The sequence below is a fragment of the Triturus cristatus genome, chromosome 7 (assembly GCF_964204655.1).
Source record: "Triturus cristatus chromosome 7, aTriCri1.1, whole genome shotgun sequence".
Taxonomy (NCBI): domain Eukaryota; kingdom Metazoa; phylum Chordata; class Amphibia; order Caudata; family Salamandridae; genus Triturus; species Triturus cristatus.
The window spans coordinates 1,118,890,181-1,119,034,359 of NC_140590.1; positions in this window are offsets into that span (position 1 = coordinate 1,118,890,181).

Here is a 144,179-nt window from a genome sequence, read left to right on the forward strand (position 1 = left end):
TCCACCTGCATGTATGGCACGTGAGTCAGAGGTGTGTGTGGGTGTGTCACTGGAGTGATGGTGGCAGTGATGGTAGTATTTCCCCAGTCATAATTGTGACCTAGCATGTTGTCATACATACATATGTCGAGTTAATGCACATGCAAGTGGCTGTGCTTTTTGTGGCTGACTTCTTGTGTGTCTCTCTTCCCCAGGTACCTGCGCATGCCATCTGCTGGTTGCATTGTTGTGGCACTGCTATTCCTCATGGACATGGCATCGTGGGCTGACTCAGCGTTACAGGCACGGACACGTTTGGAAGTCTCCATGGGGTAAGGGATGCATCTGGGGTGTATTGGGTGTGGCAGTTGTTCACGATGTGTGCACACTGCCCCGGTCGGGGTTTGGTTCCTCTGCAGACATGTCGCATCCCCATGGGACACGACATGCAGCTGGGTACACCTGAATAGATGGTCTGCCTGGTTGTCAGTCATCAGTGATGGGATAGTGGATTGTGATGATGGCATCAATGTGTGTGACACTGCCCTCGGACACATACGGTTAGCATTGGCTTGACATGGCGTGGGACTTCCACATCAGCGGATCTATGGTGTATGGCAGGCTCTCCGTGTGCAGCTGTGGGTATTTAGCTGTTAGCCGACGCTTGTGTGCCAGTACCATGGCTATCACGCATTTGTGCTGCAGAAGGGGGGTGCCAGTGTTGGACCCACATGTTACTCCACATGATGTGTTCATGTGTACTTCAAGTTGCCTCTGCAATCCCGAAAACATGACTAATAAAGGTGTCCCTATGCCTCCAAGGTGCCTCTTCTCAGTCAATGCTGGTGTGTTGGCAAGGTGCATCCTGCATGTCTGGCATGGTATTTCCTGATTGTGGCTATGTGTCAATGTGTCGAGTGGCAAGATGCAAGCTGTGTGTGTGTGCTGAGACTGTGTATTGGGCATGATGTCCATGACTGTGTGGGTATCCCCATGCATCCAACATTGTCCATGACCCCATTCTCTGCATCCACCGGACTCAAGTTTGCAGGACATGGTTCTGCCACCTGTCTACACATACCTGGGTGCCCCCCAGGACACTGGACAGGATCCCTGACCTCTGCGCATGACTGTTGCTGTACTCAATGTGTCTGTCAGCACGGTTGTTCGGCCACCCCCTCAGCTGGTTGTGCCCATCACGGGTGTGTATGGTGCTCCATGTCTGTCTTGCCTAATGAACTGTGACCCATGTGTCCTGTGCCAGACTCAGGCCCCAGGGTGTGGATGGTTGAAGAGAACAGATGACTCAGGCATGTTTAGACTTTACAAGACACATGTTAGGTAATAATGCTACCAGCAGGCATCTACTCTTAATAGTGTGATTTATTATTGGGGGGGGGGAACAAAGTGAGGGGCTTTCCGGGATTAGGGAATCCAAAGTTCAGTAGGGGAGTTGGTGTCCTTGCCATTGGAAATCCTCAGAGTCCATGCCACAGTCTTTGTCAACATTGGTCAGCCAGTGACCAGCAGGGCCATGTGGCAGAGAATGTCTCTTGATGCTGTGATGCTGTTGCTCCAGTGGGCCAGGTGCCAGGCCAGGTGTCCTGGGAGATGGTGATGTAGCAGCCACCCTCACGGTCCTTTCCGTGGACGACCCGGCCTCCTGCGGGCAACCTCACCAGCAGGCCGTGACGACGTCTGGGATGCTCCGTCGGATGTTTCCTCCTCCTCCTCCTGATCCCTCCCTGTGGGTGGTGATGTTCTCCGCCTTCTGGCACAGGGAGGGTCGGCCATGGTGTCGGCCATCCGACGGAGTGTAGCGTGAATCCCCTGGAACGCCGTCACTTGCTCAGCCTGTCTGTCCTCCATCCTCCGTTGGTGTACCAGTAGACAGGCATGTAGCTCCGCATGTTGCTGGGCCTGCTGGGTCTTAATCTCATCGAGGCTCCCCTTGATCTCAGTGAGGGTGGACACAACCTGGGCCATGCCCGTGGTGTCCTGCCGGTATGAGTCCAGGATGTTACGGACATGGGAAAATACCGGATCCCCAGCCAACTGGTCAGGCTCGCGCCTCCGCCGTCCTCCACTCCCACCACCCCTGCCCACTTGCGCCTGGCCTGCACTTGTGGGCACATCGGGTCTCCGGTACCCCTGAGGGGTGGCATTGGCGTTGTCGCCTGCCTCCTCCTGGGTGCCCGGGACACCGTGTCCCTCCTGGCGAGCCTGGCTGCATTGTGGTGTTGGGGCAGGGATCCTGGGTGTCTCCTGGGATGTGGCTGGAGTGGGGGTGGTGGTTGGCACAGTTGTACCTGACGCAGGTGCTGCAGGTGGTTGGACACCAGAGGGGCCAGGTCGGTCGGGGTCGTCCGCAGAGTGGTGAGAGTGGTCGCTGCCGGTGGGATCGGTCTCCTGCAGATCCGGGTCCTGTGAGTGTTCCCCCCCAGTGTTGGGGGGTGCACCACGACGTTGACCTGTGTGTGAGAGAGACAATGTTAAATTTGGTCCATGCAACATCCATGTTTCATCCGTTTCAAAGTTGGCACATTTCCTCTTGGAATTAGGATCTGTCTTGCATTCCACTCACAGTGCACTTGTGCATGGGTGTGTCCCTTGGGCACCAATTTGGCCCCTTTAACTATGTGTGGCACAGTCTTACTTGCTGCGTCAAGTGTGACTGCAGTCAGCAGTGGAGTGTGCAGGTGTGGCGAGCCATGCATTTGCGCCTTCCTTGTAGCACTGTACATGTGCACATGGAGTGGATCCACACACTTATATGATGCAGGTAGCTGTCCTTGTGCTCGTGTACAGGTTGTGACATGGCCCTGCGTTTTGCCATGGTGAAGAGGGGGGGTTCTGGCACTGGCCACCCTTGTCTACATGCACGCAGTCTACCTGCTGACGAGCAGCCATTCGCACACGCCACACGGCTGATTTGCTCTCCCTGTGTCTCCCTCCATCTCTGTCCCCCTCTCCCTCCCTCTCAGTCCCCCTCTCCCTCCCTCTGTGTCCCCCTCTCCCTCCCTCCCTGTGTCAGCCTCCTCCCTCTGTCCGTCTCCCTCCATCTCTGTCCCCCTCTCCCTCCATATCTGTCCCCCTCTCCCTCCCTCCGTGTGTCAGCCTCCTCCCTCTGTCCGTCTCCCTCCATCTCTGTCCCCCTCTCCCTCCATATCTGTCCCCCTCTCCCTCCCTCTCTGTCCCCCTCTCCCTCCCTCTGTGTCCCCCTCTCCCTCCCTCCGTGTCCCCCTCTGTCACCTCGGCCCAGCTTCCTGGGCACAGACTGTTAGCAGATCTTTGAGTGGCCCTTGGCTTGTTGATGTGAGTTTGTTTCTGATCTCCAGGCACCCATTTGGTGTGATGTGTGTCTGTGTGCTGCTGCTGTGGTGGTGTGTGCTGCCACTCTTTCACAATGTTGGCTGTTCATTAGCTGCCGTCATGTGCAAACCAGTGCCTTCACCCCCATGTGTTGTTGCAAGGCGTCCGGCATTTGCTGGCAAGTCATTCCTGTGTTGGGACACACTGTTTGTCTGGCTGTGACCTAGGCCATATGGGCAGAGGGCATTGTTGTCTGCTTTGGAGTCGCACTATGTGAATTTTGGTGCCCAGCCTCCCGCCATCCGGGTTACCGTGTCATGTGTTGTTGTCTTCTGTGGCCTGTGACTTGACATTGTCCAGCTGGGAGCATGGGACATGGTGGCATCAGTGGCATGTGCCTGCTCATGGAGTGTGGTTGAGTCATGCGATGGCTTGTGGTGGTTGCGTGCCTGTTAGTAATTTTGGTTGTGGTTGCAGTTCCCCCCATGTGAGATGCGTTGTTTGTGTACTCACCCGGGTCTCGGAGTCCTTCTAATCCTTCAACTGCCTCCACCGGCAGTATGGCCATCACCCTCTCCTCCCAAGGATGGTACTGTACGGCTCTGCGGGAGGGCCCTCCTCCGGTGGCGTTGGCCTGGTCGTGTTCCTCCTGCCTCTTGGCTCTGACCCTCCTCCGCAGATCGTACCACCTGTTCTGGCATTCCTGCTTGGTCCTCCTGGTGTCCGCAACGGCATTCACAGCATCGACGATGGTCTGCCACATGGCTGTTTTGGCTGCCAGGCTGGTGCTTCTGACCAATGTTCCAAAGATCTGTGGCTCGACTCTGAGGATTTGATCAACAAGGACCTCCAACTCTCGGTGACTGAACTTTGGATTCTTGGTAGTGGGCATGGTGAGCGGTGTAGGTGGGGATGGTGTGGGTGTGGGGGGTGTGTGGATGTTGGGGGGGGTGTGGATGGTTGTGTGTGTGTGTGAATGTGATGAGAAGGTGTTTGTGAGGGTGGTCGTGTGAAGGTGTGCAAGTGTAAGGTGTGGTGTAGCTTGTAGTCTGGTTCTGTGGTGTCTGGCAGCAGTGAGTCTGTTGCAAAGGCTCATGGTTTGTGTGTGTGGGCCCTTTTTATTGGTCCATGGGTGGGTGTGGCAGTGTTTGAAGTTTGGGTGGGTGTGTTATAAGGAGTGGTGGTGTATTGGGCCTCTGTTTGTTTTTGGCAGTTGCAGGTCAGTGATTGTGTTATTTTAGTGGTTGTTGGCCATGTTTAGTGGCTTTGTGCCTTTCGAATGGTGTATTCTTGTGTTGTTTTGTTTTGTCCTGGTTGTGTACGTGCGTTTTGAGCGTGTGTACGGTGTGTACATGGGCCATTTGGTTGTACGGTGATGTCCTTGTGTGTGGCTTTGTACGACTCGTACATGCGGTTGTGATGTTGGGGCATGGGGTGCGATCCGTACTTAGGAGGTTGTGTTGGGGGTGCGCCAGGAACTACTGGGGTGTACATAGACGGTGGTACGACACGTACAGGGGTGGGGGGGTGTACATTGACGGTGGTACGACACGTACTGGGGTGGGGGTACGACTGGAACGTACTGGGGTGTAGGTACACGAGGCTATGACACGTACTGGGGTGGGGGTGGGGCTCGAACGTACTGGGGTGTAGGTTCGCGGTGGTACGACACGTACTGGGGTGGGGGTACGACTGGAACGTACTGGGGTGTAGGTACACGGTGGTATGACACGTACAGGGGTGGGGGGGTGTACATTGACGGTGGTACGACACGTACTGGGGTGGGGGTACGACTGGAACGTACTGGGGTGTAGGTACACGGGGGTATGACACGTACTGGGGTGGGGGTACGACTGGAACGTACTGGGGTGTAGGTACACGGTGGTACGACATGTACAGGGGTGGGGGGGTGTACATTGACGGTGGTACGACACGTACTGGGGTGGGGGTACGACTGGAACGTACTGGGGTGTAGGTACACGGGGGGTATGACACGTACTGGGGTGGGGGTACGACTGGAACGTACTGGGGTGTAGGTACACGGTGGTACGACACGTACAGGGGTGGGGGGGTGTACATTGACGGTGGTACGACACGTACTGGGGTGGGGGTACGACTGGAAAGTACTGGGGTGTAGGTACATGGGGGGTATGACACGTACTGGGGTGGGGGTACGACTGGAATGTACTGGGGTGTAGGTACACGGGGGTTATGACACGTACTGGGGTGGGGGTGGGGCTCGAACGTACTGGGGTGTAGGTTCACGGTGGTACGACACGTACTGGGGTGGGGGTACGACTGGAACGTACTGGGGTGTAGGTACACGGGGGGTATGACACGTACTGGGGTGGGGGTGGGGCTCGAACGTACTGGGGTGTAGGTTCACGGTGGTACGACACGTACTGGGGTGGGGGTACGACTGGAACGTACTGGCGTGTAGGTACACGGGGGTATGACACGTACTGGGGTGGGGGTGGGGCTCGAACGTACTGGGGTGTACATTGATGGTGGTATGACATGTACTGGGGTGGGGGTACGACTGGAACGTACTGGGGTGTAGGTACACGGGGGTATGACACGTACTGGGGTAGGGGTACGACTGGAACGTACTGGGGTGTAGGTACACGGGGGGTATGACACGTACTGGGGTGGGGGTACGGCTGGAACGTACTGGGGTGTAGGTACACGGGGGGTATGACATGTACTGGGGTGGGGGTACGACTGGAACGTACTGGGGTGTAGGTACACGGGGGGTATGACACGTACTGGGGTGGGGGTACGACTGGAACGTACTGGGGGGTAGGTACACGGTGGTACGACACGTACAGGGGTGGGGGGGTGTACATTGATGGTGGTACGACACGTACTGGGGTGGGGGTACGACTGGAACGTACTGGGGTGTAGGTAAACGGGGGGTATGACACGTACTGGGGTGGGGGTACGACTGGAACGTACTGGGGTGTAGGTACACGGTGGTATGACACGTACAGGGGTGGGGGGGTGTACATTGACGGTGGTACGACACGTACTGGGGTGTAGGTACACGGGGGGTATGACACATACTGGGGTGGGGGTGGGGCTCGAACGTACTGGGGTGTAGGTTCACGGTGGTACGACACGTACTGGGGTGGGTGTACGACTGGAACGTACTGGGGTGTAGGTACACGGGGGTATGACACGTACTGGGGTGGGGGTACGACTGGAACGTACTGGGGTGTAGGTACACGGGGGGTATGACACGTACTGGGGTGGGGGTGGGGCTCGAACGTACTGGGGTGTAGGTACACGGTGGTACGACACGTATAGGGGTGGGGGGGTGGGGGGGTGTACATTGACGGTGGTACGACACGTACTGGGGTGGGGGTACGACTGGAACGTACTGGGGTGTAGGTACACGGGGGTACGACACGTACTGGGGTGGGGGTACGACTGGAACGTACTGGGGTGTACCTAGACGGGTGGGGGTATACATACACGGGGGGTACGTGTCGGACGTACGGGGGCTTGGGGGGAGTGTTGGGCGCGTATGCGGGCACATGTCTCCATGGGTTGCTATAGGTGTTCGGTGCGGACGGTGTTTTTTCCATACGGTTGTACGCTCGGACGCACGGGATGGATCGTGATTCCTCGGTCGGACTTGGCTTTTCACGTTTGTAAGGTAAATCATCCGAGGATGTGTCGGACACATTTTCCGACCCGAGGACGTGTGGGGAATGATTCCCAGTGCGGTTCGTATGGACTTTTTACCATGCGAATCGTGATTGCCAGTTCGTACGGCACTTGTACGATTCGTACGGTAAAAAGACCCGATACGAGTCGCACGGGGCAATTTTTTACCGGATCGTGATCGGCACCTAGGTAAAAAACATTAAGGTGCCAATTACGATCCGGTAAAAACCGGGTACGAACCGTCGGTCGGAGCGTTTTCCCCGTTCGACTCGTACCCGGTCGTAAAACTTTACAAACATGGAATTACGATTCGCACGGAAACACCATTTCCGTACGAATCGTAAAAAACACCGACCGACGAAAATATACATACGAATGTGATCCGGGAATGCTGCGACGTGACGTCGGGACGCTTTCAGGCAGCGTTTCACGACCCAGGAATTACGATTCGAACCGACAGCAGTCCGGACGGCAATATTTTCACGGCACCCAAAAAGTGCCGCAAAAGCGAAGTACGGCGCGAATCGACCAGAGTAGGTGGCCCGGTACGCACCGTACCCCCCCAGCCCCCGTAGGTACGCGCCGGCCCCCCCCCAGCCCCCGTAGGTACGCGCCGACCCCCCCCAGCCCCTGTAGGTACGCGCCGACCCCCCCCCAGCCCCCGTAGGTACGCGCCGACCCCCCCCAGCCCCCGTAGGTACGCGCCGACCCCCCCCAGCCCCCGTAGGTACACGCCGACCCCCCCCAGCCCCCGTAGGTACGTGCCGAACCCCCCTGTATGTACATCCGTGTACGTGTCGAACCCCCCGTGTACGTTCGAGTCGAACCCCCACCCGTGTATGTACGGTGCGTACCCCCGTGTACGTACGAGTCGAACCCCCCGTGTACGTTCGAGTCGAACCCCCACCCGTGTATGTACGGTGCGTACCCCCCGTGTACGTACGAGTCGAACCCCCCCGTGTACGTTCGAGTCGAACCCCCACCTGTGTATGTACGGTGCGTACCCCCAACACGTAGCGCTGGGGGTACGCACCGTACATACACGGGTGGGGGTACGACTCGAACGTACACGGGGGGGGTTCGACTCGAACGTACACGGGGGGGTTCGACTCGAACGTACACGGGGGGGTTCGACTCGAACGTACACGGGGGGGTTCGACTCGAACGTACACGGGGGGTTTCGACTCGAACGTACACGGGGTTCGACACGTACACGGGTGTACATACAGGGGGGTTCGGCGCGTACCTACGGGGGCTGGGGGGGGTTCGGCGCGTACCTACGGGAGCTGGGGGGGGTCGGCGCGTACCTACGGGGGCTGGGGGGGGGTCGGCGCGTACCTACGGGGGCTGGGGGGGGGTCAGCGCGTACCTACGGGGGCTGGGGGGGGTTCGGCGTGTACCTACGGGGGCTGGGGGGGGTCGGCCCATACCTACGGGGGCTGGGGGGGGGTCGGCGCGTACCTACGGGGGCTGGGGGGGGGTCGGCGCGTATGCAGGCACGTCTCCATGGTTGAAATGGGAGTTCGGGGCGGACGGTGATTTTTCCATCCGGTTGTAACCTCGGACGTACGGGATGGATCGTGATTCCTCGGTCGGACTTCACCTTTCACGTTTGTACGGTAATTCGTACGAGGACGTGTCGGACACATTTTCCGACCTGAGGACGTGTGGGGAATGATTCCCAATGCGGTTCGTATGGACTTTTTACCATGCGAATCGTGATTGCCAGTTCGTACGGCACTTGTACGATTCGTACGGTAAAAAGACCGGATACGAGTCGCACGGGGATATTTTTTACCGGATCGTGATCGGCACCTTAGACTTACTTCTGGTGTCTAGAGGAGCAATAAGACAGAGATGTAAACATTTAGACATATATTATCATCAGAAAATAAACAAATAAGTTAACCTTTAGAAAATGCAGAATTATTCATGTCATTTATATGTTAGCAAAAAATATTGAAATACCACTCTCATTTAGAAATCTCTTAGGAGTCACTCAAAAGTTCAATATGTACATTTCCAGACACTGAATTAAAAGGTAAACTTACTGTTGTTGTCTTAAAGAGAGATAAGAAAGTGATGTTAAATATTAGATATGGTGAACACCCGAAATATCGACTGCCCAGAATATCGAAGTTTAAATATAGAGTGGACTGAATATCGAATTATCAAAATATAGATAGGTCAGAATATCAAAATTGGGGTACAAAATATCGATATCCATAATATAGAATTTAAAAATATAGAATTCCATAATATCGGATTTTAAATATAGATTACCATAATATCGATTTTTTTTTAGTGTTATGTATTGTAGTATATGTGTTAAAATTATGTATTATTTTTGTAATGTATGTTTAAATTATTTAAACTAATGAATGGTATGTAATTTAATTTTTGCGTAATTTAATTCGGTAGCGGGTTTTGGGTTTATAGGGGAATAGTTTGGGAAGTAATTTAATTATGCTTAATTAAATAATAATTATATTTATATGTTTTGATATCTAATTGATTGATAAATAATTATTAATTGGTAATTAATTTGTAATAATTGGTAATTAATTTATATTAATTGATTAATTGATAATTATGTTAATTGTATTTTTCATTATTAGGAGCGGGTTGTGGGTTTCTAGGGGAATTGGGTGGGAATTAATTTAATAGTAATAAAGTAAATCATTTTTTATGTATTTATGTGTATTGATAATTAATTGATAATTAATTATTAATTGGTAATTCATTTGTATTAATGGGTAAATAATTTGTATGAATTGCTAATTAATTTTTATTAATTGCTAAATTATGTTTATTACTTGATTACTTGATAATAATGCTAATTGTATTTTTTATTATTGGGAGTGGGTTGTGGGTTTATAGGGGAATTGGGTGGGAAGTAAATTAATTGTAATAAAGTAAATAATATTTTTTTTATTTATGTGTATTGATAATTGATGATTAATTATTAATTGGTAATTAATTTTTATTAATTGGTAATTAATTTTTATTAATTGCTAATTAATTTTTTTCAATGGTAATTAATTGTTATAAATTGGTAATTATTTTTAATTAACTTTTGATTGGTATTGATAATTAATGTAATCTGATTTTAAAAATAAATCTTTACTTTCCCTACTGTTGCACTCACTGGAGTGGGAATAGTAATGTTTACCCCTACACTATCCAACGCTTTCTCTACTGTTGCACTCACTGGAGTGGGAATAGTACATTTTACCCTCCTGCTATCCAACGCTTTCCCTACTGTTACACTCTTTGGAGTGGGAATAGTAATTTTTACCCCTACACTATCCAGCGTTTTCCCTACTGTTGCATTCACTGGAATGGGAATAGTAATTTGTACCCCTACGCTATCCAGCGCTTTCCCTACTGTTGCACTCACTGGAGTGGGAATAGTAATTTTTCCCTTCTTCCTATCCAACGCTTTTCCTACTGTTGCACTCTCTGGAGTGGAAATAGTACATTTTTTCCTCCCGCTATCCAACGTTTTCCCTACTGTTGCACTCTTTGGAGTGGGAATAGTAATTTTTACCCCAACGCTATCCAACGTTTTCCTTACTGTTGCACTCACTGCAGTGGGAATAGTAATTTTTACCCCTACGCTATCCAACGCTTTCCCTACTGTTGCACTCACTGGAGTGGGAATAGTATTTGTTACCCTCCTGCTATCCAACGCTTTCCCTACTGGTACACTCTTTGGAGTGGGAATAGTAATTTTTACCCCTACACTATCCAGCGTTTTCCCTACTGTTGCATTCACTGGAATGGGAATAGTAATTTGTACCCCTACGCTATCCAACGCTTTCCCTTTTGTTGGACTCACTGGAGTGGGAATAGTAATTTGTACCCCTACGCTATCCAACGCTTTCCCTACTGTTGCACTCTCTGGAGTGGGAATAGTAAATTTTATCCTCCCGCTATCCAATGCTTTCCCTACTGTTGCACTCTTTGGAGTGGGAATATTAATTTTTACCCCTACGCTATCCACAGTTTTCCCTACTGTTGTACTCACTGGAGTGGGAATAGTAATTTTTACCCCTACGCTATCCAACGCTTTCCCTACTTTTGCACTCACTGGAGTGGGAATAGTAATTTTTACGCTCTCACTATCCAACAAAATCTCTACTTTTTTTACATAACTTTTTTTATGTTTACATTTTAAGCTTTTTTATATTTTTTATTTAATTGTTTTTAATATTTAATTACTTTTATATTATGTTTAATACATTTAAAAAATTCGATATTTTAGCTAACTATATTTTAACATTCTATATTTTGGAATCAATATTTTAGTACTTACCTGTTTGTAGATAGGGAGTCGATATTCTGTCTTTCTATATTTTGGCGTCGATATTTTGTGTAGTCGATATTTTGTCTCTCGATATTAAGTCACTGAACCATTAGATATATCATTTACAATCATTAGAACTTCAAAAATTAAACTCAAAATGTGTGGAAACAACAGAAATGCTACTTTACATGTTAGCAAGATATATCAAAATTACAATTCTCATTTAGGAGCAACCAAACTATACTTAACAATTGAATTGATTCAGACACAATTGGGCTTGATAGGAACACATGCACATCTAACTGAATATGAGTGTAGCAAGTGCTATATAAACTTCTCCAAATTCACTGTAGATAATCAAGTACATTTGTTTGGAGTCATTTATGCTTGTCCATCCCCTAATTTTCACAACTATATAGCAGATAACCAATGTTTTGTATGAGGTGCGTTCATCTTCTTCCCTGTTACATTGAAATATTAGTGTAATACTGATTTAAAAAAACAATGAAGTATGTGGTGAACAAAAGAAAATTTGACATATTGTATTGTAATGCATCAGAGCTGTAGTTTTTTTAAAAGACTGGAATGTATGAGCTCAAAGAACCCAAGCAGTATCTTTGGCTACAAGGACAAAACACGTTGCAAGACTCTTTTTCCTGATCAGCCTAGGTGACTTGTCACAACTGTGCCTGAATTGAAGCATGCTGTGAGCCTCTGCTGTAGTGGGTGCTGCATTCTAAGTGCTGTCCCAAAGTTCCTGTTAGCCCCAGAAGTGACCAAGAGGAGATGCTCCTGAAAGTATACAAAGTTGTGACTGAGAATATTTGTGGACCTCCAAAAGGTATAGAGTTTCTGCAGACCTCTTTGAAGCATTGCCCAATATTTAGAAGGTCTTTCACAGATATAACTACAGGGTTTTCCAACTAGAGGATATTTGAGCGTGTTGAAAAAGACAAAATGCTTGTCTCACAGTGTGGCCGATAGGTTGCTCAATCAAAACATAAATTATGTAGTGTCCATGTTATAAGAAGTGCATTAAATCCACATGCAGTTGTAATAGGCCAAACAAGGCATCGATCATGATTGTAGTGTCATACCTATCTGCCAAACCTTAAATCAGGCCCTTCGCCCAGAGGCAGAAATCAGGACGGAACAAAGGTGCTATTATAATCCCCAAACATGTCAGGACTCCGGTGGCCACTAATTTAAAATTTCTCCAAAAACAAAGCTTTTTTCAACATAACCAAATGCGTCAGCAGGAGTTATCCCAGCAGCTCCCAGCAACGAAGAGAACGTCTGCGGATATGGATTGCAACAATCCCTAGCTGAAGGATTTCAACTTCTATTTCAGAGACTAAATGATAAGATTGAAATATTTTACTGGGATTAATCTGCTTGGTGTATCTGACCCTCATTCCAGATTGGCTGGACGAAAATCACATCAAGAAGCAGCATATTGTGCCTATACTTATCATTTGCACTTCAAGACTTTACTGATTTTTGTGACATGCATTTTTACGTATTTTCAAATCTGGTTTCGCTATTTAGATTATGTTGATTACAATTCACCCAATGTGTCTGATTCTTTTAGGTAATTTTATTGTTTTCGTGTTTTGACTTTATTACTCTTTGCAATCGCACCCTTTTTTGGACATTTCCTGTAAGTTGAGCCTGTCTTCTCTGTATCATATTTATCAGGTGGTTAAGCTTAAAATTATTTAGCAACTTTAGCGTTCACCCTGACAAGTTAAACTTATTATTTCTTTCACAGGTTGACAGCCTACCCAAAATAATAATTCACTTAATTGGGATTAACCAATTGTTTTGCTTCTAATATTTTGACAAAATTCTTTGTCTTTTCAGTTTCTGGTTGAAAGAATGAAAGCCAATAATATGATTTTATGATAGTTCTCAAGAGATGATGAATACAACCCATCACAATTCAAAGACCACATCGAGGAAATTAGGTCCCACAAAAATACAAAGATGTACTCAATAAGGCAAAATGTCCAATTTCATAGACTAGGTAAAAAACATTTAGACTTACTTCTGGTGACTAGAGGAGCAATAAAACAGAGATGCAAACATTTAGACATATATTATCATCAGAAAATAAACAAATAAGTCAACCTTTAGAAAATGCAGAATTATTCATGTCATTTATATGTTAACAAAAAATATTGAAATACCACTCTCATTTAGAACTCTCTTAGGAGTCACTCAAAATGTCAATATGTACAATTCCAGACACTGAAATAAAAGGTAAACTTACTATTGTTGTCTGAAAGAGAGATAAGAAAGTCATGTTAAATATTAGATATATCATTTACAATCATTAGAACTTTAAAAATTAAACTCAAAATGTGTTTAAACAACAGAAATGCTACATTACAAGTTAGCAAGATATATAAAAATTACAATTCTTATTTAGGAGCAACCAAACTATATTTTACAATTGAATTATTCAGACACAATTGGGCTTAATAGGACGAAGTGCACATCTAACTGTTTATGAGTGTAGCAAGTGCTATTTAAACTTCTCCAAATTCACTGTAGATAATCAAGTTCATTTGTTTGGAGTCATGTATGCTTGTTCATCCCCTAATGTTCACAAATATATAGCAGATAGCCAATGTTTTCTATGAGGTGTGTTCATCTTCTTCTCTGTTACTTTGAAATATTAGTGTAATACTGATTTAAAAAAACAATGAAGTATGTGGTGAACAAAAGGAAATATGACATATTGTATTGTAATGCATCAGAGCTGTAGTTTTTTAAAAAGCCTGGAATGTATGGGCTAAAATACCCCAAGCATTATCTTTGGCTACAAGGACAAAGCACATTGCAAGATCTGCCTAGGTGACTTGTCACAACTGGGCCTGAATTGAATCATGCTGTGAACCTCTCCTGGAGTGGGTGCTGCATTCTATGTGCTGTCCCTAAGTTCCTGTTAGCCTCAGAAGTGACCAAGAGGAGATGCTCCTGAAAGTATGCAAAGTTGTGACTGAGAATATTATTGGACCTCCAAAATGTTTAGAGTTTCTGCATACCTCTTTGATGCATTGCCCGATATTTAGAAGGTCTTTCACAGATATAACACAGGTTTTTCCAACTAGAGGATATTTGAACTTGAAGAAAAAGACAAAATGCTTGTCTAACAGTGTGGCCGATAGGTTGCTCAATCAAAACATAAATTATGTACTATCCATGTTATAAGAAGTGCATTAAATCCACATGCAATTGTAATAGGCCAAACAAGGCATCGATCATGTTTGTAGTGTCATACCTAGCTACCAAACCTTAAATCAGGCACTATGCCCAGAGGCAGAAATCAGGACGGAACAAAGGTGCTATAATTATCCCCAAACATGTCATGACTCCGGTTGCCACTAATTTAAAATTTCTCCAAAAACAAAGCTTTTTCCAACATAACCAAATGCGTCAGCAGGAGTTATCCCAGCAGCTCCCAGCAATGAAGAGAACGTCTGCGGATATGGATTGCAACAATCCCTAGCTGAAGGATTTCAACTTCCATTTCAGAGACTAAATGATAAGGTTGAAATATTTTACTGGGATTAATCTGCTTGGTGTATCTGACCCTCATTCCAGATTGGCTGGACGAAAATCACATCAAGAAGCAGCATATTGTGCCTATACTTATCATTTGCACTTCAAAACTTTACTGATTTTTTTGACATGCATTTTTACGTATTTTCAAATCTGGTTTCGCTTATTAGATTATGTTGATTACAATTCACCCAATGTGTCTGATTCTTTTAGGTAATTTTATTGTTTTCGTGTTTTGACTTTATTACTCTTTGCAATCGCACCATTTTTTGGACATTTCCTGTAAGTTGAGCCTGTCTTCTCTGTATCATATTTATCAGGTGGTTAAGCTTAAAATTATTTAGCAACTTTAGCGTTCACCCTGATAAGTTAAGCTTATTATTTCTTTCACAGGTTGACAGCCTACCCAAAATAATAATTCAATTAATTGGGATTAACCAATTGTTTTGCTTCTAATATTTTGACAAAATTCCTTGTCTTTTCAGTTTCTGGTTGAAAGAATGAAAGCCAATAATATGATTTTATGATAGTTCTCAAGAGATGATGAATACGACCCATCACAATTCAAAGACCACATCGAGGAAATCAGGTCCCACAAAAATACAAAAATGTACTCAATAAGGCAAAATGTCCAATTTCATAGACTAGGTAAAAAACATTAAGACTTACTTCTGGTGTCTAGAGGAGCAATAAGACAGAGATGTAAACATATAGACATATATTATCATCAGAAAATAAACAAATAAGTCAACCTTTAGAAAATGCAGAATTATTCATGTCATTTATATGTTAGCAAAAAATATTGAAATACCACTCTCATTTAGAAATCTCTTAGGAGTCACTCAAAAGTTCAATATGCACATTTCCAGACACTGAATTAAAAGGTAAACTTACTGTTGTTGTCTTAAAGAGAGATAAGAAAGTGATGTTAAATATTAGATATGGTGAACACCCGAAATATCGATTCCAAAATATCGACTGCCCAGAATATCGAAGTTTAAATATAGAGTGGACTGAATATCGAATTATCAAAATATAGATAGGTCAGAATATCAAAATTGGGGTACAAAATATCGATTTCCATAATATAGAATTTAAAAATATAGAATTCCATAATATCGGATTTTAAATATAGATTACCATAATATCGATTTTTTTTTAGTGTTATGTATTGTAGTATATGTGTTAAAATTATGTATTATTTTTGTAATGTATGTTTAAATTATTTAAACTAATGAATGGTATGTAATTACATTTTTGCGTAATTTAATTCCGTAGCGGGTTGTGGGTTTATAGGGGAATAGTTTGGGAAGTAATTTAATTATGCTTAATTAAATAATAATTATATTTATATGTTTTGATATCTAATTGATTGATAAATAATTATTAATTGGTAATTAATTTGTATTAATTGGTAATTAATTTATATTAATTGATTAATTGATAATTATGTTAATTGTGTTTTTCATTATTAGGAGCGGGTTGTGGGTTTCTAGGGGAATTGGGTGGGAAGTAATTTAATAGTAATAAAGTAAATCATTTTTTATGTATTTATGTGTATTGATAATTAATTGATAATTAATTATTAATTGGTAATTCATTTGTATTAATGGGTAAATAATTTGTATGAATTGCTAATTAATTTTTATTAATTGCAAAATTATGTTTATTACTTGATTACTTGATAATAATGCTAATTGTATTTTTTATTATTGGGAGTGGGTTGTGGGTTTATAGGGGAATTGGGTGGGAAGTAAATTAATTGTAATAAAGTAAATAATATTTTTTTTATTTATGTGTATTGATAATTGATGATTAATTATTAATTTTTATTAATTGGCAATTAATTTTTATTAATTGCTAATTAATTTTTTTCAATGGTAATTAATTGTAATAAATTGGTAATTATTTTTAATTAACTTTTGATTGGTATTGATAATTAATGTAATCTGATTTTAAAAATAAATCTTTACTTTCCCTACTGTTGCACTCACTGGAGTGGGAATAGTAATGTTTACCCCTACACTATCCAACGCTTTCTCTACTGTTGCACTCACTGGAGTGGGAATAGTACATTTTACCCTCCTGCTATCCAACGCTTTCCCTACTGTTACACTCTTTGGAGTGGGAATAGTAATTTTTACCCCTACACTATCCAGCGTTTTCCCTACTGTTGCATTCACTGGAATGGGAATAGTAATTTGTACCCCTACGCTATCCAGCGCTTTCCCTACTGTTGCACTCACTGGAGTGGGAATAGTAATTTTTCCCTTCTTCCTATCCAACGCTTTTCCTACTGTTGCACTCTCTGGAGTGGAAATAGTACATTTTTTCCTCCCGCTATCCAACGTTTTCCCTACTGTTGCACTCTTTGGAGTGGGAATAGTAATTTTTACCCCAACGCTATCCAACGTTTTCCTTACTGTTGCACTCACTGCAGTGGGAATAGTAATTTTTACCCCTACGCTATCCAACGCTTTCCCTACTGTTGCACTCACTGGAGTGGGAATAGTATTTGTTACCCTCCTGCTATCCAACGCTTTCCCTACTGGTACACTCTTTGGAGTGGGAATAGTAATTTTTACCCCTACACTATCCAGCGTTTTCCCTACTGTTGCATTCACTGGAATGGGAATAGTAATTTGTACCCCTACGCTATCCAACGCTTTCCCTTTTGTTGCACTCACTGGAGTGGGAATAGTAATTTGTACCCCTACGCTATCCAACGCTTTCCCTACTGTTGCACTCTCTGGAGTGGGAATAGTAAATTTTATCCTCCCGCTATCCAATGCTTTCCCTACTGTTGCACTCTTTGGAGTGGGAATAGTAATTTTTACCCCTACTCTATCCACAGTTTTCCCTACTGTTGTACTCACTGGAGTGGGAATAGTAATTTTTACCCCTACGCTATCCAACGCTTTCCCTACTTTTGCACTCACTGGAGTGGGAATAGTAATTTGTACGCTCTCACTATCCAACAAAATCTCTACTATTTTTATGTTTACATTTTAAGCTTTTTTATATTATATTATGTATGTTTTATTTAATTGTTTTTAATATTTAATTACTTTTATATTATGTTTAATATATTTTAAAAATTCGATATTTTAGCTAACTATATTTTAACATTCTATATTTTGGAATCAATATTTTAGTACTTACCTGTTTGTAGATAGGGAGTCGATATTCTGTCTTTCTATATTTTGGCGTCGATATTTTGTGTAGTCGATATTTTGTCTCTTGATATTAAGTCACTGAACCATTAGATATATCATTTACATCATTAGAACTTCAAAAATTAAACTCAAAATGTGTGGAAACAACAGAAATGCTACTTTACATGTTAGCAAGATATATCAAAATTACAATTCTCATTTAGGAGCAACCAAACTATACTTAACAATTGAATTGATTCAGACACAATTGGGCTTGATAGGAACACGTGCACATCTAACTGAATATGAGTGTAGCAAGTGCTATATAAACTTCTCCAAATTCACTGTAGATAATCAAGTACATTTGTTTGGAGTCATTTATGCTTGTCTATCCCCTAATTTTCACAACTATATAGCAGATAACCAATGTTTTGTATGAGGTGTGTTCATCTTCTTCCCTGTTACTTTGAAATATTAGTGTAATACTGATTTAAAAAAACAATGAAGTATGTGGTGAACAAAAGAACATTTGATATATTGTATTGTAATGCATCAGAGCTGTAGTTTTTTTAAAAGACTGGAATGTATGAGCTCAAAGAACCCAAGCAGTATCTTTGGCTACAAGGACAAAACACGTTGCAAGACTCTTTTTCCTGATCAGCCTAGGTGACTTGTCACAACTGTGCCTGAATTGAATCATGCTGTGAGCCTCTGCTGTAGTGGGTGCTGCATTCTAAGTGCTGTCCCAAAGTTCCTGTTAGCCCCAGAAGTGACCAAGAGGAGATGCTCCTGAAAGTATACAAAGTTGTGACTGAGAATATTTGTGGACCTCCAAAAGGTATAGAGTTTCTGCAGACCTCTTTGAAGCATTGCCCAATATTTAGAAGGTCTTTCACAGATATAACTACAGGGTTTTCCAACTAGAGGATATTTGAGCGTGTTGAAAAAGACAAAATGCTTGTCTCACAGTGTGGCCGATAGGTTGCTCAATCAAAACATAAATTATGTAGTGTTCATGTTATAAGAAGTGCATTAAATCCACATGCAATTGTAATAGGCCAAACAAGGCATCGATCATGATTGTAGTGTCATACCTATCTGCCAAACCTTAAATCAGGCACTTCGCCCAGAGGCAGAAATCAGGACGGAACAAAGGTGCTATTATAATCCCCAAACATGTCAGGACTCCGGTGGCCACTAATTTAAAATTTCTCCAAAAACAAAGCTTTTTCCAACATAACCAAATGCGTCAGCAGGAGTTATCCCAGCAGCATCCAGCAATGAAGAGAACGTCTGCGGATATGGATTGCAACAATCCCTAGCTGAAGGATTTCAACTTCTATTTCAGAGACTAAATGATAAGATTGAAATATTTTACTGGGATTAATCTGCTTGGTGTATCTGACCCTCATTCCAGATTGGCTGGACGAAAATCACATCAAGAAGCAGCATATTGTGCCTATACTTATCATTTGCACTTCAAGACTTTACTGATTTTTGTGACATGCATTTTCACGTATTTTCAAATCTGGTTTCGCTATTTAGATTATGTTGATTACAATTCACCCAATGTGTCTGATTCTTTTAGGTAATTTTATTGTTTTCGTGTTTTGACTTTATTACTCTTTGCAATCGCACCATTTTTTGGACATTTCCTGTAAGTTGAGCCTGTCTTCTCTGTATCATATTTATCAGGTGGTTAAGCTTAAAATTATTTAGCAACTTTAGCGTTCACCCTGACAAGTTAAACTTATTATTTCTTTCACAGGTTGACAGCCTACCCAAAATAATAATTCACTTAATTGGGATTTACCAATTGTTTTGCTTCTAATATTTTGACAAAATTCTTTGTCTTTTCAGTTTCTGGTTGAAAGAATGAAAGCCAATAATATGATTTTATGATAGTTCTCAAGAGATGATGAATACAACCCATCACAATTAAAAGACCACATCGAGGAAATCAGGTCCCACAAAAATACAAAGATGTACTCAATAAGGCAAAATGTCCAATTTCATAGACTAGGTAAAAAACATTTAGACTTACTTCTGGTGACTAGAGGAGCAATAAAACAGAGATGCAAACATTTAGACATATATTATCATCAGAAAATAAACAAATAAGTCAACCTTTAGAAAATGCAGAATTATTCATGTCATTTATATGTTAACAAAAAATATTGAAATACCACTCTCATTTAGAAATCTCTTAGGAGTCACTCAAAATGTCAATATGTACAATTCCAGACACTGAAATAAAAGGTAAACTTACTATTGTTGTCTGAAAGAGAGATATGAAAGTCATGTTAAATATTAGATATATCATTTACAATCATTAGAACTTTAAAAATTAAACTCAAAATGTGTTTAAACAACAGAAATCCTACATTACAAGTTAGCAAGATATATAAAAATTAAAATTTTTATTTAGGAGCAACCAAACTATATTTTACAATTGAATTATTCAGACACAATTGGGCTTAATAGGACGAAGTGCACATCTAACTGTTTATGAGTGTAGCAAGTGCTATTTAAACTTCTCCAAATTCACTGTAGATAATCAAGTTCATTTGTTTGGAGTCATGTATGCTTGTTCATCCCCTAATTTTCACAAATATATAGCAGATAGCTAATGTTTTCTATGAGGTGTGTTCATCTTCTTCTCTGTGAAATATTAGTGTAATACTGATTTAAAAAAACAATGAAGTATGTGGTGAACAAAAGGAAATATCACATATTGTATTGTAATGCATCAGAGCTGTAGTTTTTTAAAAAGCCTGGAATGTATGGGCTAAAATACCCCAAGCATTATCTTTGGCTACAAGGACAAAGCACATTGCAAGATCTGCCTAGGTGACTTGTCACAACTGGGCCTGAATTGAATCATGCTGTGAACCTCTCCTGGAGTGGGTGCTGCATTCTATGTGCTGTCCCTAAGTTCCTGTTAGCCTCAGAAGTGACCAAGAGGAGATGCTCCTGAAAGTATGCACAGTTGTGACTGAGAATATTTTTGGACCTCCAAAATGTTTAGAGTTTCTGCATACCTCTTTGAAGCATTGCCCGATATTTAGAAGGTCTTTCACAGATATAACACAGGTTTTTCCAACTAGAGGATATTTGAACTTGAAGAAAAAGACTGAGGTGCCGATCACGAACCGGTAAAAAATTTCCCCATGCGACTCGTATCCGGCCTTTTTACCGTACGAATCGTACAAGTGCCGTACGAACTGGCAATCGCGATTCGCATGGTAAAAAGTCCATACGAACCGCATTCGGAATATTTCCCCACACGTCCTCGGGTCGGAAAATGTGTCCGACACGTCCTCGGACGATTTACCCTACAAATGTGAAAGGTGAAGTCCGACCGAGGAATCACGATCCATCCCGTGCGTCCGAGGCAACAACCGTATGGAAAAAACACCGTCCGCACCGAACTCCTATAGCAACCATGGAGACATGTGCCCGCATACTTGCCCAACACTCCCCCCAGCCCCCGTACGTCCGACACGTACCCCCCCGTGTATGTACACCCCCACCCGTCTAGGTACACCCCAGTACGTTCGAGTCATACCCCCACCCCTGTACGTGTCATACCCCCGTGTACCTACACCCCAGTACGTTCGAGTCCTACCCCCACCCCTGTACGTGTCGTACCCCCGTCCATGTACACCCCAGTACGTTCGAGTCCTACCCCCCACCCCTGTACGTGTCATACCCCCGTGTACCTACACCCCAGGACGTTTGAGTCGTACCCCCACTCCTGTACGTGTCATACCCCTGTGTACCTACACCCCAGTACGTTCGAGTCCTACCCCCACCCCTGTACGTGTCATACCACCGTCTATGTACACCCCAGTACGTTCGAGTCGTACCCCCACCCCTGTACGTGTCATACCCCCGTGTACCTACACCCCAGTATGTTCGAGTCCTACCCCCACCCCTGTACGTGTCGTACCACCGTCTATGTACACCCCAGTACGTTCGAGTCCTACCCCCACCCCTGTACGTGTCGTACCACCGTCTATATACACCCCAGTACGTTCGAGTCCTACCCCCACCCCTGTACGAGTCGTACCCCCGTGTACCCACACCCCAGTACGTTCCGGTCCTACCCCCAACACAACCTCCTAAGTACGGAGCGCACCCCAGGCCCCAACATCACAACCGCATGTACGAGTCGTACCAACCCACACACAATGACAGCACCGTACAACCAAATGGCCCATCTACACACCGTACACACGCTCAAAACGCACGTACGCAACCAGGCCAAAACTAAACAACACAAGAATACACCATACGAATGGCACAAAGCCACTAAACATGGCCAACAAACACAAAAAAAACACCTTCACTGACCTGCAACTGCCAAAGACAAACAGAGGCCCAAAACACCACCACTACTTATAACACACCCACCCAAACTTCAAACACTGCCACACCCACCCATGGACCAATAAAAAGGGCCCACACACACAAACCATGAGCCTTTGCAACAGACTCACTGCTGCCAGACACCACAGAACCATACTACAAGCTACACCACACCTTACACTTGTACACCTTCACACAACCACCTTCACAGACACACCCTCATCACATTCACACACACACACCCACAACCATCCACACCCCCCCCAACATCCACACCCCCCCCCACCATCCACACCCACACCCCTCACCATGCCCACTACCAAGAATCCAATGTTCAGTAACCGAGAGTTGGAGGTCCTTGTTGATCAAATCCTCAGAGTCGAGACACAGATCTTTGGAACATTGGTCAGAAACACCAGCCTGGCAGCTAAAACAGCCATGTGGCAGACCATCGTCGATGCTGTGAATGCTGTTGCGGACACCAGAAGGACCAGGCAGGAATGCCAGAACAGGTGGTACGATCTGCGGAGGAGGGTCCGAGCCAAGAGGCAGGAGGAACACGACCAGGCCAACGCCACCGGAGGAGGGACCTCCCGCAGACCCGTACACTACCATCCCTGGGAGGAGAGGGTGATGGCCATACTGCCGGTGGAGGCAGTCGAAGGATTAGAAGGACTCCGAGACCCGGGTGAGTACACAAACAACGCACCTCACATGGGGGGAACGGCATCCACAACCAAACCCACAAACAGGCACGCAACCACCACAAGCTATCGCATGACTCAACCACACTCCATGAACACGCACATGCCACTGCTGCCACCATGCCCCATGCACCCAGCTGGACAATGTCAAGTCACAGGCCACAGAAGACAACAACACATGACACGGTAACCTGGATGGCGGGAGGCTGGGCCCCAATAATCACATAGTGCAACTCCGAAGCAGACAACAATGCACTCAGCCCATATGGCCTAGGTCACAGCCAGACAAACAGTGTGTCCCAACACAGGAATGACTTGCCAGCAAATGCCGGACGCCTTGCATCAACACATGGGGGTGAAGGCACTGTTTTGCACATGACAGCAGCTAATGAACAGCCAACATTGTGAAAGAGTGGCAGAACACACCACCACAGCAGCAGCGCACACACACACATCACACCCAATGGGTGCCTGGAGATCAGAAACAAACTCACATCAACAAGCCAAGGGCCACTCAAAGATCTGCTAACAGTGTGTGCCCAGGAAGCTGGGCTGAGGTGACAGAGGGTGACACGGAGGGAGGGAGAGGGGGACACAGAGGGAGGGAGAGGGGGACACAGAGGGAGGGAGAGGGGGACAGAGAGGGAGGGAGATGGGGACAGAGAGGGAGGGAGACGGACAGAGGGAGGAGGCTGACACACGGAGGGAGGGAGAGGGGGACAGAGAGGGAGGGAGAGGGGGACAGAGAGGGAGGGAGACACAGAGAGAGCAAATCAGCCGTGTGGTGTGTGCGAATGGCTGCTCGTCAGCAGGTAGACTGCGTGCATGTAGACAAGGGTGGCCAGTGCCAGAACCCCCCCTCTTCACCATGGCAAATCACAGGGCCATGTCACAACCTGTTCACGAGCACAACGACAGCTACCTGGATCATATACGTGTGTGGATCCACTCCATGTGCATATGTACAGTGCTACACGGAAGGCGCCAATGCATGGCTCGCCACACCTGCCCACTCCACTGCTGACTGCAGTCACACTTGACGCAGCTAGTAAGAATGTGCCACACATAGTTAAAGGGGCCAAAGTGGTGCCCAAGGGACACACCCATGCACAAGTGCACTGTGAGTGGAATGCAAGACTGATCCTAATTCCAAGAGGAAATGTGCCAACTTTGAAACTGATGAAACATGGATGTTGCATGGACCAAAATTAACATTGTCTCTCTCACACACAGGTCAACGTCGTGGTGCACCCCCCAACACTGGGGGGGAATACTCACAGGACCTGGATCTGCAGGAGCCCGATCCCACCGGCAGCGACCACTCTCACCACTCTGCGGACGACCCCGACCGACCTGGCCCCTCTGGTGTCCAACCACCTGCAGCACCTGCGTCAGGTACAACTGTGCCAACCACCACCCCCACTCCTGCCACATCCCAGGAGACACCCAGGATCCCTGCCCCAACACGACAATGCAGCCAGGCTGGCCAGGAGGGACACGGTGTCCCGGGCACCCAGGAGGAGGCAGGCGACAACACCAATGCCACCCCTCAGGGGTCCCGGAGACCCCATGTGCCCACAAGGGCAGGCCAGGCGCAAGTGGGCAGGGGTGGTGGGAGTGGAGGACGGCAGAGGCGCGAGCCTGACCAGTTGGCTGGGGATCCGGCATTGTCCCATGTCCGTAACATCCTGGACTCATACCGGCAGGACACCACGGGCATGGCCCAGGTTGTGTCCGTCCTCGAGGGGATCAAGGCCCAGCAGGCCCAGCAACATGCCTGTCAACTGCAACACCTACGGAGGATGGAGGACAGACAGGCTGAGCAAGTGACGGCATTCCAGGGGATTCACGCTACACTCCGTCGGATGGCCGACAACATGGCCGACCCTCCCTGTGCCAGAAGGCGGAGAACATCACCACCCACAGGGAGGGATCAGGAGGAGGAGGAGGAAACATCCGACGGAGCATCCCAGACGTCGTCACGGCCTGCTGCTGAGGTTCCCCGCAGGAGGCCGGGTCGTCCAAGGAAAGGACCGTGAGGGTCGGCGCTACATCACCATCTCCCAGGACACCTGGCCTGGCACCTGGCCCACTGGAGCAACAGCATCACAGCATCAAGAGACATTCTCTGCCACATGGGCCTGCTGGTCACTGGCTGACCAATGTTGACAAAGACTGTGGCATGGACTCTGAGGATTTCCAATGGCAAGGACACCAACTCCCCTACTGAACTTTGGATTCCAAAATCCCGGAAAGACCCTCACTTTGCCCCCCCCCCCCCCCATTATAAATCACATTATGAAGAGTAGATGCCTGCTGGTTGCATAATTACCTAACATGTGTCTTTTAAAGTCTAAACATGCCTGAGTCATCTATTGTCTTCAACCATCCACACCCTGGGGCCTGAGTCTGGCACAGGACACATGGGTCACAGTGTATTAGGCAAGACAGACATGGAGCACCATACACACCCGTGATGGACCCAAACAGCTGAGGGGGTTGCCGAACAACCGTGCTGACACACACATTGAGTACAGCAACAGTCATGCGCAGAGGTCAGGGATCCAGTCCAGTGTCCTGGGGGGCACCCAGGTATGTGTAGACAGGTGGCAGAACCATGTCCTGCAAGCTTGAGTCCGGTGGATGCAGAGAATGGGGGCCTGGCCAACGTTGGATGCATGGGGATGGCACATGTCACAATAACCACACAGTCATGGACATCATGCCCAATACACAGTCTCAGCCCACACACACAGCTTGCATCTTGCTACTCGACACATTGATACATAGCCACAATCAGGGAAAACAATGCCAGACATGCTGGATGCACCGTGGCAACACACCAGCATTGACTGAGAAGAGGCACCTTGGAGGCATAGGGACAGCTTTATTAGTCATGTATTCGGGATTGCAGAGGCAACTCGAAGTACACATGAACACATCATGTGGAGTAACATGTGGGTCCAACACTGGCACCCCCCTTCAGCAGCACACATGCGTGTTTGCCATGGAACTGGCACACAAGCGTCGGCTAACAGCTAAATACCCGCAGCTGCACACGGAGAGCCTGCCATACACCATAGATCCGCTGATGTCGATGTCCCACACCATGTCAAGCCAATGCTAACCGTATGTGGCCGAGGGCAGTGTCACACACATTGATGCCATCATCACTATCCCCTATCCCATCACTGATGACTGTCAACCAGGCAGACCATCTATTCAGGTGTACACAGCTGCATGTCGTGTCCCATGGGGATGCAACATGGCTGCAGAGGAACAACACAGCGACAGGGGCAGTGTGCATACATTGTGAACAACTGCCACACCCTATACACCCCAGATGCATCCATTACCCCATGGAGACTTCCAAACGTGTCCGTGCCTGTAACGCTGAGTCAGCCCACGATGTCATGTCCATGAGGAATAGCAGTGCCACAACAATGCAACCAGCAGACGGCATGCGCAGGTACCTGGGGAAGAGAGACACATAAGAAGTCAGCCACAAAAAGCACAGCCACTTGCATGTGCATTTACTCGACACATGTATGGATGACAACATGCTAGGTCTCAATTATGACTGGGGAAATACTACCATCACTGCCACCATCACTCCAGTGACACACCCACACACACCTCCGACTCACGTGCCATACATGCAGGTGGAGACACACATCACAACGCATGCCACACGGGGACCAATGCGTGCACACTCAGACACTGGTACTCACCACTAAGCAAAGAAGTCGCGTATGAGCCGAGTCCGGATGTCCTCTTGCGGCTCCACATCCTCCACATCACTAGCCCCATTGCCAAGCCCTTCGTCTTCCACGGGTGGATGGTCCTCGTCATGTTGATTCAGGATGAGTGGCACAGCTCTTTCAACTGCCATGTTGTGCAGCATGCAGCAGACCATGAAGATCTTGCAGACCTTCGCCGGGGCATATGGGAGGGCACCGCCGGTCTTGTGGAGGCACCTGAATCGGCTCTTCAGCATGCCAAACGTCCTCTCTATCACTCGCCTTGTCCGGCCATGGGCGGTGTTGTAGCGGAGCTGGGCCGGCGTGATGGGGTTGCGGAGAGGTGTCAGCAGCCAAGGCATGTTGGGATAGCCAGCGTCCCCTACATGGGAAGCACATGGTCATCGTTAGAAGTGGTGAAGCGGTCGTGCTGGTAGGCTATACAGAATACAGGACAGACAGACTGTACCCACCAACAACACATGCCCGTTCGTTGCGCAGCTGCATCATCATGTCAGGCATCCCGCTACGCCTCATGATGTAGGCATCGTGTGCTGATCCTGGAAAACGAGCACAGACATGTGAAATCACCATGTTGGACAGACACACCAAAAGGGCATTGATGGAGTGGTAGTGCTTCCGATTGCGGTACGCCACCTCCCGTGCGTGTGGTGGTACCAAAGCTACATGTGTCCCATCTATGGACCCAATGACATGGGGCATCCCTCCCAGGGCATAGAATCCACGCTTGACCTCAGTCATCTGTTCAGGGGTTGGGAACTTGATGAAGTCATCCAGGTGAATCAACATGGCCTCTAAGAAATCATGCAGCACACCGCTGAACATGCTCTGGGACATGCCACCAACATGAGCTATGGTATTTTGAAAGGTACCCGTGGCAAGAAAATGTAGGGCAGCCATTACCTTCAGCTGTGGTGTCAGTGCCGTGGGATACCTGTGCAGCGGTTGCAGGTGTGGTGCCAGTCTCGCCGTCAACTCCAGAATCAACGGTTGGGTGAAGCGGTAGAGCCGGATGCTGTCATTCTCCTGCATGGCAGCCAAGTCTGGAATTCTTCAGGCAAGAGGCGGCGCTCTGCAGTAATATGGAAGTGACAAGGAAGAGTGAGTGCACTATGACAACAACTTATGTGTACTGAGCATATGTTAATCTGGCAATACACACATGCTACATAGGGAGTCAGGTATGTGCTACATGGCCAGGACACGTATGGATGCAAGGTGGCACTCCTTCCAAGACCCAGCAACACACGGAGATTGAGAACCTCCCCATGCCACGCCATGGGAATAGCTGTGTCCCAGTGCAAGAGAACAGCCAGACGCAACACAGGAGTGACATACGCCCACACATCAGCAGCAGTAGGATGCCGATTGCAGAGACTGGTAGCGGAACACTGGAGCCACAGGTCACATGACATTGCACTAGCACAGCCCACACACCTTGCCATGAAGGTGCACATGTCATGACTCACCACACATTCCTTGTGAGGATGCTGACATGGCCTTGTCACGCTACTCCGTGTCCCATGCATACATGTGCACCTCACATCCGATCCCACATGTGGCATTGTGTGCGGAGCAGTGTGCAATGACAATCTACACACAGACACATGTTGGTTGCTGCAACGGCTGCAGCGTTTGAGGGTGCTCCAACATCAACCTGATGGGAACCCCCACACATACATGACATAGTCACATTGTGCACCGTGGGTAGTGACAAGTCAGGTGTCATAACCCCTGTACCGGGCATCAGGGGACACTTCCGTGTGTTGGTGTCCGTGCCATGCCAGTGACGCTCACCCCAAGTGCGCAGTACGACATGCACACATGTCAAAGGAGTCAAGGGCATGCCTGGCACACATCGCACCATCGCACAGTACATCTGTACACATCTCATCATACATCTGGTGCCTTCTCGACTCAGGAGTAATGTTCCACATCACAAGCCGTCACACCTGTGCCCCACACATGTAGTGATGCACAGACGATGCCTCGATGTCAATTAATGGACAAGTATGTCCATCCATGGACAAGTATGTCCGCCCTATCCCTACCTGTGTGCCGCCTGTCACCACTGTGATGTGTGAAAACCGCTGTACTGCTGCCAAGAGGGCCAGTGTACGTTCCCATATCACTATGGGAGTGCTGCCATATGTGTACCCATCGTGATGGCGAGCGTACAGGCATGTGTACGGCCCGTACCACGACGAGTACGCATACGCGAGGCCACCCATAGTGGTACGGGCCGTACACACGCCTGTACGCTCCCTATCACTATGGGAGTGCTGCCGTATGCGTACTCGTAGTGATAGGGAGCGTACAGGCATGTGTACGGCCCGTACCACGACGAGTACGCATACGTGAGGACACCCATAGTGATAGGGAGCGTACTGGCGTGTGTACGGCCCGTACCACTATGGGTGTCCGCGCGTATGCGTACTCGTAGTGATAGGGAGCGTACAGGCATGTGTACGGTCCGTACCACGACGAGTACGCATACGTGAGGCCACCCATACTGATAGTGAACGTAGTCACACGTGTACGGGCCGTTGCAATGCATTTGGGGTGCCCTAGGGCCCCGGAATGCACCGTACCTGTGTGTGAAGCTCCAAATTACATAGGGGACACATGAGGGACAAGTATTAAGCCTACATGCATGCTGGTTGTCAGGGAGACCAAGTTCAAAAATCGAATTTGTTCTGGAAGGTGAACAGCAGAAGTCAGTTGGAATTAAAATACTTTGTTGCAATGTGTTTGTGGAGCTGACATCATGCAGGAGAATGAAACCGATAGAGTACACACAGACTGCTAGGTTTGAAGGGATTGGTGGAAACATAGGATGCAAATGTGAGTGACCAATCACTCTGTACTCCTGTGCATGAGACAGGGCAGAAAGGCACATATAAGGCAGCCAGGTCCCATGAGGGAGTACTTGCCTGCACATCTTTGAATTCGTCGACCCAGCTGCTGCTACTGATTCCCTGGAACCATGTCAAGGGCTGTGGAGAGGTCACAGCCATTCACCCTTGAGGAGAACATGGCATTGCTGGATGTGATCCTCCCACAGTACCCCATGCTGTATGGGCGACCAGGGTTTCAGGTGAGTGCATAGGCCACTGGCACAGACTGTCCCTATGTTGTGACTGTGACTTCTGGCATTGTGTCCTGGTGTGACACACATGCCATGTACTGTTAGGGGGGTCCCAGGGGGGGGGATGCCTGATGTCTCCCAGCAGTGCCCTGAGACAGGAGGAGTGTGTGCCTATCACTCCCAGCAGTGCCCTGAGACAGGAGGGGTGGGTACAGAGTGCTCCCGGCAGTGCCCTGAGACAGGAGGGGTGGGTGCCTATCACTCCCAGCAGTGCCCTGAGACAGGAGGGGTGGGTGCCTATCAATCCCAGCAGTGCCCTGAGACAGGAGGGGTGGGTGCCTATCACTCCCAGCAGTGCCCTGAGACAGGAGGGGTGGGTGTGGAGTCCTCCCAGCAGTGCCCTGAGACAGGAGGGGTGGGTGTGATGCACAATGTGAGCCTTGATCATTGATTGTGACATTGCCATCATTCCACCTGTGTACCCACTATGGCACGTACTGCTTTTTCCCTCACCAGGGGATGATGTCCCTATGACAAAGGTGCAATGCGTTGACTGCGTGACATGCCTTGTTGTAACCAGCTAATTTGTACTCATATGTCTCTCTGTGACATGTGGCTGGTGTATTGATGTGGTGTCACTTGTTCTTCCTCACAGGTAGGCGTCACGGCCAAGGCGCAGATCTGGCTGACCGCCGTCAGTGCCGTGAGGGGTGTGGATGGTCGGAGGCGGAGCCTGTCCCAGGTGAGGAAACGCTGGCAGGATATCCGGTGCTGGACGCGGAGGATTGCACGGCTCCTGCTGGGGGACTCACCTGAGAGCCACAAGAACCGCGGCCGTCGCCGTCTGAGCCACCTCCACAGGCGTGTGCTGCCGGTGGTCTTTCCAGACTTGGAGAGGCGCTTACAGGCGATGCAGCAGCCGGAAGGGGGTAGGTACATGTGTGTTTGTTGTGTGTCCCCGGCATTTGGAAGGGCACAGTAGCATGAATTCACTGCCAGGGTTTAAAGGTGCTGTGCAGATCCAGTTTGCCCCAGTATAGCGCTGCGCCCCTGCCACCCTTCCCCTCCTTGCAATGTGTTCCCTGGTCTGTGTGTAGTCACTCCTTCACAAGGTAATGTAGGCTGGCGCTTTGTCCACGAGAACAATGACTGTAGCATCATGTCTGGGGGTGGTGTGTAACAGGTTGTGGGACCTTGCCTGTGCACTGTCAAGTTCACTGCATGTGGGTTCCATGTCAGTTGGCACTGATGCTGACTCCAGACATGGGAGTTGGTCTCTCATGTGTCATGCCTTACAGCGCGCATGTCCTATGTAGTGGCCTGTGACATGATGTGCATGAGTGTGCGATACGCATAGTGCAGGGATGGTGACGTGTGTTGTAGTCATTACCATTCAGTAGCATGTAGTTGCGTGGCCACTACTGTCCCCTGGGGCACCTTTTCCTCAGTGTTGTATGTGTCATCATAAACGTGGACACTCTCAGTGTCTACAGCGTAGGTTGTGCTCTGTGCCATTGTCCCCTGTCACCATGTATATAGACGTGCTATTATGTACAGGTGTCCACTGTGCAGCCTGACCTGATTGTCCTTCTTCACACTCACAGTTGCCAGTGCCTGTGTGTCTTGTTATACTCATCTAAGGATGGGCACTGGTACCTCATTATTTGTACAGGCGCACCTTGGCTGTTTGGCGTCCAATCTTGCATTTTGCCTGCCCCTGTGTTTATCACCCAGACTATGAGATGTTGGTGCCACCTGTGTCTCAACAATTTGCCTCGTGTAGGGGTTTGTTGGGGCGGGAAATGCCTATGTGTCAAATCCGGATTTCTACTTGCTGGGTCTGGGCAGTGTGTGATGTTTCTGGACACACACGCAAGGTGCAGTGACCGAGTCATGTTGGGCATGTTTTCAGCATTACCTATGCTGCATGTGTCTCAAGTTCATGGATATGGTCCCTGGTCATCGGTATTTTCGCCAACGCTGTGTGGTGCAGATGCAGTGCTGGATTGTCCCCAGGGCCTGGGTGCTATGTCAGACTCCGTTTCCTGTCTTTAGCTATTGTCTCATGCTCTCCATGGTATTTCAGTGGCATGGTGGCTCAACCAACTGTGTGTTTCATGCCCTACATCGGTACCTTGTTTAGTAGATGTTAGGGATCTTCCTTTTCAGGCTATGCAGTGTTACCTATGTCGATTGGACTCATGTGACTGATGTGTACAGCTGTCTGATTAATTTCTGTCTCTCCACCCTGCCCACAGCATCGTCGGGGGACACAGAGGGAGACATGGACACAGGCAAGGCGGAGGGACCGAGCACCAGTGCCAGCCGTGACATCGGGGCTGGCACATCGAGTGGGACAGAGGTGGAGGATAGTGCGGCCGAGGACCTGTCGACTGGCACGTCAGAATACGAAGCTGACAGGTCCGAGGAGGAGGTCTCCGAGTGGGCGGTGGCTGCACCAGCAGCTGACAGCGGAACAACACCTCGCACCACCCCCTCAGTTCCTATAAGCCGCCTCCCACTTGCTCGTGTCCCTTCCCAGCGTGCCCGGTCACCGCATGTCTCCTTCCGGCCAGGCACCGCACCCCCTGCCCCTGTCTCCACTGCTGCCGCCAATGCTGAGTCTGTGGACATCCAGCGGCAACTGCAGGTTGGTCAGGCTGCGATCCTTAATGTCCTCCATGCCCACGGCAAAACCCTCACCAACATCGAGGCATTCTTGGAGGGCATTCATTCATCGCAGGCTGACCAACGCAACTTGCTGAGGTCCATAGACTCCACACTGACTGCAGCAGTGGGTCTCCTGCAGCGCGACCTCCCCCCACCTACCCCTGCCCCATCCACACTTCCCACTACCATGCCTGTCCCACGTACACCCAGACGTCGGCATGCACCCACATCAACAGACACAGGCACCACACCAGCAGGGAAGGTCCACCGCACTCCTCCTGACACGCACACACAGGGTGAGGTAGGCACACCCACTGGGTCGGGGGCAAATGTGTGACACGCAGCCATAGTGGGAGTCCGCATTCCACCCAGTCCACTCCCTCCAAATCCCCTCCCCTCAGCTCTCCTGGCCACATCTCCCCCAAGGACTCCTTCATGGCCGCTCTGTCCCTGAGCCCCACAGTTACACCACCACGCAAGCCGTCAAGGAAGTCCTCGGTCAGGGTGGTTAAGTCTTCCCCCCCGTCTCCACCCTCCCCCGGTGGCGCTGCGACCCATCCCTCTGACCCCCTCCCCTCCTTGGGGCCTGAGCTCCCGTCAGGTGCAGGGGAGTCCCTGGAGGACCTTGCTAAGGTGTGTAGTGCCATCCTGGCCTCCGCCTTTGGCCATGACACACCCCCTGTGGTTGAGTCCTCCATCCCTGCACCCACAACGCCGCCCCTTTGCCCTGATGTCCCTGCGGTGCCTGTTGCTTCCCCCCCCCCTGATGCCCTCACCAGTATGGAAGACGATGCCATTTGACTGTGCAGGCAAGGTAGGGGACACGCATCCCACTGTGTCCCCCATCCAGCTGCGAATCATTGACTGCCCTATGGGCTTTGTGAATCTTGAACTGCCTGCGATCCACGGACATTGTGCTCATGCTGAATAAAGCTTAATTTTGTTTTCATTATCACACTACTGCTATGCTGGTATTGGTGTTGGTGGGGCTGCTACATGGTTTTGGGTGGTGTTTAAGGGTTTGGGTGTGTGGGATTTGTAGTAGTGTTCTGCTCATTGGGGGACCCTGGGATCTGTGTGCCATCACAAGGTGTTGGCTATCTTCCTTTGGTCATGTCAGCAGTTACTGCATGGTGCAATTGTCCCAGGGTGTATTCCTTCCTCTGTGTACCCAGATTTCTTCCCTGCAGGGTGTTCCCAATGTTTAGCGCAGAGCAGTGTCTACATGAGCTGTGTGTGTGACGGAGCCCTTCTACTTTGGCCATGCATGCATGGCCATGTCTCCACCTGCAACAATCGTGGCATCCTTGGTGATCACTGTACTTGTGTGTGGAGTCTGTTGACATGAGTTCATGGGGACATGTTCCCTTGTAGGCAGTATGGATGTGGGTAATTCCGGCCTCACACACATGTGTTACACCCCTCCTGCCTCTGGGCACTGCTGGGTGGACTCTGCACCCACCCCTCCTGTGTCTGGGCACTGCTGGGAGGACTCCACACCCACCCCTCCTGTCTCAGGGCACTGCTGGGAGTGATAGGCCCCCACCCCTCCTGTCTCAGGGCACTGCTGTGAGTGATAGGCCCCCACCCCTCCTGTCTCAGGGCACTGCTGGGAGGACTCTGCACCCACCCCTCCTGTGTCTGGGCACTGCTGGGAGTGATAGGCACACACCCCTCCTGCCTCTGGGCACGGCTGGGTGGACTCTGCACACACATCTCCTGTCTCTGGGCACTGCTGGGAGGACTCTGCACACACCCCTCCTGCCTCTGGGCACTGCTGGGTGGACTCTGCACCCACCCCTCCTGTGTCTGGGCACTGCTGGGAGGACTCTGCACACACCCCTCCTGCCTCTGGGCACTGCTGGGTGGACTCTGCACACACACCTCCTGTCCCTGGGCACTGCTGGGAGTGATAGGCACCCACCCCTCCTGTCTCAGGGCACTACTGGGAGGACTCTGCACCCACCCCTCCTGTGTCTGGGCACTGCTGGGAGGACTCTGCACCCACCCCTCCTGTCTCTGGGCACTGCTGGGAGTGATAGGCACACACCCCTCCTGCCTCTGGGCACTGCTGGGTGGACTCTGCACACACACCTCCTGTCTCTGGGCACTGCTGGGAGGACTCTGCACACACCCCTCCTGTGTCTGGGCACTGCTGGGAGGACTCTGCACACACCCCTCCTGCCTCTGGGCACTGCTGGGTGGACTCTGCACACACACCTCCTATTTCTGGATATGTACGCTTGGAACATACACGGTGGGGGTGCGCTCCATGCATTCGAGGTGAGGGTACGAGTCTAGTTACACTGGTGTGGTGGGGGTACGGTCCGTGAGTCCGCGGGTGGGGGTACGGGTCGTACTTACACTGTTGGGGTGGGGGGTACGCTCCTTGCATATGCGGGTGTGGGTACGGGTGGTACTTACACTGTTGGGGTGGGGGTACGGTCCGTGAGTCCGCGGGTGGGGGTACGGGTCGTACTTACACTGTTGGGGTGGGGGGTACGCTCCTTGCATACGCGGGTGGGGGTACGGGTCGTACTTACAGTGTTGGGGTGGGGGGTACGCTCCTTGCATACGCGGGTGGGGGTACGAGTCGTACTTACACTGTTGGGGTGGGGGTACGGTCCGTGAGTCCGCGGGTGGGGGTACGGGTCGTACTTACACTGTTGGGGTGGGGGGTACGCTCCTTGCATACGCGGGTGGGGGTACGGGTCGTACTTACACTGTTGGGGTGGGGGGTACGCTCCTTGCATACGCGGGTGAGGGTACGGGTCATACTTACACTGTTGGGGTGGTGGGTACGCTCCTTGCATACGTGGGTGGGGGTACGGGTCGTACTTACACTGTTGGGGTGGGGGGTACGCTCCTTGCATACGCGGGTGAGGGTACGGGTCGTACTTACACTGTTGGGGTGGGGGGTACGCTCCTTGCATACGCGGGTGGGGGTACGGGTCGTACTTACACTGTTGGGGTGGGGGGTACGATCCTTGCATACGCGGGTGAGGGTATGGGTCGTACTTCCACTGTTGGCATGGGGGGTACGCTCCTTGCATACGCGGGTGGGGGTACGGGTCGTACTTACACTGTTGGGGTGGGGGTATGCTCCATGCATACGGGGTGGGGGTAGGGTCCGTACATATCCGTCCCCACGCTATGTGATGCTTGTGCGGGCCGTACCCAGGCCTTTGCCACGTGGGTACGATCCGTCCCGCCATTGTTGGGGTGACGTGTGTGTGGGCGTGGTACGACTCGTACCCACGCTCTTCAGGCGTGGGTACGGGACGTACCTGTCTGGTTGTGTTGCCGGTTCGCGTGGTGACGGACTTCCGTTGTGGCGGTCGCTGGCTTATCAGGACACGCCCCCACCCCCTCGTGGTGACCAGGGCATGGGAGTCAGGTATGTCCAGGCCATGTGTGGTGTGTGACTTATGTGGTTGTTTTGTGGCCTGCCCTGGTCGTGCCACCCCCACCCCACCCCACTTTCCCCCCTCCCTTAGTTATTCTGACCTTCTGCGGCGTCTGCGTCGTAACCTGTAGAGGAGGTGGACTGCTATGAGGGCAGGGATGACTCGTAGGTTCGGGTCCATGTCTGTCCGTCGCGTACTGGTACTCCTTGATCGCGTCGTCCTGTCGCGTACGGGTCCTCCTTGATCGCGTCATCCTGTCGCGTACGGGTCCTCCTTGGTCGCGTCGTCCTGTGTGTCCGTCGCGTACTGGTCCTCCTTGTTCGCGTCGTCGTCTGTCCGTCGCGTACTGGTGGTCCTTGTTCGCGTCGTCCTGATTTCCCGGCAGTTTTTGGCTGCCGCAAAATATTCACCGTGCGGGGTGACGTCGGTGGGAATCGTAATTCCTGGGTCGTGAATGGCTGGCTGCGAGCGTCCCGACGTCAGGTCGGCGCTTTCCCGGATCGCATTGGTAGGTTTTTTTTGGTCGGTCGGGCTTTTTTACGATTCGTACGGTAATGGTGTACCCGTGCGAATCGTAATTCCTTGTTTGTAAAAATTGACGACCGGGTACGCGTCGGACGGAGATTATGCTCCGTCCGACGGTTCGTACCCGGTTTTTACCGGATCGTGATCGGCACCAAAATGCTTGTCTCACAGTGTGGCCGATAGGTTGCTCAATCAAAACATAAATTATGTAGTGTCCATGTTATAAGAAGTGCATTAAATCCACATGCAATTGTAATAGGCCAAACAAGGCATCGATCATGATTGTAGTGTCATACCTATCTGCCAAACCTTAAATCAGGCACTTCGCCCAGAGGCAGAAATCAGGACGGAACAAAGGTGCTATTATAATCCCCAAACATGTCATGACTCCGGTGGCCACTAATTTAAAATTTCTCCAAAAACAAAGCTTTTTCCAACATAACCAAATGCGTCAGCAGGAGTTATCCCAGCAGCTCCCAGCAATGAAGAGAACGTCTGCGGATATGGATTGCAACAATCCCTAGCTGAAGGATTTCAACTTCCATTTCAGAGACTAAATGATAAGATTGAAATATTTTACTGGGATTAATCTGCTTGGTGTATCTGACCCTCATTCCAGATTGGCTGGACGAAAATCACATCAAGAAGCAGCATATTGTGCCTATACTTATCATTTGCACTTCAAGACTTTACTGATTTTTGTGACATGCATTTTTACGTATTTTCAAATCTGGTTTCGCTAATTAGATTATGTTGATTACAATTCACCCAATGTGTCTGATTCTTTGAGGTAATTTTATTGTTTTCGTGTTTTGACTTTATTACTCTTTGCAATCGCACCATTTTTTGGACATTTCCTGTAAGTTGAGCCTGTCTTCTCTGTATCATATTTATCAGGTGGTTAAGCTTAAAATTATTTAGCAACTTTAGCGTTCACCCTGACAAGTTAAACTTATTATTTCTTTCACAGGTTGACAGCCTACCCAAAATAATAATTCACTTAATTGGGATTAACCAATTGTTTTGCTTCTAATATTTTGACAAAATTCTTTGTCTTTTCAGTTTCTGGTTGAAAGAATGAAAGCCAATAATATGATTTTATGATAGTTCTCAAGAGATGATGAATACAACCCATCACAATTCAAAGACCACATCGAGGAAATCAGGTCCCACAAAAATACAAAGATGTACTCAATAAGGCAAAATGTCCAATTTCATAGACTAGGTAAAAAACATTTAGACTTACTTCTGGTGACTAGAGGAGCAATAAAACAGAGATGCAAACATTTAGACATATATTATCATCAGAAAATAAACAAATAAGTCAACCTTTAGAAAATGCAGAATTATTCATGTCATTTATATGTTAACAAAAAATATTGAAATACCACTCTCATTTAGAAATCTCTTAGGAGTCATTCAAAATGTCAATATGTACAATTCCAGACACTGAAATAAAAGGTAAACTTACTATTGTTGTCTGAAAGAGAGATAAGAAAGTCATGTTAAATATTAGATATATCATTTACAATCATTAGAACTTTAAAAATTAAACTCAAAATGTGTTTAAACAACAGAAATGCTACATTACAAGTTAGCAAGATATATAAAAATTACATTTCTTATTTAGGAGCAACCAAACTATATTTTACAATTGAATTATTCAGACACAATTGGGCTTAATAGGACAAAGTGCACATCTAACTGTTTATGAGTATAGCAAGTGCTATTTAAACTTCTCCAAATTCACTTTAGATAATCAAGTTCATTTGTTTGGAGTCATGTATGCTTGTTCATCCCCTAATTTTCACAAATATATAGCAGATAGCCAATGTTTTCTATGAGGTGTGTTCATCTTCTTCTCTGTTACTTTGAAATATTAGTGTAATACTGATTTAAAAAAACAATGAAGTATGTGGTGAACAAAAGGAAATATGACATATTGGATTGTAATGCATCAGAGCTGTAGTTTTTTAAAAAGCCTGGAATGTATGGGCTAAAATACCCCAAGCATTATCTTTGGCTACAAGGACAAAGCACATTGCAAGATCTGCCTAGGTGACTTGTCACAACTGGGCCTGAATTGAATCATGCTGTGAACCTCTCCTGGAGTGGGTGCTGCATTCTATGTGCTGTCCCTAAGTTCCTGTTAGCCTCAGAAGTGACCAAGAGGAGATGCTCCTGAAAGTATGCAAAGTTGTGACTGAGAATATTTTTGGACCTTCAAAATGTTTAGAGTTTCTGCATACCTCTTTGAAGCATTGCCCGATATTTAGAAGGTCTTTCACAGATAATAACTACAGGTTTTTCCAACTAGAGGATATTTGAACTTGAAGAAAAAGACAAAATGCTTGTCTAACAGTGTGGCCGATAGGTTGCTCAATCAAAACATAAATTATGTATTGCCCATGTTATAAGAAGTGCATTAAATCCACATGCAATTGTAATAGGCCAAACAAGGCATCGATCATGTTTGTAGTGTCATACCTAGCTACCAAACCTTAAATCAGGCACTATGCCCAGAGGCAGAAATCAGGACGGAACAAGGTGCTATAATTATCCCCAAACATGTCATGACTCCAGTTGCCACTAATTTAAAATTTCTCCAAACACAAAGCTTTTTCCAACATAACCGAATGCGTCAGCAGGAGTTATCCCAGCAGCTCCCAGCAATGAAGAGAATGTCTGCGGATATGGATTGCAACAATCCCTAGCTGAAGGATTTCAACTTCCATTTCAGAGACTAAGGTGCTGATTACGATCCGGTAAAAACCGCGTACGAACCGTCGGTCGGAGCGAATTCCCCGTCCGACTCGTACCCGGTCGTAAAACTTTACAAACATGGAATTACGATTCGCACGGAAACACCATTTCCGTACGAATCGTAAAAAACACCGACCGACGAAAATATACATACGAATGTGATCCGGGAATGCTGCGACGTGACGTCGGGACGCTTCCAGGCAGCGTTTCACGAACCAGGAATTACGATTCGAACCGACAGCAGTCCGGACGGCAATATTTTCACGGCACCCAAAAAGTGCCGCAAAAGCGAAGTACGGCGCCAATCGACCAGAGCAGGTGGCCCGGTACGCACCGTACCCCCCCCCAGCCCCCGTAGGTACGTGCCGACCCCCCCTGTGTGTACACCCGTGTACGGTGCGTACCCCCCCGTGTACGTTCGAGTCGAACCCCCCCGTGTACGTTCGAGTCGTACCCCCCGTCTATGTACGGTGCGTACCCCCCCGTGTACGTTCGAGTCGAACCCCCCGTGTACGTTCAAGTCGTACCCCCCCCGTGTATGTACGGTGCGTACCCCCAGCGCGACTCGAACGTACACGGGGGGGTTCGACTCGAACGTACATGGGGGGGTTCGACTCAAACGTACACGGGGGGGGTACGACTCGAACGTACACGGGGGGGTTCGACTCGAACGTACACGGGGGGTACGCACCGTACATACACGGGGGGGTACGACTCGAACGTACACGGGGGGGTTCGACTCGAACGTACACGGGGGGGTTCGACTCGAACGTACACGGGGGGGGTACGACTCGAACGTACACGGGGGGGTTCGACTCGAAAGTACACGGGGGGGTACGACTCCAACGTACATGGGGGGTTCGACTCGAAGGTACACGGGGGGGTTCGACTCGAACGTACACGGGGGGTACGCACCGTACATACACGGGGGGGTACGACTCGAACGTACACGGGGGGGTTCGACTCGAACGTACACGGGGGGGTTCGACTCGAACGTACACGGGGGGGGTACGACTCGAACGTACACGGGGGGGTTCGACTCGAAAGTACACGGGGGGGTACGACTCCAACGTACATGGGGGGTTCGACTCGAAGGTACACGGGGGGGTTCGACTCGAACGTACACGGGGGGGTTCGACTCGAATGTACACGGGGGTACGCACCGTACATACACGGGGGGGGTACGACTCGAACGTACACGGGGGGGTTCGACTCGAACGTACACGGGGGGGTTCGACTCGAACGTACACGGGGGGTACGACTCGAACGTACACGGGGGGTTCGACTCGAACGTACACGGGGGGGTACGACTCGAACATACACGGGGGGGTTTGACTCGAAAGTACACTGGGGGGTTCGACTCGAACGTACACAGGGGGGTACGCACCGTACATACACGGGGGGGGTACGACTCGAACGTACACGGGGGGGTTCGACTCGAACGTACACGGGGGGGTTCGACTCGAACGTACACGGGGGGGTACGCACCGTACATACACGGGGGGGGTACGACTCGAACGTACACGGGGGGGTTCGACTCAAACGTACATGGGGGGGTTCGACTCGAACGTACACGGGGGGGTACGACTCGAACGTACACGGGGGGTTCGACTCGAACGTACACGGGGGGTACGACTCGAACGTACACGGGGGGGTTTGACTCAAACGTACACTGGGGGGTTCGACTCGAACGTACACAGGGGGGTACGCACCGTACATACACGGGGGGGGTTAGACTCGAACGTACACGGGGGGGTTCGACTCGAACGTACACGGGGGGGGTACGACTCGAACGTACACGGGGGGGTTCGACTCGAAAGTACACGGGGGGGTACGACTCCAACGTACATGGGGGGTTCGACTCGAAGGTACACGGGGGGGTTCGACTCGAACGTACACGGGGGGGTACGCACCGTACATACACGGGGGGGTATGACTCGAACGTACATGGGGGGGTTCGACTCGAACGTACACGGGGGGGTACGCACCGTACATGGGTGTACACACAGGGGGGGTCGGCGCGTACCTACGGGGGCTGGGGGGGTACGGCACGTACCGGGCACCTGTTTGGACGTCTCCATGGTTGTTATGGGAGTTCGGTGCGGACGGTCTTTTCACCATACGGTTGTACATTCGGACGCCCGGGATGGATCGTGATTCCCCAGTCGGACTTCACCTTTCACGTTTGTACGGTGAATCGTACGAGGACGTGTCGGACACATTTTCCGACCCGAGGACGTGTGGGGAAATATTCCCAGTGCGGTTCGTATGGACTTTTTACCATGCGAATCGTGATTGCCAGTTCGTACGGCACTTGTACGATTCGTACGGTAAAAAGACCCGATACGAGTCGTACGGGGACATTTTTTAACGGATCGTGATCGGCACCTAAATGATAAGGTTGAAATATTTAACTCGGATTAATCTGCTTGGTGTATCTGACCCTCATTCCAGATTGGCTGGACGAAAATCACATCAAGAAGCAGCATATTGTGCCTATACTTATTATTTGCACTTCAAGACTTTACTGATTTTTTTGACATGCATTTTTACGTATTTTCAAATCTGGTTTCGCTTATTAGATTATGTTGATTACAATTCACCCAATGTGTCTGATTCTTTTAGGTAATTTTATTGTTTTCATGTTTTGACTTTATTACTCTTTGCAATCGCACCATTTTTTGGACATTTCCTGTAAGTTGAGCCTGTCTTCTCTGTATCATATTTATCAGGTGGTTAAGCTTAAAATTATTTAGCAACTTTAGCGTTCACCCTGATAAGTTAAGCTTATTATTTCTTTCACAGGTTGACAGCCTACCCAAAATAATAATTCAATTAATTGGGATTAACCAATTGTTTTGCTTCTAATATTTTGACAAAATTCTTTGTCTTTTCAGTTTCTGGTTGAAAGAATGAAAGCCAATAATATGATTTTATGATAGTTCTCAAGAGATGATGAATACGACCCATCACAATTCAAAGACCACATCGAGGAAATCAGGTCCCACAAAAATACAAAAATGTACTCAATAAGGCAAAATGTCCAATTTCATAGACTAGGTAAAAAACATTAAGACTTACTTCTGGTGTCTAGAGGAGCAATAAGACAGAGATGTAAACATTTAGACATATATTATCATCAGAAAATAAACAAATAAGTCAACCTTTAGAAAATGCAGAATTATTCATGTCATTTATATGTTAGCAAAAAATATTGAAATACCACTCTCATTTAGAAATCTCTTAGGAGTCACTCAAAAGTTCAATATGTACATTTCCAGACACTGAATTAAAAGGTAAACTTACTGTTGTTGTCTTAAAGAGAGATAAGAAAGTGATGTTAAATATTAGATATGGTGAACACCCGAAATATCGATTCCAAAATATCGATTGCCCAGAATATCGAAGTTTAAATATAGAGTGGACTGAATATCGAATTATCAAAATATAGATAGGTCAGAATATCAAAATTGGGGTACAAAATATCGATTTCCATAATATAGAATTTAAAAATATAGAATTCCATAATATCGGATTTTAAATATAGATTACCATAATATCGAATTTTTTTTAGTGTTATTTATTGTGGTATATGTGTTAAAATTATGTATTATTTTTGTAATGTATGTTTAAAATATTTAAACTAATGAATGGTATGTAATTTAATTTTTGCGTAATTTAATTCCGTAGCGGGTTGTGGGTTTATAGGGGAATAGTTTGGGAAGTAATTTAATTATGCTTAATTAAATAATAATTATATTTATATGTTTTGATATCTAATTGATTGATAAATAATTATTAATTGGTAATTAATTTGTATTAATTGGTAATTAATTTATATTAATTGATTAATTGATAATCATGTTAATTGTATTTTTCATTATTAGGAGCGGGTTGTGGGTTTCTAGGGGAATTGGGTGGGAAGTAATTTAATAGTAATAAAGTAAATCATTTTTTATGTATTTATGTGCATTGATAATTAATTGATAATTAATTATTAATTGGTAATTCATTTGTATTAATGGGTAAATAATGTGTATGAATTGCTAATTATTTTTTATTAATTGCAAAATTATATTTATTACTTGATTACTTGATAATAATGCTAATTGTATTTTTTATTATTGGGAGTGGGTTGTGGGATTATAGGGGAATTGGGTGGGAAGTAAATTAATTGTAATAAAGTAAATAATATTTTTTTTATTTATGTGTATTGATAATTGATGATTAATTATTAATTGGTAATTAATTTTTATTAATTGGTAATTCATTTTTATTAATTGCTAATTAATTTTTTTCAATGGTAATTAATTGTTATAAATTGGTAATTATTTTTAATTAACTTTTGATTGGTATTGATAATTAATGTAATCTGATTTTAAAAATAAATCTTTACTTTCCCTACTGTTGCACTCACTGGAGTGGGAATAGTAATGTTTACCCCTACACTATCCAACGCTTTCTCTACTGTTGCACTCACTGGAGTGGGAATAGTACATTTTACCCTCCTGCTATCCAACGCTTTCCCTACTGTTACACTCTTTGGAGTGGGAATAGTAATTTTTACCCCTACACTATCCAGCGTTTTCCCTACTGTTGCATTCACTGGAATGGGAATAGTAATTTGTACCCCTACGCTATCCAACGCTTTCCCTTTTGTTGCACTCACTGGAGTGGGAATAGTAATTTGTACCCCTACGCTATCCAACGCTTTCCCTACTGTTGAACTCTCTGGAGTGGGAATAGTAAATTTTATCCTCCCGCTATCCAATGCTTTCCCTACTGTTGCACTCTTTGGAGTGGGAATAGTAATTTTTACCCCTACGCTATCCACAGTTTTCCCTACTGTTGTACTCACTGGAGTGGGAATAGTAATTTTTACCCCTACGCTATCCAACGCTTTCCCTACTTTTGCACTCACTGGAGTGGGAATAGTAATTTTTACGCTCTCACTATCCAACAAAATCTCTACTTTTTTTACATTACTTTTTTTATGTTTACATTTTAAGCTGTTTTATATTATATTATGTATGTTTTATTTAATTGTTTTAATATTTAATTACTTTTATATTATGTTTAATACATTTAAAAAATTCGATCTTTTAGCTAAGTATATTTTAACATTCTATATTTTGGAATCAATATTTTAGTACTTACCTGTTTGTAGATAGGGAGTCGATATTCTGTCTTTCTATATTTTGGCGTCGATATTTTGTGTAGTCGATATTTTGTCTCTCGATATTAAGTCACTGAGCCATTAGATATATCATTTACAATCATTAGAACTTCAAAAATTAAACTCAAAATGTGTGGAAACAACAGAAATGCTACTTTACATGTTAGCAAGATATGTCAAAATTACAATTCTCATTTAGGAGCAACCAAACTATACTTAACAATTGAATTGATTCAGTCACAATTGGGCTTGATAGGAACACGTGCACATCTAACTGAATATGAGTGTAGCAAGTGCTATATAAACTTCTCCAAATTCACTGTAGATAATCAAGTACATTTGTTTGGAGTCATTTATGCTTGTCCGTCCCCCAATTTTCACAACTATATAGCAGATAACCAATGTTTTGTATGAGGTGTGTTCATCTTCTTCCCTGTTACTTTGAAATATTAGTGTAATACTGATTTAAAAAAACAATGAAGTATGTGGTGAACAAAAGAAAATTTGACATATTGTATTGTAATGCATCAGAGCTGTAGTTTTTTTAAAAGACTGGAATATATGAGCTCAACGAACCCAAGCAGTATCTTTGGCTACAAGGACAAAACACGTTGCAAGACTCTTTTTCCTGATCAGCCTAGGTGACTTGTCACAACTGTGCCTGAATTGAATCATGCTGTGAGCCTCTGCTGTAGTGGGTGCTGCATTCTAAGTGCTGTCCCAAAGTTCCTGTTAGCCCCAGAAGTGACCAAGAGGAGATGCTCCTGAAAGTATACAAAGTTGTGACTGAGAATATTTGTGGACCTCCAAAAGGTATAGAGTTTCTGCAGACCTCTTTGAAGCATTGCCCAATATTTAGAAGGTCTTTCACAGATATAACTACAGGGTTTTCCAACTAGAGGATATTTGAGCGTGTTGAAAAAGACAAAATGCTTGTCTCACAGTGTGGCCGATAGGTTGCTCAATCAAAACATAAATTATGTAGTGTCCATGTTATAAGAAGTGCATTAAATCCACATGCAATTGTAATAGGCCAAACAAGGCATCGATCATGATTGTAGTGTCATACCTATCTGCCAAACCTTAAATCAGGCACTTCGCCCAGAGGCAGAAATCAGGACGGAACAAAGGTGCTATTATAATCCCCAAACATGACATGACTCCGGTGGCCACTAATTTAAAATTTCTCCAAAAACAAAGCTTTTTCCAACATAACCAAATGCGTCAGCAGGAGTTATCCCAGCAGCTCCCAGCAATGAAGAGAACGTCTGCGGATATGGATTGCAACAATCCCTAGCTGAAGGATTTCAACTTCCATTTCAGAGACTAAATGATAAGATTGAAATATTTTACTGGGATTAATCTGCTTGGTGTATCTGACCCTCATTCCAGATTGGCTGGACGAAAATCACATCAAGAAGCAGCATATTGTGCCTATACTTATCATTTGCACTTCAAGACTTTACTGATTTTTGTGACATGCTTTTTTACGTATTTTCAAATCTGGTTTCGCTATTTAGATTATGTTGATTACAATTCACCCAATGTGTCTGATTCTTTTAGGTAATTTTATTGTTTTCGTGTTTTGACTTTATTACTCTTTGCAATCGCACCATTTTTTGGACATTTCCTGTAAGTTGAGCCTGTCTTCTCTGTATCATATTTATCAGGTGGTTAAGCTTAAAATTATTTAGCAACTTTAGCGTTCACCCTGACAAGTTAAACTTAATTTTTCTTTCACAGGTTGACAGCCTACCCAAAATAATAATTCACTTAATTGAGATTAACCAATTGTTTTGCTTCTAATATTTTGACAAAATTCTTTGTCTTTTCAGTTTCTGGTTGAAAGAATGAAAGCCAATAATATGATTTTATGATAGTTCTCAAGAGATGATGAATACAACCCATCACAATTCAAAGACCACATCGAGGAAATCAGGTCCCACAAAAATACAAAGATGTACTCAATAAGGCAAAATTTCCAATTTCATAGACTAGGTAAAAAACATTTAGACTTACTTCTGGGCACTAGAGGAGCAATAAAACAGAGATGCAAACATTTAGACATATATTATCATCAGAAAATAAACAAATAAGTCAACCTTTAGAAAATGCAGAATTATTCATGTCATTTATATGTTAACAAAAAATATTGAAATACCACTCTCATTTAGAAATCTCTTAGGAGTCACTCAAAATGTCAATATGTACAATTCCAGACACTGAAATAAAAGGTAAACTTACTGTTGTTGTCTGAAAGAGAGATAAGAATGTGATGTTAAATATTAGATATATCATTTACAATCATTAGAACTTTAAAAATTAAACTCAAAATGTGTTTAAACAACGGAAATGCTACATTACAAGTTAGCAAGATATATAAAAATTACAATTCTTATTTAGGAGCAACCAAACTATATTTTACAATTGAATTATTCAGACACAATTGGGCTTAATAGGAAGAAGTGCACATCTAACTGTTTATGAGTGTAGCAAGTGCTATTTAAACTTCTCCAAATTCACTGTAGATAATCAAGTTCATTTGTTTGGAGTCATGTATGCTTGTTCATCCCCTAATTTTCACAAATATATAGCAGATAGCCAATGTTTTCTATGAGGTGTGTTCATCTTCTTCTCTGTTACTTTGAAATATTAGTGTAATACTGATTTAAAAAAACAATGAAGTATGTGGTGAACAAAAGGAAATATGACATATTGTATTGTAATGCATCAGAGCTGTAGTTTTTTAAAAAGCCTGGAATGTATGGGCTCAAATACCCCAAGCATTATCTTTGGCTACAAGGACAAAGCACATTGCAAGATCTGCCTAGGTGACTTGTCACAACTGGGCCTGAATTGAATCATGCTGTGAACCTCTCCTGGAGTGGGTGCTGCATTCTATGTGCTGTCCCTAAGTTCCTGTTAGCCTCAGAAGTGACCAAGAGGAGATGCTCCTGAAAGTATGCAAAGTTGTGACTGAGAATATTTTTGGACCTCCAAAATCTTTAGAGTTTCTGCATACCTCTTTGAAGCATTGCCCGATATTTAGAAGGTCTTTCACAGATATAACTACAGGTTTTTCCAACTAGAGGATATTTGAACTTGAAGAAAAAGACAAAATGCTTGTCTAACAGTGTGGCCGATAGGTTGCTCAATCAAAACATAAATTATGTACTATCCATGTTATAAGAAGTGCATTAAATCCACATGCAATTGTAATAGGCCAAACAAGGCATCGATCATGTTTGTAGTGTCATACCTAGCTACCAAACCTTAAATCAGGCACTATGCCCAGAGGCAGAAATCAGGACGGAACAAAGGTGCTATAATTATCCCCAAACATGTCATGACTCCGGTTGCCACTAATTTAAAATTTCTCCAAAAACAAAGCTTTTTCCAACATAACCAAATGCGTCAGCAGGAGTTATCCCAGCAGCTCCCAGCAATGAAGAGAACGTCTGCGGATATGGATTGCAACAATCCCTAGCTGAAGGATTTCAACTTCCATTTCAGAGACTAAATGATAAGGTTGAAATATTTAACTGGGATTAATCTGCTTGGTGTATCTGACCCTCATTCCAGATTGGCTGGACGAAAATCACATCAAGAAGCAGCATATTGTGCCTATACTTATCATTTGCACTTCAAGACTTTACTGATTTTTTTGACATGCATTTTTACGTATTTTCAAATCTGGTTTCGCTTATTAGATTATGTTGATTACAATTCACCCAATGTGTCAGATTCTTTTAGGTAATTTTATTGTTTTCGTGTTTTGACTTTATTACTCTTTGCAATCGCACCATTTTTTGGACATTTCCTGTAAGTTGAGCCTGTCTTCTCTGTATCATATTTATCAGGTGGTTAAGCTTAAAATTATTTAGCAACTTTAGCGTTCACCCTGATAAGTTAAGCTTATTATTTCTTTCACAGGTTGACAGCCTACCCAAAATAATAATTCAATTAATTGGGATTAACCAATTGTTTTGCTTCTAATATTTTGACAAAATTCTTTGTCTTTTCAGTTTCTGGTTGAAAGAATGAAAGCCAATAATATGATTTTATGATAGTTCTCAAGAGATGATGAATACGACCCATCACAATTCAAAGACCACATCGAGGAAATCAGGTCCCACAAAAATACAAAAATGTACTCAATAAGGCAAAGGTGCCGATTACGATCCGGTAAAAACCGTGTACGAACCGTCGGTCGGAGCGAATTCCCCGTCCGACTCGTACCCGGTCGTAAAACTTTACAAACATGGAATTACGATTCGCACGGAAACACCATTTCCGTACGAATCGTAAAAAACACCGACCGACGAAAATATACATACGAATGTGATCCGGGAATGCTGCGACGTGACGTCGGGACGCTTTCAGGCAGCGTTTCACGACCCAGGAATTACGATTCGAACCGACAGCAGTCCGGACGGCAATATTTTCACGGCACCCAAAAAGTGCCGCAAAAGCGAAGTACGGCGCGAAATGACCAGAGTAGGTGGCCCGGCACGTGCCGTACCCCCCCAGCCCCCGTAGGTACGCGCCGACCCCCCCCCCAGCCCCCGTAGGTACGCGCCGACCCCCCCCCCAGCCCCCATAGGTATGCGCCGACCCCCCCCAGCCCCCGTAGGTACGCGCCGACCCCCCCTGTGTGTACACCCGTGTACGCGTCGAACCCCCCGTGTACGTTCGAGTTGAACCCCCATGTGTACGTTCGAGTCGAACCCCCCCGTGTACGTTCGAGTCGTACCCCCCGTGTACGTTCGAGTCGTACCCCCACCCGTGTATGTACGGTGCGTACCCCCATGTACGTTCGAGTCGAACCCCCCGTGTACATTCGAGTCGAACCCCCCGTGTACGTTCGAGTCGTACCCCCCGTGTACGTTCGAGTCGTACCCCCACCCGTGTATGTACGGTGCGTAACCCCCGTGTACGTTCAAGTCGAACCCCCCCGTGTACGTTCGAGTCGAACCCCCCCCGTGTACGTTCAAGTCGAACCCCCCCCGTGTATGTACGGTGCGTACCCCCCCGTGTACGTTCGAGTCGTACCCCCACCCGTGTATGTACGGTGCGTACCCCCCCGTGTACGTTCGAGTCGAACCCCCCGTGTACGTTCGAGTCGAACCCCCCCGTGTACGTTCGAGTCGTACCCCTCCCGTGTACGTTCGAGTCGAACCCCCCGTGTACGTTCGAGTCGTACCCCCACCCGTGTATGTACGGTGCGAACCTCCAGGGCTACGCGGGGGGGTTCAACTCAAACGTACATGGGGGGGTTCGACTCGAACGTACACGGGGGGTTCGACTCGAACGTACACGGGGGGGTTCGACTCGAACGTACACGGGGGGTTCGACTCGAACGTACACGGGGGGTACGACTCGAACGTACACGGGGGGTTCGATTCGAACGTACACGGGGGGGGTTCGACTCGAACGTACACGGGGGGTTCGACTCGAACGTACACGGGGGGGTACGACGCGAACGTACACGGGGGGGTTCGACTCAAACGTACACGGGGGGGTTCAACTCGAACGTACACGGGGGGGGTTCGACACGTACACGGGTGTACATACAGGGGGGTTCGGCGCGTACCTACGGGGGCTGGGGGGGGTTCGGCGCGTACCTACGGGGGCTGGGGGGGGTTCGGCGCGTACCTACGGGGGCTGGTGGGGGTTCGGCGCGTACCTACGGGGGCTGGGGGGGGGTCGGCGCGTACATGCGGGGGCTGGGGGGGGGTACGGCACGTACATGCCGGGGCTGGGGGGGGTACGGCACGTACCGGGCACCTGTTTGGACGTCTCCATGGTTGTTATGGGAGTTCGGTGCGGACGGTCTTTTAACCATACGGTTGTACATTCGGACGCCCGGGATGGATCATGATTCCTCGTCGGACTTCACCTTTCACGTTTGTACGGTGAATCGTACGAGGACGTGTCGGACACATTTTCCGACCCGAGGACGTGTGGGGAATGATTCCCAATGCGGTTCGTATGGACTTTTTACCATGCGAATCGTGATTGCCAGTTCGTACGGCACTTGTACGATTCGTACGGTAAAAAGACCGGATACGAGTCGCACGGGGATATTTTTTACCGGATCGTGATTGGCACCAAAATATCCAATTTCATAGACTAGGTAAAAAACATTAAGACTTACTTCTGGTGTCTAGAGGAGCAATAAGACAGAGATGTAAACATTTAGACATATATCATGATCAGAAAATAAACAAATAAGTCAACCTTTAGAAAATGCAGAATTATTCATGTCATTTATATGTTAGCAAAAAATATTGAAATACCACTCTCATTTAGAAATCGCTTAGGAGTCACTCAAAAGTTCAATATGTACATTTCCAGACACTGAATTAAAAGGTAAACTTACTGTTGTTGTCTTAAAGAGAGATAAGAAAGTGATGTTAAATATTAGATATGGTGAACACCCGAAATATCGATTCCAAAATATCGACTGCCCAGAATATCGAAGTTTAAATATAGAGTGGACTGAATATCGAATTATCAAAATATAGATAGGTCAGAATATCAAAATTGGGGTACAAAATATCGATTTCCATAATATAGATATTTAAAAATATAGAATTCCATAATATCAGATTTTAAATATAGATTACCATAATATCGAATTTTTTTTAGTGTTATGTATTGTAGTATATGTGTTAAAATTATGTATTATTTTTGTAATGTATGTTTAAATTATTTAAACTAATGAATGGTATGTAATTTAATGTTTGCGTAATTTAATTCCGTAGCGGGTTGTGGGTTTATAGGGGAATAGATTGGGAAGTAATTTAATTATGCTTAATTAAATAATAATTATATTTATATGTTTTGATATCTAATTGATTGATAAATAATTATTAATTGGTAATTAATTTGTATTAATTGGTAATTAATTTATATTAATTGATTAATTGATAATTATGTTAATTGTATTTTTCATTATTAGGAGCGGGTTGTGGGTTTCTAGGGGAATTGGGTGGGAAGTAATTTAATAGTAATAAAGTAAATCATTTTTTATGTATTTATGTGTATTGATAATTAATTGATAATTAATTATTAATTGGTAATTCATTTGTATTAATGGGTAAATAATTTGTATGAATTGCTAATTAATTTTTATTAATTGCAAAATTATGTTTATTACTTGATTACTTGATAATAATGCTAATTGTATTTTTTATTATTGGGAGTGGGTTGTGGGTTTATAGGGGAATTGGGTGGGAAGTAAATTAATTGTAATAAAGTAAATATTATTTTTTTTATTTATGTGTATTGATAATTGATGATTATTTTTTAATTGGTAATTAATTTTTATAAATTGGTAATTAATTTTTATTAATTGCTAATTAATTTTTTTCAATGGTAATTAATTGTTATAAATTGGTAATTATTTTTAATTAACTTTTGATTGGTATTGATAATTAATGTAATCTGATTTTAAAAATTAATCTTTACTTTCCCTACTGTTGCACTCACTGGAGTGGGAATAGTAATGTTTACCCCTACACTATCCAACGCTTTCTCTACTGTTGCACTCACTGGAGTGGGAAGAGTACATTTTACCCTCCTGCTATCCAACGCTTTCCCTACTGTTACACTCTTTGGAGTGGGAATAGTAATTTTTACCCCTACACTATCCAGCGTTTTCCCTACTGTTGCATTCACTGGAATGGGAATAGTAATTTGTACCCCTACGCTATCCAGCGCTTTCCCTACTGTTGCACTCACTGGAGTGGGAATAGTAATTTTTCCCTTCTTGCTATCCAACGCTTTTCCTACTGTTGCACTCTCTGGAGTGGGAATAGTACATTTTTTCCTCCCGCTATCCAACGTTTTCCCTACTGTTGCACTCTTTGGAGTGGGAATAGTAATTTTTACCCCGACGCTATCCAACGTTTTCCTTACTGTTGCACTCACTGCAGTGGGAATAGTAATTTTTACCCCTACGCTATCCAACGCTTTCCCTACTGTTGCACTCACTGGAGTGGGAATAGTATTTGTTACCCTCCTGCTATCCAACGCTTTCCCTACTGGTACACTCTTTGGAGTGGGAATAGTAATTTTTACCCCTACACTATCCAGCGTTTTCCCTACTGTTGCATTCACTGGAATGGGAATAGTAATTTGTACCCCTACGCTATCCAACGCTTTCCCTTTTGTTGCACTCACTGGAGTGGGAATAGTAATTTGTACCCCTACGCTATCCAACGCTTTCCCTACCGTTGCACTCTCTGGAGTGGGAATAGTAAAATTTATCCTCCCGCTATCCAATGCTTTCCCTACTGTTGCACTCTTTGGAGTGGGAATAGTAATTTTTACCCCTACGCTATCCACAGTTTTCCCTACTGTTGTACTCACTGTAGTGGGAATAGTAATTTTTACCCCTACGCTATCCAACGCTTTCCCTACTTTTGCACTCACTGGAGTGGGAATAGTAATTTTTACGCTCTCACTATCCAACAAAATCTCTACTTTTTTTACATTACTTTTTTTATGTTTACATTTTAAGCTTTTTTATATTATATTATGTATGTTTTATTTAATTGTTTTTAATATTTAATTACTTTTATATTATTTTTAATACATTTAAAAAATTCGATATTTTAGCTAACTATATTTTAACATTCTATATTTTGGAATCGATATTTTAGTACTTACCTGTTTGTAGATAGGGAGTCGATATTATGGTGCCAATTACGATCCGGTAAAAAAATTCCCCGTGCGACTCGTATCCGGTCTTTTTACCGTACGAATCGTACAAGTGCCGTACGAACTGGCAATCACGATTCGCATGGTAAAAAGTCCATACGAACCGCATTGGGAATCATTCCCCACACGTCCTCGGGTCGGAAAATGTGTCCGACACGTCCTCGGACGATGTACCGTACAAATGTGAAAGGTGAAGTCCGACCGAGGAATCACGATCCATCCCATGCGTCCGATCTCACAACCGTATGGAAAAAACACCGTCCGCACCGAACTCCCATAGCAACCATGGAGACATGTGCCCGCATACACGCCCAACACTCCCCCCAGCCCCCGTACGTCTGACACGTACCCCCCGTGTATGTACACCCCCACCCGTGTATGTATACCCCTGTACGTTTGAGTCCTACCCCCACCCCTGTACGTGTCATACCCCCGTGTACCTACACCCCAGTACATTCGAGTCGTACCCCCACCCCTGTACGTGTCGTACCACCGTCTATGTACACCCCGGTACGTTCCAGTCATACCCCCACCCCTGTACGTGTCGTTCCACCGTCAATGTACACCCCAGTACGTTCGAGTCGTACCCCCACCCCTGTACGTGTCGTACCCCCTTGTACCTACACCCCAGTACGTTCGAGTCGTACCCCCACCCCTGTACGTGTCGTACCACCGTCTATGTACACCCCCCACCCCTGTACGTGTCGTACCACCGTCTATGTACACCCCCCCACCCCTGTACGTGTCGTACCACCGTCAATGTACACCCCTGTACGTTCGAGTCGTACCCCCACCCCTGTATGTGTCGTACCACCGTCTATGTACACCCCAGTACGTTCCAGTCGTACCCCCACCCCTGTACGAGTCGTACCACCGTCTATGTACACCCCAGTACGTTCGAGTCGTACCCCCACCCCTGTACGTGTCGTACCCCCGTGTACCTACACCCCAGTACGTTCGAGTCGTACCCCCACCCCTGTACGTGTCGTACAACCGTCTATGTACACCCCAGTACGTTTCAGTCATACCCCCACCCCTGTATGTGTCGTACCACCGTCAATGTACACCCCAGTACGTTCGAGTCGTACCCCCACCCCTGTACGTGTCGTACCCCCGTGTACCTACACCCCAGTACGTTCGAGTCGTACCCCCACCCCTGTACGTGTCGTACCACCGTCTATGTACACCCCCCCACCCCTGTACGTGTCGTACCACCGTCTATGTACACCCCCCCACCCCTGTACGTGTCGTACCACCGTCAATGTACACCCCTGTACGTTCGAGTCGTACCCCCACCCCTGTACGTGTCGTACCACCGTCTATGTACACCCCAGTACGTTCCAGTCGTACCCCCACCCCTGTACGAGTCGTACCACCGTCTATGTACACCCCAGTATGTTCGAGTCGTACCCCCACCCCTGTATGTGTCGTACCCCCGTGTACCTACACCCCAGTACGTTCGAGTCGTACCCCCACCCCTGTACGTGTCGTACCACCGTCTATGTACACCCCAGTACGTTCGAGTCGTACCCCCACCCCTGTACGTGTTGTACCGCCATCTATGTACACCCCCCCACCCCTGTACGTGTCGTACCACTGTCAATGTACACCCCTGTACGTTCGAGTCGTACCCCCACCCCTGTACGTGTCGTACCACCGTGTACCTACACCCCAGTACGTTCGAGTCGTACCCCCACCCCTATACGTGTCGTACCACCGTCTATGTACACCCCCCCACCCCTGTACGTGTCGTACCACCGTCTATGTACACCCCAGTACGTTCCAGTCGCACCCCCAACACAACCTCCTAAGTACGGAGCGCACCCCAGGCCCCAACATCACAACCGCATGTACGAGTCGTACCAAGCCACACACAAGGACAGCACCGTACAACCAAATGGCCCATGTACACACCGTACACACGCTCAAAACGCACGTACACAACCAGGACAAAACAAAACAACACAAGAATACACTATTCGAATGGCACAAAGCCACTAAACATGGCCAACAAACACTAAAAAAACTAGGCCTGGGCAAAAATTTCGTTCCGTTCGCGGAAATTGCGATAATTTGACATTTTTGCGTTCCGCGGAGAGCGCGAAAATGTCAAAAATTCCGGTTTCCGCAGCTTGGCGATAATTTGTTTCTTGCTCGCGCTGTAAAATGATACATTCTCGCGCGCGCGCGATCGCCTTACCTGAATCCCTGCGTTCGCCGACAAGTTTTCTTGATCCGGTCGCGTTCTCCATGAGATGTTGTATTGTTTTTAGCCATTTGCGCTGTCTCGCGACAGTTCGCGCCCGCAGTGACGTCATGCGTCGCGCGATCACGTCTTTCTTCTCGCGATCATGCACCGCGAGAACAACTCAAAACAAGATGGCCGCGCCCGCAAGCAACCACATGGGTAAGTTGGCGACCCGCAACCATGCAGAAAATCTCGCGAACATGCCGGAAAAAAACTTCCGCATCTTTGCGATATTTCTGCTTGTTTGCGATAATTTTAAACATTCTCGCGATAATTTGCGAAGGTTAATTCCGCAAATTCCGCCCACCCCTAAAAAAAACACATTCACTGACCTGCAACTGCCAAAAACAAACAGAGGCCCTAAACACCACCACTCCTTATAACACACCCACCCAAACTTCAAACACAGCCACACCCACCAATGGACCAATAAAAAGGGCCCACACACACAAACCAAGAGCCTTTGCAACAGACTCACTGCTGCCAGACACCACAGACAACCTACAGCACCATACTACAAGCTTCACCACACCTTACACTTGCACACCTTCACACAACCACCTTCACAAACACCCCCTCATCACATTCACACACACACACACCTGCACAACCACACCCACACACCCACAACCATCCACACCCCCCCCCACCATCCACACACACCCCCCAGCATCCACACCCACACCCCTCACCATGCCCACTACCAAGAATCCAAAGTTCAGTAACCGAGAGTTGGAGGTTCTTGTCGATGAATTCCTCAGAGTCGAGCTACAGCTCTTTGGAACATTGGTCAGAAACACCAGCATGGCAGCTAAAACAGCCATGTGGCAGACCATCATCGATGCTGTGAATGCTGTTGGGGACACCAGAAGGACCAGGCAGGAATGCCAATCCAGGTGGCACGATCTGCGGAGGAGGGTCCGAGCCAAGATGCAGGAGGAACACAACCAGGCCAACGCCACTGGAGGAGGGCCCTCCCGCAGACCCGTACACTACCAGCCCTGGGAGGAGAGGGTGATGGCCATACTGCCGGTGGAGGCAGTGGACGGATTAGAAGGACTCCGAGACCCGGGTGAGTACACAAACAACGCACCTCACATGGGGGTAACATCATCCACAACCAAAATCACTAACAGGCACGCAACCACCCCAAGCTATCGCATGACTCAACCACACTCCATGAACACGCACATGCCACTGCTGCCACCATGCCCCATGCACCCAGCTGGACAATGTCAAGTCACAGGCCACAGAAGACACCAACACATGACACGGTAACCCAGATGGCGGGAGGGTGGGCCCCAAAAATCACATAGTGCAACTCAGAAGCAGACAACAATGCCCTCTGCCCATATGGCCTAGGTTACAGCCAGACAAACACTGTGTCCCCACACAGGAAAGACTCGCCAGCAAATGGCGGACGCCTTGCATCAACACATGGGGGTGAAGGCACTGTTTTGCACATGACAGCAGCTAATGAACAGCCAACATTGTGAAATAGTGGCAGCACACACCACCACAGCAGCAGCGCACACACAGACACTACACCCAATGGGTGCCTGGAGATCAGAAACAAACTCACTTCAACAAGCCAAGGGCCATTCAAAGATCTGCTAACAGTGTGTGCCCAGGAAGCTGGCCTGAGGTGACAGAGGGTGACACACAGAGGGAGGGAGAGGGGGACACAGAGGGAGGGAGAGGGGGACAGAGAGGGTGGGAGACACAGGGACACGGACAGAGGGAGGAGGCTGACACACGGAGGGAGGGAGAGGGGGACAGAGGGGGAGGGAGAGGGGGACAGAGAGGGAGGGAGAGGGGGACAGAGAGGGAGGGAGAGGGGGACAGAGAGGGAGGGAGACACAGGGACACGGACAGAGGGAGGAGGCTGACACACGGAGGGAGGGAGAGGGGGACAGAGAGGGAGGGAGAGGGGGACAGAGAGGGAGGTAGAGGGGGACAGAGAGGGAGCGAGACGGACAGAGGGAGGAGGCTGACACACGGAGGGAGGGAGAGGGGGACAGAGAGGGAGGGAGACGGACAGAGGGAGGAGGCTGACACACAGAGGGAGGGAGAGGGGGACAGAGAGGGAGCGAGACGGACAGAGTGAGGAGGCTGACACACAGAGGGAGGGAGAGGGGGACAGAGAGGGAGCGAGACACAGGGAGAGCAAATCAGCCGTGTGGCGTGTGGGAATGTCTGCTCGTCAGCAGGTAGACTGCGTGCATGTAGCCAAGGGTGGCCAGTGCCAGAACCCCCCCTCTTCTCCATGGCAAAACACAGGGCCATGTCACAACCTTTTCACAAGCACAACGACAGCTACCTGCATCATATAAGTGTGTGGATCCACTCCATGTGCACATGTACAGTGCTACACGGAAGGCGCCAATGCATGGCCGCCACACCTGCCCACTCCACTGCTGACTGCAGTCACACTTGACGCAGCAAGTGAGACTGTGCCACACATAGCTAAAGGGGCCAAAGTGGTGCCCAAGGGACACACCCATGCACAAGTGCACTGTGAGTGGAATGCAAGACAGCTCCTAATTCCAAGAGGAAAAGTGCCAACTTAGAAACTGATGAAACATGGATGTTGCATGGACCAAAATTAACATTGTCTCTCTCACACACAGGTTAACGTCGTGGTTCACCCCCCAACACTGGGGGGGAAGACTCACAGGACCCGGATCTGCAGGAGCCCGATCCCACCGGCAGCGACCACTCTCGCCACTCTGTGGACGAGCCCAACCAACCTGGCCCCTCTGGTGTCCAACCACCTGCAGCACCTGCGTCAGGTACAACTGTGCCAACCACCACCCCCACTCCTGCCACATCCCAGGAGAAACCCAGGATCCCTGCCCCACCACCACAATGCAACCAGGCTGGCCAGGAGGGACACGGTGTCCCGGGCACCCAGGAGGAGGCAGGCGACAACGCCAATGCCACCCCTCAGGGGTCCCGGAGACCCGATGTACCCACAAGGGCAGGCCAGGTGCAAGTGGGCAGGGGTGGTGGGAGTGGAGGACGGCGGAGGCGCGAGCCTGACCAGTTGGCTGGGGAAATGGTATTTGCCCATGTCCGTAACATCATGGACACATACCGGCAGGACACCACGGGCATGGCCCAGGTTGTGTCCATCCTCGAGGGGATCATGACCCAGCAGGCCCAGCAACATGCCTGTCTACTGCAACACCAACGGAGGATGGAGGACAGACAGGCTGAGCAAGTGACGGTGTTCCAGGGGATTCGCGATACACTCCGTCGGATGGCCGACAACATGGCCGACCCTCCCTGTGCCAGAAGGCAGAGAACATCACCACCCACAGGGAGGGATCAGGAGGAGGAGGAGGAAACATCCGATGGAGCATCCCAGACGTCGTCACGGCCTGCTTCTGAGGGTCCCCGCAGGAAGGCGGGTCGTCCACGGAAAAGACCGTGAGGGTCGGCGCAACATCACCATCTCCCAGGACACCTGGCCTGGCACCTGGCCCACTGGAGCAACAGCATCACAGCATCAAGAGACATTCTCTGCCAAATGGCCCTGCTGGTCACTGTCTGACCAATGTTGACAAAGACTGTGGCATGGACTATGAGGATTTCCAATGGCAAGGACACCAACTCCCCTACTGAACTTTGGGTTCCAAACTCCTGGAAAGCCCCTCACTTCATCCCCCCCCCCCAAAATAATAAATCACACTATGAAGAGAAGATGCCTGCTGGTTGCATTATTACCTTACATGTGTGTTGTAAAGTCTAAACATGCCTGAGTTCTCTTTTGACTTCAACCATCCACACCCTGGGGCCTGAGTCTGGCACAGGACACACGGGTCACAGTGTATTAGGCAAGACAGACATGGAGCACCATACACACCCGTGATGGGCCCAAACAGCTGAGGGGGTGGCCGCACAACCGTGCTGACAGACACATTGAGTACAGCAACAGTCATGCGCAGAGGTCAGGGATCATGTGGAGTGTCCTGGGGGGCACCCAGGTATGTGTAGACAGGTGGCAGAACCATGTCCTGCAAGCTTGAGTCCGGTGGATGCAGAGAATGGGGGCCTGGCCAACGTTGGATGCATGGGGATGGCACATGTCACAATACCCACACAGTCATGGACATCATGCCCACTACACAGTCTCAGCCCACACACACAGCTTGCATCTTGCTACTCGACACATTGACACATAGCCACAATCAGGGAATACCATGCCAGACATGCTGGATGCACCGTGGCAACACACCAGCATTGAGTGAGAAGAGGCACCTTGGAGGCATAGGGACACCTTTATTAGTCATGTTTTCGGGATTGCAGAGGCAACTTGAAGTACACATGAACACATCTTGTGGAGTAACATGTGGGTCCAACACTGGCACCCCCCTTCTGCAGCACAAATGCGTGTTAGCCATGGAACTGGCACACAAGCGTCGGCTAACAGCTAAACACCCACAGCTGCTCACGGAGAGCCTGCCATACACCATAGATCCGCTGATGTGGAAGTCCCACACCATGTCAAGCCAATGCTAACCATATGTGTCCGAGGGCAGTGTCACACACATTGATGCCATCATCACAATCCACTATCCCATCACTGATGACTGTCAACCAGTCAGACCATATATTCAGGTGTACACAGCTGCATGTCGTGTCCCATGGTGATGCTACATGGCTGCAGAGGAACCAAACATCGACAGGTGCAGTGTGCATACATCGTGACCAACTGCCACACCCAATACACCCCTGATGCATCCCTTACCCTATGGAGACTTCCAAACGTGTCCGTGCCTGTAACGCTGAGTCAGCCCACGATGACGTGTCCATGAGGAATAGCAGTGCCACAACAATGCAACCAGCAGACGGCATGCGCAAGTACCTGGGGAAGAGAGACACACAAGAAGTCAGCCACAAAAAGCACAGCCACTTGCATGTGCATTTACTCGACACATGTCTGGATGACAACATGCTAGGTCACAATTATGACTGGGGAAATACAACCATCACTGCCACCATCACTCCAGTGACACACCCACACACACCTCTGACTCACGTGCCATACATGCAGGTGGACACACACATCACAACACATGCCACACGGGGACCAATGCGTGCACACTCAGACACTGGTACTCACCACTAAGCAAAGAAGTCGCATATGAGCCGAGTCCGGATGTCCTCCTGCGGCTCCACATCCTCCACATCACTAGCCCCATTGCCAAGGCCTTCGTCCTCCACGGGTGGATGGTCCTCGTCATGTTGATCCAGGATGAGTGGCACAGCTTTCTCAACTGCCATGTTGTGCAGCATACAGCAAACCATGAAAATTTTGCAGACCTTCGCAGGGGCATATGGGAGGGCGCCGCCGGTCTTGTGGAGGCACCGAAAGTGGCTCTTCAGCAGGCCAAACGTCCTCTCTATCACTCGCCTTGTCCGGCCATGGGCGGTGTTGTAGCGGAGCTGGGCCGGCGTGATGGGGTTGCGGAGAGGTGTGAGCAGCCATGGCATGTTGGGATAGCCAGCGTCCCCTACATGGGAAGCACATGGACATCGTTAGAACTGGTGAAGCGGTCATGCTGGTAGGCTATGCAAAATACAGGACAGACAGACTGTACCCACCAACAACACATGCTCTTTCGTTGCGCAGCTGCATCATCATTTCAGGCATCCTGCTACACCTCATGATGTAGGCATCGTGTGCTGATCCTGGAAAACGAGCACAGACATGTGAAATCAACATGTTGGACTGACACACCACAAGGGCATTGATGGAGTGGTAGTGCTTCCGATTGCGGTACGCTACCTCCCGTGCGTGTGGTGGTACCAAACCTACATGTGTCCCATCTATGGAAACAATGACATGGGGCATCCCTCCCAGGGCATAGAATCCACGCTTGACCGCAGTCAACTGTTCAGGGGTTGGGAACTTGATGAAGTCATCCAGGTGAATCAACATGGCCTCTAAGAAATCATGCAGCACACGGCAGAACATGCTCTGGGACATGCCACCAACATGAGCTATGGTATATTGAAAGGTACCCGTGGCAAGAAAATGTAGGGCAGCCATTACCTTCAGCTGGGGTGTCAGTGCCGTAGGATACCTGTGCTGCGGTTGCAGGTGTGGTGCCAGTCTCGCCGTCAACTCCAGAATCAACGGTTGGGGGAAGCGGTAGCAACGGATGCTGTCATTCTCCCGCATGTCAGCCAAGTCCGGAATTGGTCGGGCAAGAGGCGGCGCTCTGCAGTAATTGGGAAGTGACAAGGAAGAGTGAGTGCACTACGACAACAATTCATATGTACTGAGCACATGTTAATCTGTCAATACACATATGCTACATAGGGAGTCAGGTATGTGCTACATGCCCAGGACACGTATGGCTGCCAGGTGACACTCCTACCAAGACCCAGCTATACACGGAGATTCAGAACCTCCACATGCCATGGCATGGGAATAGCTGTGTCCCAGTGCAAGTGAACAGCCAGACGCAAGACAGGAGTGACATACGCCCACACATCTGCAGAAGTAGGATGCCGATTGCAGAGACTGGTAGCGGAACACTAGAGCCACAGGTCACATGACATTACACTAGGACAGCCCACACACCTTGCCATGAAGGTGCACATGTCATGACTCACCACACAATCATTGTGAGGATGCAGACATGTCCTTGTCACGCTACTCCGTATCCCATGCATACATGTGCACCTCACATCCCATACCACATGTGGCATGGTGTGCGGAACAGTGTGCAATGTCCATCTACACACAGACACATGTTAGTTGCTGCAACAGCTGCAGCTTTTGAGGGTGCTCCAACATCAACCTGATGGGAAGCCCCCACACATACATGACATAGTCACATTGTGCACCGTGGGTAGTGTCAAGGCAGGTGTGGTAACCCCTGTACCGGGCATCAGGAGGGGTGGGTGTGATGCACAGTGTGAGCCTGGATCTTTGATTGTGTCGTTGCCCTCATTCCACCTGTGTACTTTCAATGGCACGTACTGCTTTTGCCCTTCCCCAGAGTATCATGTCCCTATGACAAAGGTGCAATGCGTTGGATGCATACTAGGCCTTGTTGTAAACAGCGAATGTGTTCTAATCTGTGTCCCTGTGACATGTGCCAGGTGTATTGATGTAGTGTCACTTGTCCATCCTCACAGGTAGACGCCTCTGCCAAGGCGCAGATATGGCTGGACGCCGTCAGCGCCGTGAGGAGTGCGGAAGGTCGGAAGCGGCGCCTGTCCCAGGTGAGGAAACGCTGGCAGGATATCCGGTGCTGGACGCGGAGGATCGCACGGGTCCTGCTGGGGGACTCACCTGAGAGCCACAAGAACCGCGGGCGCCGCCGTCTCTCCCACATCCAGAAACGTGTGCTGGCGGTGGTCTTTCCTGACTTGGACAGGCGTCTACAGGAGATGCAGCAGCCGGAAGGGGGTAGGTACATGTGTGTGTTTGTTGTATTTCACCAGCATTTGTAAGTGCAATGTTCCATGGATACACTTCCAGGGTTTATGGTGTTGTGCAGATCCTATTCCCCACAGTATTGCAGTGCTCTCCTGCCTCCCTTCCCCTCCTTGCAATGTGTTCCCTGGTCTGTGTGTAGTCACTCCATCACAAGGTTATGTAGCCTGACACCTTCTACAAGTGTACAATGCCTGCAGCATCATGTGTGTGGGTGGTGTGTAACAGGTTTTGGGACCTTGCCTGTGCCCTGTCCAGTTCTGGACTTGTGGGTTCCATGTCAGTTGGCACTAATGCTGAGTCCAGACATGGGAGTTAGTCTCTCAAGTGTGAGGCCTTACAGCACGTATATCCTATGTGGTGGCCTGTGACAAGATGTGCATGAGTGTGCGGTACGCACAGTGCAGGGATGTTAGCGTGTGTTGCAGTCATTCCCATTCAGGAGCATGGAGTTGTGTGGCCACTACTGTCCCCAGGGGCATATTTTCCTAGGTATCATGTGTGTAATCCGAATATGTCGACAATCTCTGTGTCTACAGCATAGGTTGTGCTCTGTGCCATTGTCCCCTGGCAACATGTATATTGACGTGCGATGTATTACAAGTGTCCACTGTACAGCCTGACCTGATTTTCCTATTACATACTCACGGTGGCCATTGCCTTTGTGTCTTGTTGCAATCATCTGATGCTGCCCATTTGTACATGATAATTTGCACAGCCGCACCTTGGGTAGTTTGTGTGCAATATAGAAGTTTTGCATCCCATGTGTATTTCACCCAGACTAAGAGATGTACGTGCTTCCTGTGTCTCCATAGATTTGTCTCATGTAGGGGGTGGGTGGTGCGGGCATGTCCGACATGTCAAGACCTGATATCTCCTTGCTAGGACTGGCCAGTGTGTGATGTTTGCCTGCACATACACTCAAGGTGCAGTGTGCCAGTCAGGGTGGGCATGTTATCAGTATTACCTATGCTGCATGTGCCTGTAGTTCCTGCCTATGGTCCCTGCTCATCCCTATTTGCTGCCACGCTGTGTAGTGCAGATGCAGTGCTGGATTGTCCCCAGGGCCTTGCTCCTCAGTAAAAATTCCATATCATCTCATTTGCTATTGTGTCATGCTCTCCATAGTTGTTCCATGGCATGGTGGGTCGAAAAACTGTGTCTTGCATGCCCTACATATGTACCTTGTTTTGTAGTTGTAACTCTTCCTTTGTTTCAGGCTATGCACTGTAACCTACGTAGATTTGACTCATGTGACATATGTATACAGGTGTATGATTACTTTCTGTCTCTTCACCCTGCCCACAGCATCGTCGAGGGACACGGAGGGAGACATGGACACAGACGGCGCGGAGGGACCGAGTACCAGTGCCAGCGGTGACATCGGGGCTGGCACTTCGAGTGGGACTGAGGCGGTGGAGAGTGAACCCGGGGACCTGTCGACTGGCACAACAGAGTATGAAGCTGACGGGTCCGAGGAGGATCACTCCGAGTGGGCGGTGGCTGAACCACCATCTGACAGCAGCCCTACATCTGGCACCGCCCCCTCCATTGGCATCAGCCGCCTCCCACGTGCTCGTGTCCCTTCCCAGCGTGCCCGGTCACCACATGTCTCCTTCCTGCCAGGCACCGCACCCCCTGCCCCTGTCTCCACTGCTGCCGCCAATGCTTAGTCGGTGGACATCCAGCGGCAGTTGCAGATTGGTCAGACTGCGAACCTTAATGTCCTCCATGGCCACAGCCAGGTCCTCAACAACATGGAGGCATACTTGGAGGGCATTCATTCATCGCAGGCTGACCAACGCAACTTGCTGAGGTCCATAGATTCCACACTGACTGCAGCAGTGGGTCTCCTGCAGCGCTACGTCCCACCCCCTACCCCTGCTCCTTCCACAATTCCCACTCCCATGCCTGTCCCACATACACCCAGACGTAAGCATGCACCCACCACAACAGACACAGGCACCACACCAGCAGGGAAGGTCCGCCGCACACCTCCTGACACGCACACACAGGGTGCAGTAGGCACACCCACTGGGTCGGGGGGCAAACGTGTGACACGCAGCCAGAGTGGGAGTCTGAATTCCACCCAATCCACTCCCTCCAAACCCACTCCCCTCAGCTCTCCTGGCCACATCTCCCCCAAAGACTCGTTCATGGCCGCTCTGTCCCTGAGCCCCACATTGACACCACCCCGCAAGCGGTCAAGGAAGTCCCCGCTCAGGGTGCTTGAGTCCCCCCCCTGTCCACAACCACCCCCAGTGGCGCTGCGACCCATCCCTCTGACCCCCCCCCCTCCTTGGGGCCTGTGGTTCCTTCGGGTGCAGGGGAGTCCCTGGAGGACCTTGCCAAGGTGTGCAGCGAGATCCTAGAATCCACCTTTGGCCCTGCCCCACCCCCTGTGGTGGAGTCCTCCATCCCTGCACCCAATTCGCCTACCCTTTGCCCTCCTGTCCCTGCGGTGCCTGTTCCTTCCCCCCCACATGATGCCTTCACCCCTGTGGAAGACGACGACTTGTAACTGTGCAGGCAAGCTAGGGGACACTGTGTCCCCCATCCAGCTGGGACTCCTGGACTGCCCAATGGCCTTTGTTAATATTGGACTTACGTCATACTAGTTTTTTGCTCATGCTGAATAAAGCTATTTATTTTTTGCCCTTGGAACACTCCTGCATTGCTGGCATTGCTGTTGGTGGGGCTGCTACATGGTTGTGGGTGTTGGTCATGTGTTGGGTGTGTGGGAAATGTAGTAGTGTGCTGCTCATAGGGGGGACCCTGGGATCAGTGTGCCTCACACGGTGTTAGCTACCTTTCTCCATTCATGTAAGCAGTTGCTGCATGTTGCAATTGTCCCAAGGTGTTTTCCTTCCTCTGTGTACCCTGACTTCTTCCCTGCAGGGTGTTCCCAATATTTAGTGCAGAGCTGTGTGTACATTAGCTGGGTGTGTGACGGACTCCTTCAACTTTGCACATGCATGCTGAGCCATTCTCCACCTGCATCATTCGTGGCATCCTTGGTAGTCATTGTACTTGTGTATGTGGACTATTGACATGACTTCATGTGTACATGTTTTCTTTTTGGCCCTATGCATGCGTATACTTCCAGCCTCGCACACATGTGGTACATGTACTGCAGGGTCTTTGTGCACCTGACTGATATTTGTGGGCATGGTATATGTGACTACTCCACCCTTTGCGTTCCATGGGCACTGCTGGGAGTGATGGGCACCCACCCCTCCTGTCTCAGGGCACTGCTGGGAGTGATAGGCACCCACCCCTCCTGTCTCAGGGCACTGCTGAGAGGACTCTGCACCCACCTCTCCTTTGTCTGGGCACTGCTGGGAGGTCTCTGCACACACCTCTCCTGTCTCAGGGCACTGCTGGGAGGACTCTGCGCACACCCCTCCTGTCTCTGGGCTCTGCTGGGAGGTCTCTGCACCCACCCCTCCTGTCTCTGGGCTCTGCTGGGAGGACTCTGCACCCACCCCTCCTGTCTCAGGGCACTGCTGGGAGTGATAGGCACCCACCCCTCCTGTCTCAGGGCACTGCTGGGAGGACTCTGCACCCACCTCTCCTGTGTCTGGGCACTGCTGGGAGGTCTCTGCACACACCCCTCCTGTGTCTGGGCACTGCTGGGAGGACTCTGCACACACCCCTCCTGTCTCTGTGCACTGCTGGGAGGTCTCTGCACACACCCCTCCTGTGTCTGGGCACTGCTGGGAGGACTCTGCACACACCCCTCCTGTGTCTGGGCACTGCTGGGAGGACTCTGCACACACCCCTCCTGTCTCTGGGCACTGCTGGGAGGACTCTGCACACACCCCTCCTGTCTCTGGGCACTGCTGGGAGGTCTCTGCACACACCCCTCCTGTCTCAGGGCACTGCTGGGAGTGATAGGCCCCCACCCCTCCTGTCTCAGGGCACTGCTGGGAGGACTCTGCACCCACCCCTCCTGTCTCAGGGCACTGCTGGGAGTGATAGACACCCACCCCTCCTGTCTCAGGGCACTGCTGGGAGGACTCTGCACCCACCTCTCCTGTGTCTGGGCACTGCTGGGAGGTCTCTGCACACATCCCTCCTGTGTCTGGGCACTGCTGGGAGGACTCTGCACACACCCCTCCTGTCTCTGGGCACTGCTGGGAGGTCTCTGCACACACCCCTCCTGTCTCAGGGCACTGCTGGGAGTGATAGGCCCCCACCCCTCCTGTCTCAGGGCACTGCTGAGAGGACTCTGCACCCACCTCTCCTGTGTCTGGGCACTGCTGGGAGGTCTCTGCACACACCCCTCCTGTGTCTGGGCACTGCTGGGAGGATTCTGCACACACCCCTCCTGTCTCTGGGCACTGCTGGGAGGACTCTGCACACACCCCTCCTGTCTCTGGGCACTGCTGGGAGGTCTCTGCACACACCCCTCCTGTCTCAGGGCACTGCTGGGAGTATTAGGCCCCCACCCCTCCTGTCTCAGGGCACTGCTGGGAGGACTCTGCACCCACCTCTCCAATTGTACGCTCATGACATGCACGGATGTGGGTTCGCTCCATGCATTCGAGGTGGGGGTACGTGTGGTACTTACACTGTTGGGGTGGGGGTACGCTCCATGCATACGGGGTGGGGGTAGGGGTCGTACTTACACTGTTGGGGTGGGGGTACGCTCCATACTTACGCGGGTGTGGGTACGGCTCGTACTTACACTGTTGGGGTGGGGGTACGCTTCATACGTACGCGGGTGGGGGTACGTGTCGTACTTACACTGTTGGGGTGGGGGTACGCTCCATACGTACGCGGGTGGGGGTAGGGGTCGTACTTACACTGTTGGGGTGGGGGTACGCTCCATGCATTCGGGGTGGGGATAGGGGTCGTACTTACACTGTTGGGGTGGGGGTATGCTCCATGCATACGGGGTGGGGGTAGGGGTCGTACTTACACTGTTGGGGTGGGGGTACGCTCCATGCATTCGAGGTGAGGGTACGGGTCGTACTTACACTGTTGGGGTGGGGGTACTCTCCATACGTATGCGTGTGAGGGTACGTGTCGTACATACAAGGTTGGGGTGGGGGTACGCTCCATACGTACGCGCCTGTGGGTACGGGTCGTACTTACACTGTTGGGATGGGGGTACGCTCCATACGTCCACGGGTGAGGTTACGGGTCGTACTTACACTGTTGGGGTGGGGGTACGCCCCATACGTACGCGGGTGTGGGTACGGGTCGTACTTACACTGTTGGGGTGGGGGTACGCTCCATACATACGTGGGTGTGGGTACGGGTCGTACTTACACTGCTGGGGTGGGGGTACGCTCCATACGTACGCGGGTGGGGGTACGGGTCGTACTTACACTGTTGTGGTGGGGGTACGCTCCATACGTACGCGGGTGGGGGTAGGGTCCGTACATATCCGTCCCCACGCTATGTGATGCTTGTGCGGCCCGTACCCAGGCCTTTGCCACGTGGGTACGAGCCGTCCCGCCATTGTTGGGGTGACGTGGGTGTGGGCGTGGTACGACTCGTACCCACGATCTTCAGGCGTGGGTACGGGACGTACATGTCTGGTTGTGTTGCCGGTTCGCATCGTGACGGACTTCCGTTGTGGCGGTCGCTGGCTTAGCTGGACACGCCCCCACCCCCTCGTAGTGACCAGGGCCTGGGAGTCAGGTATGTCCAGGGCATGTGTGCTGTTTGACTTAGGTGGGGGGTTTGTGGCCTGCCCTGGTCCTGCCACCCCCACCCCACCCCACTTTCCCCCCTCCATTAGTTGTTCTGACCTTCTGCGGCGTCTGCGTTGGAACCTGTAGAGGAGGTCGACTGCTATGAGGGCCGGGATGACACGTAGGTTCGGGTCCATGTCTGTCCGTCGCGTACGGGTCCTCCTTGTTCGCGTCGTCCTGTGTGTCCGTCGCGTACTGGTCCTCCTTGTTCGCGTCGTCCTGTGTGTCCGTCGCGTACTGGTCCTCCTTGTTTGCGGCGTCCTGTCTGTCCGTCGCGTACTGGTGGTCCTTGTTCGCGTCGTCCTGATTTTCCGGCAGTTTTTGGCTGCCGGAAAATATTCACCGTGCGGGATGACGTCGGTGCGAATCGTAATTCCTGGTTCGTGAATGGCAGGCTGCGAGCGTCCCGACGTCAGGTCGGCGCTTTCCCGGATCGCATTTGTAGGTTTATTTTGTTCGGTCGGGGATTTTTTACGATTCGTACGGAAATGGTGTTCCCGTGCGAATCGTAATTCCATGTTTGTATTTTTTTACGACCGGGTACGCGTCGGACGGAGAATATGCTCCGTCCGACGGTTCGTACCCGGTTTTTACCGGATCGTAATTGGCACCTCTGTCTTTCTATATTTTGGCGTCGATATTTTGTCTCTCGATATTAAGTCACTGAACCATTAGATATATCATTTACAATCATTAGAACTTCAAAAATTAAACTCAAAATGTGTGGAAACAACAGAAACGCTACTTTACATGGTAGCAAAATATATCAAAATTACAATTCTCATTTAGGAGCAACCAAACTATACTTAACAATTGAATTGATTCAGACACAATTGGGCTTGATAGGAACACGTGCCCATCTAACTGAATATGAGTGTAGCAAGTGCTATATAAACTTCTCCAAATTCACTGTAGATAATCAAGTACATTTGTTTGGAGTCATTTATGCTTGTCCATCCCCTAATTTTCACAACTATATAGCAGATAACCAATGTTTTGTATGAGGTGTGTTCATCTTCTTCCCTGTTACTGTAGTGTGGAGGAGTATGGCTCAATGGTTAGAGCAGCAGACCCTGAAGCAGAGTTCTGGCCAGGGACCAGGGTTCGATTCCCGCCTCGGCGGGGCTTGGGCTCAATTTCCTCGGACCTGTCTATTCTCCCCTCGGTGCCTATTCTAATCACGGGCCCCACACTGCAACTCTGGGCAATAGCTTGCTTAGCCTCCACTCCGGCCCCAACAGCGCTAAGGATGCCTGGCTTCACCCTGGGGGTGCCCAGGAGTGGACACTCCACAAGGAAAGCCAGGAGGGGTTCCACAGCGGTATGAGTATCAGCGCCAAGAAACCGCAAAGGTGACACCGCAAGGTGGCCGTCTGGTGACAGTGTGCTCTATAAGTACCTTGACATTTACATTTACTTTGAAATATTAGTGTAATACTGATTTAAAAAAACAATGAAGTATGTGGTGAACAAAAGAAAAATTGACATATTGTATTGTAATGCATCAGAGCTGTAGTTTTTTTAAAAGACTGGAATGTATGAGCTCAAAGAACCCAAGCAGTATCTTTGGCTACAAGGACAAAACACGTTGCAAGACTCTTTTTCCTGATCAGCCTAGGTGACTTGTCACAACTGTGCCTGAATTGAATCATGCTGTGAGCCTCTGCTGTAGTGGGTGCTGCATTCTAAGTGCTGTCCCAAAGTTCCTGTTAGCCCCAGAAGTGACCAAGAGGAGATGCTCCTGAAAGTATACAAAGTTGTGACTGAGAATATTTGTGGACCTCCAAAAGGTGTAGAGTTTCTGCAGACCTCTTTGAAGCATTGCCCAATATTTAGAAGGTCTTTCACAGATATAACTACAGGGTTTTCCAACTAGAGGATATTTGAGCGTGTTGAAAAAGACAAAATGCTTGTCTCACAGTGTGGCCGATAGGTTGCTCAATCAAAACATAAATTATGTAGTGTCCATGTTATAAGAAGTGCATTAAATCCACATGCAATTGTAATAGGCCAAACAAGGCATCGATCATGATTGTAGTGTCAGCAGGAGTTATTCCAGCAGCTCCCAGCAATGAAGAGAACATCTGCAGATATGGATTGCAACAATCCCTAGCTGAAGGATTTAAACTTCCATTTCAGAGACTAAATCATGAGATTGAAATATGTAACTGGGCTTTATCTGCTTGGTGTATCTGACCGTCATTCCATCATGGCTGGACGAAAATCACATCAAGAAACAGCATATTGTGCCAATACTTATCATTTGCACTTCAAGACATTACCAATATTTTTTACATGCATTTTTACGTTCTTTCAAATCTGGTTTAGCTAATTAGATTATGTTCATTACAATTCACCCAATGTGTCTGATTCTTTTAGGTAATTTTATTGTTTTCGTGTTTTGACTTTATTACTCTTTGCAATCGCACCATTTTTTGGACATTTCCTGTAAGTTGAGCCTGTCTTCTCGGTATCATATTTATCTGGGGGTTAAGCTTAAAATTATTTAGCCACTTTAGCGTTCACCCTGACAAGTTAAGGTTAATATTTCTTTCGCAGGTTGACAGCCTTCCCAAAATAATAATTCACATAAATGGGATCATCCAATTGTTTTGCTTCTAATAGTTTGACAAAATTCTTTGTCTTTTCAGTTTCTGGTTGAAAGAATGAAAGCCAATAATAATATTTTATAATAGTTCTCAAGAGATGATGAATACAACCCATCACAAATCAAAGACCATATCGAGGAAATCAGGTCCCTCAAAAATACAAAAAATTACTCAAAAAGGCAAAATGACTAATTTCTTAGACTAGGTACAACACATTTAGACTTATTTCTGCTGCCTAGATGAGCAATAAGAAAGAGATGTAATATTTAGACATATATTATCATCATGAAAATAAACAAATAAGTCAACCTTTAGAAAATGCAGAATTATTAATGTTATTTATATGTTAACAAAAAATATTAAGATGCCACTCTCAATTAGAAATCTCTTAGGAGTCACTCAAAAGTTCAATATGTACATTTCCAGACACTGAATTAAAAGGTAAACTTACTGTTGTTGTCTTAAAGAGAGATAAGAAAGTGATGTTAAATATTAGATATATCATTTACAATCATTAGATCTTCAATACATTAAACTCACAATGTGTGGAAACAACAGAAATGCTACTTTACATGTTAGTAAGATATATCAAAATTACAATTCTCATTTAGGAGCAACCAAACTATACTTTACAATTGAATTGATTTTGTCACAATTGGGCTTGATAGGAACAAGTGCACATCTAACTGAATATGAGTGTAGCAAGTGCTATATAAACTTCTCCAAATTCACTGTAGATAATCAAGTACATTTGTTTGGAGTCATTTATGCTTGTCCATCCACTAATTTTCACAACTATATAGCAGATAACCAATGTTTTGTATGAGGTGTGTTCATCTTCTTCCCTGTTACTTTGAAATATTAATGTAATACTGATTTAAAAAACCAATGAAGTATGTGGTGAACAAAAGAAAATATAGCATATTGTATTGTAATGCATCAGAGCTGTAGTTTTTTTAAAAGACTGGAATGTATGAGCTCAAAGAACTCAAGCAGTATCTTTGGCTACAAGGACAAAACACGTTGCAAGACTCTTTTTCCTGATCAGCCTAGGTGACTTGTCACAACTGGGCCTGAATTGAATCATGCTGTGAACCTCTGCTGTAGTAGGTGCTGCATTCTAAGTGCTGTCCCTAAGTTCCTGTTAGCCTCAGAAGTGACCAAGAGGAGATGATACTGAAAGTATGCAAAGTTGTGACTGAGAATATTTTTGGACCTCCAAAAGGTTTAGAGTTTCTGCAGACTTCTTTGAAGCATTGCCTGATATTTAGAAGGTCTTTCACATATATAACTACAGGTTTTTCCAACTAGAGGATATTTGAGCATGTTGAAAAAGACAAAGGGCCATATGTAGGTAATTTATATTTACCGATTCTTAAATACCAAATTTTACCGATTCGGTATTTATGAATCGGTAAATATAATGTAGGTAAAAAATCGGTAAATTTTACCGATTCGGTAATATTCGGTATTACTGATTCGGTATTAACCGAATCGGTAATAAGGAATACCTTCCTATTCATTCCTATGGGCCTGGAGGCCCATCGGAATGAATGGGAAGCCATTGACTATTACCGATTCGGTAAATACCGATTCGGTAATAGGGGGAGCAGATTCAAGGGTGGCAGGGCATCACATCGACACCCTGTTGCACCCCTGAATCCTGCATGTGTGCACATGTGGCGCACAGCATGTATGTCTGTCACATGGCATATCTAGAAAAGCACAAAAGTGCTTTTTAACAGGTATTCAGTATTTACCACCAACCTGTAGTTGGTGGTAAATAACGAATCCTTGAAACAAAAAAGCACTCACTTGAGTGCTCCCTACATAGGATTTGAGGATTCGGTAATTTACCGAATCGGCATTTTACCGATTTCTTAAAATACCGATTCAGTAAATTACCGAATCCTAAAAACCTGCCTCCTACATTGGAAAGGGCTAAATACCGGTCGGTTACCGACCGGTATTTAGCTATCTACATATGGCCCAAAATGCTTGTCTCACAGTGTGGCCGATAGGTTGCTCAATCAAAACATAAATTATGTACTGTCCATGTTATAAGAAGTGCATTAAATCCACATGCAATTGTAATAGGTCAAACAAGGCATCGATCATGTTTGTAGTGTCATGCCTATCTGCCAAACCTTAAATCAGGCACTACGCCCAGAGGCAGAAATCAGGACGGAACAAAGGTGCTATTATTAACCCCAAACAAGTCATGACGCTGGTTGCCACTAATTTAAAATGTCTCCAAAAACAAAGCTTTTTCCAACATAACCAAATGCGTCAGCAGGAGTTATTCCAGCTGCTCCCAGCAATGAAGAGAACATCTGCGGAAATGGATTGCAACAATCCCTAGCTGAAGGATTTCAACTTCCATTTGAGAGACTAAATAATAAGATTGAAATATTTAACTGGGATTTATCTGCTTGGTGTATCTGACCCTCATTCCATCATGGCTGGACGAAAATGACATCAAGAAGCAACATATTGTGCCAATACTTATCTTTTGCACTTCAAAACACTACCAATATTTTTGACATGCATTTTTACGTACTTTCAAATCTGGTTTTGCTAATTAAATTATGTTAATTTCAATTCACCCATTGTGTCTAATTCTTTTAGGTAATTTTATTGATTTCGTGTTTTGACTTTATTACTGTTTGGTATAGCACCATTTTTTTCACATTTCCTGTATGTTGAGCCTGTCTTCTCTGTATTATCTTTATTAGGGGGTTAAGCTTAAAAATATTTAGCCACTTTAGCGTTCACCCTGACAAGTTAAGGTTAATATTTCTTTCACAGGTTGAGAGCCTACCCAAAATAATAAATCACTTAAATTGGATCCACCAATTGTTTTGCTTCTAATATTTTGACAAAATTCTTTGTCTTTTCAGTTTCTGGTTGAAAGAATGAAAGCCAATAATAATATTTTATGATAATTCTCAAGAGATGATGAATACAACCCATCACAATTCAAAGACCATATCGAGGAAATCAGGTCCCACAAAAATGCAAAAAATTACTCAATAAGGCAAAATGACTAATTTCATAGACTAGGTACAAAACATTTAGACTTATTTCTGCTGCCTAGAGGAGCAATAAGAAAGAGATTCAATATTTAGACATAGATTACCATCATGAAAATAAACAAATAAGTCAACCTTTAGAAAATGCAGAATTATTTATGTTATTTATATGTTAACAAAAAATATTGAGATTCCACTCTCATTGAGAAATCTCTTAGGAGTCACTCAAAAGTTCAATATTACAATTCCAGACACTGAATTAAAAGGTAAACTTACTGTTGTTGTCTGAAAGAGAGATAAGAAAGTGATGTTAAATATTAGATATATCATTTACAATCATTAGAACTTTAAAAATGAAACTCAAAATGTGTTTAAACAACAGAAATGCTACATTACAAGTTAGCAAGTTATATAAAAATTACAGTTCTTTTTTAGGAGCAACCAAACTATATTTTACAATTGAATTATTCAGACACAATTGGGCTTGATAGGACGAAGTGCACATCTAACTGAATATGAGTGTAGCAAGTGCTATTTAAACTTCTCCAAATTCACTGTAGATAATCAAGTACATTTGTTTGGAGTCATGTATGCTTGTCCATCCCCTAATTTTCACAAATATATAGCAGATAACCAATGTTTTCTGTGAGGTGTGTTCATCTTCTTCCCTGTTACTTTGAAACATTAGTGTAATACTGATTTAAAAAAACAATGAAGTATGTGGTGAACAAAAGGAAATCTGACATATTGTCTTGTAATGCATCAGAGCGGTAGTTTTTTAAAAAGCCTGGAAAGTATGGGCTCAAAGACCCCAAGATGGTGCATCTGTGGGAAATGCAGAGAAATAGTCTACTACCCCATTAACAAATAATGAAAAAATGGGTCGGCGCCAGGACGCACCCTTGATGGACCCCTTTAGTTACAGTGAATGGGTCAGTTTTATTACCCTTGGTGCTCCAGCGTACTTGGGCAATATTTCCTACATGTAATTGCTCTACAACAAATAGCACTTCTGCAGGCATACCTAGATCTTTACATACCCTCCAAAGTTTTCTCCACGAAACCAGATCAAAGGCAGATTTTAAATCCCCAAATGCTGCATAGATTGTACCGCCAGCCAGCACAACATCCTGCCAATAGATCAGAACAAACCAAAATACCTGGTCTATTGTACTTACATTTGTACGAAATCCTGCCTGTAGTGGAGTTAATATATTTTTGTCATCATCCACTCTTGGATCCTGTTAAGTACCATCCTCCCCATAATTTTTTTAATGGCATCTATAAGACTGATAGGTCTATAATTGCCTGGGCATGAACGGTCTCCTTTTTTAAATATTGGCAGAATCTCTGCCCCCTTCCATGAGACTGGGATGACTGCCCCACTAGCTATGGCATTCACTAACAGGAGTATGTATTCTTGCCAGATTACTTTGTCTTTCTTAAACAGATTGGCCGGTACGCCGTCAGGACCTGGTGCTCTGCCGTTAGCAACTAATATCAGAGCTATTTCAACTTACCTAATATCAAATACCAGTGCTGTGCCAGAGAGAGAGGTAGTAGGGACATCCTAGATTTCGCCCCCTTTCTCCAAGGCAAATTGCGTTGCATAGTGGAAAAACCTACTCTTCTGAGCCTACGTGATTATGGGGCACGGGAGCTTGCCCCTCTCTCCCCCATTTTACCTAGTGCCAGAAAGACTGAGAATTACTATGTTTGCTCGCCTGGTAGAGATCTGCCCACCTCTGTTCGTCGCAGTCCTTTTTTGCTTTGTTTCGGACAATGTTATATTCATGCCGAGTATGCTTGACTGCAGTGTAATCATTCATCTTAATGGCAGCAGCCAATGATTTGTAGGCTACCCTACAGTCCTTATTGTACCAACTAGTGTCTTTACTTTTTTGCTTAATTAAACTACTAGCTGGTTTTAAAAAGTGGGTGTTTATTTTACTAAACAGACCCTCGTGCAGCTTTGTTATTCTATCATTTATTTCAGACTGTAGTGTGGTTTCACGTAGCTCTAGCAGGGTCTCAGACACTGCTGTCCTTATGTCAGTGAGAGTAGTTTCACTAAACACTACAGTGTTCCATTTTACCCTCCTCATACTGCTGTAAAGCTGAGCTTCCGTAGTAGAGGGAAGCAAAGGTGGATTAGATGGCTGTAGAGTGCCCTTAATTTCCATTTTTAAAGAAAGAGGATTATTGTCACTTTCCACTCGCTCCAAGACCTCCATGTGAAAAATTGGACCAGTAATCTAAATTTAAAAGTATATAATCGATCCGACATGCGCTCACCCCATTATTAAAGGTGTTGGTTCCATGCTTATTGGAGGGTGAGCGACCATTGACTGCTTTAAGCCCCCCCTCCATGCAGAATGCCTTAAGTTGGAAGGCAGCCTCAGGCCATCTCTTGATGGGGGAATTTCTAGGCAAGGTATACTCCAAAGTGCATTCTCTTCATCTGTGAATTTCAAATCCTCTCTACGAAGAGGTTTGAAAGTGGTATTAAAGTCCCCCACTATCACTATTTTGGGGGTGCCTGCCACTGCACCCAGAAAATCTTCTAAGCAACTAACTGTACTTGATTGTCTTCCCCCAGTGAGACCCCTTGCGTAGATGTTTAAGATCAATATTTCCGTATTTCGGTTGCCTTTAGGCGTATGGCCATAATGTCTGGACTATCAATAGGGACAATATTAATGGTAAATCCCATATTCTGCTTTACCCAAATAGTTAATCCCCCACAGGTCTGCCCTTCAGCCCCTGAAGTGCTGGTTTAAATTTTCTTAAAAACCCAACCGATATAATGGTTTGGTTAACAAGGCTTCCTGAAATATGCAGATGTCATTCTGCCCTATTAAGTCCAGCCAATCATGTGACTCTGCCTTGGACTGTAAACCCGCAATATTCCAGGAAATGTAAGATAGCAATGCGGGGCACAACGGTACCAACAATTCTAAACTACTAGATTGATTGCATAGTGGATCGATCATGCACCCCTTGTCTGGCTGGGTGGTCGGATACCCTGCTAACCCTTTTTTATTTCCAGTACTGGAGTGTAAGTCCCACTGAGGGAGTCAAATCTGTTCTCAGTGCTTACTCCCATGTCACCTAAGTTTTTGTGAGCAATGTCTTGAAGTCCGTTCCTCCCCATGGGCCCACCAAATCCACCTCTTCCACTGCCCTGGCTGTGTTGTAGCTTAAAAAAGAACACATAAGGCAGTGTTTTAATATCGGTGCTATCATGCGAGTTCCAACACAGTTGGTCTGTGAGAAAATGTGGCATTTCCTAATTATTAAAATTAAAATCACACAATCTCCCCTCAGGGTTTTATGAGTAGGTGTCAACCATTCCACTCTTCTAGCCATTATGATTTGGTTGCTCAGTGTGTCCACCCTGATCCCGCGAATCCCTCTTTTGTTTGCTTGATAGGTTAACCAATGCAAAAATGTATTCATAAGTTGCATGGTGGACTCCAACTGCCCCTCCCTCAAAGTTGGGACATTCCCTAGAATCAATGTAACTGGGGAAGAAGGCTTCGGTAGATACAATGACCGGCACTCGATGTTTGACTGCCGTCAACCCACACCTTGCTGTGGGACTCCTGACTCTGTTCCCAACACCTTCGGTGGTTTGCCGCAATCAATATTTACTCACACATACAGTTATACAAATACCACCTCACTTATTCACACAGATACTAACACATACTTACGCTTGTATAAAATCACTGACACAAGCACACACTCATCCACACAGCTACTCTCACAATCACTCACTCTCACATAGTCATTTATATACTCCAACACTCACATATACTGCATTTCACATATGTAGTTACTCACACATGTACCACTAAGACATCCATTCATTCACCAACACAGCCATACACACACTCACCTACCCATAGAGCCCCTCACAGATGCACTCTTGAACCCATACACCCAGTGAATCACTGACCCACACATACATGCAGTGAGTCACATATATCCTGCCCACCCACACAGACACTCAGGCACCGATAGAGATACTCAGACAAGCAATCAATAACCCATATAGACAATCATATAGCTACTCACCAACCCATGCAACCTCTTACACACCAACAGACAGACTAATACAGACATTCACACAGTTTAGTCACTAACCGATGCATTAATCACTCACTTATACAGTCATTCACACACATATTAAATCATCCATTCAGACAGTCATACACCCATTCATTCTTCAATACACCTTGGTCTATATATATATAAAACCTATGAAAACTTCACAGAAACAAACAGTCACTGGATGATGTCATCAGTGATATCATTTGAGATGTCATAAGTGATGTCATCCGTGATGTCACTGACTATGTCATGAGTGATGTAACATGTGGTGTCACAGCAGTGCATTGCGGGGGCGTGAGCTATACTTAGCTCAAATAACTAGAACGGCAGAATTTCTCTGGTGTTGTATCAGTGAAACGTCCAACTAACTATAATGTCCTTGAAACCTGTGTTTTTTTCATGGAATTTCTATAGTTTTTTAAATGCCAATTTCTAACTATAATGTTCCTGAAATTCTACGTCTTTTTCAGTGAATTTCCAAGGTTTTTTTTAATGCTAATTTCTAACTATAACATCCCTGAAACCTATGGTTTTTGTCAGTGAATATATATATATATATATAAACTGTGGTCCGAGCCCCTATCTGCAGCGGTGAAACGAGTGCATGCTAAGGAGTTGAAGTTATATATATATATATATTCACTGAAAAAACCATAGGTTTCACACACATTATAGTTAGGAATTAGCATTTAAAAAACCTTGCTAATTCACTGAAAAAACCATAGGTTTCACACATGTTATAGTTAGCTGAAATTTTACTGATAAAAAACCAATGAAATTCCCCCGTTATAGTTAGTGCAGGCAACTATAACTCACGCGACCGCAATCCTCTGCTGATGCTAATACTGTATTTAGACACTTATTTGCCCATGTCTTCTTCCATACATTTTTAGCTTTACATATATTACAAATATTTTTTTTTCAGAAAGACACATATGTCATCAGCAGAAGATTGCGGTCGCGTGAGTTATAGTTGCCTGCACTAACTATAACGGGGGAATTTCATTGGTTTTTTATCAGTAAAATTTCCGCTAACTATAACATGTGTGAAACCTATGGTTTTTTCAGTGAATTAGCAAGGTTTTTTCAATGCTAATTCCTAACTATAACGTGTGTGAAACCTATGGTTTTTTCAGTGAATTTGTACGGTTTTTTAAATGCTAAGTTACTTTACGCCATTCGTGGCGTGCGCGCCCACTTAACGCAGTTCGTTCCGTGCGCGCACGGTGCGCTTCGCGCACCGTGCGCGCACAGTGAGCACGCGGTGCGCTTCGCGCACCGCGCGCCCACTTTACGCAGTTAGTGCCGTGCACGCACGGTGGGCACGCGGTGCGCTACGCGCACCGCGTGCCCACGTTACGCTAGATGGGCCATGAACGCACGATGTGCTTCGCACATCGTGCGCACATGGAGGACATATTATGCGCTTCCTTGTGATAGGTAATCTGTTGAAATTTTTGGGGGAAATGCTGTAAACAAATAAGCCATGCACAAATGCTGGCCTTCGGCCGCCATTTGCACACGGGATGGAGAGAGTGTGGATTTTTTTTTTTATAATTTTTTACCGTAAACGTACGGTAAGCGTACGGTAAGCGTAATCGGCGAAAATTTTGAAAAATTAAAAATTACCGTTTTTTGCCTTGGGGGATCTTTGAAGACTCAACTAACATGGCTATGTGCATGGGCGCTGTCTAAACAGCCCCTTTATATGTTTTTGGCATTTGTTTATCAGCTCCCCCCTCAGAGTGCGAGAGAGAAAATGGCGGCCGCCGCTTCCTGGTTTCGACCGATTCGAATGTTTACTAAGATCTAAGGGCCAATCAGAATCGCGCTCGCGCACGCCACCGTACGCGTACGGTAAGCGTACCGTAAGCGCACCGTAAGCTGGCTCAGATATATATATTGATTTAAAGGCTATTTTCTCAGAATCTACTGACCAGATTTACACCAAACCTACAAAAGGCACTTCCTTGACCTGAGGACTACCTCTCTGCCAAATTTCTAGTAATTCTGTTCAGCCGTTCGGGCTGTAGCCCTGTCTAAAGGTCCTATGGAAAAATGCATGGGAAAAACGAGTTTTGGGACCCCCCTTTTATCTCAGCCCCCGCTTGACGAATCCCCCCGAGACTTTCAGGGTAGGAGCGGAGCGTAGCGCCCCACCTATTTTGAAAAATTCGCGAGGATTCGTCGACCGGCGCCAAAGTTATTCAAAATAGAATGTTGAGGTTTTCCTATGGAAACGTGGTCCTAACTATAACTACCTACTGGCGACCGCCAGTAGGTAATACATTCTTGAGCTCCGCCACTCCTCCACCTTGGAAAGAAAACGAACGGAACGGACCACAGTAATGTGCCTTTTCTTAAAATTATTTATTCAGGGTGCAGGTCTCGCCACAACACGTTTCAGCCCATCAGGCCTTGATCACATGATATTTACATTTGAATATATGTATATAATTAAAAAAATGATTTTATGTTGAATAATTTAGTTGAATAAATCTCATTTAAAATATGAAATATGCTCTAATCATATTATTTTCCATTCCATTTATATTAATGAGTCAAATACATGTAAATTAAATTGTTTAAAATGCTAATCTCTGAGCTCTAAATACTCTTTACCACCCCTATAACTACCTATGCTTGGATCATAAAGATATCCTTCCTACCCCATACCCTATCCATTCTTGAACTTTATACTCTCCTTACTATGTGCATACACAACCCACCCATCAGCCCTAAAAGTTCCTGATGACCCTTTTACACTACCCATCCTTGAGCTCTAAAAAGTTCATTCTACCCCTATACACTACCCATCCCTAAACCCTGTAAAGTCTGTTTCACCCCCTCTTCACTGAGGCCTATAAACTCCTAAAACCCCCTTTAATCTACCTATCTCTGAACCCTAAAAGGTCCTTGACACCCCAATAAACTACCAATCAATAAGACGTAAAAGCTCCTTACTACCTCTTTACCTTACCCATCTCTGAAGCCTAAAAACTTTTCACTACGTCTAGACACTGCCAACCCGTAACCCTAAAATTCCTAACTACCCCTATTCACTACCCTTCCATCCCTAACAACATTACTACCCCTGCTACTTTTGCAATATAACTGTAACATACCCATACAGTGCTGCTAAATAAATCAATGATTTTCAATAGTTTCCATGGCGAGATAGGACAGGCCCCCAGTAGAGAAGCCCTTTAGGGAATAAACATTCTGCTATGTAAGGTATGTTAGCCTGTTTAGAGCAGTGAACTTTCATTTCATTTAAGATTTGCCCCATACTCCATGAATCATAAGATATTTGATTAGGAAAATTCCCATAAAGCTTCTTTGACTTGCATCTCTTGTGAAGTAGAATTTAGTGGTTTTAAGTATGATCACTGAACCGAAGATGCTGAATATCATGGGAAATCATTGAAGTTTGCTACATGATATCCTGCAAAATGTTGTTATAGATGCTCTAGCCAGCATGTCTGCCCTGGGGTAAAAGTGGAATTATTTTTAAAGAACACTGTCTAAAGTTGATTGCAATTTAGTGTCAGAATTCCCTTGGGGCGATAAAAATAAAATCATCCCATTGCCCAGTTGCACCTTGTCCGTGCCCTGCCTGATCATTTAATTTTTCTTCTAGGAAGGGCTGGCTGAGAGACATTGATGGATGATAAGATAAAACAGAGTTTAGAAATTGTAAGGCTGCATGTAACAGAACGTAGATCAAAACAATTAAATGTAGAGGAAACAAAAAGAAAGATATTGAAGTCTGATGAAAAAGTATATTTTTTTACAAAATGTCTCCAAGTGAGGGATGAAGATGAAAAGTGGGATTTAAGAAGCAAAACATTTAGCAATACAACCACATCAAACAAAATGACTGGCAGTGTTCTTGGGCCATGCCTCCATCCCAGAACTATTGGGAAAATAACAGAGCTTACCCTCAAATCTGACCCACTGGGGATCTGACCATCTGGGGAGGAAGATAGCCAACTAGATTTCAGGAACAAAAAGGTAAAGATAAGGGGTAGGGAGGCCCTCCAAAGCTTTGGGCTGTTCCTCCATTGAACAACAGGAGCAACATTCTTTCTATCCCCAAGGGTGCATTGGGAAGTATACCCCGAGTCTGCATCCCTGAGATAATGGGTGTTGATGCCCAATCTGTCTCCATGGCATAATGTCTGCTAGATGCCAGGGGATTTCTTTTTGGGGGAGTGCCCCACCTGAGAATAGATATCTGCTCTGCTCATCCCTCACACAACTGTCATCCTGCACCCCATTGTGTTTGATGTGGCTATTGCCCCTCCAGGGTGGTAAAAAACCAACAAGACACCAGGAAATAAAAATTATCTAAAAAAGGAAGGATTAGGGCAGGACATCCAGGCATTGGTCCTTGCCCTACTACAAAACAGTTGCGACAGTCTTTATACCCCACCTGGGACAGATAGGAGCTGTGTACCACCAATCGGCCCCCAGTGGCCCACATGTCCACTAGACACAGAGCTGAGAATGCCCAAAAATAGACGTTTGGGAGTCACCCAACCAAGCATGTGCCCATGCCTAAAACCCCAGAATAGGCAGAACAGACTTTCAACTCAAAAGAGGCAGATTGGGAGAGTAAATATACAAAATCTTCCTCCCTTGGGGACTGAAAGCCAATTAGACCCCAGGGAAATTAGATCTAAAACTGTAGAAAGGGGTGGGGTGGCTTATGCAGGTATGGGGCTATGCTCTCACCCAAAAGAGGTGCAGCAGTCTTTCTGCCACTCTGGGGGTGGATTGTACGAATTTACCAACAATCTGCCCACCATTACTCAGGAAAATAGGCTAAAAAAACGAGGGGCCCACTTAGGCATCAGACCTAGTCCCCCCCACAGAATGGGAGCAACAGTCTCTTTTTCCAACCTGTATTGCAGATAGGAGCTTTCCCCAAAACTAACCCCCAAGGACAAAATTGCCCAAGGACAAAAAGCCATCTAGACTCCAGGGATGAAAGGGCCAAGAACAGAGTGGAGAAAATGTATAACAGTATCTGTTCCCCCAGGGGCATATTAAACAAGGATACTCCTAATCTGCATCCCTGGAGAGAGACAGAAAGCCCACTAGCTACAAGGGATAAAAATAGTTCAAAGAAAGAAGGTTAGATGGTGTCCAATCCAGTCATTGGGCCATTGCCCCACCCCTGAATGGGAGCAACAGGGCTTCTGCCCAACTTGAGGGGTAGATATGGGGTGTCTGCTCCTGGAGACCAAAAGGTCAACTATATACCAGGGAGAAGAGGCAATACATGAATGCACAGGGCCACACGTACAGGCATGAGGACACCCCAGAACAGGCAGAACAGAATTTCTGCTCCTACTGGGGTAGGCTTGGGATGTATACCCCCAATGTGTTCCCTGGACAGCAAGGAAATCAGCAACAAAATAAAAGGATGTGGCAACCCACATAGGCATTGGACCGTGCCATCACCCCAGAACAGGTTTTTGCATGCCTCTGGGAAGATTGGGGGTGTATTTCCCCATTCCACACTCCTGGTGTGGCAGAAACCCCAGAAGACACCATGGAGTCCATCTTGGCAGAAAGAAAACAAAGGATGGGCATGGCATGTCCAGGCTTTGGGCCATGCTCCCCACAAAAAGGGCAAAATAATCTTTCTACCACCCAGGGGGGGTATTGAAAGGTTTGCCTCCAATCATTCCCCCTCTCAGCATTAGAAAGTAACAAGACACCCGGGTTTTTACATAGGGGCAAAAAAGGTGGGGTTTCCCACCCTGGCCTTTGGCTGTGCCTCCACTCCAAAAGGATCAACAAAGTTTTTCTGCTTCCGGTAATTACCAGAACCTGCCCACAATGGGTTAGAAACTGCGCTACACATCATGGATTGTGCTTTGGGACAAAAAATGGGTGAAGACAGTCCACCCTAACATCTGACCATGCCAACTCCTAGAAAAGGGAAAATTCCCCTTCTTATATGCAGATGGCAGAAAGCTAACTGAATGCTAAGGATTGATTTTAATGTGTTAATAGGGTGGGAGCCACCCCTTCATGACATCACACACCACTATCTCTAGAGCCCAACAGTGCTTCATTGCCCCCTAGGAACTATAGCATTCTCATTACCATTCTTATTACCACGTGGAACATTTGACTTTTTGGGTGTAGTTTTTACCTGTGGGCCAGCAGAGAAAAGGGTAAAACCTAATATCCTCTCACTTGCGATACTGAATGGCTACACTATTCGGGCCCTGGGTCAGCTAGCAAACAAGAAAACCAGGACATTTCTTATACTAGACACCCAGGGAAGTACAGGGGTGTGTGCCATGCATGGATCCCAGATATTTCCTTACCCACAATGCCCTGCAAACCTAAGTCTGCCTAAACACACACACCTTTTTCTCATATTTCTGTGAGGTAAAGTTCCAGAATCTACATGGATCCAAAAATTCCTGATGCAATTGACCTGATAAAAGCACCAACCCACTCTTGTGACTAAGCCTACCCATAGCCACGTGACAGGCTCCAGTCACAACATGGGGACAAAAACATTTCCTATAAAAAAATTGACTAGTTAGTGGTATCTCTGCTTTTTAGGGATGGACTTTGATGCCATCAAGTGAAAACTATTTCAAAAAGTGAACAAGACCGGTTCAATGGGTATGTATTCATTGAAAATGAATTTTTCTACAAAAAAAGCAAAATAAACACTAAAGGTCTATCTTTATACCTATAATTTTTTATGAGTATTCTTGATCTTTTTTTGTCTAATTCTGTTCCAGTTTTGTCTTGTTTTCTATCAAGTACCTATTTATTAGGCCATAGTACATACCCATTGAACCGGTCTTGTTCACTTTTTGAAGTATTTTGCCCTTTACCCCTTGTTTACCGGTTCTTTATCTCGCCATTGGGGGTCCCCCTTTCGTATTGGTTATCAAGTGAAAACTAGACACCTGGAGGAGTAGAGGGTGGTGCGCCTTACATGGATCCAATTATGTTTTCTTACAGATGATGCCTGCAAACCTCAAACTTTGTCTAAAATCGAAATATTTATTTATCTTTCAGTTAGAAAAAATTTGAGAATCTGCACAGCTCCCCAAATTCTTACCCCATAATATTCACTCACTTCTCTTGATAAAAACTGTATCCCTCTTTTGTAGCTCAGCCGAAACGTTGGCCACACAAAAGGCTGTAAATCACAACATGGATATATAAACATTTCCTGTTAAAAAATGACCTCCTGTTGAGATAGGTGTAGCTGCAGTATTTGGTCCTGGGCTCTGCTGCCACCCAATGAAATCTATCAATTCCAGACGATTTTGAATACGAGACAATTGATGATTCCACTCTTGTGTGCCTTGCATCGTTCTCACAATGTGTTTTATCCACAATACACTGCAAACCGCAAACTTTGCCTAAAATCATTCATTTTGCTCACATTTAGTTAAAATGTTGCCACCACTAGATTTTTTTCAACTTCCTTATTATTTTTTTATTTCAATTATTCGCTTTTAGGGAAAGCAGTGAGTAATCTACAAAAATGACCAATTGCTTGCTTCTTAATATTTTCTATATTTCTGAAATGTATAGCTTTTTGGGTTGATCCATAACTTTCACATTCTCTTCCACCACAAAGTGCACGTAGGTAAAAGCCATAAAAAAAGGAAAAATTGACTAGCACATAGAAAAATACAAAAACTGAGTTCAAATATTTTCTCACATTTTTACCTGTTTATGATAGCTGTGAACAGGTGATCTCAGCACAGTAAACCTTTTGTTCATGACATTTTAGGGAACAAATCATAGACTTTCTTGCACAGGCACTTTGTTCCCATTTTTCAATCAAAAACAAACATTTTGCTATGTTTTGGCAATTTTTTTTAGTTCTCTTCAAGATAATCCACAACCCCTTTAGTATCCCCGAGATGTAGGAAAAAAGGACTCAAATATGCCTGTGGTGCATTTTGTGGAAATAACGTCACAAAGGCGTAAGGGCTTAAAACCAGAAGTAGAACGCCCCAAGACTCAAGTAGTTAAAAATACCTGAGCTCCTCTCTTTGACACACAGAAGCCTGACCTCCCCTCCTATTTGACACTCTATGTCATAGGATAACATCATGCATATGTTAGTCCCATTGTAAATCTGGGAACAATTTTGAGGTCATCCAGTCCTATACATGAAAATGGTATTTTTTTACATGAAGACTTTTATGACTGCACACAACTGCCTTCAGCATATAATACTGAAAATAGAGCCAGATGTATCAAAGGGTTTTACCCATTCTGTGTCTACGGGAAAATGTGTTCGTAAATATGGCCCATAATGCCTTACTTAACTCTCCTCCTTATTTTAATATATAGGCTACATTTTTCCCTTCTTTGAATTTTCCTTCCACATATCTGACTTGAAAGTAAACTTTTATCCAGTCGCACGGAAATCAGCAAGTGTCAGGCTTCTAGCACAAAACCACTTTATGACGTTCTCTTCCTTTCTCATTTATGAAAAATGAGGAGACCAATCAGGTAGAATTTTTTCGAATTGGCCTCATAACTGAAGGCCCAAGTTATTAATTATTTATTCCTAAAGGTAACGACAGGTACATTGGTGTATGAATGTTTCCCAATAAACAGATAATTAATCCAAATGGCTCTTTATAAAATCCCAATATATACGAAAATACAGAAAACACTTCATGAAGCAAACAGTACAAAGAAGCAGTATCATTTACATATACTTTTACCTTCGTATAGGATTGGGGCCTGGCGTTAGCTGATCCTGCAACAAATTGGAAATTGACACAGGAAGGTTAATATATATGGTAGAAGCAAACTGTGTCCCTTAATATGTGATAACCTAAAGGGTCTTTAAAAATGATCAAAATCACATATTACAACTGTAGATACAGCATGTCTAATGAATATTGTCCAAATCTCAAAACGCCACCTGATAATTAATAAAAGTATCACAAAGTATCAAAAACGGGACAATGCATGCGTACCTAATGTGAGCTGAAGCACAGATATTTATTTATGTTGCATACATGGCAGATGGACGTGGGTTCTTGTATTGTCTGTCATATAAGGGTTGATGTTAAATGCCCACTCCCAAACAAATAAAGAAACACTCAATGAAAGATTAGAGGAAGGAGACTTTGGTAATAACATACAAAAACATAGGTTTACTTCCTGAAGTAAATATGGCTGCATTTCTTTGAATTGTCAGGTGCAAAAGAGGGTTTTTCATACAATGGAAAAAGGCTCTCCCTAAAGGAAGAAGTGTACCCTTCAACATTTTTTGGGATCTTAGCAGAGAGCTCTGAAGGTCATGACTTTGCAAAAGACTATACTCTAGCGCATTTATTAGCTCCTTGCTCCTATAAGCTTGCAAAACAACTATAAGGGCATTCCTCAGCTTACTTGAGTCAACCCTTGCCAGTACCAAAGCATTCTATGTTACATTGGGGTATTATAGCCTAGACAACCAACGGTGTTGACAGGTAACTCATTATCGAGACTTGAGTAAATTTTGGAACACACCACTAGAGTAACAGTGAAAAATATAACTTCAAACCTGCCATCACTAACCTGGCTGAGCAGATTTAAAGTAAATCCAAACTGTCAACATAACCCATTTTGGTAGGCCAAAACCCTCCTTTGAAATATTATTAAGCCACACATAAGTTAAACACCCCTAGGTTAGTGTATATTATATTTAAAAATATGACAGAGTGGTGCCCTCCACACTGCAACAAGTGGGACATAGAAACAAAGTCTATGCCTCAGTCATCAAGATGAATTGTCAGTCAGGCTCACATTGCTGGGCTCCCCCACTAAAAGATAACCGACTTTTTGACATTTTTTTAAAGACTTCCGTAAACTTTTCTATGTCCAAACGTAGAGGCATTCACTGGGACCAGTGTCAGGTTCCATCTGATAAACATCAAGGCCTTCCTGGGCATGAACTTCAGGCTTTCCCATTCAGAGGTTTCCTGCATTTGTTGACAACCACACCGAGACACAGCTCTTCAGCAACCCTCCGTCATTGAGTTCTGCCTTGGATCCTGCATGCAGCTTGCCCCATGGTTAACTCATCTATGACCACTTTTTCTTCATAAATCTTTCTAAGTCATAAGGTAAACTCTCTAGCGGCGTAAACCTGATCCCTGTATCTAACAAGCTCTCCATTGCAGTCAGCCCCTCTTCTTTTGACTTCGCCCCGGTCCAGTGCCACCAGATGCCCGCGAATGGTGCTTTGTGCTTTTTCTGCTATAGATAATTAAAATGTTAAAAATTAAGCTCTCTGGTTCCCCTTATTGGAATTTTGCTGTTTTGGTGTCTTTTTATTCTGTAAAATATTCTCTATTTTCAGAAATAAAAGCAAGGTTTTTATTGTGTTCTGATTCTGACTTTTAAACTGTTTTGGGACTTTTTAAATGCTTTTCACATTTTCTTAAGTTAAACCTGTCTGCTGTTTGCCATAGATACCTGAGGTTGAGCTCAGGTTTAAATTACTGAACAATGTTCTGGATCTAACACGAATAGTGACATTATTACTTTTGATTGACTACCATCTTCCTCAAACTAATAATCCATTTTCTCACAGATAACAATAAGCATTTGTTATTTCAGCGCCAAGATAGCCATCACAGTAAGTGCTCTTTACATATACACATTTTATTATGTTACCCATTCTCTTGCCCACCCACATATGCAATGAACTGTTCACCTGTTTACTCGCTCACTAACTTATTTATTTACTGATGCATCCAAAAAATTCCAGAGCGGAAAAAAGTTAACTTAAAAAATGGTAGAACCATTGGTTTTGTCAATGCTTGTCAATGCTTGTCAATTTAGCGTGCATTGGAAGTTTCTTATATCATTTTGGCTCTAAAATTCCCAACTGTCATTCCATGATAATATTTTTTTACTTTTGAAAATGTTCATATTGACTTTAGTATAGCATAACTGAATGTGTGATACATGGACGAGCTCTAGAACTGTACTTTAATGATAATAATGAATTTGTTTTGTGGCAAATAAAAATAGCTTCTGAAGTATTTCCTAGACTGAACATAAGAATGCAGAACAAATTCCACCAATTTAATCTTTGGGCAGCTTAAATGTTCCCATTACCTCCTGTTCTTGCCCCATTCATTACTTGTTTAATGAATGTGACGAGGAAAACGGGACCAGGAGTAATGAAGATTACCAATAAGTAATGAAGATTACTGGTAAGTAATAGAACATTCTTATTTCTGACTGTTAACTTTCTTAGAGTGGTTGTTACCCCCCTCTTGTCTTCTGTACTTCCGTTACACAATAATATACCACCATCAAGAAGGGGCACTTTGCAGAGACCAACTGACGTACAAAGAGATCAAGATATTTTTTATCACAGGCTGGTTCTACCTACAGGCCTATAGAGCTCGGGAGGAGTCAGTCACATGGCAGTGGTAAATCCTAGTACATGCATATCTTACATCAATTTCCACTGACAATGGTGATTATTCCCTTACTCAATCACTTTCAATTGATGTGAAAGCACCCACCATAGCAAGCTTCTGTAAGCACAGCACCGTCACTTTATGTTTTACATGTCCAAGCAATGTATCTTGTTGTCGAAAGAGATATGTTGTTTGAGAAGTTATCTAACAAGCTCCAGATGTGAAAGGGGCTGGTGCAGGGAGAGGAAACAAAAACAGGACAGGCACAACATGGGCAGAAAAAGGTTTACTGCTGCACAAAACATACAGGTCAGGAACAGCAATTCAAAATTCACTTGGGAAAAACCCCTGAAAACAGATACCATGAATACGTATTCTCCACATACATATGATAAGTACAGTAAAAAAAGTCCACAGGCTCGCAATATTTCCTCACATATGTACACCAAACCCTCCGTTGACACACAGACAAGATTTCACCCACTTCTTGCTTCCAGTGTTTGGGTGAAGATACTTTGGTGGCTGCACATTGTTTTGGACTATGGAGCACTGGATCAGGTGCAACCATGTTCAAGTTACTGGCCTATTATTGAACAGATGAACAATATAGAGGCCTGAAGGCTCAAAGCTCATTGGCTTAATCAGGCGGCTTTTCTGATGTTGTAAGGGACATGGCACCTTGTGGGAGTGTGTTGTGGGTGTGCATGCTGAAAACGGGGGGACATGCTATCTATCATAATACAGAGGGCAGGGATTAAGAGCCCTGAGAATCAGAGTGTAAGAGAGAGCACTAAGCTTGGGGAACCCGGTGGGAATAAAGCCTCCACTTCTGGGGTCAAAGGGTCAGTGATGGGATGGATGTTAAAAAAAAGGAGTCTTTAGCTAGACCCTTGTTGAATTCTGGGAGGGGGTGAAAGAATGTCAGGGTATAAGATCAAATATATGAGTGACACAAAATAGGACTAGGATGGTTCTCTGAGCTGATATTCCTTGAGCCCCTTCTTTTCCCAGTGGAAGGATGGACCAACAATAATAATCAAATGCACAATGATTCATGCAAGCACACACACACAAACTAATAGAGTAATGCTCAAGATATGCACAGAGATACATGCATGCACTTATTTACTGGCTGACACTTATGCAGCCATACACATATATACACTCACATTAGATGGAAGCTTTAGAGCAATGATACTCAAAATACGGCCCGCAGGCAGTTTGCGGCCCTCCTAACCTTCACATGCAGCTCCCTGGTGAACAAAAGCACTGGGCTGCTCTTTACTTAAGAGAACACTAACTTTCAAAAAGATGGTGAATAAACGGGTAAGCGTTTATTTACAAGATAACCAAAATAAAAGAATAGAATTTTAAAAAAAGGTATTCTGCACCACTTAACTTTTGGGACACATTCATGTTTAAGACAGCTTGAAACAAATGTGTTTAAAAATGACAAAATCTTTTCAAAATTCAAATAGTCTTGCAATTAACATGCAGAAGCATTTCACCTTAGTACATAAGATTCTGTCATTGCATTTAGGAGATAGATTTAAATAAATCAACAAAGAGACATTCAAGCCTTCTCCCACCCTGACAACAATGCCAATAGTGAACTAAGAGTCAAGTCAGTTGTCCTGACGAACTCTGTGGTTGGCTTGAGTTCTTACTATACATGGATTACATTATAGTTTATTGAATCAAACACATTAGAAGATTATGTGCCGTGCATATCCTGAACACGGATATTTCAAAGTGTTCTTACATGTGAAAAGAGGAAAAAAGGAGGCAAACGAAATAAAACAATTGCCTCGGATCACACAATTTGGTAAAGTCGGAAAGCCGGGATTGATCGTAGATTTTTTGAGCTCCCATTGTGCAATTCCATTTCATAAAAAATTCAATAATGAAGTTAGTTCTTTTTTTACTCTTCACTTTCCCAAGGCAGTGATAGCGATTCAGATACTGGTTAGCACAGTATTGTCAAATCTATGACTCTTCTAGAGCCTAGAAGATTCATTTAGAGGACAGGGTAAAATTTAACTCAGTTACAAACAAGCACAAGCATAGGGCAAAGCGTTGTCACCGAAAAAAATCCCACCCAAAAAAATCCACCTGAAACAGTTTTTCGATCATCAAACGCTTTTTGGGAGAACTAAAATAGAAAATAAAATTAAAAGGAACTTACAAAATGCGAGAAAATAGGCTAGAAAATGTCGACCCAGGTCTTTAAATCCTGCTCTGTATGTTGCAATTTCAGGAATATAGGTTTTAATTTTCCTCTGGTGATGAGAGAAGGTGTCTTGAACACGGCAGGAGCTCCTATATTAACACAGAAGACTTAGTGCAGACTAGACAAGGATATAACGCATGCCTCTGCGATTCAGGGGCTGTCCCACCTTTCAGGGGGCCCTCGTTCAGCTTCAAGACTACATATGGGAGTCTCAGGGTCCCCTCAGCAAATTCTGCAGGGGTCCAAATCATTGTGTGTTATGTCACTGAGACTGAATCACACAAATACAGCACCATCTTGGAAAAAAATACTTTACATGAAGTAGCCCTGTTACATCTGCGTTGTGAGGCCTTTCGTTCCCCACAGGAATCAAATAAGTGAGAATAATGTACTTAAAAAAATAGAGCACATCTGGAGGAGGGGTGAGTTCCTAACCCATCAGGATACAGTATAAAAATGATTAATTTAGGAAAAGATGAACCCATTCTGTGTCGCACATTGGCCATGTTGGGGTTATCCAGATGGACAGCCACAAAATACCCGCTGCATTGCTCTCAGCCACTCTCTGTAACCCCGTGAGGTTACAACATACGATACAGATTTCAACATGGCTTTCTTTCCATCTTCCAATTAAAAAGCCAATGAAGTACCTGATATCAGAAGGAGAGTATACCAATATACGTCAGATGCCGTCCTTCTGAGCAGCATTATGAGAGGGTTTTAAAGTGAACTTAGATCAAGGGTATTAGAGCATTTTACGAGAGAACCTCGGGGTGAACATGTTTTTCTTTTAAGCGATTTGCCAAGTTTTGCAGAAAGTTGACATGGGGCCGGGATTCGAACCTCGTTCAAAGTTCGGGAGGCAGGATTCGAACCCGAGTCCCCAGATGCAAGCTCGGCACCTCTAACTGCTAGGCCAAATCTACACCTCCAGCCCCCTTCTTCTTGAGGACGTTCAATGAGCAGGATTCAAACAAGGCGAAAAACTACAGAAGCAGAGCAGGGTGAGGTTAGGGATTTTATTGGACCTCTGCTTTGGCAGATAGGGGTCAGGAAAAATGGGCGCAGCAACTGGCAAGCATTTCTTTACTGCAATTTGTGTTAAGGTATTGATTTATGACTATCACCACTAGGACTGAATATAAATTCAGCTTCAGAACATCTGCATTTAGACTGATACATTATTTACAGTGATCATTGTGTACGAATCAGTTTAGCACTGTCGTTTGGGGTCACTTGTTAATATATCTCATGAGCAAACTCGTTTATCTCTAGACACAAATTAGGTTTTACATGTTATTTACTGTTAATATAGCTTTATGTAGGCAGCAAATTAAACATGTACAACTCTGCAGAAGAAACGTGTGTTTGGGCAAAGCATTTTGAAAGGTGCTGACTGCTCCACGTTAGTGCACACCTCACAATCATTGTGCAGAGGTTTGTAGTGAGTTATTCAGGTGCATTACCTGGAGTCACTGGGTGTGAAAAATGGAATTAAAACAATTTTGAGGGTGTTGGTTCATCTGCCTCCCCACGCATCGAGATCCAGTTTCATTCTAGGGCTCAAATCAGTCCTCTTGGATCTAACAGACATGGGAGCGCCTCATTTATTTGCAGTGAGCAGCCAGAACGGTACAACGCAGGTAAATACATCCCATGCCTTTGCCACGCATTTTTTAGCACGCATGTTTTTAGTGTGAATATGTATTTACAGAGCAGGCCAAAACCACACATTGTTTTTAGATTTAAAAACAATGTATTTGTGTGGGCAGACCCCCCAACTTCCCTTGAATGTGTGGTATTGGCATGCGTTGTAATTGCATATTCGCGTTAACAAATATGCGTGCTAAACATGCGTGGTAAAGGCACAATGAAGTAAAAACCTTGTTGTAAAGGCTGTTGCCCCTTCCAGGGATCTCGGGCACCGACGCAGGGGCACATCTTAGTAGGACTCTGTTGTGTGTCAGTATCCTCAGCAGGCAATGTAGGCTTCCTATTGTGTTGATAGTATTCATATTATGAAGTGTGGTTAGTTAGCACCACTAACGATCACCTCAGTGTGGTGAATGAATATCCCTTGTAGAGCAATGCAGTGCGACTGAATATTTTCTCAGGATGCCATGCAGTGTAGTATGGGTTGACAGTACCAACGTGGTGCATGCAGTGTGCAATCTGTGAAGGGCACTGCATTATTCCTTTAGATGCAATAGGATTTTATAGTTTGTGCCCCTAGTTTACAGTGCACTGTTGTGGTGCGTTGTCCATGTAGTGTTCAACTGGGGGTTAGAGCCCCTTAGATGAACCTCAGAGTGGCAGCTCATCTGTTTATAAAGTACTGATGTATGGTGTGTTAACTTCCATAGACCTCAGATCAGACTGATGTCTTAGTATCCTCAGGAGGTACCGTGGTAGGCAGGTATCAATGGAATGCAGTGCAGTCCTGCAAGTTACTCACTTTTGGGTTCATTATATATTGTGGTAGTTAAGTATCCATAGGATGCAGCTTTGTGAGCTATAATCCATACGATGGAGTGTAACAAGATAGTATTTTATCACTGGATCTCTTATAGTCAGTGTTTCGAAGATGCAGTTCAGTGTGATGTGTTAGTGCCCTTAACATAAGGTGTGATGTCGAAGGGTAGGTACTCTGGTGTGCACTGTAATGTGGGTGGGTAGTGCCCCTATGATGCACTGGATCATGGGGGATTCGTTTCCCTGGGACACAGGTTGTACATGGCTAGTGGCCCTGGGATGCATTTCAGTGAGGTAGGTTGGTGTTCATGGTTTTACTGCAGAATGGTGATTTGGTGTAATGCGTTTCAATGCATTGTGGTGGGTTATGGTGCTTGTCGGGCCGAACAGTTCAGTGAGGTATGCACAATTCAGCGATGCAGAATTACTATGAGATCAAACGTCATCCTATAAAATGAGGAAAAGGAGGCAGAAATGCATTTTACCACAAGAGTTTCAACATAATATTCCACAACTCTGCCTTTTTTGGAGAGAAAATTCCTCCAGGTTTGACCTCGAAGTTTTGTTACCATGAACAAATGGGGTAAAACCACTTGAATTCCTTCCACCTTAGCTGTATTACCAACTTGTGTGAGAACTGTTTTTCTGCCACACAATAATAAGAGATCAATTGTAGTATAGGCATTGTTGCCCAACACTTGCAGTTCAGTGTTGTGGAATAGTGTTGTTTTGGCTCAACTCGGTTTATGGGCTTATGTTTCCTAAGATGTATGATGAATATTTTGCCTTTAGCCAGAGCACCATACACAGCAATCTAGTCCACAACAAAGCTATCTTATATTCATTTATATACGCATTTATATTGGTCAATAATTGCTGAATACGTTTAAGCTGGCATGGAAAGCTAAAGCTGTATTTTCTAAACTCTAAAAAAGTTTTTTCTAAAAATGTGCCTTTGAGTCGACCTCGTGTAGATAAAATAAAATAAATTATACTTACCAAGGTAGCAACTAAGCACCATAGCAACGAGAGCCACAAGTAGCTTCATGGTGAGTGAGAAGGTTGGGTATTGGGCCTATCGCTACAATATCCAATTCAGTCTGAAAGTGATTCTATACCGGCACACACCCTACCTTTATACTAGAAGATGCTGTTCTCCTCCCAGTGTCACGGGACGCTTCAGCTTGCTACGTCAACATTGGCTCCCAGAATGTTTGCTCAGCAAAAGACCAGAATTGCCAAAAACACACCCCTTTCCATGCCTGTTTGATTTATAAAATATATTTAACATTTAGTTCAGGATTCATATTACTCGATTAGAAATTATTTGTATTTTTTTAAATTATACCAATCTTTATGTTTGCACATCCACACAACCTGAAACATCCCAATTTACACAGTTTTTCAGTTTTATGGATTGCCTACAGACAGATGTACCTGTTTAGAGAGGTCTCATTTTCTACAGCTTCTATCACCACAAATGTTGTATGTTAGAAAGCATAACAAGCGAAAGCACGCTATTTTTTTTACTTGGGGGTAAAAATCCCATTCACTAAAATAGTTTTGCCACAAAATGTTGTAAAATTAAAATTGACCTGTAACAAAATACATTGACAGTAAGGAAAAAAAACGAAAACCAGCCACAATTCACAAACATAAAATCTGGTTACGGTAATCCTCATGGTTCCTAGTTCAGAAAACTGGGATGAACAAGCAAAGGTTACACATCTTAATATATTATTATTTTCTGGGCCTTTCCTCCCCCCAGTGATGAGCCCTTTTTGGCTATTTGTTGTAGATCGTGCTGAGGTCTCCATAACATTTTGTCCACATGAGGTATCTACTCCATACTTGTGTCTTTTTTTCCAACATCCCGGGGATTCTAAAAGTACCCAGAGATTGTGGATTTTCCTTCAGGGGATAGAGAAAATATAGATAAAATTGTCTGTTTTCCCCCATAAAATGTAATCAACAAATGGTTTGCTCTATTAAAGACACCATCTTCCCAGCTTTCAGGAACATACATAGGCGAATCAAAGATCTTGAGAGGCAGCCCATTTTTCCTATTTATTGTACTTTCAAACTACTTTCAGTTTGTGGAAGAAAGTGTGAAACTCATGGATGATCCGGGAAAGCTATAGATTTCTGAAAAGTAGACAATATTCCAAATTTAGCAAGGGGTCATATGTGTAGATCCTGAAAGGGTTTCTCAAAGAAACCACCTGTTGATATAAAGATATATTGAAAAGCAGTAGGAAAAATTGGCCATTTGTGATGTTTTCATCCTTTACTTTGTGTCACAATTGCTAATTTACAAAACCGATATAACATTACATCTGTTTGATCCTTCCGGTTGTGGGGATATATTTTGTTTGTAGGTTCTCCAAGAACCAGAGGTATCCAAAGCCAACAACTGAGCTGCACTGTACAATGGATTTTCAATGTGTACCGCGTATAGACTAATTTATATAGTGAAATAAATGGGTATCAAGGAAAACTATTTTTGAAATGGGCACAAGATATGGAATTTGGGGGGCAGTGGTTATTTGCATATCTCTGAATTTGTGGGCACGTATACTAGCATGTGATTCAGAGGGCATTTTTCAAACTGTCTTCTTTCTTACACACTGGCTGACATTTGGAAGGGACAATTGTAGTGAAATCCAGGGTGCAATGACTTGCGTGGCTTTTGCCATCTTTTTTACCTATAAAACGTACCGTACTTGTGTGGATAAACCTTGAGCTTGGGACAGGAAAAGGCACATCACATTTTTGCACTAAAAATACATCCTTTTTTCAATGTGGGTATCTGTCTTTTTTGGACCCTAGCTTAAACAGTACCTAGGCAAACCTATCAAACCTGCACATTTTCAAATGTTGGACAACACAGAGAGTCCAGGGGTACATGACTTACATGGCTTTCACCAGAAATCTTACCCAGAAGCCTTTTCAAACCTCAATCTTCAACTAAAAACACACATTTTTCTCACATTTCTGAGAGGAAACATCTGGAATCTGTTTGGAGCCCCACATTTCATACCATGCAGCATTCCCCCAAGTCTATCTATTAAAATGATACCTCATTTGTGTGTGTATGGTAATTGTTTGTGACAGGAAATGTCCCAAAATGCAACATAGACACATCACATTTTTCCACAAAAAAATGCAACCTGTTTTTTGCAATGTGGGTAGCTTATAATTTTGGGCCCTAGCTCAACCAGCACCTAGGCAAACCTAGAAACCTGCAAAAGTTTGAAAACTAGTCAACCAGCAGAATCCAGGGGCGTGTGACTTGCATGATTCTCTCCAGGTAATAGTACCCAGAAACCTTTGCAAACCCAACTTTTCTACTAAAAACAAATATTTTCCACATATTTTTATAAGGAAAACTTCTGCAGTCTGTGGGGAGCCACACCTTTCTTACCACCCAGCATTCCCCCAAGTCTGACTGTTGGACCCGGCCTCGTGGTGTGGTCCTTAACCCCCTGGATTGTGGCCGTTCCCCGCCCCGGCCTTCACGGGCCACCCGTCTGAACTGCACCAAGGCCCTTCACCCGGAGCTGCACGTGGCCGCATACTCCTCGTGGCTCCGCCATCTTGTTGGCCTCCACGTCACACCGTGCACCAGCCGGCGCGACCCCGCTCAACCCGGCCCCGACCCCAGCGAAGCCCCGACATTGAGGCACCACGAACTAGCCAGGGGGTGCCGCAGGAACCATTCATCGCCCCGGCGGAGGACAGTATCGATGGGACCCCCAACTGTCCTCCCCTCTCGAGGTGTGATCGCCCTGCAACTCCCATGGGCCTGGCGCCTCTCCTGCTGGGCGTCTGGCCACCTCCACCCGGCCACTCCGCCCCCTCGGGCGCATAGGTCCGGACATCAAAGGGCTCCAGACCTATATCTGGGGCGGCCCCACCACAGCTCGGCAGTTGTATCCCGGAGTCGAGAGCCCTGCTGATTGAATCGCGGCCGACCCTACGGAGAAGAACTCTTGCCGGAACCATCACGAGCCCTGCGGACTGCGTTGCGGCTCCTTCTTGTGAACACTGTAAAGCCACCTGGAACATCGGAGCCCTGCTGACGCTGTCGCGGCCCAACCTCGCTGAAACCTTCCTCGGAGCCCTGCTGACGACGTCGCGGCTCGAGCTGAGCAGAAACCATCTTGAGAGCCCTGCTGATTGAATCGCGGCTCTCCACGAACTGTACGCCAGAGCCCTGCTGACGCCGTCGCGGCTCGACCCCTCCGAGATCGGAGGTCCTCCAGCTTGAGGATAAGAACTGGGCCCCAGGTACCCTCGTACCGCACTCCTGCCAAAGACTGTCCCGCTACCCCTACCCTTCCAAAGAGACATTGAGACTTTTGGTGGATCCCTCGATCCCTCCTTGTAAATATTGAACTCGTAACCCTTTTATTGATGATAAAGAATTGCTTGTCTTGAGACAACCTCCCTGAGTCCGGTGTGGTGGTGTTACTGTGCTAGTACGTGATAGGAGAAGGATCTCTCAGGAGACTTCTCGGCAGTGCTCGGCTACTTCGTGCAGTGAGAGGGCCCCCCCTTGGTGGTCTCACCGACTCCTCGGGGTCCGCCTTCCAACATTTGGTGGCCAGCGACGGGATCCGAGCCGAACGCAGTACGTACCAGCCAGTACCCACTAGCTACCCATCCAAACGAATAGCATCATGAGCAGCCAGGAAAACAACGCGACAATGGAGTTCCAGCCCGAACGGCTGGAAGAATATACGCACAAAGAACTAAAACAGTTCTGCAAAGACAAAGGCATTGCAACCACCAGCCTAGGTACCAAAGAAGAGATGCAGAAAGCTCTGAGGGCATGGTTGGAGGCCGGGGCAGGCCCCTCCCAGGAAGAAGGGCCCTTGCCCCTGACGGAGACCGCAGCAACCGCACTGACTCAGGCAACCGGAGGAAGAAAGAGCCTAGAAACCGGCCTCTCCGAAGAAGAAATACGAGAGCGGGAAAAGGTCCGGAGCCACGAGCTAGAGCTCGCCCGACTGCGGCTCGACGGCGAACTCCAGCTGGCAGAAAAGAAACTGGCCCTCGAGCAGCTACGCCTTCAAGAAGAGATAGAAGAGAAGAGACGACACCGGGAGTTGGAGGAAAAGAAACTAACTCTTGAACACGAGCGCAGTCTCAAGGAGCTCGAAATCAAGGCCAAGAACGGAGGGACCAACGCCCCCAGTACTAAAGACACTCTACCTTCTTCCGAGGCCAAGGTACATATCCCGAAAGAGGTCGTCAAGGAGTATTACAAGAATGACGACATCCAACAATGGTTTAAGGCCTACGAGGTGGCCATGACCTCCCATCGGGTGCCCCGAAAAGACTGGGGCGCAGGCCTGTGGGGGCGATTCCTGAGTGAAGGACGGGACACGCTGCTCCAGCTACCGGAGGAGGTGATGACCTCCTACGATCACATGAAGGAGGCCCTGCTCACCCGCTACGGGCTAACAGCGGAAATGTACCGCCAGCGGTTCAGAGACTGCAAGAAAATCCCGGGTACCACATGGGTGGAATATGTGGACTTTTTCAGTCGGGCCCTAGAAGGGTGGATCAAAGGAAGCAAAGTAACCACCTACGGGCAGCTGGTCGACCTCATCGTGTGGGAACATCTTTCCAACAATTGCTTCGTGGAACTGAGACAACACCTCCTCGACAGCAAAATGACCGACCCGAGAAAACTTGCTGTCGAGGCCGATCGATGGGTCAACTCCCGGGTCCCCCGGAGCTCAATGGGGGAGTACCAGAGGAACCCCAACGGACCCCCACGCCAGCGCGGTGGGGGGGGAGGGCCGAACAGGAACCGAGACCCTCCCGCCGGGGCCCCCAGGAGCCCCCCTCGAGGGCCACCGAGCCACATCTCTCCCCGAGCCTAGCCCGAAGGGTGGGCCCGGCTCGACCCGGACCACGACCACCAGTGACCTGCTATGGCTGCCAACAAACCGGACACTTTGCCAGCGATCCGGCCTGCCCTCTGAACCGAAGAAACGGGGCCGGCGGGCCCCCGCCCCGGCAGCTGACAGCCGCCGCCTTGGGGGGAGGAGAAGAGGAAGAGGAGGCCCTCGACCGAGAGAACACTGAGTGGGAGCCGGCAGCCATGTCCCTGGTCTGCCTGGGTAGCCGAGAGATGGTACCCTGCGCCCCCATCCCCACCAACACCCAGAAGTACCGGCAGCAGGTCACGGTCAACGGACAACGGGCCGAAGCCCTTCGCGACACGGGCGCCAGTATCACCGCTGTCCGCTGCCACCTGGTGACCCCTGAACAGATTCTACCGAATGTGCTGTGCCCCGTACGGACGGCTGACAACAGTGAAAGCCTATGCCAGATGGCCCTGGTCCCCTTCGAGTGGGGAGGGGTGACGGGCCTGCTGAAGGTGACAGTGCGCGACGACGCCCCGGTCGACTGTCTCCTGGGGAACGACTTGGAAAGTTCCCCCTGGGCTCAAGTAGAGCGACGAGAGCACCTCCGAATGTTGGGACTGGCTGATTGGGCCTGCGCCATCACCCGGTCCATGACCGCCCAGGCCCCCCGCTCATCCTCGACCTCCGGGACCGCCCAACCCGAGGGGCTCACACCCCCTCCCACCAGCAGCGAGGAGGAGGCGGACACCGACCCTGGGCCCAGCGAATCCTCCCCCGAAGAGATGGCTTCTCCGAGCGTCCTACCAGAGCTGACGCACTGGCAACACGAAGGGGGCCCCACCCGAGAGCAGTTCCAGCAAGAGCAACAGTCCTGTCCCTCTCTCGAAGGGGTCCGACAACAGGCGACCGCGCAAGCCAACGGTGACCAGACCGGCACCCACTGGATCTACTGGGCCGAGGGCCTTTTGTACAGCGAACAGAAAGTAGCAGAACTCGGGGCCAACCGCGTGTTGGTGGTCCCCCTCCGCTTCCGGGAGTTCCTTCTCAACCTGGCCCATGATGTGCCCCTCGCCGGACACTTGGGGCAAGACAAAACGTACAGTCGTCTGGTGACCCACTTCTACTGGCCCCGGATGCGGAGAGATGTGGACCACCACTGCCGGTCCTGCCAGACCTGCCAAGCCAGCGGAAAGACGGGGGGTCGGGTCAAGGCCCCCCTCCAGCCCTTTCCCGCCGTCAGCACCCCGTTCGAACGGGTCGGAATCGATATTGTGGGACCCCTGGACCCCCCAACCACCCTGGGCCACTGCTTCATCCTGGTCCTCGTGGACCACGCCACCAGGTACCCGGAGGCGGTCCCGCTAAGAACTATAACGGCCCCTGTGGTAGGCCGGGCCTTGATGGGGATCTTCTCCCGAGTGGGATTCCCCAGCGAAGTGGTGAGCGACCGCGGCACGAACTTTATCTCCAGGTACATGCGGTCCCTGTGGCAACAGTGCGGGGTCACATACAAATTCACGACCCCCTATCACCCTCAGGGGAACGGACTGGTTGAGCGGTTCAACCGAACATTAAAAGGGATGATCCAGGGCCTGGAAGAACCCCTCAGGCGGAAATGGGATGTCCTGCTGCCCTGCCTCCTGTTTGCCTATCGGGAGGTCCCGCAGAAATCCTTGGGGTTCAGCCCGTTTGAACTATTGTATGGACACCCGGTCCGCGGACCGCTCAGCCTGGTCAAGGAGGGCTGGGAGATGGAACCCCGAGGCGCCCCTCCTGACGTCTACCGATACCTCCTGACCCTCCGAAACCAGACCCGCAAGTTCCGAGCCATGGCCGAAGCCAACCTCGAGGCCAGCCAGGAGGACATGAAGCGGTGGTACGATCGCAACACCTCTACTGTAGAATTCGAGCCAGGTCAGAAAGTATGGGTCATGGCTCCGGTCGAACCCGGCGCTCTCCAGGACAAGTGGACCGGGCCCTTCAAGGTGGTGGAGAAGAAAAGTCCCGTCACCTATCTGGTCGATCTGGAGTCCCCCCGGAACCCCCTCCGGGTCCTACATGCTAACAGGCTGAAACCCCACTTCGCCCGGACCGAACTGAGCCTGCTGCTGGCGACCGACGAGGGGGGCGAGGACGACTCCGAGCCCTTGCCCGACCTCTTGCAATCCGACCTTCACGATGGATCGATCGAAGGGGTCCAACTCGCCTCGTCCCTGACCCCGGAACAGCGCAACGACTGCCAGCAATTACTGCGGGACTACGCAGCCCTCTTCTCTCTCACCCCGGGGGTGACCCACTGGTGCGTCCACGACGTCGACACCGGGGAGAGCCCCCCCATACGACACAGAGCCTACCGGGTGCCTGACCGAGTGCGGGCCTGCATCCAGGCCGAAGTAGCGAAGATGCTGGCCCTGGGGGTCATCGAGCCTTCCGACAGCCCGTGGGCCAGCCCTGTCGTCCTGGTGCCCAAGGCCGCAGCTCCCGGGCACCCCCCGGAGTTGCGATTCTGCGTGGACTACCGAGCCCTGAATGCAGTAACCAAGACGGACGCACACCCGATACCCCGGGCCGACGAACTCATCGACCGCCTAGGGGCCGCTCGCTACTTGAGCACGCTGGACCTCACCGCCGGGTACTGGCAAATCCAGCTCACCCCCGGCGCACAAGAAAGATCCGCCTTTTCGACCCCGGATGGGCATTACCACTTTCGGGTGATGCCCTTCGGAATGAAGAACGCCCCGGCCACCTTCCAGAGACTGGTGAACAAGGTTTTGGCCGGGCTTGAGGCCTTCAGCGCGGCCTACTTAGATGACATTGCCGTGTACAGCAACCACTGGGCCGAGCACCTCCGTCACCTGAAGGCCGTCCTGGCCGCCCTCCAGCGGGCCGGGCTCACAATCAAGGCCAGCAAATGTCAAATCGGCCACGGATCCGTGACCTACCTGGGCCATCAAGTGGGGAGCGGGCAGGTGGCCCCCCTCCAAGCGAAGATAGAGGCCATCAAGACCTGGGAACCCCCCACTACCCAGACCGCTGTCCGGGCCTTCCTGGGCCTCACCGGCTACTACCGGCGGTTTATCCGGGACTATGGGAGCATTGTTGGCCCCCTCACGGAGTTAACGTCCAAAAAGCAGCCCAAGAAGGTACACTGGACACCCCGCTGCCAAACCGCTTTCGACACCCTCAGAACAGCCATGTGTACTGCTCCGGTGCTGCAGGCCCCGGACTACCAGAAGGAGTTCGTGGTACAGACGGACGCCTCCGAGTATGGGATCGGGGCCGTCCTATCCCAAGCCGACGAAAAGGGGCTCGACCGACCAGTGGCCTTCATCAGCCGACGACTACTGCCCCGAGAGCAACGCTGGAGCACTATTGAGCGCGAGGCCTTCGCTGTGGTGTGGGCCCTCAAGAAGCTCCAGCCCTACCTCTTTGGCGCCCACTTCCGGGTCCAGACCGACCACCGGCCCTTACAATGGTTAATGCGAATGCGGGGCGAGAACCCCAAGCTGCTGCGATGGTCCATCTCGTTACAAGGGATGGACTTTGACGTCGAACACCGGCCCGGCAATGACCACGCCAACGCCGACGGCCTGTCCCGCTTCTTCCGCCTTGACGAGGAGAATCCCCAAGGAGATGGGTGACTCTCCATGCCTTCAGCTGGGGGGGACGCCTGTTGGACCCGGCCTCGTGGCGTGGTCCTTAACCCCCTGGATTGTGGCCGTTCCCCGCCCCGGCCTTCACGGGCCACCCGTCTGAACTGCACCAAGGCCCTTCACCCGGAGCTGCACGTGGCCGCATACTCCTCGTGGCTCCGCCATCTTGTTGGCCTCCACGTCACACCGTGCACCAGCCGGCGCGACCCCGCTCAACCCGGCCCCGACCCCAGCGAAGCCCCGACATCGAGGCACCACGAACTAGCCAGGGGGTGCCGCAGGAACCATTCATCGCCCCGGCGGAGGACAGTATCGATGGGACCCCCAACTGTCCTCCCCTCTCGAGGTGTGATCGCCCTGCAACTCCCATGGGCCTGGCGCCTCTCCTGCTGGGCGTCTGGCCACCTCCACCCGGCCACTCCGCCCTCTCGGGCGCATAGGTCCGGACATCAAAGGGCTCCAGACCTATATCTGGGGCGGCCCCACCACAGCTCGGCAGTTGTATCCCGGAGTCGAGAGCCCTGCTGATTGAATCGCGGCCGACCCTACGGAGAAGAACTCTTGCCGGAACCATCACGAGCCCTGCGGACTGCGTTGCGGCTCCTTCTTGTGAACACTGTAAAGCCACCTGGAACATCGGAGCCCTGCTGACGCTGTCGCGGCCCAACCTCGCTGAAACCTTCCTCGGAGCCCTGCTGACGACGTCGCGGCTCGAGCTGAGCAGAAACCATCTTGAGAGCCCTGCTGATTGAATCGCGGCTCTCCACGAACTGTACGCCAGAGCCCTGCTGACGCCGTCGCGGCTCGACCCCTCCGAGATCGGAGGTCCTCCAGCTTGAGGATAAGAACTGGGCCCCAGGTACCCTCGTACCGCACTCCTGCCAAAGACTGTCCCGCTACCCCTACCCTTCCAAAGAGACATTGAGACTTTTGGTGGATCCCTCGATCCCTCCTTGTAAATATTGAACTCGTAACCCTTTTATTGATGATAAAGAATTGCTTGTCTTGAGACAACCTCCCTGAGTCCGGTGTGGTGGTGTTACTGTGCTAGTACGTGATAGGAGAAGGATCTCTCAGGAGACTTCTCGGCAGTGCTCGGCTACTTCGTGCAGTGAGAGGGCCCCCCCTTGGTGGTCTCACCGACTCCTCGGGGTCCGCCTTCCAACACTGACGATAAAAATGCTACTCACTTCTGTGGGTAGGCCTAGTACCAGTGAAAGGAAAGGGCCCCTTTCCATAGAAAACACATCCTTTTTTTCCAATAATGGTCCCTATGGTTTTGGCCCTAGCTCAGCAGGACCTAAGCAAACCTACAAACCGGCATATTTAAAAAAAAAAAAAAAAAAACAATCAGGGGAGTCTAGGAGTGCGTAACTTGCATGGATCTCACCAGGTATTTTTACCATGGTTGTCTAGTTTTAAAAAATGTGCGGATTTGATAGGCTTCCCTTGGTAGTGACACAGACAAGACGCAAATTCTACAGCTACCCAAATTGAGAAAACATGGTGGTTTCAGTGGAAAAATGTGAAATGTCTGTTGGAAAGTCTATTATTAGTATTGGTAAATATGCATCTATCACTGGCAATAAGGCCACTAACAGAGTGTCAGGCTCAGAATAGGTTTCAGAGAAATATTCCCATGCTCTGCCTTTGGTCGCTTGACAGCGACCAGGTAGGGCTTAACTTCAGAGACTGGTATATAAAGCATTTAAAAATGCCAATTAATTAAATAATTAAGACACAACACCAATTTATAAAAATAGGAAATACATCTATCTTTAATATGACACAAAAATGAATATATTCAATGTAGGAAGCTGGAGATATGAACTTGCAAAGATTTAGCACTATATAGCGCCTAGAAACCTATATACGTCTATTAGGACATCTGCTTGCGCTAAACCGGGACTAAGTCAAAGGTTCAGGCTGAATACAATGTAGACCTGCGCAGTAACCCCTCACGGTAGGCCTCGGTCAAAGTTTTTACCTTCTGACTTAGAAACTTTTCTGGAGCTTTTTCTGCCGCGGTCCCTCAATGCTTTCCACTATTCCGGATTTGGTGAGGGTCGCCGGCTTGCCTTTCAGTCAAACTATGAAATCAGACATCCTGACCTTTCCAGGGGAATGAACCAGGGATCCAGGCTGGATCATGTTTGAAGGTGGGTGGCTTGACTCTCAAAGTTGGAGCAGGTCAAGACTTTTACCTTCAGACTTAAAAACCTTTACAGAGCTTTTTCTCCTGGGGTCCCTCGATGCTCTTCACCAGGCCAAGGTTAGTGAGGGTTTGCTGGCTTGGCTTTAGAAGAGCTCCTGGTCAAACTCTCGAATTCAGACCTCCAGAGCTTTTCAGCAGGACAAATCTGGAGGGCAGGCTGGCTCACGGTTGAGGGTCGCCGGCTTTGCTGGCAGGGTTGAATTTGTCCACTTATGGAGCTTTTTTCCAAAGTTACTCCAAGCTTTTGCAAACTTCTGGAACTTCTTCCTGACGTTCATTTTGAGGTCCTAAAGTGTTCAAAACACAATCAAAGGGTCTGGATTCTCCAAGATGGTCCTTGAAAGTTTGGGACTTCAGTTCCACTTGGATCAAACCCTTACAAATCCACTGGATGCACTCCAGGCTGGGCACTCATGGTGGTGATAGTCAAGGTGAGCTCTGTTAACCTGTAGCTTGCAGGGTTTCCACTCCTTATACCTCTTGAAGCAAGTTAGGTCCATGGGGCTGTAGTTCCAGAATGTGCAGCAGGTCTAGTCCATTCTGGTTGGTGAAAATCAAACTTCCAGCATGGACCCTTCTTCTTCTCATGATTGAAGCAGCAAATCTGAGATGCTCTGCCGCTCTCACTTATTCAGTGTTCTATGGGGTCAAACAGGAGGGAACTCCTGTCCAATGAGGTGCAGGGAAACACCCCAGAGCACGACCATTTCCTCCAAGGTGTGGCACAATGGTCTCCCAGAAAGCACTATTCTTCCAATATTCAATGTGGCAGAAGTCTCAGCAGAGAAGCATGAGCTATCCAAACCAACCTCCAGGATGGCTCATTTTCATAGCTCCCCTGCCTCCTACATCTGAAAAGTCCTTCCTTAGGCCTGCCATCTGGGTTCAGAGTGGAAGGGGGTAGATGGACCTGGCTGTCTCTTTTCACCTTCGAAAATGATGCTTTACAACCCCTACCCCCTGCTCTGGCATTCCAGTGGAGCCGGGTCCTCCTACAAGAAACAGCCTTTTCTCCTGGTGTGTGACTTATCAGTTCATCAAAGCATCCTGGCTAACCCACATAACTCTGACTAATCAGGGCAGCCCACTGGAAGGCTGAATTTTGGCTTACAGACAAGGTTTTATAACTTCATTTGTATTCATTTTTAGGATACGTTCAATAACAACATATTGTTGGAATGATCAATTCTATTCTCCGAAGTCCTTGCATGGATTTTTCAGTTGTGCCTTGCGGTAGTTATGAATTCATAAACTAATGCAATGTTAACCTATAAGGCTGGGGATCTACAATGGGGAAATTGAATTGTCCAATTTCTCAAACACCAGGGTGTATAAAACTTGCGTTTATAAGGCCCCTGCTTCGGACTACATGAGTCCCACCCCTGGGAAGCATATAGGAGACTTTAGGGGGCCTGAATATACCAAAATAATGTAGACACTCATTCCACACTGCTCCTAGCATAGAAGTCCATTTTGGAAAGCACTTTACTACAATGTGGGAAGTGTAATGAGCAATGTCTTTATTTTCCAGGCATATAAAACATCTTGTATAAAGGTCCTCCTTATAAGTACCTGATCCACCACCCCTGGGACACCTGGGGAGACCCTGGGGAAACCTAATATGTCAAAATATTGTAGTTTATCCATTATAAAGTGCCCCTAACACCAAAATCCAGTTTGTACATAATTTACATTTAAAAGCAGTTCTGCAACAACGGGCTGCTTTTACAATAACCTCAAAATGTCAGCAGTCTGCACATGCATCAAAATGGGAATAAATGAGTGATCTTAGCCACGTAAGCATTTTCAAGGTTTGTAGGGCATTATGGGAAAGTAAGCAGAATATATTCAAGTTACACAACGCTGGACACCACCGAGTGTTTGGTTTACAAAAAAAGGTAGTTTTTACTAAGGCCCAGATTTACATTTTGGTGGATAGAAAAGATTCCATTGGCTTGGTGTAGGGCTAAACGTCCACCATGCTGTGACAACTCCACCTGCCAAATCCAGTAATGACCACCAAGCTGGTGTTAACACAGCAGTTCCTGTAAATTCTTTTTTACATTTGATGCACAACTCTATCAACATTATGGAGCTGTCCATCAAATGTATATTACATTTTTCAAATAAAATTCTAAAGCCAGATTTTCTTTTTCAAAATAAGATAATTAAAATGCCCCTCTCTCAATGGGAGTTATCTTTCATCCGGAGTGTGTATTAAACAATCTCTACTGCCCATTACCGCAGGGTATTCCAGATGGTGATGGGCAGTGAAAGCTGACCTGTATGTCTACTCAACTAAATTTGGTGCTCAGATTTAGAGGACAGCCTCAGATGGAACTTGCCCAGTTGAGCGATGGGAGAGCTGTAACCATGCCAGATTCAGAGTAGCCTTCACCAAGGCTACACCAATGGTCTGCTTGCTTAAAAATCAGGATGGCAGACTACTATCTTGGCAGTAAGGATACTCTGTCACTTATCCCTCTCCATTGACATTCTGCCTATTATCGTATGCATGCCTAGTGAACCCCTCCTAACGTTTTCATGACAGCCACATGACACTTTAGCGCATTCACTGTGCAAGATCCAACTCCTTCAAGTTTGCGGATGCAAGAGGGGGTGTCCGAGAATACCTCCTGAAGCCCACATTCCTCAAATTGAGTGAGCATATCTACCTTTAAAACTAAGTCAAACCTGCTGGGTACATCTGTCTAAGTTCCCTATGCATCATGAGCGCAAAATCACTTCCATAGCCCCTCCAACCCATTCCCACCCCGATGCTTGCTTTTTTCCAGCATGGTAGTGCCCCTTTAGGGCCTAGACTAGATCCCAGCATGTGCCCCCGCACAGGAAATGGGAAAATCTCTACTGCTGCATTGCCCCTTAAAATCCTAGAAACTATGGGAGTCCTCCCATTCCCCTGGCATCATTCCCGATATTCCGTGGGCTTGAGCTCAGTTGATCTTAAAAGCCGTACCCTTTAGCATGATCGGATCAGGATGTGGCTTGGTAAGGTAGTGGGGGACTAGTGGTATTTGTGTCCCTCGAAGTGTGGAAAAAATGGGACAACTGGAAATGGAAGAAATCAAATTGTTTTTGAGGTGCCCTTCTCCAATGTTATCCAATGGGCCCATTTTGGAGGTTGCCAAAAAATGCTTTTGTGGTGGTTCAGTTCTTTCTAGCGAAAGCGGCTTTTATGAATGATGGCTGGGGATGTCTACTGTGTTCATGATTTTTTAGAAGAAACTTGATCTGTGGGAAGGGTTTTTTTAGGACTAGCTTGTAAATGGCAAAACACCTTCATTGAGGCCTATTAGATGGAGCAGTTATGCATGTCTTTGTGGTTATTGGTCAGTGCAGTGCTTCTTTTGGGAATTGCGCCAACCATAGCTCGATGTGTACCATGACTGATTGTGACTTAGATGTGAGTAGATCTGAGGCCCCAGGTTCCCATCAGTCCCTTTAATGTTTTGAAAAGTGAACAAACCAACATTTATGATATGAGTTTTGGAACTCAAATGTTTTCATTAAAAAAAAAAAAAAATCTACTGCTTGGTCACACACATCAATCTAGGAATCATGTTTTAATTGTGTATTTCTACTTCAGTTGATATAACAGAGGTCATAAATGATAAAAAATACACAAAAATGTTAACTCATGTAAATTGAAAACATAAGAGAAAAAAGTGTGGACAGGAAACAGGAAAGAATATTATTCACTTAAGTTTATTTACTTCTTGCATTGAAAACCGAGGCCGGACCTTAGTACGTTTGTATTGTCTGCCGGTGCAGAATTTGGTGAAATTAAGATTAGGTTTGTCTTCGTTCCATAGAAAGTTGAAGTTAATTTTTTTAAGGATCAGAAAAACTTGGCAGGAAAGAGGAGAATAGACATGTGTAATTTGTAAAGGATCAGCGCTGCAATCAGCCATAATGTATGTTTTACTAGAATTCTTTTAAATGTGGACACTGTGTACACTAAGATTTGTTTTTTGTACGCATTTGTCTCAATTGAAAATGGTGGTTGGGTGCATATATATTTACAATTTGCAAAGGTCAGTGAGTGTCATGATATTGGCCAGTAGATGGCGCCTTTGTGTCAAGGAACAGAAGAGGACGAAGCAAGATCAAAGTCTGCACACTGTTTATGTTCACCTTGATTCCTTGAACACGTAAGAGAGAGAAATATCTTCACATAACAGGCTATCAAGCAATTTTAGACTGTGGTTTGAGGCTTCCCTCACTGTCAATGTACGGATGATTCAGATTTCATTTCCTCAACATGGCTAAAAGTAAAGTTAGTGTTGGACTTGACCCTAATGGTGGTAGTGGATTTAGGTCTCTGGGCACTTTAGCACTGTGTCCCAGTGTAAAGTGCGTGCACTCTGTGTTACATTTAGTGAGACTGGCCTTCCCTCCCATAGGAATTTCTAGGGGATATGTGTGTCCATGGTAGTTCCTAATGTGAGAGGAGTGCAGGGGCGAGTTTAGTATGTGCAAACTCTTGAGAATAAATGCTGCGCAATGGTGTGCGCAGATTTATTGTGACTGGTGGAGAAGTGCCACTTCTAGAAGTTGGCATGTCTGTGTGCTGTGTGATGTGAATTGCCTGTCTGGCTTGTGATTGACAGGAGCTGGGAGGGCTGGGGAATTCCAGGAGTCAGGGTGAGTCTGCCCGGTGGTGAATGGGGAGATCTGCATGTAGATGGGAGGGAGGAGTTGCACCTGGGACCTGAATGGGGCTGGGCCTTCCCTTCACAATGCTGGCTCCACCTCCTGCGGTGCGTCTGATGTCCCTGGCCTGTCCTGTGAATAGAGAGGGGAGCTGAGCCAAACAAAGTGCTCCTGAACCAGTTGTATTTGGTTCTCCCCTTGCCCTACAGTTGCAAAACAAAGGAAAATGCTGTATAAAAGAAGGGGCTGTGACCCCATGAAAATGTTCTTGTTTGTGGACTTGAATCTACCAGGGGCATGCTGCTGCTGGGGTTCAGGGGAAGGCGTGCCTCTCTGGGCCCTGCCCTGCCCCTGGATGCCTGGAGGACTGCTTCTTGGACCATTTTGATTTTCATTTTAGTTTGCCAAGGCTTGATGCTGTCCTAGTACCCTGGTCGCGCTTTATTTCCCTTGCAGCAAGGCGCTTTCCTTGTCCTAAGGGAGAGCGCTTTATTTATTCTAGGAGCGCATTGGTTCCCTTTTGCAGAACCTCTGACAGGAGCGTGGGCTGCGCAGCGCTGTGCCACTGCCCCTTTTCCGAGGGAATGGCCGCACGCTGTAATTAATGGAGAGCGGGTGCCCACCCCGCTGTATATGGCGCAAAATTGATGTTATCCAACGTGGGTGCCCACCCCACATTTGACTGTGTTTCACGGATGCCCACGCCGCTTATGCCGCTATTTCATGGCGGGTGCCCACCCTGCGTTCCAGCGCCGCGGCTCGAGCTGCCAGAGGAATCTGTCCGGGCCGCTGCCCAGCGCGACCTTGAAGCTGAACAAGGCTGTGCTTCCCGTGGGTGGGGCTTCCTCAAAGGAGGAGAGATCGATGCTGAGCGGGGCTCTCGTGACCGAGGGGAAGCCCCGCGTTCAGCTGCTGATGTGCAGAAGTCCCGGGTCACCGGATGGAGCCTGGGTGAAGGAAGGCTGCCAGAGAGCCCCGCGTGCAGCCCCAGCCATCCGGAGCCTCGCCGGCTCCAGGTGAAGTCCCGGTGAGTGGGGCTTAAGTAGTGATGTGGGAGGCACAGTGTTGGTGCCTGAGCGGTCCCGCCGTTGTGGGCCGCTCCAACAAGGGGGCATGTTTTGCAGAAAGAGCCCAGTGGGGGCTTACACGGACATTCTTGGTTATTGGGGGTGTGTCGGGGCACATTGTCGGTGCCCGCCCCGGTGCCCATGCCTATGAGATTTTTCCAGCTGCCCCACATGATAGCGGGCAGCTGCACCGATGGGCTAATTTGATTGAAGGGGCCCCAGTGGGTGTCCCCAGGCACAGTGGTGCCAGTTCTTTATTTTCTTCACAGCGGCGCCACAGTTGCGGCCCACTGCAATGACAGGGCTATATTATTTTAGCAGTCCCTGAGAGGGACAGAAGCGGCACAGTGGTGCCAGGCCTCATTTGGAGATTCACAACTGCCCAGCAAGTAGCGGGCAGCTGCAGCATTTATGTTGTTCTTTGGGGGGGCATGGTTGTTGAGTTAGGAGTGAGATGCACTCCTCTGCCCCAGTATTTTCACAGCTGCCCAGCAAGTAGTGGGCAGCTGCAATGTTTAGGTTTTGCGCCGTGGGGCACCCTTGACCTTTGCTGCCTAGGCAGCAGCCCTGACTCTTGGGACATAGGGCATTTGAGCCCTGCTTGAGATGGCCAGTTGGACAGGGGGGGACTGTGAGTTGTGTAGGGAATCAGGCCCTAATTTGATTTATGTTCATGTGATTATGCCTAATGTGAGTTATGATTAAGATGTTAGTGTCTAATGCTTTAGACTTCTAATGTGAGTGTGGTGCTAGGAAATGTTATTCATTTAGTATGATTTACGCACCCTATGTTATACCTCTAAATGTGTTTTATGATTATGAGGTTGGTTCGCATATTATGGTTTATGCTAGTGAGAGTTATTCCCTAATGTAATGATACTTAGGGTCCAATGCGTTTAGACTGGTGAGGTGATTGCGTCATGTGTTTATGATGGTGAGGTGATTGCCATATGTGTTTATGATGGTGAGGTTGGCGCCGAATGTCATGTGCGCTTGGTGTGATGCTGTGCATAATGTACTTTATGTTACAGGCCAATGTTAAGTACAGTGATTACCAGTAGTCACTGGTGATGTTCTATGTTTATGATAAATTCTACTGAGAGCCTGCAATGGTCGGACCCACTCTGACACCAGGGGAAGGGCCACGTTCAACCGTCCTGGTCAATCATCACTAATAGATTACATCATGGTAGAGACCAAATCATGGCCTATGGTAATTGATTTTGAAGTTCTATCTCGATGTGACAGTGATCATAACGCCCTGGTACTAAATCTGAGATTGCCAGATACTGGCATTTCAGTGGGGGGCATACTAAGACAGACTAGCGAATTGAATCTTACAAATAATAGGAGAAGACTGAAATGGCCCGTGGTAAAACAATCGCCGGATAAAATGAGTGCTTTGTACTCAATTATTACTAAGGTGCCGATCACGATCCTGCAAAAACCGGGTACGAACCGTCGGACGGAGCACAATCTCCGCCCGACGCGTACCCGGTCGTCAATTTTCACAAACAAGGAATTACGATTCGCACGGGTACACCATTACCGTACGAATCGTAAAAAAGCCCGACCGAACAAAAAAACACCTACCAATGCGATCCGGGAAAGCGCCGACCTGACGTCGGGACGCTCGCAGCCAGCCATTCACGACCCAGGAATCACGATTCGCACCGACGTCACCCCGCACGGTGAATATTTTGCGGCAGCCAAAAACTGCCGGGAAATCAGGACGACGCGAACAAGGACCACCAGTACGCGACGGACAGACGACGACGCGAACAAGGAGGACCAGTACGTGACGGACACACAGGACGACGCCACCAAGGAGGACCCGTACGCGACAGGACGACGCGATCAAGGAGGACCCGTATGCGACAGGACGACGCGAGCAAGGAGTACCAGTACGCGACGGACAGACATGGACCCGAACCTACGAGTCATCCCTGCCCTGATAGCAGTACACCTCCTCTACAGGTTACGACGCAGACGCCGCAGAAGGTCAGAATAACTAAGGGAGGGGGGAAAGTGGGGTGGGGTGGGGGTGGCACGACCAGGGCAGGCAACAAAACAACCACATAAGTCACACACCACACATGGCCTGGACATACCTGACTCCCATGCCCTGGTCACCACGAGGGGGTGGGGGCGTGTCCTGATAAGCCAGCGCCCGCCACAACGGAAGTCCGTCACCACGCGAACCGGCAACACAACCAGACAGGTACGTCCCGTACCCACGCCTGAAGAGCATGGGTACGAGTCGGACCACGCCCACACACGTCACCCCAACAATGGCGGGACGGATCGCACCCACGTGGCAAAGGCCTGGGTACGGGCCGCACAAACATCACATAGCGTGGGGACGGATATGTACGGACCCTACCCCCACCCCGTATGCAAGGAGCGTACCCCCCAGCCCAACAGTGCAAGTACGACCCGTACCCCCACCCGCGTATGCATGGAGCGTACCCCCCATGCCAACAGTGCAAGTACGACGCGAACCCTCACCCGCGTATGCAAGGAGCGCACCCCCCAGCCCAACAGTGTAAGTACGACCCGTACCCCCACCCGCGTATGCAAGGAGCGTACCCCCCCATGCCAACAGTGTTAGTACGACCCGTACCCCCACCCGCGGACGTACGGAGCGTACCCCCACCCCAACAGTGTAAGTTCGACCCGTACCCCCACCCGCGAATGCAAGGAGCGTACCCCCCAGCCCAACAGTGCAAGTACGACCCGTACCCCCACCCGCGTATGCATGGAGCGTACCCCCATGCCAACAGTGCAAGTACGAGACGAACCCTCACCCGCGTATGCAAGGAGCGTACCCCCCATGCCAACAGTGTTAGTACGACCCGTACCCCCACCCGCGGACGTACGGAGCGTACCCCCACCCCAACAGTGTAAGTTCGACCCGTACCCCCACCTGCGAATGCAAGGAGCGTACCCCCCAGCCCAACAGTGCAAGTACGACCCGTACCCCCACCCGCGTATGCATGGAGCGTACCCCCCATGCCAACAGTGCAAGTACGACGCGAACCCTCACCCGCGTATGCAAGGAGCGTACCCCCCATGCCAACAGTGTTAGTACGACCCGTACCCCCACCCGTGGACGTACGGAGCGTACCCCCACCCCAACAGTGTAAGTTCGACCCGTACCCCCACCCGCGAATGCAAGGAGCGTACCCCCCAGCCCAACAGTGTAAGTACGACCCGTACCCCCACCCGCGTATGCAAGGAGCGTACCCCCCATGCCAACAGTGTCAGTACGACCCGTACCCCCACCCGCGGACGTACGGTGCGTACCCCCACCCCAACAGTGTAAGTTCGACCCATACCCTCACCCGCGTATGCATGGAGCGTACCCCCCATGCCAACAGTGTAAGTACGACTCGAACCCCCACCCACGAATGCAAGGAGCGTACCCCCCAGCCCAACAGTGTAAGTACGACCCGTACCCCCACCCACTAATGCAAGGAGCGTACCCCCCAGCCCAACAGTGTAAGTACGACCCGTACCCCCACCCGCGAATGCAAGGAGCGTACCCCCCAGCCCAACAGTGTAAGTACGACCCGTACCCCCACCCGCGAATGCAAGGAGCGTACCCCCCAGCCCAACAGTGTAAGTACGACCCGTACCCCCACCAGCGAATGCAAGGAGTGTACCCCCAGCCCAACAGTGTAAGTACGACCCGTACCCCCACCCGCGTATGCAAGGAGCGTACCCCCCATGCCAACAGTGTAAGTACGACCCGTACCCCCACCCGCGGACGTACGGAGCGTACCCCCACCCCAACAGTGTAAGTTCGACCCGTACCCTCACCCGCGTATGCATGGAGCGTACCCCCACCACACCAGTGTAAGTAGACTCGTACCCTCACCTCGAATGCATTGAGCGTACCCCCACCGTGTATGTGCCAAGCGTACATATCCTGAAATCGGAGGTGTGTGTGCAGAGTCCACCCAGCAGTGCCCTGAGACAGGAGGGGTGGGGGCCTATCACTCCCAGCAGTGCCCTGAGACAGGAGGGGTGTGTGCAGAGTCCTCCCAGCAGTGCCCTGAGACAGGAGGGGTGTGTGCAGAGTCCTCCCAGCAGTGCCCTGAGACAGGAGGGGTGGGTGCCTATCACTCCCAGCAGTGCCCTGAGACAAGAGGGGTGTGTGCAGAGTCCTCCCAGCAGTGCCCTGAGACAGGAGGGGTGTGTGCAGAGTCCTCCCAGCAGTGCCCTGAGACAGGAGGGGTGGGGGCCTATCACTCCCAGCAGTGCCCTGAGACAGGAGGGGTGTGTGCCTATCACTCCCAGCAGTGCCCTGAGACAGGAGGGGTGGGTGTGGAGTCCTCCCACCAGTGCCCTGAGACAGGAGGGGTGTAACACATGTGTGTGAGGCCAGAATTATCCACATGCATACTGGCTACAAGGGAACATGTCCCCATGAACTCATGTCAACAGACTCCACACACAAGTACAGTGATCATCAAGGATGCCACGATTGTTGCAGGTGGAGACATGGCCCTGCATGCATGGCCAAAGTAGAAGGGCTCCGTCACACACACAGCTCATGTAGACACAGCTCTGCGCTAAACATTGGGAACACCCTGCAGGGAAGAAAGCTGGGTACACAGAGGAAGGAATCCACCCTGGGACAAGTGCACCATGCAGTAACTGCTTACATGAACAAAGAAAGTTAGCCAACACCTTGTGATGGCACACAGATCCCAGGGTCCCACCAATGAGCAGTACACTACTACATATCCCACACACCCAAACCCTTACACACCACCAAAAACCATGTAGCAGCCCCACCAACACCAATACCAGCATAGCAGTAGTGTGATAATGAAAACAAAATTAAGCTTCATTCAGCATGAGCACAATGTCCGTGGATCGCAGGCAGTTCAATCTTCACAAAGCCCATAGGGCAGTCAATGATTCTCAGCTGGATGGGGGACACAGTGGGATGCGTGTCCCCTACCTTGCCTGCACAGTCAAATGGCATCGTCTTCCACACTGGTGAGGGCATCAGGGGGGGGGAAGCAACAGGCACCGCAGGGACATCAGGGCAAAGGGGCGGCGTTGTGGGTGCAGGGATGGAGGACTCCACCACAGGGGGTGGGTCAGTGCCAAAGGCGGAGGCCAGGATGGCACTACACACCTTTGCAAGGTCATCCAGGGAGTCCCCTGCACCCGAAGGGACCTCAGGCCCCAAGGAGGGGGGGGTCAGAGGGATGGGTCGCAGCGCCACCGGGGGAGGGTGGAGACAGGGGGGGAGACTCAACCACCCTGACCGGGGACCTCCTTGACCGCTTGCGTGGTGGTGTAACTGTGGGGCTCAGGGACAGAGCAGCCATGAAGGAGTCCTTGGGGGAGATGTGGCCAGGAGAGCTGAGGGGAGGGGATTTGGAGGGAGTGGACTGGGTGGAATGCGGACTCCCACTATGGCTGCGTGTCACACGTTTGCCCCCCGACCCAGTGGGTGTGCCTACCTCACCCTGTGTGTGCGTGTCAGGAGGAGTGCGGTGGACCTTCCCTGCTGGTGTGGTGCCCGTGTCCGTTGATGTGGGTGCATGCCGACGTCTGGGTGTACGTGGGACAGGCATGGGAGTGGGAAGTGTGGATGGGGCAGGGGTAGGTGGGGGGAGGTCGCGCTGCAGGAGACCCACTGCTGCCGTCAGTGTGGAGTCGATGGACCTCAGCAAGTTGCGTTGGTCAGCCTGCGATGAATGAATGCCCTCCAAGAAAGCCTCGATGTTGGTGAGGGTTTTGCCGTGGGCATGGAGGACATTAAGGATCGCAGCCTGACCAACCTGCAGTTGCCGCTGGATGTCCACAGACTCTGCATTGGCGGCAGCAGTGGAGACAGGGGCAGGGGGTGCGGTGCCTGGCAGGAAGGAGACATGCTGTGACCGGGCACGCTGGGAAGGGACACGAGCAAGTGGGAGGCGGCTGGTGGGAACTGAGGGGGCGGTGCGAGGTGTTGTTCCGCTGTCAGCTGCTGGTGCAGCCACCGCCCACTCGGAGACATCCTCCTAGGACCTGTCAGCTTCGTATTCTGACGTGCCAGTCGACAGGTCCTCGGCCGCACTATCCTCCACCTCTGTCCCACTCGATGTGCCAGCCCCGATGTCACGGCTGGCACTGGTGCTCGGTCCCTCCGCCTTGCCTGTGTCCATGTCTCCCTCTGTGTCCCCCGACGATGCTGTGGGCAGGGTGGAGAGACAGAAATTAATCAGACAGCTGTACACATCAGTCACATGAGTACAATCGACATAGGTAACACTGCATAGCCTGAAAAGGAAGATCCCTAACATCTACTAAACAAGGTACCGATGTAGGGCATGAAACACACAGTTGGTTGAGCCACCATGCCACTGAAATACCATGGAGAGCATGAGACAATAGCTAAACACAGGAAACGGAGTCTGACATAGCACCCAGGCCCTGGGGACAATCCTGCACTGCATCTGCACCACACAGCGTTGGCGAAAATACCGATGACCAGGGACCATATCCATGAACTTGAGACACATGCTGCATAGGTAATGCTGAAAACATGCCCAACATGACTCGGTCACTGCACATTGCGTGTGTGTCCAGACACATCACACACTGCCCAGACCCAGCAAGTAGAAATCAGGATTTGACACATAGGCATTGCCCGCACCAACAAGACCCTACACGAGGCAAATTGTTGAGACACAGGTGGCACCAACATCTCATAGTCTGGCTGATACACACAGGGGCAGGCAAAAAGCAAGAGTGTACGCCAAACAGCCAAGGTGCGCCTGTACAAATAATGAGGTACCAGTGCCCATCCTCAGATGAGTATAACAAGACACACAGGCACTGGCAACTGTGAGTATGTAGAAGGACAATCAGGTCAGGCTGCACAGTGGACACCTGTACAAAATAGCACGTCTATATACATGGTGACAGGGGACAATGGCACAGAGCACAACCTACGCTGTAGACACTGAGATTGTCCACGTGTATGATGACACATACACCACTGAGGAAAAGGTGCCCCAGGGGACAGTAGTGGGCACGCAACTACATGCTACTGAATGGTAATGACTGCAACACACGTCACCATCCCTGCACTATGTGTATCGCACACTCATGCACATCATGTCACAGGCCAACACATAGGACATGCGCGCTGTAAGGCATGACACATGAGAGACCAACTCCCATGTCTGGAGTCAGCATCAGTGCCAACTGACATGGAACCCACATGCAGTGAACTTGACAGTGCACAGGCAAGGTCCCACAACCTGTTACACCCCACCCCCACACATGATGCTACAGTCATTGTTCTCGTGGACAAAGCGCCAGCCTACATCACCTTGTGAAGGAGTGACTACACACAGACCAGGGAACACATTGCAAGGAGGGGAAGGGTGGCAGGGGCACAGCGCTATACTGGGGCAAACAGGATCTGCACAGCACCTTTAAACCCTGCCAGTTAATTCATGCTACTGTGCCCTTACAAATGCCGGTGACACACAACGAACACACATGTACCTACCCCCTTCCGGCTGCTGCATCGCCTGTAAGCGCCTCTCCAGGTCTGGAAAGACCACCGGCAGCACACGCCTGTGGAGGTGGCTCAGACGGCGGCGGCCGCGGTTCTTGTGGCTCTCAGGTGAGTCCCCCAGCAGGAGCCGTGCAATCCTCCGCGTCCAGCACCGGATATCCTGCCAGCGTTTTCTCACCTGGGGCAGGCTCCGCCTCCGACCATCCACACCCCTCACGGCACTGACGGCGGTCAGCCAGATCTGCTCCTTGGCAGTGGCGCCTACCTGTGAGGAGGAACAAGTGACACCACATCAATACACCAGCCACATGTCACAGAGAGACATATGGGTACAAATTAGCTGGTTACAACAAGGCATGTCATGCAGCCAACGCATTGCACCTTTGTCATAGGGACATCATCCCCTGGTGAGGGAAAAAGCAGTACGTGCCACAGTGGGTACACAGGTGGAATGATGGCAATGTCACAATCAATGATCAAGGCTCACACTGTGCATCACACCCACCCCTCCTGTCTCAGGGCACTGCTGGGAGTGATAGGCCCCCACCCCTCCTGTCTCAGGGCACTGCTGGGAGTGATAGGCCCCCACCCCTCCTGTCTCAGGGCACTGCTGGGAGTGATAGGCCCCCACCCCTCCTGTCTCAGGGCACTGCTGGGAGTGATAGGCCCCCACCCCTCCTGTCTCAGGGCACTGCTGGGAGTGATAGGCCCCCACCCCTCCTGTCTCAGGGCACTGCTAGGAGTGATAGGCCCCCACCCCTCCTGTCTCAGGGCACTGCTGGGAGTGATAGGCCCCCACCCCTCCTGTCTCAGGGCACTGCTGGGAGTGATAGGCCCCCACCCCTCCTGTCTCAGGGCACTGCTGGGAGACATCAGGCACCCCCCCCCTGGGACCCCCCCGACAGTACATGGCATGTGTGTTACACCTGGACGCAATGGCAGAAGTCACAGTCACAACATAGGGACAGTCTGTGGCAGTGGCCTATGCACTCACCTGATACCCTGGTCGCCCATACAGCATGGAGTACTGTGGGAGGATCACATCCAGCAGAGCCATGTTCTCCTCCAGGGTGAATGGCTGTGTCCTCTCCACAGCCCTTGACATGGTTCCAGGGAATCAGTAGCAGCAGCTGGGTCGACGAATGCAAAGATGTGCAGGCAAGTGCTCCCTCATGGGACCTGGCTGCCTTATATGTGCCCTTCTGCCCAGTCTCATGCACAGGAGTACAGAGTGATTGGTCACTCACATTTGCATCCTATGTTTCCACCAATCCCTTCAAAGCTAGCAGTCTGTGGGTTCTCTATCGGTTTCATTCTCCTGCATGATGTCAGCCCCACAAACACATTGCAACAAAGTAGAAGAATTCCAACTGACTTCTGCTGTGCACCTTCCAGAACAATTTCGAATTTTGAACTTGGTCTCCATGACAACCAGCATGCATGTAGGCCTTAATACTTGTCCCCTATGTAATTTGGAGCATCACACACAGGTACGGTGCGTTTGGGGGCCCTAGGGCACCCCAAATGCATGGCAACGGCCCGTACATGCATGCCTACGCTCTCCATCACTATGGGTCTGCACGCGTATGCGTACCCGTAGTGGTACGGACCGTACACTCGCATCTACGCTCACTATCACTATGGGTCTGCACGCGTATGCGTACCCGTAGTGGTACGGACCGTACACACGCATGTACGCTCTATATCACTATGGGTCTGCACGCGTATGCGTACTCGTAGTGATAGTGAGCGTAGATGCGAGTGTACGGTCCGTACCACTACGGGTACGCATACGCGTGCAGACCCATAGTGATAGAGAGCGTACATGCGAGTGTACGGTCCGTACCACTACGGGTACGCATACGCGTGCAGACCCATAGTGATAGTGAGCGTAGATGCGAGTGTACGGTCCGTACCACTACGGGTACGCATACGCGTGCAGACCCATAGTGATAGTGAGCGTAGATGCGAGTGTACGGTCCGTACCACTACGGGTACGCATACGCGTGCAGACCCATAGTGATAGGGCCGTACACATGCATCTACGCTCACTATCACTATGGGTCTGCACGCGTATGCGTACCCGTAGTGGTACGGAACGTACACACGCATCTACGCTCACTATCACTATGGGTCTGCACGCGTATGCGTACCCGTAGTGGTACGGACCGTACACTCGCATGTACGCTCTCTATCACTATGGGTCTGCACGCGTATGCGTACCCGTAGTGGTACGGACCGTACACTCACATCTACGCTCACTATCACTATGGGTCTGCACGCGTATGCGTACCCGTAGTGCTACGGACCGTACAAATGCCTGTACGCTCGCCATCACGATGGGTACACATACGGCAGCACTCCCACAGTGATTTGGGAACATGCACAGGCCCTCTCAGCAGCAGTACGGCGGTTTTTACACATCACTGTGGTGATAGGCGACACACATGTAGGAATAGGGCGGACATACTTGTCCATGGATGGACATACTTGTCCAGGAATGGACATCAAGGCATCGTCTGTGCATTACTACATGTGTGGGGCACAGGTGTCACAGGCTGTGATGTGGAACATGCCTCCTGAGTGGAGAAGGCACCAGATGTATGATGAGATGTGTACATGTGTACTGTGTGAGGGTGCAATGTGTGCCAGGCATGCCCTTGACTCCTTTGACATGTGTGCATGTGGGACTGCGCACTTGGGGTGAGCGTCACTGGCATGGCACGGACTCCAACACATGGAAGTGTCCCATGATGCCCGGTACAGGGGTCATGACACATGACTTGTCACTACCCACAGTGCACAATGTGACTATGCCATATATGTGTCCGGGATTTACATCAGGTTGATGTTGTAGCACCCTCAAAAGCTGCAGCCGTTGCAGCAACCAACATGTGGCTGTGTGTAGATTGTCATTGCACACTGTTCCCAACACCATGCCACATGTGTTATCGGATGTGAGGTGCACATGTATGCATGGGACACGGAGTAGCGTGACAAGGCCATGTCAGCAAACTCACAAGGAATGTGTGGTGAGTCATGACATGTGCACCTTCATGGCAAGGTGTGTGGGCTGGACTAGTGTAATGTCATGTGACCTGTGGCTCAAGTGTTCCGCTACCAGTCTCTGCAATCGGCATCACACTTCTGCTGATGTGTGGGTGTATGTCACTCCTGTCTTGCGTCGGGCAGTGCACTTGCACTGGGACACAGCTATTTCCATGGCGTGGCATGGGGATGTTCTCAATCACCGTGTGTAGCTGGGTCTTGGAAGGAGTGTCACCTTGCATCCATACGTGTCCTGGGCATGTAGCACATGCCTGACTCCCTATGTGGCATGTGTGTATTGCCAGATTTACATGTGCTCAGTAGACATGAGTTGTTCTCGTAGTGCACTCACTCTTCCTTGTCACTTCCAAATTACTGCAGAGCGCCTCCTGTTGCCCGAAGAATTCCAGACTTGGCCACCATGCAGGAGAATGACAGGATCCGGCTCTACCGCTTCACCCAACCGTTGATTCTGGAGCTGACGGCAAAACTGGCACCACACCTGCAACCGCAGCACAGGTATCCTACGGCACTGACACCCCAGCTGAAGGTAATGGCTGCCCTACATTTTCTTGCCACGGGTACCTTCCAAAATACCATAGCTCATGTTGGTGGCATGTCCCAGAGCATGTTCAGCGGTGTGCTGCATGATTTCTTGGAGGCCATGTTGATTCACCTGGATGACTTCATCAAGTTCCCAACCCCTGAACAGATGACTGAGGTCAAGCATGGATTCTATGCCCTGGGAGGGATGCCCCATGTCATTGGGTCCATAGATGGGACACATGTAGGTTTGGTACCACCACACGCACGGGAGGTGGCGTACCGCAATCGGAAGCACTACCACTCCATCAATGCCCTTGTGGTGTGTCTGTCCAATATGGTGATTTCACATGTCTGTGCTCGTTTCCCAGGATCAGCACACGATGCCTACATTATGAGGCGTAGCGGGATGCCTGATATGATGATGCAGCTGCGCAACGAACGGGCATGTGTTGTTGGTGGGTACAGTCTGTCTGTCCTGTATTCTGTATAGCCGACCAGCACGACCGCTACACCAGTTCTAACGATGTCCATGTGCTTCCCATGTAGGGGACGCTGGCTATCCCAACATGCCTTGGCTGCTGACACCTCTCCGCAACCCCATCACGCCGGCCCAGTTCCGCTATAACACCGCCCATGGCCGGACAAGGCGAGTGATAGAGAGGACGTTTGGCATGCTGAAGAGCCGATTCCGGTGCCTCCACAAGACGGGCGGTGCACTCCCTTATGCCCCGGCGAAGGTCTGCAAGATCTTCATGGTCTGCTGCATGCTGCACAACATGGCAGTTGAAAGAGCTGTGCCACTCATCCTGAATCAACATGACGAGGACCATCCACCCGTGGAGGACGAAGGGCTTGGCAATGGGGCTAGTGATGTGGAGGATGTGGAGCCGCAAGAGGACATCCGGACTTGGCTCATACGCGACTTCTTTGCTTAGTGGTGAGTACCAGGGTCTGAGTGTGCACGCATTGGCCCCCGTGTGGCATGCGTTGTGATGTGTGTCTCCACCTGCATGTATGGCACGTGGGTCAGAGGTGTGTGTGGGTGTGTCACTGGAGTGATGGTGGCAGTGATGGTAGTATTTCCCCAGTCATAATTGTGACCTAGCATGTTGTCATCCATACATGTGTCGAGTAACTGCACATGCAAGTGGCTGTGCTTTTTGTGGCTGACTTCTTGTGTGTCTCTCTTCCCCAGGTACCTGCGCATGCCGTTTGCTGGTTGCATTGTTGTGGCACTGCTATTCCTCATGGACATGACATCGTGGGCTGACTCAGCGTTACAGGCACGGACACGTTGGGAAGTCTCCATGGGGTAAGGGATGCATCTGGGGTGTATTGGGTGTGGCAGTTGTTCACGATGTGTGCACACTGCCCCGGTCGGGGTTTGGTTCCTCTGCAGACATGTGGCATCCCCATGGGACACGACATGCAGCTGGGTACACCTGAATAGATGGGCTGCCTGGTTGTCAGTCATCAGTGATGGGATAGTGGATTGTGATGATGGCATCAATGTGTGTGACACTGCCCTCGGACACATACGGTTAACATTGTCTTGACATGGCGTGGGACTTCCACATCAGCGGATGTATGGTGTATGGCAGGCTCTCCGTGAGCAGCTGTGGGTATTTAGCTGTTAGCCGACACTTGTGTGCCAGTTCCATGGCTATCACGCATTTGTGCTGCAGAAGGGGGGTGCCAGTGTTGGAGCCACATGTTACTCCACATGATGTGTTCATGTGTACTTCAAGTTGCCTCTGCAATCCCAAAAACATGACTATTAAAGGTGTCCCTATGCCTCCAAGGTGCCTCTTCTCAGTCAATGCTGGTGTGTTGGCACGGTGCATCCTGCATGTCTGGCATGGTATTCCCTGATTGTGGCTATGTGTCAATGTGTCGAGTGGCAAGATGCAAGCTGTGTGTGTGTGCTGAGACTGTGTACAGCACCTAAAGGAAGGCACCATTCCATCAGGGCTTCAGATACGTAACATTCCAGTAGTTTTCATAGACGACCCAATCTACAAGAAAGGTTACAGTTGCATAGAGACCAAATGCAGCAGGGACCTTATGGTCCTCACGGTGGAGACAGCCCATAGACTTTCATTGATACAACTACAGGAGATTGCGGACCTTGAAAGTGAGATTAAAAACAATCCTAACCTTACGGATGCGAAGGCCTTATTGGAAAAAGTGGAGAAAGAAATACTCGAGTTCAAAGATTATACGGTTATCCAAAAAAGTAACAAATTCGAGCAGGACAAAAAGAATTTTTCGTTGGAATCTACTTATCCCTACCTTAATAAGGATTTCTATTCTACCAACGATTCTAGAAATTATCTCCAAAACTATCAGGGGAGATCCCGGAAGAGATTCATTAACTTTTCAGAATCGTCATCATCTTCTAGTGAGACCACAGATACTACGACTAGGGCCAATCAGAACCAAAGGGGCAACCAACAAAATCAGGACCCACAAACATCCAATCAGGAGGCACGTTTTTTAGGCCGAGGCCAACGACAAGGCAGAGGACGGTTGCGATATTCCCAACCATGGGAAATGAGGACACGACGCCAGTATTACAGGAGTTAACTTCATCACCAATTTACAATTTGTCTGACAAAATACTCACAGCAGCGGAAATTTCCATTCTCCAAAAAGGACTAAGCTTTGTTCCTTCTAGAGCTACAGACTTCATCAAAATGAAGCTTGAAACCATGGAGTTCTGTCGCAAAATCCGTTTGAAAACGTTTTTTTCTGAGACAACCGAGGTAGTAACGGCAGAAAGCACCGGACTAAAGAGGAAATCTACTTTTTGTCCAACAGGACCCAAGGTTCCTAAGGAAATCGCAACGTTTGAGAGAACCATCTTATCGGGAATACAGGCAATGGAAAGCAAAAAAAGCTTTGTGAGGTTTAACTTAGCCAAAAAAGAAAAAGATGCCCTTATCGACCTACAAAATGATAGAACTATTGTAGTGAAGCAGGCGGACAAAGGTGGTGCAGTGGTCCTTTGGGACGTCAATAAATATAAAAACGAAGTACTCCGCCAATTGGAAGACGTGACCTGCTACCGGAAAATCACAAAAGACCCAACTAAAGAACTACAAGACCAACTATTTCATATCATAGAGGAAGGCTTTTCACAAGGTTTTGTGGGACCTAAAGAACGCCTGTTCCTGAAAAATATGAACCCAAGGATACCGGTCTTTTATGCCTTACCCAAACTCCACAAAAATGAATTGGACCCCCCAGGACGACCTATAGTTTCTGGGTGTGAATCACTTATCGAGCCAGTGGCTCAATATATCGACTATTTTCTGAAACCATTCATCAATCAGGTTCCGGCACATTTGAAAGACACCACTGCTTTCCTGAATAGAATCACATCCGTGCATTTCAACAAAAGGACACAATTGATGGTTACAATGGACGTGGTGTCACTCTATACCCAAATCCCACAAGATCAAGCTTTGGAGGCCTTAGAGTGGTTTTTAAATTTAAGAGAACGACCAGTACAAGTGCCCACGGAATTCCTCCTGTCTCTGGCTAAGTTTGCACTTTCTAAAAATTATTTTTCTTTTGACTCAGAGTTTTTTTACCAAATACGAGGCGTGGCCATGGGTTGTCCTTTCGCACCTGAGTTGGCAGTTTTATTCATGGGTTTATATGAAAACAATTTCATATATAATAACAACCCGTTCGCCTCTAATATTTCCAACTATATGAGGTTTATCGACGACATTTTCTTAATTTGGACTGGCACACAGCAATCACTAGACGAGTTTATTTGTTGGCTAAATGGAAGATCTAATGACATCAAATTCAGCATAGTCTCGTCAAACGATTCTATCACTTTTCTGGACGTCAAGGTAGTGGCTTCGGAGGGAGAGCTCGAGACCACACTTTTTAGAAAAGAGACAGATCGGAATAAGGCCCTTCATTTTACGAGCAACCATCCTCGTAGTCTGAGACAAAATCTACCCTATGGTCAGTTCTTGCGAATTCGCAGGAACTGCACCAAAAAAGAGGAATATTTCAGGCATGCAAACAAATTAAGAGACCGCCTCCTTGAGAGGGGTTATCCAAAGAAATTAATTAAACATTCTTTGAAGAGAGCATGGTGGACACCAAGAGAGACATTACTTGAGCAAAGAATTAGGAGAAAGGTTGACAGATCGGTTTGTGTGACAACATTTTGCCCTAACAGCCACCAACTCCGCAAACTCATCCTGGGCAATTGGCATTTAATCAAGGACCTTCATGAGGATTTTTCGAGACCTCCGATGTTTGCGTTCAAAAAGGAGAAAAGTGTAGCGAACTACATAGTACGTGCTGCCTTACCGAAACAAGAACAGCGTACATTGAGGAGTATGCTCAACCTACCGCCAGTGATTGGGCACCACAAATGTGGTACATGCATAAACTGTGACCAGACCATAGAGGGCGATGTTTTTTCATTCAACACCACGCATTGGAAGCATAACACATTCAGTAATTGCAAAACGAAGAATGTCGTTTATGCAATAGTTTGTCCGTGTCCTAAGCTGTTCATTGGAAAAACAACGCAGGAGGTGCGACAACGCATCATCCAGCACAAATCTAGGATCAGACGTCGAGTTGAGAATGCCCCTCTAGTCCATCATTGGCTCTCTCATTCACACAGTGAGACTGATTTGAGATGGACAGTTTTGTCCAAAATTGAAAGAGATCCTCGTGGAGGAGATTTGGAAGGCCTATTAAGCCGTCGCGAGGCGTTATTAATCATGAAGTACAACACGGCTATTAATGGCCTAAATGAAGTCGCTGAGATTTTCAGACCAATTGCTTAAAGTAAAAAGAACATCTTTTCTCTGCCGCTGTCTCTCTGTGCAGGGCTTGGTCTGTTCTGCTGCGTCGATCATTTTTTATACAATTATAATTAACGGAGAGTTTCATCATTTTCTGAGCCATGCATTACTCCCCACGTTGGGGAAGCCTTCCCCGTTGTTTAGGTGCGTAGTAAAGGAATTGTTCCACTTTGGTAAAGACACAACTACATAGTAAGAAATTTTAACCACAACACCCGGAAGCCACTTGTCTTTTTCATCTTAAGCACTTCAAATTGTAAACAACGTCCTTCGGGTTCGCATAATCTTAGCCACATTTTTTAAATAACACACCTGTAGGGTCGACATAAACTACATGTACCAGCAAGCTTTGCGCTTTTGGTAGTCCTAATGAGAGTTATACGCCATTAGTACCCACAAGGCTGTGTGTATCCTCACTCGTGGTTTGACTAGGTGGTGGACGGATGGAAAATGTATTCCCGGTAAGCCTGCAATGATTACTCCTGTCTAGGTAACAGGAGTTCTGAGATATTGGATCGTTGGACTTTCCGTTGTATTACTTACACAGCTCGTCTCGCTTTTTCAGATTCCGGCGCGGGATAAGCATCTTGAAGTTAACTGGAAAACTTATCTAAGTAAGTTCCAAACTCCATTCAGTGGGCTGCGGTCCAGTTTCTCGATTGCGTTTGTGAACGGTTGTTCGTAGTTCTAAGAGATCACGCTAGTTAACGGAATTCATTTCGTCCGTTCTCCCTTCCTTTAGATACACAAGTATTCAACCATTGACAGCCGGAAAAGAGGACACGTTCTCTTGCTCCAGTAAGTTGAGCGTACATTACCTACCTTTGTCCAAAGTCTCCTGTGGGTCATGTGTTATTTGTTTAGCCTGTGGTAGACAAGTTGAAATTCTAATATAGTTGGTTTTGGTTTTTTCGTGTTTAGGTCCCTCTGCATTGGAAACGAGTCTCATCCATTTAAGGCGATAGATTTCCACGTTCTAAGGTGGGTTTTGATAAGCCCGGGTGGTGCTTCGTAGTTACTCTGAGTCCAATATCATATTCTAAAACCTTTCTATTGTTCATTTCAGAAATTGGTTGGTCCTGAGGAGAACCCATAATTCTGGGGTTCGAAACGCGTCGACCAGTTCTCATTTCCTTGTGTCGCACCGCTTTCAAAAAATTGTATTTCCATGCGAAGTTTAAAACATTTTTGTCATATTCTTTTGCGCAATATAATAATGAAATGTTTTTTGACATTTGAATTGAGATGTAATTAATTGTACAAGGGAAGAAAGGTCGCCACAAGGACCCAGTTCTTGACAGTTTTTGTATGTTTGCCGTGTATGCATGAGTATAAAGGCCATGAGTGTTTGATGAATGTTTGCATTTATTTTCTCTTTGTTTCCAGGGGAACATTAGTTATGTGTCATTGTAATATATGCCTTGTAATATTTTGTATATATGACCTTAGCGCAACAAAAGAAATGTCTCTGCGCAAAATTATTCTTGAAATATAAAATAAATTGAAATCATTTCCGTCAAATAATAAGGAAATTCATTAATCCCTCCTTCTCAGTTTTATTTCTTTTTAGGAGCTATTAAAGTATTTTGTTGAGTATTTCTCAGCTTGAACTGTTTGTTCTGTTTTCTTGAGACTGTGTATTGTGCATGATGTCCATGACTGTGGGTATTGTGACATGTGCCATCCCCATGCATCCAACGTTGTCCATGACCCCATTCTCTGCATCCACCGGACTCAAGCTTGCAGGACATGGTTCTGCCACCTGTCTACACATACCTGGGTGCCCCCCAGGACACGGACCAGGATCCCTGACCTCTGCGCATGACTGTTGCTGTACTCAATGTGTCTGTCAGCACGGTTGTTCGGCCACCCCCTCAGCTGGTTCTGACCATCACGGGTGTGTATGGTGCTCCATGTCTGTCTTGCCTAATAAACTGTGACCCATGTGTCCTGTGCCAGACTCAGGCCCCAGGGTGTGGATGGTTGAAGTGAACAGATGACTCAGGCATGTTTAGACTGTACAAGACACATGTTAGGTAATAATGCTACCAGCAGGCATCTACTCTTAATAGTGTGATTTATTATTGGGGGGGGGGACAAAGTGAGGGGCTTTCCGGGATTAGGGAATCCAAAGTTCAGTAGGGGAGTTGGTGTCCTTGCCATTGGAAATCCTCAGAGTCCATGCCACAGTCTTTGTCAACATGGGTCAGCCAGTGACCAGCAGGGCCATGTGGCAGAGAATGTCTCTTGATGCTGTGATGCTGTTGCTCCAGTGGGCCAGGTGCCAGGCCAGGTGTCCTGGGAGATGGTGATGTAGCAGCCACCCTCACGGTCCTTTCCGTGGACGACCCGGCTTCCTGCGGGGAACCTCAGCAGCAGGCCGTGACGACGTCTGGGATGCTCCGTCGGATGTTTCCTCCTCCTCCTCATGATCCCTCCCTGTGGGTGGTGATGTTCTCCGCCTTCTGGCACAGGGAGGGTCGGCCATGGTGTCGGCCATCCGACGGAGTTCAGCGTGAATCCCCTGGGACGCCGTCACTTGCTCAGCCTGTCTGTCCTCCATCCTCCGTTGGTGTACCTATAGACAGGCTATTAGCTCCGCATGTTGCTGGGCCTGCTGGACCTTGATCCCCTCGAGGACGGACACAACCTGGGCCATGCCCGTGGTGTCCTGCCGGTATGAGTCCAGGATGTTACGGACATGGGAAAATACCGGATCCCCAGCCAACTGGTCAGGCTCGCGCCTCCGCCGTCCTCCACTCCCACCACCCCTGCCCACTTGCGTCTGGCCTGCACTTGTGGGCACATCGGGTCTCCGGGACCCCTGAGGGGTGGCATTGGCGTTGTCGCCTGCCTCCTCCTGGGTGCCCGGGACACCGTGTCCCTCCTGGCGAGCCTGGCTGCATTGTGGTGTTGGGGCAGGGATCCTGGGTGTCTCCTGGGATGTTGCAGGAGTGGGGGTGGTGGTTGGCACGGTTGTACCTGACGCAGGTGCTGCAGGTGGTTGGACACCAGAGGGGCCAGGTCGGTCGGGGTCGTCCGCAGAGTGGTGAGAGTGGTCGCTGCCGGTGGGATCGGTCTCCTGCAGATCCGGGTCCTGTGAGTGTTCCCCCCCAGTGTTGGGGGGTGCAGCACGACGTTGACCTGTGTGTGAGAGAGAAAATGTTAATTTTGATCCATGCAACATCCATGTTTCATCCGTTACAAAGTTGGCACATTTCCTCTTGGAATTAGGATCTGTCTTGCATTCCACTCACAGTGCACTTGTGCATGTGTGTGTCCCTTGGGCACCAATTTGGCCCCTTTAACTATGTGTGGCACAGTCTTACTTGCTGCGTCAAGTGTGACTGCAGTCAGCAGTGGAGTGTGCATGTGTGGCGAGCCATGCATTTGCGCCTTCCTTGTAGCACTGTACATGTGCACATGGAGTGGATCCACACACTTATATGATGCAGGTGGCTGTCCTTGTGCTCGTGTACAGGTTGTGACATGGCCCTGCGTTTTGCCATGATGAAGAGGGGGGGTTCTGGCACTGGCCACCCTTGTCTACATGCACGCAGTCCACCTGCTGACGAGCAGACATTCCCACACACCAAAGGACTGAATTGCTCTCCCTGTGTCTCCCTCCTTCTCTGTCCCGCTCTCCCTCCCTCTCTGTCCCCCTCTCCCTCCCTCTGTGTGTCAGCCTCCTCCCTGTGTCCATCTTCCTGTGTCTCCCTCCCTCTCTGTCCCCCTCTCCCTCCCTCTCTGTCCCCCTCTCCCTCCCTCTGTGTGTCAGCCTCCTCCCTGTGTCCATCTTCCTGTGTCTCCCTCCCTCTCTGTCCCCCTCTCCCTCCCTCTCTGTCCCCCTCTCCCTCCCTCTGTGTGTCAGCCTCCTCCCTCTGTCCGTCTCCCTCCCTCTCAGTCCCCCTCTCCCTCCCTCTGTGTCCCCCTCTCCCTCCCTCCGTGTGTCACCCTCTGTCACCTTGGCCCAGCTTCCTGGGCACACACTGTTAGCAGATCTTTGAGTGGCCCTTGGCCTGTTGATGTGAGTTTGTTTCTGATCTCCAGGCACCCATTTTGTCTGCTGTGTGTCTGTGCGCTGCTGCTGTGGTGGTGTGTGCTGCCACTCTTTCACAATGTTGGCTGTTCATTAGCTGCTGGCATGTGCAAAACAGTGCCTTCACCCCCATGTGTTGATGCAAGGCGTCCGCCATTTGCTGGCAAGTCATTCCTGTGTTGGGACACAGTGTTTGTCTGGCTGTGACCTAGGCCATATGGGCAGAGGGCATTGTTGTCTGCTTTGGAGTCGCACTATGTGATTCTTGGTGCCCAGCCTCCCGCCATCCGGGTTACCGTGTCATGTGTTGTTGTCTTCTGTGGCCTGTGACTTGACATTGTCCAGCTGGGTGCATGGGGCATGGTGGCAGCAGTGGCATGTGCCTGCTCATGGAGTGTGGTTGAGTAATGCGATGGCTTGTGGTGGTTGCGTGCCTGTTATTAATTTTGGTTGTGGTTGCAGTTCCCCCCATGTGAGGTGCGTTGTTTGTGTACTCACCCGGGTCTCGGAGTCCTTCTACTCCTTCAACTGCCTCCACCGGCAGTATGGCCATCACCCTCTCCTCCCAGGGATGGTACTGTACGGCTCTGCGGGAGGGCCCTCCTCCGGTGGCGTTGGCCTGGTCGTGTTCCTCCTGTCTCTTGGCTCTGACCCTCCTCCGCAGATCGTACCACCTGTTCTGGCAATCCTGCTTGGTCCTCCTGGTGTCCGCAACAGCATTCACAGCATCGACGATGGTCTGCCACATGGCTGTTTTGGCTGCCTGGCTGGTGCTTCTGACCAATGTTCCAAAGATCTGTGGCTCGACTCTGAGGATTTGATCAACAAGGACCTCCAACTCTCGGTGACTGAACTTTGGATTCTTGGTAGTGGGCATGGTGAGGGGTGTGGGTGGGGATGGTGTGGGTGTGGGGGGGGGTGTGGATGTTGGGGGGGGTGTGGATGGTTGTGTGTGTGTGTGAATGTGATGAGAGGGTGTTTGTGAGGGTGGTCGTGTGAAGGTGTGCAAGTGTAAGATGTGGTGTAGCTTGTAGTCTGGTTCTGTGGTGTCTGGCAGCAGTGAGTCTGTTGCAAAGGCTCATGGTTTGTGTGTGTGGGCCCTTTTCATTGGTCCATGGGTGGGTGTGGCAGTGTTTGAATTTTGGGTGGGTGTGTTATAAGGAGTGGTGGTGTATTGGGCCTCTGTTTGTTTTTGACAGTTGCAGGTCAGTGATTGTGTTATTTTAGTGGTTGTTGGCCATGTTTAGTGGCTGTGTGCCTTTCGAATGGTGTATTCTTGTGTTGTTTTGTTTTGTCCTTGTTGTGTACGTGCGTTTTGAGCGTGTGTACGGTGTGTACATGGGCCATTTGGTTGTACGATTATGTCCTTGTGTGTGGCTTTGTACGACTCGTACATGCGGTTGTGATGTTGGGGCATGGGGTGCGCTCCGTACTTAGGAGGTTGTGTTGGGGGTGCGCCAGGAACGTACTGGGGTGGGGGTACGACTGGAACGTACTGGGGTGTACATGGACGGTGGTACGACACGTACAGGGGTGGGGGGGGTGTACATGGACGGTGGTACGACACGTACTGGGGTGGGGGGGTGTACATTGATGGTGGTACGACACGTACTGGGGTGGGGGGGTGTACATTGACGGTGGTACGACACGTACTGGGGTGGGGGGGTGTACATTGACGGTAGTACGACACGTACTGGGGTGGGGGGGAGTACATTGACGGTGGTACGACACGTACTGGGGTGGGGGTACGACTGGAACGTACTGGGGTGTACATGGACGGTGGTACGACACGTACAGGGGTGGGGGGGTGTACATGGACGGTGGTACGACACGTACAGGGGTGGGGGGGTGTACATTGACGGTGGTACGACACTTACTGGGGTGGGGGTACGACTGGAACGTACTGGGGTGTACATGGACGGTGGTACGACACGTACAGGGGTGGGGGGGTGTACATGGACGGTGGTACGACACGTACTGGGGTGGGGGGGTGTACATTGACGGTGGTACGACACGTACTGGGGTGGGGGTACGACTGGAACGTACTGGGGTGTGGGTAGACGGGGCTATGACACGTACTGGGGTGGGGGTGTGGCTCGCACGTACTGGGGTGTAGGTACACGGGGGGTACGACACGTACTGGGGTGGTGGTACGACTGGAACGTACTGGGGTGTGGGTAGACGGGGCTATGACACGTACTGGGGTGGGGGTGTGGCTCGCACGTACTGGGGTGTAGGTACACGGGGGGTACGACACGTACTGGGGTGGGGGTACGACTGGAACGTACTGGGGTGTACATGGACGGTGGTACGACACGTACAGGGGTGGGGGGGTGTACATGGACGGTGGTACGACACGTACTGGGGTGGGGGGGTGTACATTGACGGTGGTACGACACGTACTGGGGTGGGGGTACGACTGGAACGTACTGGGGTGTGGGTAGACGGGGCTATGACACGTACTGGGGTGGGGGTTCGACTGGAACGTACTGGGGTGTACCTGGACGGGTGGGGGTATACATATACGGGGGGTACGTGTCGGACGTACGGGGGCTGGGGGGAGTGTTGGGCGCGTATGCGGGCACATGTCTCCATGGTTGCTGTAGGAGTTCGGTGCGGACGGTGTTTTTTCCATACGGTTGTAACCTCGGACGCACGGGATGGATCGTGATTCCTCGGTCGGACTTGGTTTTTCACGTTTATAAGGTAAATCGTCCGAGGACGTGTCGGACACATTTTCCGACCCGAGGACGTGTGGGGAATGATTCCCAGTGCGGTTCGTATGGACTTTTTACCATGCGAATCGTGATTGCCAGTTCGTACGGCACTTGTACGATTCGTACGGTAAAAAGACCCGATACGAGTCGCACGGGGGAATTTTTTACCGGATCGTGATCGGCACCTAAGTCTTTCTTGGAAATTAATGATTTTAATGAAACTGGACAAGAGGGGGGTTTGAAATAACTACAATACATCAGAAACTGGTTGGTGCCTGGGTGATCTACTTAATCTAGCAATGTCTGGACGTAGGTCAAACCAAATGATTCATTCATGGTTTGATAATAACTGCAAAGCAGCAAAGTCCTTATTATTTGAGGCAATTAAATCTCCGTCAAGATCTCTAGTTAAATTAAGGAGACAGGAATATAAGCTGGTAACTGCCGCGGCAAAGCAACAATGGGAAAGTAACAGATGGGAGAACATAAAAAATGCGCTGGGGAGTAGAAATCTCCGGGAATTTTGGGCAATTGTAAGAACTGGCAGCAGTAAGGGATTTACTGCCACAGAGCCGAATATTGCACCAGAAAGATGGATAGAGCACTTTGGGGCGCTGTACTCTAAGGAAAATGGAGAACCTAAAGATTTGTTAGTAGTTCAGACTAGCGGTATTTACTCAAAGTCTAGATCAGTAGATATCCCGATAGCAACCATCTATAATGTAGAAATGGACCTAAGAATTACATTGCTGGAGGTGGAAGGAGCAATAAGAAGACTCCCGACAGGGAAAGCCCCTGGCATAGATAAAATCCCGGGAGACCTTTACAAGGACCAGATAGAGATATGGGCTGCGTATCTCTGTATTCTGTTCAATGCCATACTGCAGGGCTCGCCCATACCAGAAAGTTGGTTGGGAGCAGAAATCGTCCCTATATTTAAAAAGGGATGCCCATTAATCCTAGCAAACTACCGCCTGATCAGTTTGATCGATGTGAGTCAAAAACTGTTTGCCCGAATAATATTAGATCGTATGCAGACTTGGATGGAGGAATCGGAGATACTCAGCCCTTATCAAGCTGGGTTCCGGGAAAAAACATCAACTGTTGATCAACTCCTTAGATTGCAAATCCTGTATTGGAAGACTGTTAAGGTGGAGGGTGGCAGCCTCTACCTTATCTTTGTCGACCTTAAAACCGCTTTTGACTTGGTACCGCGGGACATCATGTGGGATATTTTGGCAGATATGGGGATACCATCCTATCTTCTAAATATCTTGAGGAGACTCCATACTGACAATTATGCACAGGTCAGAAGCGGAAAAAATGGTGTACTAACTCCCAGGTTTGTGGTCAATAGGGGTGTAAGACAGGGATGTGTCTTGGCGCCCACACTATTCTGTCTTTTTGTTAATGCCCTAATTGCTCATCCTAGGGCTACTAAAATTATCGATGTGCCCAAGTTATGTGGCGAGCAAGTAGCGGCCCTAATGTTTGCAGACGATACCCTCCTTTTGTCCAAATCCCCGATGGGAATTCAGCGTGCCCTGGATAGCTTTGCCAGCTTCTGTAAGATAAGAGGGCTGGAAATTAACAGCTTAAAAACAAAATATATGATCTGTAATCCACCGAAGACTATTCGTTCCAGCCCATCTTTGAATGGCATAGTTTTAGACAGGGTCGCTGTATTTGACTACCTTGGGATCACCCTTAATGACAACATGGAGTAGGGCCCACAGATACTCAAGGCCAAACTTAGACTGGCACAGTTAACAGGGGGGGTGCAAAAATTACATCGGGAATCTACCTCCAAACCTGTGGCCCCTGTTTTGGAAATCTACAAAGCGCAAGCCCGAGGGGCCATCTTGTATGGTGCAGAGTTATGGATGGGGCCACTGCAGAACTGAAGATATTCTTATGGTGGAAAACCGCTTTCTGAGATCTTTATTGTCCCTACCAGCCAGCACTCCTCTTATTCCACTTAGAATGGATTTAGATATCAATGCTATAAATGAGGTAATTGGTCTTCTACCACTATTATACTGGCGCAGATTATGGACTACCCCAGAATTGAGATATTTCAGAAAGGAACTAATGGAATTTATGAGATATCATCAATCACATAAAATCCAATGGTTGGTCTATATAAGGGAAGAGAGTAATAGGTTGGGTCTTTCGGGCCTCTGGAGTAATCCAGAGATAACATGTATGAATCTGTCCCGAGCTGACCTGAAGAATGTTTATTTTAACCATCGGTATGAAGAAGTTATCTCTAGCTCAGTACCGGGATCCCGAACCTGAGAGTTTCTTATGTACAAAGATGTTTATAAATTTGAGCCCTTCTTGGATGAAATTGTTCCCACCCAAGCAAGGAAACTCTATGTACAATTTAGGCATGGCACGCTACCTCTTAGGTCTTTTACATCCAAATCGTCTGGCGACAAATTGCTAGAATGCCCAGCCTGTGGTGCAAATGTGGAATCTGTGCCTCATGTTTTCTTTTTTTGCCCATCCTATAAGAACATTAGACAGAGATGGCTTATTCAATTATGCAGAAACCTGGGGCTCAGGCAGTATGAACAAGCATATAGGGTTTTAAAAAGTGACACCTCCCAATCAGTGGTATTTTCTGTTTCCCGTTAAATGCCAGAAACCGGTCCTAGGAAGCTTGTTTCCGGTCCAGGGAAGACATGGCTTGGCAGTTCGGGCTGGACTGTTCCCATGAGGCACAGGGTCAGACTGATTTGCATATGGCCATGTCTGAACTGGGGTGGCGGAGTGGGCTAAAGAATGGTGATGGATTAAACCCAGATCAGTTGACTGGGGGTGAGTGCGTGCAATGTTCAACACTCCGTCCATCATTTCCTTTGGTTTTGCTTTGTTCGCCATAGGTTGGCAGGGTATGCTCAGACGTGAGTCCCTTGCTCACTTTGCCACTGGATTCAAGCAAGCCTGGCTGAAGACGGCTGAAATGCCAGAAACCGGTCCTAGGAAGCTTGTTTCCGGTCCAGGGAAGACATGGCTTGGCAGTTTGGGCTGGACTGTTCCCATGAGGCACAGGGTGAGACTGATTTGCATATGGCCATGTCTGAACTGAGGTGACGGAGTGGGCTAAAGAATGGTGATGGATTAAACCCGGATCAGTTGACTGGGGGTGAGTGCGTGCAATGTTCAACACTCCGTCCATCATTTCCTTTGGTTTTGCTTTGTTCGCCATCAGTTGGCAGGGTATGCTCAGACGTGAGTCCCTTGCTCACTTTGCCACTGGATTCAAGCAAGCCTGGCTGAAGACGGCTGAAATGCCAGAAACCAGTCCTAGGAAGCTTGTTTCCGGTCCAGGGAAGACATGGCTTGGCAGTTCGGGCTGGACTGTTCCCATGAGGCACAGGGTCAGACTGATTTGCATATGGCCATGTCTGAACTGGGGTGGCTGAGTGGGCTAAAGAATGGTGATGGATTAAACCCAGATCAGTTGACTGGGGGTGAGTGCGTGCAATGTTCAACACTCCGTCCATCATTTCCTTTGGTTTTGCTTTGTTTGCCATAAGATGGCAGGGTATGCTCAGACGTGAGTCCCTTGCTCACTTTGCCTCTGGATTCAAGTAAGCCTGGCTGAAGACGGCTGAAATGCCAGAAACCGGTCCTAGGAAGCTTGTTTCCGGTCCAGGGAAGACATGGCTTGGCAGTTCGGGCTGGACTGTTCCCATGAGGCACAGGGTCAGACTGATTTGCATATGGCCATGTCTGAACTGGGGTGGCGGAGTGGGCTAAAGAATGGTGATGGATTAAATCCAGATCAGTTGACTGGGGGTGAGTGCGTGCAATGTTCAACACTCCGTCCATCATTTCCTTTGGTTTTGCTTTGTTCGCCATAAGTTGGCAGGGTATGCTCAGACGTGAGTCCCTTTCTCACTTTGCCACTGGATTCAAGCAAGCCTGGCTGAAGACGGTTGAAATGCCAGAAACCGGTCCTAGGAAGCTTGTTTCCGGTCCAGGGAAGACATGGCTTGGCAGTTCGGGCTGGACTGTTCCCATGAGGCACAGGGTCAGACCGATTTGCATATGGCCATGTCTGAACTGGGGTGGCGGAGTGGGCTAAAGAATGGTGATGGATTAAACCCAGATCAGTTGACTAGGGGTGAGTGCGTGCAATGTTCAACACTCCATCCATAATTTCCTTTGGTTTTGCTTTGTTCGCCATAAGTTGGCAGGGTATGCTCAGACGTGAGTCCCTTGCTCACTTTGCCAGTGGATTCAAGCAAGCCTGGCTGAAGACGGCTGAAATGCCAGAAACCGGTCCTAGGAAGCTTGTTTCCGGTCCAGGGAAGACGTGGCTTGGCAGTTCGGGCTGGACTGTTCCCATGAGGCACAGGGTCAGACTGATTTGCATATGGCCATGTCTTAACTGGGGTGGCTGAGTGGGCTAAAGAATGGTGATGGATTAAACCCATATCAGTTGACTGGGGGTGAGTGCGTGCAATGTTCAACACTCCGTCCATCATTTCCTTTGGTTTTGCTTTGTTCGCCATAAGATGGCAGGGTATGCTCAGACGTGAGTCCCTTGCTCACTTTGCCTCTGGATTCAAGTAAGCCTGGCTGAAGACGGGTGAAATGCCAGAAACCGGTCCTAGGAAGCTTGTTTCCGGTCCAGGGAAGACATGGCTTGGCAGTTCGGGCTGGACTGTTCCCATGAGGCACAGGGTCAGACTGATTTGCATATGGCCATGTCTGAACTGGGGTGGCTGAGTGGGCTAAAGAATGGTGATGGATTAAACCCAGATCAGTTGACTGGGGGTGAGTGCGTGCAATGTTCAACACTCCGTCCATCATTTCCTTTGGTTTTGCTTTGTTCGCCATAAGATGGCAGGGTATGCTCAGACGTGAGTCCCTTGCTCACTTTGCCTCTGGATTCAAGTAAGCCTGGCTGAAGACGGCTGAAATGCCAGAAACCGGTCCTAGGAAGCTTGATTCCGGTCCAGGGAAGACATGGCTTGGCAGTTCGGGCTGGACTGTTCCCATGAGGCACAGGGTCAGACTGATTTGCATATGGCCATGTCTGAACTGGGGTGGCGGAGTGGGCTAAAGAATGGTGATGGATTAAATACAGATCAGTTGACTGGGGGTGAGTGCGTGCAATGTTCAACACTCCGTCCATCATTTCCTTTGGTTTTGCTTTGTTCGCCATAAGTTGGCAGGGTATGCTCAGACGTGAGTCCCTTGCTCACTTTGCCACTGGATTCAAGCAAGCCTGGCTGAAGACGGTTGAAATGCCAGAAATCGGTCCTAGGAAGCTTGTTTCCGGTCCAGGGAAGACATGGCTTGGCAGTTCGGGCTGGACTGTTCCCATGAGGCACAGGGTCAGACCGATTTGCATATGGCCATGTCTGAACTGGGGTGGCGGAGTGGGCTAAAGAATGGTGATGGATTAAACCCAGATCAGTTGACTAGGGGTGAGTGCGTGCAATGTTCAACACTCCGTCCATAATTTCCTTTGGTTTTGCTTTGTTCGCCATAAGTTGGCAGGGTATGCTCAGACGTGAGTCCCTTGCTCACTTTGCCAGTGGATTCAAGCAAGCCTGGCTGAAGACGGCTGAAATGCCAGAAACCGGTCTTAGGAAGCTTGTTTCCGGTCCAGGGAAGACGTGGCTTGGCAGTTCGGGCTGGACTGTTCCCATGAGGCACAGGGTCAGACTGATTTGCATATGGCCATGTCTGAACTGGGGTGGCGGAGTGGGATAAAGAATGGTGATGGATTAAACCCAGATCAGTTGACTGAGGGTGAGTGCGTGCAATGTTCAACACTCCGTCCATCATTTCCTTTGGTTTTGCTTTGTTCGCCATAAGTTGGCAGGGTATGCTCAGACGTGAGTCCCTTTCTCACTTTGCCACTGGATTCAAGCAAGCCTGGCTGAAGACGGTTGAAATGCCAGAAACCGGTCCTAGGAAGCTTGTTTCCGGTCCAGGGAAGACATGGCTTGGCAGTTCGGGCTGGACTGTTCCCATGAGGCACAGGGTCAGACCGATTTGCATATGGCCATGTCTGAACTGGGGTGGCGGAGTGGGCTAAAGAATGGTGATGGATTAAACCCAGATCAGTTGACTAGGGGTGAGTGCGTGCAATGTTCAACACTCCATCCATAATTTCCTTTGGTTTTGCTTTGTTCGCCATAAGTTGGCAGGGTATGCTCAGACGTGAGTCCCTTGCTCACTTTGCCAGTGGATTCAAGCAAGCCTGGCTGAAGACGGCTGAAATGCCAGAAACCGGTCCTAGGAAGCTTGTTTCCGGTCCAGGGAAGACGTGGCTTCGCAGTTCGGGCTGGACTGTTCCCATGAGGCACAGGGTCAGACTGATTTGCATATGGCCATGTCTTAACTGGGGTGGCTGAGTGGGCTAAAGAATGGTGATGGATTAAACCCAGATCAGTTGACTGGGGGTGAGTGCGTGCAATGTTCAACACTCCGTCCATCATTTCCTTTGGTTTTGCTTTGTTCGCCATAAGATGGCAGGGTATGCTCAGACGTGAGTCCCTTGCTCACTTTGCCTCTGGATTCAAGTAAGCCTGGCTGAAGACGGGTGAAATGCCAGAAACCGGTCCTAGGAAGCTTGTTTCCGGTCCAGGGAAGACATGGCTTGGCAGTTCGGGCTGGACTGTTCCCATGAGGCACAGGGTCAGACTGATTTGCATATGGCCATGTCTGAACTGGGGTGGCTGAGTGGGCTAAAGAATGGTGATGGATTAAACCCAGATCAGTTGACTGGGGGTGAGTGCGTGCAATGTTCAACACTCCGTCCATCATTTCCTTTGGTTTTGCTTTGTTCGCCATAAGATGGCAGGGTATGCTCAGACGTGAGTCCCTTGCTCACTTTGCCTCTGGATTCAAGTAAGCCTGGCTGAAGACGGCTGAAATGCCAGAAACCGGTCCTAGGAAGCTTGATTCCGGTCCAGGGAAGACATGGCTTGGCAGTTCGGGCTGGACTGTTCCCATGAGGCACAGGGTCAGACTGATTTGCATATGGCCATGTCTGAACTGGGGTGGCGGAGTGGGCTAAAGAATGGTGATGGATTAAATACAGATCAGTTGACTGGGGGTGAGTGCGTGCAATGTTCAACACTCCGTCCATCATTTCCTTTGGTTTTGCTTTGTTCGCCATAAGTTGGCAGGGTATGCTCAGACGTGAGTCCCTTGCTCACTTTGCCACTGGATTCAAGCAAGCCTGGCTGAAGACGGTTGAAATGCCAGAAACCGGTCCTAGGAAGCTTGTTTCCGGTCCAGGGAAGACATGGCTTGGCAGTTCGGGCTGGACTGTTCCCATGAGGCACAGGGTCAGACCGATTTGCATATGGCCATGTCTGAACTGGGGTGGCGGAGTGGGCTAAAGAATGGTGATGGATTAAACCCAGATCAGTTGACTAGGGGTGAGTGCGTGCAATGTTCAACACTCCGTCCATAATTTCCTTTGGTTTTGCTTTGTTCGCCATAAGTTGGCAGGGTATGCTCAGACGTGAGTCCCTTGCTCACTTTGCCAGTGGATTCAAGCAAGCCTGGCTGAAGACGGCTGAAATGCCAGAAACCGGTCTTAGGAAGCTTGTTTCCGGTCCAGGGAAGACGTGGCTTGGCAGTTCGGGCTGGACTGTTCCCATGAGGCACAGGGTCAGACTGATTTGCATATGGCCATGTCTGAACTGGGGTGGCGGAGTGGGATAAAGAATGGTGATGGATTAAACCCAGATCAGTTGACTGAGGGTGAGTGCGTGCAATGTTCAACACTCCGTCCATCATTTCCTTTGGTTTTGCTTTGTTTGCCAGAAGTTGGCAGGGTATGCTCAGACGTGAGTCCCTTGCTCACTTTGCCACTGGATTCAAGCAAGCCTGGCTGAAGATGGCTGAAATGCCAGAAACCAGTCCTAGGAAGCTTGTTTCCGGTCCAGGGAAGACATGGCTTGGCAGTTCGGGCTGGACTGTTCCCATGAGGCACAGGGTCAGACTGATTTGCATATGGCCATGTCTGAACTGGGGTGGCGGAGTGGGCTAAAGAATGGTGATGGATTAAACCCAGATCAGTTGACTGGGGTTGAGTGCGTGCAATGTTCAACACTCCGTCCATCATTTCCTTTGGTTTTGCTTTGTTCGCCATAAGTTGGCAGGGTATGCTCAGACGTGAGTCCCTTGCTCACTTTGCCACTGGATTCAAGCAAGCCTGGCTCTAGACGGCTGAAATGCCAGAAACCGGTCCTAGGAAGCTTGTTTCCGGTCCAGGGAAGACATGGCTTGGCAGTTCGGGCTGGACTGTTCCCATGAGGCACAGGGTCAGACTGATTTGCATATGGCCATGTCTGAACTGGGGTGGCGGAGTGGGCTAAAGAATGGTGATGGATTAAACCCAGATCAGTTGACTGGGGGTGAGTGCGTGCAATGTTCAACACTCCGTCCATCATTTCCTTTGGTTTTGCTTTGTTCGCCATAAGTTGGCAGGGTATGCTCAGATGTGAGTTCCTTGCTCACTTTGCCACTGGATTCAAGCAAGCCTGGCTGAAGACAGCTGAAATGCCAGAAACCGGTCCTAGGAAGCTTGTTTCCGGTCCAGGGAAGACATGGCTTGGCAGTTCGGGCTGGACTGTTCCCTTGAGGCACAGGGTCAGACTGATTTGCATATGGCCATGTCTGAACTTGGGTGGCGGAGTGGGCTAAAGAATGGTGATGGATAATACCCAGATCAGTTGACTGGGGGTGAGTGCATGCAATGTTCAACACTCCGTCCATCATTTCCTTTGGTTTTGATTTGTTCGCCATAAGTTGGCAGGGTATGCTCAGACGTGAGTCCCTTGCTCACTTTGCCACTGGATTCAAGCAAGCGTGGCTGAAGACAGCTGAAATGCCAGAAACCGGTCCTAGGAAGCTTGTTTCCGGTCCAGGGAAGACATGGCTTGGCAGTTCGGGCTGGACTGCCTTCATGAGGCACAGGGTCAGACTGATTTGCATATGGCCATGTCTGAACTGGGGTGGCGGAGTGGGCTAAAGAATGGTGATGGATTAAACCCAGATCAGTTGACTGGGGGTGAGTGCATGCAATGTTCAACACTCCGTCCATAATTTCCTTTGGTTTTGCTTTGTCCCGTTACTTAAATGCCATGTGGCAAAGGCGTAGGTCATACATCCACAGATAGAGACCCAAATGCATTTTCTTTCACCTTCTGCCGCATTCAATCTGTCTCGTACTCTATAGATATTTTTTAAAAAAAATGTATATACTGTTTTTATCTTTTTTAATTTTATTGTTGTGCATTTTTTCTATAGAAAGTGACAGTGTATTTTTTTTTAAGCAATTTTATATAATTGGGAATGATGTTTTTAATGATTGGTTTTATATGTATCTTTTAAGGCCTTTTTGACCGAAATAAAGATTATTTGAGTGATAAATTCTACATTTACTAAGTTCACTTTGTGATGGTACTGACAGTGGTCCAGTGGGCC